This window comes from Vitis riparia, chromosome 5, assembly GCF_004353265.1.
Source record: "Vitis riparia cultivar Riparia Gloire de Montpellier isolate 1030 chromosome 5, EGFV_Vit.rip_1.0, whole genome shotgun sequence".
NCBI lineage: Eukaryota > Viridiplantae > Streptophyta > Magnoliopsida > Vitales > Vitaceae > Vitis > Vitis riparia.
The window spans coordinates 7,541,086-7,685,264 of NC_048435.1; the positions used below are offsets into that span (position 1 = coordinate 7,541,086).

General features: G+C 33.8%; 10 protein-coding genes and 1 pseudogene across 18 annotated transcripts; 4 read left to right on the forward strand and 7 right to left on the reverse strand.

The window, feature by feature from the left end:
* Positions 1-6,252: 6,252 nt before the first annotated feature.
* Positions 6,253-7,041, reverse strand: LOC117914539 (early nodulin-75-like). Its single transcript, XM_034829889.1, has one exon. The coding sequence runs from the start codon at positions 7,039-7,041 to the stop codon at positions 6,253-6,255; it is 789 nt and encodes a 262-aa protein (XP_034685780.1).
* Positions 7,042-17,811: 10,770 nt separating this feature from the next.
* Positions 17,812-18,399, reverse strand: LOC117914540 (early nodulin-75-like). Its single transcript, XM_034829890.1, has one exon. The coding sequence runs from the start codon at positions 18,397-18,399 to the stop codon at positions 17,812-17,814; it is 588 nt and encodes a 195-aa protein (XP_034685781.1).
* Positions 18,400-22,294: 3,895 nt separating this feature from the next.
* LOC117914541 (early nodulin-75-like) lies at positions 22,295-23,392 on the reverse strand. Its single transcript, XM_034829891.1, has one exon. It carries the CDS (start codon positions 23,390-23,392, stop codon positions 22,295-22,297), a length of 1,098 nt encoding a protein of 365 aa, XP_034685782.1.
* Positions 23,393-29,521: 6,129 nt separating this feature from the next.
* LOC117914542 lies at positions 29,522-35,893 on the reverse strand. The gene is made up of 4 exons (XM_034829892.1): positions 35,887-35,893; positions 35,651-35,789; positions 35,020-35,128; positions 29,522-29,677 (listed from the first exon to the last, which is right to left on the reverse strand). Exons 1-4 carry the CDS (start codon positions 35,891-35,893, stop codon positions 29,522-29,524), a joined length of 411 nt encoding a protein of 136 aa, XP_034685783.1.
* A 2,495-nt stretch (positions 35,894-38,388) lies between these two features.
* On the reverse strand, positions 38,389-39,866 carry LOC117915412 (early nodulin-75-like). The gene has a single exon (XM_034830995.1). The coding sequence runs from the start codon at positions 39,845-39,847 to the stop codon at positions 38,636-38,638; it is 1,212 nt and encodes a 403-aa protein (XP_034686886.1). The 5' UTR covers positions 39,848-39,866; the 3' UTR covers positions 38,389-38,635.
* Positions 39,867-43,382: 3,516 nt separating this feature from the next.
* LOC117915413 (activating signal cointegrator 1-like) lies at positions 43,383-69,559 on the reverse strand. 8 transcript variants are annotated; one of them, XR_004651384.1, is made up of 10 exons: positions 69,313-69,557; positions 57,779-57,922; positions 57,098-57,165; positions 56,921-56,971; positions 56,723-56,782; positions 56,153-56,550; positions 48,037-48,294; positions 46,397-46,532; positions 45,624-45,705; positions 43,383-43,730 (listed from the first exon to the last, which is right to left on the reverse strand). XR_004651384.1 is itself a non-coding variant. In XM_034830997.1 (7 exons), exons 1-6 carry the CDS (start codon positions 69,434-69,436, stop codon positions 56,197-56,199), a joined length of 801 nt encoding a protein of 266 aa, XP_034686888.1. In that variant the 5' UTR covers positions 69,437-69,557; the 3' UTR covers positions 47,812-48,241; positions 56,153-56,196. The 8 variants fall into 8 exon arrangements, 5 of the variants coding, with proteins under 5 accessions (XP_034686888.1, XP_034686887.1, XP_034686891.1 ...); XR_004651383.1 differs by lacking the exon at positions 46,397-46,532 and having other exon boundaries at positions 44,857-45,705; XR_004651385.1 differs by lacking the exons at positions 43,383-43,730; positions 45,624-45,705; positions 46,397-46,532 and adding an exon at positions 46,771-47,006.
* Positions 69,560-76,341: 6,782 nt separating this feature from the next.
* On the forward strand, positions 76,342-81,744 carry LOC117914767 (serine/threonine-protein phosphatase PP1 isozyme 3-like). The gene is made up of 4 exons (XM_034830227.1): positions 76,342-76,809; positions 79,161-79,720; positions 79,824-80,045; positions 81,306-81,744. The coding sequence occupies exons 1-4, from the start codon at positions 76,635-76,637 to the stop codon at positions 81,327-81,329; spliced, it is 981 nt and encodes a 326-aa protein (XP_034686118.1). The 5' UTR covers positions 76,342-76,634; the 3' UTR covers positions 81,330-81,744.
* A 7,287-nt stretch (positions 81,745-89,031) lies between these two features.
* LOC117913984 (inorganic phosphate transporter 1-4-like) lies at positions 89,032-91,232 on the forward strand. The gene has a single exon (XM_034829130.1). The coding sequence runs from the start codon at positions 89,357-89,359 to the stop codon at positions 90,971-90,973; it is 1,617 nt and encodes a 538-aa protein (XP_034685021.1). The 5' UTR covers positions 89,032-89,356; the 3' UTR covers positions 90,974-91,232.
* Positions 91,233-99,622: 8,390 nt separating this feature from the next.
* On the forward strand, positions 99,623-103,475 carry LOC117915364 (annotated as a pseudogene).
* A 16,405-nt stretch (positions 103,476-119,880) lies between these two features.
* Positions 119,881-123,403, forward strand: LOC117914724 (inorganic phosphate transporter 1-4-like). Of its 2 annotated transcripts, none has more exons than XM_034830179.1 (3): positions 119,881-120,185; positions 120,297-120,370; positions 121,655-123,403. In XM_034830179.1, the coding sequence occupies exon 3, from the start codon at positions 121,675-121,677 to the stop codon at positions 123,283-123,285; it is 1,611 nt and encodes a 536-aa protein (XP_034686070.1). In that variant the 5' UTR covers positions 119,881-120,185; positions 120,297-120,370; positions 121,655-121,674; the 3' UTR covers positions 123,286-123,403. The 2 variants fall into 2 exon arrangements, with proteins under 2 accessions (XP_034686070.1, XP_034686069.1); XM_034830178.1 differs by having other exon boundaries at positions 120,297-120,342.
* Positions 123,404-137,209: 13,806 nt separating this feature from the next.
* On the reverse strand, positions 137,210-139,040 carry LOC117915446 (phosphoenolpyruvate carboxylase kinase 1-like). The gene is made up of 2 exons (XM_034831038.1): positions 138,211-139,040; positions 137,210-137,653 (listed from the first exon to the last, which is right to left on the reverse strand). The coding sequence occupies exons 1-2, from the start codon at positions 138,989-138,991 to the stop codon at positions 137,598-137,600; spliced, it is 837 nt and encodes a 278-aa protein (XP_034686929.1). The 5' UTR covers positions 138,992-139,040; the 3' UTR covers positions 137,210-137,597.
* Between the last annotated feature and the right edge of the window lie 5,139 nt (positions 139,041-144,179).

Sequence of the window (144,179 nt, forward strand, 5' to 3'; positions counted from 1 at the left end):
GTATATTTTGTCCATAAATATAATAATCATATCACATTTAACTTATATTTTCGTAATGCTTATGGATTAACCTATAATACATTACATCATCCAGTGATATTTGTATATCAAATGTTTACAAAATGATAGTACATCAAACCCACCGAAACTAAAAAGAAAAGTGAATACATATTAAAATATGATTTAGAAATGTTAAGCATTCCAACATTCATGTATACCTGCATTTCATATGCATAAAAACGGCTAATCATAAAATGACACAAGAGTTGCATCCAAAAACCCAAAATTCTCAATACCAAATAAAGTAACATTGATGTCCTATAATGTATGGCATAAGAGTCACATCTAAAAACCCAAAATGTTGTTTCTTTCTCCTTTCTTTTTATTCTTCATAATGTCTTCCCAATAGTGTATACCTGCATTTCATAGTTTAATGAGATTTAGAGTTTTATTGAAAATAAAAATTAATTGATGTTATAAAAAATAAACAAATCTAAGTACTAATGTTTTCTTTTTTCTTTTTCCCATTTTGATATAAAAATAGTTTGTAAAGAATAAGTAATGTTATACAATACCAATGGAAAATTCATATAACAACTAAGGGACTCACCATGCATGATCATGATTTATCAATATGATTCATGAGTAGTTATAACATAAAAGAAGTTAATTCTCCTCTAATTTCATCAAATTCTACCTGAGAATATGTTTTTTTTTTATATATATCATAAAATTGAAATCAAATGAAAATAACATTAATATCATAATAATTGGAAGTATGAACCTAAGTATAATTCATTAAATGAGTGAAACCTTTAATACAATAATTGTAGAATCAGCAATTATCTCTTTAATGAATCTCATAACAAAGCAATAACATTTGAACTCAAATAAAACAATTCAAGAAAATAAAAAATAAAACAAAACTAGAAAATCAAAAAATAAATCTAAAATTTTAGAAAATAGTAATCTTCCACTTAAAATATGAACTTTTTAAATTTTTTTTTTTTATAATTCATTGCGCTTTTAAAAATCATTTTTAACATTTAATTCTTTTTATATATTTTTTTTATTTCTTGGAAGGATTTTTTTAAGTTCAATATTTTTTTAATGTTCATTTTGTGAAATAACAATGTCCATTAAATTTCATCTCAATTATATAAAATAAAATTTAAGTAACAAAATATAAAAATGTTTTCAACTACTAATATGAAAGGACATGATATTATAACAAGCTTGAAAATTGTGTATATAAGACAAAAAACCTAATTCATTATTAAAAAATGTTATGAGAAAAATTAGTATGAGAAAGAATTAAAGAAACTTTCATAACTCCAATTAATATTTATTTTTTCTAATTAAAATAATTAATAAAAAATCTGGATATGAAAAATATGTTCAAATAAAAATAATAAAAGATTAAAAACATCAAAGGAAAAGATATTCAATATTTTAAATTTTACTTTTGATATTCTTTAGATCAATAAATTATCAAATATCTTTTTCAAAAAAAAAGAAAAATGAAGAAAATGAAGAGTTTTATGGAAGGGATTGGAAATTTTTTTGTAATAAAAGGATTTTATAGAAATTTTCTAACCTTAAAAGGAAAATTTCATCATCAATCTCAAATTACTCCAAAATTTAGTCAATGCATATAAAAACAATAAGAAAAGAAGACAAAAATAAAACAAATTTTTAGAATCCTTTCGAGGGAGATGACAATATTGAGAATAATTTTCTCAAAAATTATTTTCCAAATATTACCAACCAATATCTTCGTCACAACATATTATAATATTCTTAGAAAATAAACAAATTAAAGGAAATTTCATAGAAAATCAAAAGAAAATTATAAAATATCTTTTTTTTAAAAAAAAAAGTTTTATGGAAGGAAAATTTATGTAATAAAAGGATTTTATAGAAATTTTTTAACCTTGAAAGGGAAATTTCATCATCAATCTCAAATTACTCTAAATTTTGGTGAACGCATATAAAAATAATAAGAAAAGAAGGTAAAAATAAAAAATAAAAAACATATTTTAAGAATTAAAAAAAAATATGAATAGAACAAGATGAGATATTAACCATAATACCATGTAAAATAATTAAAAAGAAAAATCAAAATATGAGATTTGATCATTTTTATAATTATAAAAATTTTCATTCCTTTTTAAATTTTAAAAAACAATTCATTTACATTAATAAATAGAAAATAAAATTAATTTATAATTGTTAATTCCAACATTCTAAACCAACTCTAACATGATATGGAAACTATTTCATTATTCCTTTTGTGGGAGATGACAATATTGAGAATAATTTTCTAAAAAAGTATTTTTCAAATATCACCGATACATATCCTCATCACAATATACTATAATACTCCTAGAAAACAAACAAAAAATCTCATCAAAAGAAATTTCTTGTAAGATCAAAAGAAAATTTCATATTGTAAAATATTTATCCCTCATTTTGAGTATGAAATATATTAAAAAATCACTCATTTATCTTATTTTCATTCGTTTTGGGGTTTATGGATTTAACAATGAAACAAAAGATATGGTGGAATGTTAAACCTAATTTTTACTTTCCTATAACTCAATAAAAAAAACAGTATTTACACAATCTACATTACAAATATACAAAATCAATGAATGTAAATCAGTTGTGCTAATAAAGATTTTGGCATTAATAAAAAAAAGAAAATGATAGATCTAAGAGATTTTGGGTTACCTGGGAGTCCACGAAGTAGAGAAGAACAGTTGTGTGTGAACTATGGGTGTGAGAAGAGAGATAGAAGAAAGTTATGGTTATGGGTTATGGAATGATATTTTTTTGGATTGTGGGAATGTGGAAACAATGGGTTTTTTTTTATATACTATCATTATTCTCAAAGTGGGCCCATTTAGTTATAATATTTAAAAATTTTTATTTTATATAGTGTCACTTTTTTAAAACTGACACTAAACTTAAAATTAATATCATCTATTCTACTTAAAAAATTTTATATGATGTGTCACCTTTATGAATTTTAAGTCATATGATGTCATTATTTTAAAAGTTAGATCATAAATAGTGACATCATAAATTATTTTTGTTGTAGTGTGCACTACATGACTTATATGCTCTTTTACTGTAAAGTTGCTTTGTGTATGAGTTACACCTCCCCTGCACACCCTCAACATTCGTTGCTCTGTTTTCCTTGTGTCCAGACGAGGATATTGATTGGAGGCTCACAAAACGACTGCCAGCCAAGGATTTACAAGGTCCTGGTTTGAGGCTTCCGTGAAAGTATTTTTGAAAAGACACACATAGAGATAGTGCGTTTGGTGCAATGCAGCATTGTGAGCCATTCCATGTCATCTTTGGGCTCAGTTCAAAACTAAAAGATATGGGCGGGGCCCATATCATTTTATATTTCTTCTAGAAGGTTTGTTCTGGAAATATTTCACAGAAAACATATCTTTTTCTTCTATTACGTCATCCGCAGCCTCCAATAGGTCGGTTAACAAGCCACCGAGTTGAAAAGTTGGAAAAATGGCAACACTGCCCGCCTCTTGTATTCAGTAGTTAAATAAAAGGTCACTAGAAGTGAGATCCCTTTTGGCGTCTTGATTTTCAGTCCAGCACCTCTGTGACCTGACAAACCAAAAAAACTAAAAAATAAAAAACAGTACGTGGGTTGGTGTTAAGCATCAAGACATGTTAATGAAAGAAGGTAAAGAATAGGATATTGAAATCCCATGATAACATGATTTTCTTTGCTAACAACCATATTATATTTTATCAAGAAAGAGTAGTGTGGCGTCCATCAAGACCTATTAGAGTTCCACTAAAGCTATAGTTCTGTCAACGTTATCATTTACGTTTCCTCTAGATAATGGCATTTTCCTCTAAAGCTCTTGCACCATTAGGCTTCAAGTCAAAATTTCACCTGTGAACTTTGGAAATTTTCTCCATTTGCCCCTAAGGATACAGTTAGAATTGACTTAAAATCCTGATTGATATATACTTTTAACCAAAGAATATTGTATATAATAATTGAAATATTGTTGATTCATCGTGGAAATACATTTTGTAAGGAAAGTTGTTGAGAATTTAGTATGCTATATGGAGAAAAAAGTCATGACTTAAGGTTGAGTATGTATATTCTATATCAAATATTAGGTAGGAATGTGGAAAAGAGCAGAGTGTAATTATAAGAAACAAAGAAATATAAGATATTCTTGAAAGTGTAAAATGTAAAATGGCTAAACGAGTCAAATTTATGATGCATAAGGGGATCATGTCACATAAGAAAATCATGGCATACCAAATACGTGTGGTATGGAGTAACAATTTTGTTAAAATAAGTTTCTTGTTGGAGTACATTAGGTGACTATTTATAATATCAAATTAAAGAGTCAAGTGCATCAATGAAGTCATATGTAGAAAATTTGTTTGTGACATGTACCATAAAGATAAGATTGACTTGATATAATTTAGTCCAGGTAGGAGTTGTTAAAGGTGTCTCAAATTTTTAACTGATATATATTTTTTTCTAAAAAAATATTATATAGATATTTCAATAAATGATTAATTCTTTGTAAAAATACTTACATAATAAAAAATATCTTTATAAATATTTTAAGTTACAAGAAGGAAAAAAATCACTATGATATAATGATAAACATGCAACACTGTGCCAAGTAAATAGAAATGTGATAAAAAAAAATGAGAAACACTCGATAAAGGAAGGGCTCATATATCAAGATGTAAATATAAAGAGTAATATTTTTAATTATATGATAGAATGATTTTCTCTCATTCATGAATATAGGCAAGATTGGGGAACCATTATAAAATCTTGTACACCTCGTGTAAATTGATGTTTATCTTCATATTTTACACCAACAAATGACATTGAAGCTGTCATTGATAAAAGGGAAAAGGCATGGCCTCCACACCATGTGCTTGATTCGAATGGTTCAAGTTTGAAGAATTTTCTCCATAACTTGAAGATCTAAAACATTTTCGCCTTTAAATTTCATTTGGTTATTAATATCCGAAAAAATAGTTAAATACTCTTTCTATTTTTGAGTTGTTGAATTTTTTGAAAGTTTTTATATTTGTTATCAAGAATTTCTATTTTATTAAGGGTGAATATTTATAAATAAGATATTATATAATATTTGGATAAAAGAGAATGGTGGAAAATAATAAAGTTTTAATCCTTCCCAATTTGGATCTTTTTTTTTATATATAATCGCCTTTCTCTTGCAATCCTATTATCAGGTACCTTATATTTGCTGATGCTATCTGGAACTAAATCCAATCAGGCATTGTCCAATTACTAATAGGACAGATCATATCTCTCTGTTTCTAAACTAACATGTATCGTAATGTGACCTCATAAGGAAGGCTAGGAAGATGGAGGATTTTGTGGGAAGCGACCAGAATCAGATGGAAGAGAGATAGCCCTGTTGACCTAATGGCTGTAATAGGAGAAGCGTGTGGATTTATGGGATTTAACTGATACTAAACCTGTATGATGCTTGGAGTGGTGTTTCTTTCATTTTGTTAAGAAAATATGGCAGCATACATGCTTTCAACTGAGTGGCTCAGAGCATCCATAACAGATGGTGTGCAACCCTAGGTGCATGCCACTTTCTGACTGATGATGAAACTGTCAGGTACCTGGCCTTGACTAAGCTCAACAGCATCACATAAAGAGAAGCTTTCATACTTAGATGACTGTCTAAAGTTTTTGCTTATTTGCTTTCTTAATGCCATTATGACATTATTGATTCAATTCTGCTTCCGATTTTCGAAGTTCTGGGCATCTACTGATTGCATCATTATATGAGAAGTTGCATGAGTTTATGTATCATCCTGTTATTGTTCCTTTGCGATTTCACTGCTCACGGGACTAACCTCTCCATTCAGTCGAAATGAATTGTAATTTCTTTACTGGTAGCAGTAGTACTTTTCATAGCAAAGATAATAGTAAATATGAAATATAAATAGAAGGAAATCTGGATTGTAGATAGCACCATAAGTAACACTCAATATTCACTACATAATAAAATAGACAGTGTTACAAAGGTAGAGAAACCTACAATGAGTACTCATCACCATTCTCAAACAGAAACATAGCAGCGACTTACACATAGAACCTATAGGCTCACAGGGAAAGAGTAACATGATAAGTTCACAGCGGGTAGCAGCTCTTATTTTACGTATTACTCAAAATCTCAAACTAACCAAAGTCACTCAGTTGGGATGGGTAGGAGATGGTGGTTTGTGGGGTGGCTTCTGGGTAGGAGCTGGTGGCTTCTTTGTTGGAGTTGAAGGAGGCGTAATCTTCTGAGGTGGCTTGTATGAGTCTTCGGCACTCTCTGCAGGAGGGTGCCCAGGGTTGTGACCGGAAGGAGGTGGCTTCTGTCCCTTCGGTGGTTTGCCTAATGGGCTTCGTGGCTTGTGCTCCGGGAGTTGTTTCTCTCCCTCGAGTAGGTTTCGAGTTTTGTCAGATGGCTTGTGTTCTGGTGGTGGCTTCTCTCCCTGGGGTGGTTTGCCGAATGGGCTTGGTGGCTTGTGTTCGGGGAGTGGCTTCTCTCCCTGGAGAAGGTTACGAGTTTTGTCAGATGGCTTTTGTTCTGGTGGCGGCTTCTCTCCCTGGGGTGGTTTGCCAAATGGGCTTGGTGGCTTATGTTCGGGAACTGGCTTCTCTCCCTTGGGAGGTTCATTTGGTGGCTGGTGTTCCGTAGGTGGTTCCTTCACCGGCGGCTTGTGCTCCGGAAGCGGCTTCTCTACCTGGAGAAGCTTACGAGTTTTGTCAGATGGCTTGTGTTGTGGTGGGGGCTTCTCTCCCTGGGGTGGTTTGCCAAATGGACTTGGTGGCTTGTGTTCGGGGAGTGGCTTCTCTCCATTGGGAGGTTTAGTTGGTGGTTGGTGTTCCGTAGGTGGTTTCTGAAGTGGGGGATGCTTGGGGTAGTCAGCAAGAGACGAGGTAGTGAGAACCACCAGTCCCAGCAGCAACACTAGCAAGGATGTGGAAGACATCTTTGAGTTCAGGCTGAGATCTGTGTAAGGATAAAAGATTTAGGTGGCCTTTTATAGAGGCCTGGACCCAACACCCATATGACACGTGTCATGCACTCATGGTGACACATAAATTCTATGGAACCATTTGGGTCCTACAGAAGTTGCAAAGTTGGACTATTGAGGTGTGATCACAACTTTTGTCCTTATTGCTTTCTCTGCGGCCATTTCACAATTTTCTTTAGCATCATTTTCTTGGCTAAATAAGCGTATTATATTTGTGGCAGACCGTCCACGTGTCATAAACAGATATATTATAATAATGTAGTATGCTTTTCTTCAATGGAACATGACACTCTTCTAAGTCTTGTTTTAAATAGTGTGCAGGATTACGTTATACGTTGCTTGTTCCAAGTCAAAATTGGTGGGCAAACGTTGGCCTTTTTCATTTTCCCTAAGATTAATGCTCACCTGGGATAGGCACTACATGATTTATCTGCTCTTTTACTGTAAAGTTGCTTTGTGTATGAGTTACACCTCCCCTGCACACCCTCAACATTTGTTGCTCTGTTTTCCTTGTGTCCAGACGAGGATAATAATTGGAGGCTGACAAAACGACTGCTAGCCAAGGATTTGCAAGGTCCTGGTTTGAGGCTTCCGCGAAAGTATTTTTGAAAAGATACACATAGAGATTGCGCGTTCGGTGCAATGCAACAATGTGAGCCATTCTGAAGTTTTTAATTTCAGATTAATGAATGCTACAAAATTCTAAGAAGGGCCGTTTCCAAATATTTGAGTTCATTTATCCGAACATCGGATAAGTAATGATCGTAGATTATTATCTAACGTTCTTATAATGGTTGGCATTATAAGAGAGTATATGCTTCTTTCTCTAGCCCCTCCTTGAAGGGAGGAGAGACAATGTGATCTGTATCGTTAGAAGCTATTCCATGTCGTCATCTTTGGGCTCAGTTCAATACTAAAAGATATGGGCGGGGCCCTTGTCATTTTATATTTCTTCTAGAAGGTTTGTTCTGGAAATCTTTCACAGAAACATATCTTTTTCTTCTCTACGTGATCCGGTTTGAAAGTTGGAAAAATGGGTCCGTTAACAAGCCACCGAGTTGAAAAGTTGGAAAAATGGCAACACCGCCAACCTTTTGTATTCGATGGTTAAATAAAAGGTCACTGGAAGTGAGATCCCTTTTGGCCTCTTGATTTTCATTCCAGCATCTCTATGGCCTGATAAACTAAAAAACTAAAAAAAAAGACAGTACGTGGGTTGGTGTTAAGCATCAAGAGTCAAGACATGATAATGGAGAGAAAGGATATTCAAATTCCAGTTCTGACAACATGATTTTCTTTGCTGAACAACCATATTATATTTGATCAAGAAAGAGTAGTGCATGTGGCCAGGATCAAGACATACATTAATTTCCACATGATGAAGACAGTTTCTGAGAGTTTCTTCCAAAGCTCTTGCGCCAGTAGGCTTCAAGTCAAAATTTCCCATGTAAACACTGGTTTTTCTTTAATTGCCACTAAGGATGCAGTTAAAATTGACTTAAGATCCTACGTGATATATTTTTTTAACAAAACTATATTGTATATAATATTTGAAATAATGTTTGATTCGTGTGGAAATATGTTTGTAAGGAAAGTTGTTGACAATTTAATATAGTATAAGAAGAAAAAAGTTATCAACTAGCTAGAGAGGAGTATGTAAAGTGAGGCTCACGATTCAACGCGTAAATATAAGATATTTTAAGGCTCAATAGTTATGATAGCTATTTTATTTTTTGTATCTCATATATTCAAAGATATAATAAAATGATTTTATATATATGAACATAGCTCATCGTATCATGTTAAAACCTCGTATGACTTTTTGCAATGTTTTCAGAATCGGACCGGTGATCGAACCGGAAAAGTTATCGATTCACGGTTCACTGGTCGGACCGGCGGTCGAACCGCTATCGAATCGGTGATGTCATAAATATATAATTTATATATTATTAAAATTAAAAATAATTATAAAAATTTTAAAATATATATGAATAAATTAAACATCAATAATATTATTTTATATATTTGATATTATCAAATTAAATCATATTAAATGAAATGTATACAATATTTAAATGTGAATATATTAAAAATGAAAATTTAACTAATTTATAATTTTTAAAAATATTATATTATTTTTATTTAATATTATAAAAAAAATTAAAATCCAATATATATGGTTTTGTTTAGCATATCAAATAACAAATCACGTGTAGCCGAGTGGTGTCCTAGTTCACTTACAAAACTTGAGGTCCCAGCTTCAAATCCTCTTGTTGCATTTGTAAAAATTTTTTCATTGATATTATCTTTGCAATCCCACATCGGTTTGTGAGAGAAATAATGATGCAAAGGATGCCTATAAAAGGTATCCTTGTTGAAAGCTACAGCGCCCACCTTGTGGGCTCATTAAATGGTTTGGGTGTGGGCTTTGTCATGCAAAGACATGGCCTAGTATGGTTTATGGCCTACAGCTTTTAATATTTTATATAGTGGGCTTGCTAAATAATGGGCCAATATGGACTGTTCGGTTCGTTTGGAACCGTCCGGTTCTATCGGTTCACCAGTTCGACCGTTGGTTCAATAGCTAAACGGTTTAATAGAGTGGATCAGACTGGAAATGTGACCGGTCGATGGTTGAACCGGTTGGACCGGTCCGGTCCGGTTTGTAAAACATTGACTTTTTGTGTTAATTGATTTTTATCTTTATTTTGTATATTAGTAATTAGTATTAAAGTTTTTACTAATATAAAAGCTTTTTCTAAAAGAGGCAACAGTGCAAAACACTTATTGTAAAAAATAATTTTGATTGAAAGTGGAGTCAATTATTCTCTATTTAACATGTGATGCATACGGCGTGTACTTCACAACTAAAGTATATAAGTGCAACATCTTTTATACATTCTCATTCAATCTCGAAAGTGGAAATTTTAAAAAGATTAAATGGTTCAAATTTGTCGTGCATAAAGGGGATCATGTCACATAAGCAAACCATGGCATACCAAAGACATAGGTATGGACTAAGAATTTTGTTCAAATAAGTTTCTTATTAGGGTACATTAATAGTTGACTTTTTATGACATATCAAAGGAGTCAAGTGCATCAATAAAGACATATATAGAAAATTCATGCATGACATGTATCACTAAGAGAAGATTGATTTGATAGAGTTTAGTCCAAATAGGAGATTGTTAAAAGGTGTCTCAAATTCTTGATTGATATATATTTTTTATTAAAAATGTTATTATATAAATATTTCAATAGACTATTAATTCTTTGTAAAAATAGTTATATAATGAGGATGGTGATTAAAAATATCTTTATCAATATTTTGGATTATAAAAAGAAAAACAAGTAACCTCGGTTTAAATCACTAGTCTACACCCCGAAGAGAGAACTAGCCAAACCTACTAAAAGAGAAACTTAACAATTTGGAAAGAAACCGTCCAAGATAAAGGGCCCCTAAAGGTCCAATTCAATAAGGTCGTGAACAAAAACACTTTCATGTCAAAATAGGGATAGGTACCACCAAAATGTAAAGGGAAAGATGTAAACCAAGTTGAACTTTGGTAAACAATGGTAAAGATAGCATGATAGCTAAAAGCACTAAAGATGTGCTTGGTATGCAAAAATGAAAAGTGGAAATCAACGTCTTATTCTTTTTCTCCTTTATTCACATATTAGGATAACTAATATCTAATGTTTTTTTTGTCTCAAATTCTATTCCATGTTATGGTAAACTTTCATCTTGTTTAGATCACTTTTGTCTGGTTTGGGCTCAAGACGATAAGCCTATAGAGACTTCATATTGGGTTGAATCGATGCCCTTGATCTGATCTGTTCGTTAGAAAAATCTGAATTATTATAAGCATTTAGATAAAAAATAAATAAATGTGAAACACAAACTACTCCCTGCACAACCTTGACCCTAGTTACTCAGTTTCACTGCTCACGGGACTAACCTCTCCATTCAGTCGAAATGAATTGTAACAACAAGATTTTTGACAGGAGGACGGTAGTTTAAAATAATAATTTCTAAAGTACTTTTGTGAAAAAAAATAATTCCAAACGTGGATTTTATCAAGTAAAAAAAAAAAAAGTTATTTTCTTTTAAAATTTTTTCTTCTAAAGATGATTTATATACCAAAAAAAAAAAATTGTTTTCTGAAGGTAAAATTTTTAAAATTCATTTTTAAAAAAATTTACACACTAAAATTATCTTTTCAAGAGAAGATTTTTTTAATTTTAAATAAATATTAATTTATAATTAATTTGTTATTAATTATTTGTTAAATTTTTTATTTGAAAAATGCATTTATAAAAAACAAATTTGTTATTAATTTATTAAATAATTTTTACAAAATAAATAATTTTGTTTTATTTTAATTTTAAAATTAATTTTATTATATAAATTTTAAAATTAAAAATATTAATATTTAATTTAAAATTTAACTATAAAAGGAATTAAATTTAGAAAAATAAATTAACTTATTATTCAATAAATTAATTTTCAATAAATTTTTCAGCATTAAGAGATAAATTTTTAAGTATTAATCAATTTAAAAAGAAATAAGGATCATTTGTATATTAAGATATTTTATTTAGTAATTATGAATGATAAACAACTAAAGTAATTTGAAAAAATAATAAAATATTTTAAAAATAATAATTTAATACACATAAAATTAGAAATGATTAACTATTTTTTATTAAGAAAAAATTGAGGAAATATTTTGTTATTTAAAATTTTTTATTTGTTTTCAATTTTTAATGTTATAGGTTTCAAGAAAATTGATCAAATAAAAATTAAGAAGTCATTTTTTCAAAAACTATATATCTAAATAAAAGCCTTGAAATTCAAATACACAATATCATAAATATAAACACAAAGTCAATCCTTAATTATCAAATGTTTTTAATATTAAAGAATCAAAGTCACCTACTATCATGATAATAAGAAAACCAATAATATTGTTCATATAAATACTAAAAAGCTAATAAATATCTCAACAATTAATAAAGTATCAAACATGATAAAAAGACAATTATTATCATGAATGCAAAAAATCAATAATTTTGTTCATATGAACCATCAACAAAGAAATAATAATAAAAAAATCAATATCTAAATATTAAACATAATTTATATTTTTATAAATATTATTGTTGATAAATATCTTAATAATTATAATTTTTTTACATATTAAATTTAGTAAATAAAATTAATTAATTTTAGTTTAAGAATTATTTTTTTATACTTTCATATTCTTATCAAAAATCCCCATTTTGCATGTCTCCTTTGGCATGACTTTCTTACCTAAACAAGCATATATATATATATATATATATATATATATAATATTTGGTTAAGAAAGAGTACTAAAGTTTATATGGCACACATCAAGATAGAAACAGAAGTGGAAGATAATCCAATTGTATGAACAGATATATTATATCCATGTAGTGGTAGTGACTTCATCATTTACTTTTATCTAATGGAGCCTGACACACTTCTTCTGAATATTTTGCACGATTATGTTATATGTCAGCTTGTTCTAAGTCAAAACTAGTGATAAAAATCGGTTTTTTTTTGCCTTTCCTTCATGAAGATGGCACCTGGATGGGGCACTACATGAGTGGCATAGCAAGAAGCGATTTATCTGCTCCCTTTACTATTGTGTATAAGTTACACCTCCCCTGCACTACCTCAACATTTGTTGCTCTGTTCGGACTTTTCTCAATAGTATGGTAATTTAAAAAAATTATTTTTAAATTATTGTAGTAGAAAAAGTTATTATAAATATATGGTAGTTTTTGCCGCCTAGGAGAGAGGGTGAACGGATAAATTTTTTTTTTAACCAAAATCGTCTTTTCAAAAGACGATTTTATATGGATTATCAATCGATTTGTCAATAACGAAAAGATTACTAGTAATCACTAATGGTAAGTAATTACTAGTTAACAATAAATAATTTTTTGACAAAAAAATATTGCGGAGACAGGATTTGAACCCGTGACCTCAAGGTTATGAGCCTTGCGGAATTTAATAAATAATTTTTTAAATTATTAAATAATAGATCAGGGATACACGATAGAAGGAATTGTCCTATTTACAAACTTCACCTCCATTTAAAAAATAAATAAAAATTCAAAAGTTTCCATTAAAAAAAATTAATATTTTTTTAATATTTATTACAAATTATAAAATAAAAAAAAAAATCAAGGGAAATCGTCTCTTGAAGAGACGAGTTCTCATGAAAAAAAATAATATATTTTTTTTTAAATCCCAAATTAAAAAAAATAAATAATCCTCAAGGGAACTCGTCTCTTGAAGAGACGAGTTCCCATGAAAAAAAAATTAATATTTTTTTTTTAAAAAAATCCCAAATTATAAATTTAAAAAAAAAATAAATTTTTTTAATGGGAAATCGTCTCTTCGTCTTTGGAAGAGACGATTTCCCAAAAAAAATTATTTATTTTATAATTTGGGATTTTTTTTTCATGGGAACTCGTCTCTTGAAGAGACGAGTTCCTTGAGGATTTTTTTTTTAATTTGAGATTTTTTTAAAAAAATAATATTATTTTTTTTTCATGGGAACTCGTCTTTTCAAAAGACGAGTTCCCTTGAGGATTTTTTTTTTTTTTTTTTAATTTGGGATTTTAAAAAAATATATATATTATTTTTTTTCATGGATCTCGTCTTCAAGAGACGAGTTGAGGATTTTTTTTTTTTTTTAAAAAAAACAATAAATAAAGGCCTGCGAAATTGGGCCGAATTGTGGCCCAAAATATGGCATGGTGGGGGTGCCACGTGGAGCACACTCAAAATTCAAACAAAAAAAAACAAAAGAAAAGAAAAAGGGTGGGGGGCGGTCTGGCCACGCCTGAGCGCGCCACGTGGAAACTGGGTGCTCAGGTGTGGCTGCTGCCCCTTCCCTTTTGCCCAGGAGGGCTGCCGCCCGTTCGTTCTTTCCACGGCGATTCTGGCTATCTCGGGCGACATCGGCAGCCAAGAGGGGTCTCTTCAAGAGACGAGTTCCCTTCAGAATTTTTTTTATTTTTTTTATTATATATAATTTGGGATTTTTTTTAAAAAAATATTATTTTTTTTCATGGCAACTCGTCTCTTCAAGAGACGATTTCCCTTGTGAATTTTTTTTTTTTAATTTGTAATAAATATTAAAAAATATTAATTTTTTTATTGGGAAATCGTCTCAAGAGACAATTTCCCTTTTGAATTTTTATTTATTTTTTAAATAGAAATAAAATCGTCTTTTGAAAAATTTAATATTTTTTTTTTTAAATCCCAAATTAAAAAAAATCCCCAAGACGATTTCCCATTAAAAAATTTAATATTTTTTTAAAAAAAATTCCAAATTAGAAAAAAAAAATCAAGAGACGAGTTCTCATGAAAAAAAAAATTAATATATATTTTTTTAAATCCCAAATTAAAAAAAAATTCCTCAAGAGAAAAAGAGACGAGTTCCCATGAAATATATATATATATATATATAAAATCCTCAAGGAACTTGTCTCTTGAAGAGACGAGTTCCCATGAAAAAAAATCTCAAATTCAAAAAAAAAAAAAAAAAATTACTCAAGGGAACTTGTCTCTTGAAGAGACGAGTTCCCATGAAAAAAAAATTAATATTTTTTTTAAAAAAAAATCCCAAATTAAAAAAAAAAAAAAAAAATCCTCAAGGGAACTTGTCTCTTCAAGAGATGAGTTCCCATGAAAAAAGAATATTAAAAAAAAAAAATCCTCAAGAGAACTCGTCTCTTTTAAGAAACGAGTTCCCATGAAAAAAAAATATATATTTTTTTTTAAATTCCCAAATTAAAAAAAAATAAATAAAAAATAAAAAAATTCCTCAAGGGAACTCATCTCTTCAAGAGACGAGTTCCCATGGAAAAAAAAATATTTTTTTTTTAAAAATTCCCAAATTTAAAAAAATAAATAAATAAATAAATTCTTCAAGGGAACTCATCTCTTGAAGAGACGAGTTCCTATGAAAAAAAATATTTAAAAAAATTCCCAAATTAAAAGAAAAAAAAAATTCCTCAAGGGAACTCGTCTCTTGAAGAGACGAGTTCCCATGAAAAAAAATTAATTTTTTTTTTTTTTAAAAAATCCCAAATATATCAAAAATAAAAAATAAAAATAAAAACTGAAGGGAACTCGTCTCTTTGTCTCTTGAAGAGATGATTTCTCTTAAAAAAATTTTAAAATCGTCTTTTGAAATTTCGTCGACGATTTTGGTTTAAAAAAAAATTTATCAGTTCACCCTCTCCCATAGGTGGCAAAAACTACCATACATTTGTAATAACTTCTTTTACTACAATAATTTAAGAATAACTTTTTTAAATTACCGTACTATTTAGAAAAGTCCCTCTGTTTTCCATCTGTCCAAACGAGGACAAACGTATGTTGTAGGTTGACAAAACCACAACTATCCTAGGATTTGCAAGGATCTAGTTTCATTCGTATGAAAAGGATTGGTGAAAAGATTCACAAAGATAATGCTTTTTGCAATGCAATCTTGTTCTAATTCAACAGTGTGGACCATTTTCATGTAATGCTTCAACTAGATGTCAGTTCCATGAATTTTTGTTCGTCTAATTGATCACTGGATAGGCCATAACCCGAAGAAATTCAAAATTCCCTTCAGTACTGTATCTAAGGAAAGATCCCTATCTACCATTGGTATTTTAAGAGGGTAAAAATGTAGGAGGGTGCCTATATCATTTGCACTTCACTATAGGCCTCTTTGGGAAGATTTCTTTTGAAGACATTTCAAAGAAACATATTTTTCTCTTCTCTCCGTAAACGGCAGCTGCAAGTCAGTCCATTCACAGGCCACCGAGTTGAAAAGGCTGGAAAATTGGCCAAAGCACCCGCCTCCTGGATTCCATGGGTAAGGAAAAGGTCAGTACTGGAGGTGTGATCCCTTTTGGCCTCTTGATTTCCATTCCGCCATCTATATGACCTGATAACCCAAAAACACAGAAGGAAAACGTCACCTGGGTTCATAGTAAGCATCAAGTCATGATAGAGACCAGACAACATGACCAACAAAGAGTAGTGAATGGGGCCAACATCAAGCCCCATTACGGTTAGAAGATGGAAGAAGTAGAAGACAATCCAATTCTGATAGATTCGGGCAAATGTAGTGCTGTTCAAACTTGATCATTTACTATTTCTTCATGAATCACGGCATTTTTCTTCTGAAAATTTTCCAAGATTAGTCCTTTGAAGACAAAATTTCACATGTAAATTGGTATATTAAGGAAAAGGCGTTACAAAGGTGAAAAAAACCAATCAAATCTTATATATGACATCTCAAAAATATGAACTTGCTATAAATATTTAAAATCAAAATCTTGCACATCACCTCGTAGTACGAACTTGCTATAAAACTTGAAAATCAAGAAGAAAGGGGCAGTATTGGACGAGACTACTTAGCACATATTATTATGATGTTTTTTCATTTTCTTAATGTTGTTTTTATGTCTTAAATTCTATTATTCTATGTTACGGTAAACATTCATCTTGTTTGTGTGGAATAGGATCACTTTTCTCTGGGTTGAGTCGGTGCCCTTAGTTAATTTGTTCATTTGAATAAACTAAATTATTATAAGCATTTAGATAAGAAAAACGTGATACATAAATTACGCCTCTCGGCACAACTTCAACACTGGTTACTCTGTTTCAGTTTCCTCACACAAGATTATTGGTTCTAGGGTTTATTTGGTTTTGGTTTGATTCTAATTGCTAAACTTTCTCAAGGAAGATGTTATATAGGGAGTGAGAAACCTTTACTCCTGGCTACCTCCAAGAGAAGAGCAAGTGGTCTGAATCAAAGATATACTGCTCACTTTTTCTTCTTCTAAGGACAGCTATGACGTCCTTGCTTTAAGGTTCGAATAGCCTAATGCAACCTCCCATTTCTCAAGTCAGCTGATGATGTAAGTCACCTTGGCTTTCCACACATTCATACGGTGAGGACGTTTGTGGGTGTAACTCTCTTAACAGTTTTCATTTTATATGGAAAAATTCATAACTAAGGGTAATTACTGATTCCATTTGACAGTGACCAAGTTTAAAATATTAATTCATATATTAAATGCATATTAAAAAATCATGGAATAAATATATTTACTAATATATAGTTCTTCAGTCATGTTCTGTCACAGAAGCATCCAACTTTCCCTAGAAATTTTTGCATGGTATTCTGCTTATGATTTTGAAAACTCTAGGCACCTAAGGCCACTGATTGCATGGTTGGATGAGGAGCTGCATGAGATTATGCATCCTGTTATTCCTTAACTACAAATATCAGTTTTAAGTAGCATCTCCATGTGACATTTTCCTGATGCAATTTCGCTGTCCACCAACAAATTTCTCCATGAAGCAAGATGAATTGTAATTTCTTTGTTGTTATCAACAGCTTTAATTAATCTTGATATATATATATATAACTTAGTAGAAGTAATTAATCTAGATTGTAGTTGCACTAAGATAATAGGCAATATTATAACAGTGCCACAATGCTCATCGCCAAATAGAAAGGTAGAAAAACTACAATGAGTAACTCACACAACATTCTCAAACAGGACATAGCGGCGACTGATACATAGAACACTATTGGCACTCAGGAAAGGATAAGATCAGTGCCCAGTAGGCAGCACATCATATTTTACATACTACTTCAAACTAACCAGAGTCATTCAGTTGGGATGGGTGGGAGATGGTGGTTTGTGCGGTGGCTTCTGGGTAGTTGGTGGCTTCTTTCCTGGAACTGGTGGTTTTTTTGTTGGAGTTGAAGGAGGCTTAATCGTATGAGGTGGCTTGTATGAGTCTTCAGCACTCTCTGCTGGAGGGTGCCCAGGGTTGTGACCATAATGAGGTGGCTTCTCTCCCTTAGGAGGTTTGCCAAGTGGGCTGGCTGGCTTGTGCTCCGGGAGCGGCTTCTCTCCCTTAGGTGGTTTGCCAAATGGGCTTGCTGGCTTGTGCTCTGGGAGCGGCTTCTCTCCCTCAAGAAGTTTACGGGTTTTGTCAGATAGCTTGTGTTCTGGTGGTGGCTTCTCTCCTTGGGGTGGTTTGCCAAATGGACTTGGTGGCTTGTGTTCAGGGAGTGGCTCCTCTCCCTTGGGAGGTTTAGTTGGCGGCTGGTGTTCCGTAGGTGGTTTCTCAACCGGGGGCTGGTGCTCCGTAGGTGGTTTATGAACTGGGGGATGCTTGGGGTAGTCAGCAAGAGACGGGGTGGTGAGAACCACCAGTCCCAGTAGCAACACTAGCAAGTATGTGGAAGACATCTTTGAGTTCAGGCTGAGATTTGTGCAAGACTAGAAGAATTAGGTGGCCTTTTATAGCTGGCTGCACCCAACACTCACATGACACGTATCATGGTGACACATGTGCTATGGGATCCATTTGGGTCCTACAGAAGTTGAAAACTTGACTATTGAGGTGTGATCACAACTTTTGTCCCTATTGCTTTCTCCGCGACCGTTTTACATGTTTCCTTTGACATAATTTTCTTTGGTGGTGTTTAATAGTGTTTTTTTCCTTAATTCTAAATAAACCTTAATACTTAATAGTATTAAATATTAGATTGTTTGTTTTTATAGTATTTTAATTAAATTAAGTATTAAAAGGTAAAAAAAAAAATTAATATGTTAGTTTTTCTATTTAGAAAAAGTTACATATTTTTGTTTTTTCTATTTAATAAAAAATTTATAATAAGTCATGAAAAAATAGAAAAACAAACGAGTTAAATTCTGAAAATAAATTACTTTGAATAAAAAGGCAAAAAAATAAACACCATCTTAACTAAACAAGCATATATTATATTTGGTTAAAGAGTAAAGTGTATATGACACATATTAAGGAGGAGAAACAGAATAAGTGGAAGACAATGAATTGTGATAAACAGATATATTATATTCATATAGTACTAGTGACTTTATCATTTACTTTTATCCAATATATCATACTCTTTCTTCTAAATATTTTGGAGGATAATGGTACATGTTGCTTGTTTCCAAGTCAAAATTGGTGTCAAAAATCAGCATGATACGAAAGGATTGGTGAAAAGATTCACATAGATGGTGCTTTGTGCAATGTAGTCTTGCTCTAATTCAACAGAGTGGACCATGTTGATGTATTTTAAATTTTAAATTTTAAATTAATGCATGCTTCAAAGTTTTAACTAGATGTCACTTCCATGAATTCTTGTTCATTTAATTGAGCACAGGATAGGCTATCAAACTTGAAGTAATATAAAAATCCCTTCATTACTGTAACTAATGAAAGATCATTATCTGCGCTTGGTATTTTGCCAAGGTATTTGCTGCTCTTTCTAGCCCTGTCTAAATCTGGGACCTTACTAGCAGCATGAATCCAGAGTCGGCCTTCATAAAACAAAAACATGTATATTAAGAAATATCCTTGTAGAACAGTAACATTTTTGCCAGCATGCAATTCGTGTTAATAATCCTTGGTTCTCACCACTCATTGTACATTGCTATGTAAAGACCTAATAAGCCCTAATATAGGTAGGTGTCTGTGCAGAGAGAGAGAGAGAGAGAGAGAGAGGAGGGGGGTGAAAGGAAAGATGATTATAGAACAAATACAAGTTGAATCTCCTGAAATAATGTCCACCAAGTTATTTCCTAGCAACAAGTACTGATTATGCTTTTCCTGATAACATGATTTTCTTTGCTAACAACCATACTATATTTTATCAAGAAAGAGTAGTGCATGTGGCGTGCATCAAGACCCATTAGAGTTCCGCTAAACCTATAGTTCTGTCAACGTTATCATTTACGTTTCCTCTAGATAATGGCATTTTCCTCTAAAGCTCTTGCACCATTAGGCTTCAAGTCAAAATTTCACCTGTGAACTTTGGAAATTTTCTCCATTTGCCCCTAAGGATACAGTTAGAATTGACTTAAAATCCTGATTGATATATACTTTTAACCAAAGAATATTGTATATAATAATTGAAATATTGTTGATTCATCGTGGAAATACATTTTGTAAGGAAAGTTGTTGAGAATTTAGTATGCTATATGGAGAAAAAAGTCATGACTTAAGGTTGAGTATGTATATTCTATATCAAATATTAGGTAGGAATGTGGAAAAGAGCAGAGTGTAATTATAAGAAACAAAGAAATATAAGATATTCTTGAAAGTGGAAAATGTAAAATGGCTAAACGAGTCAAATTTATGATGCATAAGGGGATCATGTCACATAAGAAAATCATGGCATACCAAATACGTGTGGTATGGAGTAACAATTTTGTTAAAATAAGTTTCTCGTTGGAGTACATTAGGTGACTATTTATAATATCAAATTAAAGAGTCAAGTGCATCAATGAAGTCATATGTAGAAAATTTGTTTGTGACATGTACCATAAAGATAAGATTGACTTGATATAATTTAGTCAAGGTAGGAGTTGTTAAAGGTGTCTCAAATTTCTAATTAATATATATTTTTTTCTAAAAAAATATTACATAGGTATTTCAATAAATGATTAATTCTTTGTAAAAATACTTACATAATAAAAAAACATCATTAGAAATATCTCTATAAATATTTTAAGTCACAAGAAAGAAAAAAAAAATCACTATGAGATAATGATAAACATGTAACATTGTACCAAGTAAATAGAAATGTGATAAAAAAAATGGGAAACACTGAATAAAGGAAGGGCTTTATATCAAGATGTAAATATAGAGAGCAATATTTTTAATCATATAATAGAATGATTTTCTCTCATTCATGATTATAAGCAAAATTGGGAACCATTATAAAATCTTGTACACCTCGTGTAAATCGATGGTTGTCTTCATATTTTTCACCAACAAATGACATTGAAGTTGTCATTGATAAAAGGGAAAAGACATGGCCTCCACACCATGTGCTTGAATCGTATGGTTCAAGTTTAAAGAATTTTCTCCATAATTTGAAGATCTAAAACATTTTCTCCTTTAAATTTCATTTGATTATTAATATCTGCAAAAAATAGTTAAATACTCTTTCTATTTTTGAGTTGTTGAACTTTTTGAAAGTTTTTATATTTGTTATCAAGAATTTATATTTTATTAAGTGTGAATATTTATAAATAAGATATTATATAATATTTGGATAAGAGAGAATGGTGGAATATAATAAAGTTTTAATTCTTCTCAATTTTTATCTTCTTTTTTTTTTTTTTTTTTTTTTTGTATAATCGCCTTTCTCTTTCAATCCTATTATCAGGTACCTTATATTTGCTGATGCTATCTGGAACTAAATTCCAATTAGATATTGTCCAATTACTAATAGGACAGATCATGTCTCTCTGTTTCTAAACTAACATGTATCGTAATGTGGCCTCATAAGGAAGGTTAGGAAGATGGAGGATTTTGTGGGAAGCGACCAGAATCAGATGGAAGAGAGATAGCCCTGTTGACCTAATGGCTGTAATAAGAGAAGCGTGTGGATTTATGGGACTTAACTGATACTAAACCTGTATGATGCTTGGAGTGGTGTTTCTTTCATTTTGTTAAGAAATTATGGCAGCATACATGCTTTCAATTGAGTGCATCAGAGCATGCCACTTTCTGACTGATAATGAAACTGTCAGGTACCTGGCCTTGACTAAGCTCAACAGCATCACATAAAAAGAAGCTTTCATACTTAGATTACTGTTTAAAGCTTTTGCTTATTTGCTTTCTTAATGCCATTATGACATTATTGTTTCAATTCTGCTAACGATTTTCGAAGTTCTGGGCATCTACTGATTGCATCATTTTATGAGAAGTTGCATGAGTTTATGTATCCTGTTATTGCTCCTTTGCGATTTCACTGCTCACGGGACTAACCTCTCCATTCAGTCGAAATGAATTGTAATTTCTTTACTGGTAGCAGTAGTACTTTTCATAGCAAAGATAATAGTAAATATGAAATATAAATAGAAGGAAATCTGGATTGTAGATAGCACTATAAGTAACACTCAATATTCACTACATAATGAAATAGACAGTGTTACAAAGGTAGAGAAATCTACAATGAGTACTCATCACCATTCTCAAACAGAAACATAGCAGCGACTTATACATAGAACCTATAGGCTCGCAGGGAAAGAGTAACATGATAAGTGCACAGCGGGTAGCAGCTCTTATTTTACGTATTACTCAAAATCTCAAACTAACCAAAGTCACTCAGTTGGGATGGGTAGGAGATGGTGGTTTGTGGGGTGGCTTCTGGGTAGGAGCTGGTGGCTTCTTTGTTGGAGTTGAAGGAGGCGTAATCTTCTGAGGTGGCTTGTATGAGTCTTCGGCACTCTCTGCAGGAGGGTGCCCAGGGTTGTGACCGGAAGGAGGTGGCTTCTGTCCCTTTGGTGGTTTGCCTAATGGGCTTGGTGGCTTGTGCTCCGGGAGTTGTTTCTCTCCCTCGAGTAGGTTTCGAGTTTTGTCAGATGGCTTGTGTTCTGGTGGTGGCTTCTCTCCCTGGGGTGGTTTGCCGAATGGGCTTGGTGGCTTGTGTTCGGGGAGTGGCTTCTCTCCCTGGAGAAGGTTACGAGTTTTGTCAGATGGCTTTTGTTCTGGTGGCGGCTTCTCTCCCTGTGGTGGTTTGCCAAATGGGCTTGGTGGCTTGTGTTCGGGAACTGGCTTCTCTCCCTTGGAAGGTTCAGTTGGTGGCTGCTGTTCCGTAGGTGGTTTCTTCATCGGTGGCTTGTGCTCCGGGAGTTGTTTCTCTCCCTGGAGTAGGTTTCGAGTTTTGTCAGATGGCTTGTGTTCTGGTGGTGGCTTCTCTCCCTGGGGTGGTTTGCCGAATGGGCTTGGTGGCTTGTGTTCGGGGAGTGGCTTCTCTCCCTGGAGAAGGTTACGAGTTTTGTCAGATGGCTTTTGTTCTGGTGGCGGCTTCTCTCCCTGGGGTGGTTTGCCAAATGGGCTTGGTGGCTTGTGTTCGGGAACTGGCTTCTCTCCCTTGGGAGGTTCATTTGGTGGCTGGTGTTCCATAGGTGGTTCCTTCACCGGTGGCTTGTGCTCCGGAAGCGGCTTCTCTACCTGGAGAAGCTTACGAGTTTTGTCAGATGGCTTGTGTTGTGGTGGGGGCTTCTCTCCCTGGGGTGGTTTGCCAAATGGACTTGGTGGCTTGTGTTCGGGGAGTGGCTTCTCTCCATTGGGAGGTTTAGTTGGTGGTTGGTGTTCCGTAGGTGGTTTCTGAAGTGGGGGATGCTTGGGGTAGTCAGCAAGAGACGAGGTAGTGAGAACCACCAGTCCCAGCAGCAACACTAGCAAGGATGTGGAAGACATCTTTGAGTTCAGGTTGAGATCTGTGTAAGGATAAAAGATTTAGGTGGCCTTTTATAGAGGGCTGGACCCAACCCCATATGACACGTGTCATGCACTCATGGCGACACATAAATTCTATGGAACCATTTGGGTCCTACCGAATTGAAGTTGCAAAGTTGGACTATTGAGGTGTGATCACAACTTTTGTCCTTATTGCTTTCTCTGCGGCCATTTCACAATTTTCTTTAGCATCATTTTCTTGGCTAAATAAGCGTATTATATTTGTGGCAGACTGTCCACGTGGCATAAACAGATATATTATAATAATGTAGTATGCTTTTCTTCAATGGAACATGACACTCTTCTAAGTCTTGTTTCAAATACTGTACAGGATTACGTTATACGTTGCTTGTTCCAAGTCAAAATTGGTGGGCAAACGTTGGCCTTTTTTCATTTTCCCTAAGATTAATGCTCACCTGGGATAGGCACTACATGATTTATCTGCTCTTTTACTGTAAAGTTGCTTTGTGTATGAGTTACACCTCCCCTGCACACCCTCAACATTTGTTGCTCTGTTTTCCTTGTGTCCAGACGAGGATATTAATTGGAGGCTGACAAAACGACTGCTAGCCAAGGATTTACAAGGTCCTGGTTTGAGGCTTCCGCGAAAGTATTTTTGAAAAGATACACATAGAGATTGCGCGTTCGGTGCAATGCAACAATGTGAGCCATTCTGAAGTTTTTAATTTCAGATTAATGAATGCTACAAAATTCTAAGAAGGGCCGTTTCCAAATATTTGAGTTCATTTATCCGAACATCGGATAAGTAATGATCATAGATTATTATCTGACGTTCTTATAATGGTTGGCATTATAAGAGGGTATATGCTTCTTTCTCTAGCCCCTCCTTGAAGGGAGGAGAGACAATGTGATCTGTAATCTTTGGGCTCAGTTCAATACTAAAAGATATGTGCAGGGCCCTTGTCATTTTATATTTCTTCTAGAAGGTTTGTTCTGGAAATCTTTCACAGAAACATATCTTTTTCTTCTCTACGTGATCCGGTTTGAAAGTTGGAAAAATGGGTCCGTTAACAAGCCACCGAGTTGAAAAGTTGGAAAAATGGCAACACCGCCAACCTTTTGTATTCGATGGTTAAATAAAAGGTCACTGGAAGTGAGATCCCTTTTGGCCTCTTGATTTTCATTCCAGCATCTCTATGGCCTGATAAACATCAAGAGTCAAGACATGATAATGGAGAGAAAGGATATTCAAATTCCAGTTCTGACAACATGATTTTCTTTGCTGAACAACCATATTATATTTGATCAAGAAAGAGTAGTGCATGTGGCCAGGATCAAGACATACATTAATTTCCACATGATGAAGACAGTTTCTGAGAGTTTCTTCTAAAGCTCTTGCGCTAGTAGGTTTTTCTTTAATTGCCATTAAGGATGCAGTTAAAATTGACTTAAGATCCTACGTGATATATTTTTTTAACAAAACTATATTGTATATAATATTTAAAATAATGTTTGATTCGTTGTGGAAATATATTTGTAAGGAAAGTTGTTGACAATTTAATATAGTATAAGAAGAAAAAAGTTATCAACTAGCTAGAGAGGAGTATGTAAAGTGAGGCTCACGATTCAACGCGTAAATATAAGATATTTTAAAGCTCAATAGTTATGATATCTATTTTATTTTTTGTATCTCATATATTCAAAAGATATAGTAAAATGATTTTATATATATATATGAACATAGTTGATCGTATCATGTTAAAACCTATCGATTGATTTTTATCTTTATTTTGTATATTAGTAATTAGTATTAAAGTTTTTACTAATATAATAACTAATATAAAAGTTTTTTCTAAAAGAGTCAACAGAGTAAAACACTTATTGTAAAAAAAATTCAAAATATTTTTTTTTTTTATTCAGAGAAAGCTATATATTTTACTTTTTCTATTTAGTAAAAAGTTTATAATAAGTCATAAAAAAAATTAGAAAAACAAACAACCTAAATTCTGAAAACAAATTATTTTCAATAAAAAGCCAAAAAAAAAAAAAATACACCATCTTAACTAAACAAGCATATATTATATTTGGTTAAAGAGTAAAGCGTATATGGCACACATCAAGGAGGAGAAACAGAATAAGTGGAAGACAATGAATTGTGATAAACAGATATATTATATTCATATAGTACTAGTGACTTTATCATTTGCTTTTATCCAATATATCATCACTCTTTCTTCTAAATATTTTGGAGGATAATGGTACATGTTGCTTGTTTCCAAGTCAAAATCGGTGTCAAAAATCAGCATGATACGAAAGGATTGGTGAAAAGATTCACATAGATGGTGCTTTGTGCAATGTAGTCTTGCTCTAATTCAACAGAGTGGACCATGTTGATGTATTTTAAATTTTAAATTTTAAATTAATGCATGCTTCAAAGTTTTAACTAGATGTCACTTCCATGAATTCTTGTTCATTTAATTGAGCACAGGATAGGCTATCAAACTTGAAGTAATATAAAAATCCCTTCATTACTGTAACTAATGAAAGATCATTATCTGCGCTTGGTATTTTGCCAAGGTATTTGCTGCTCTTTCTAGCCCTGTCTTACAGTTAAGGACAATGTGATCTAGTTAACCTTAGAAGTTATTCCATGTCAGATACAAGAGATCAAGGACATTATCTTTGGGCTCAGTTCAAAACTATAATATATAGGTGGGGTGGGGGCCTATATCATTTGCATATCACCACTATTGGTTTAGTTTGGAAGGTTTCTTCTGGACGATTTCTATCTGGAAACATTTCAAAGAAATATATCTTTTTGTTCTCTTGGTGACGAGCAGCGGCAATCAAGTCTGTTGACAAACAACCGAGTTGAAAAGTTTGAAAATTGGTCACAGCCCACGTCCATGGTTAAGGAAAAGGTCACTGGAAGTGTGATCCCTTCTGGGCCTCTTGATTTCCATTCTGGCATCTATATGACCTGATAAAAATAAATAAAAAATAAAAAAACAGAAGAAAAGCGGCACCCGGGTTCATAGTAAGCATCAAGACAGGATACTGAAAGAAGGGAGAAAGGAGATTGCAAGTCCAATCCTGATAAAATAATCAACAAAGAGTATCAAAATGGGGCCAACATAAAGACCCATTGAGGTTAGCAGATGGCATGCCATTTTTCTCCTTAAGTTTTCCATGATTAGGCTTGAAGTCAAAATTTCACACGTAAATTTGTATTTCTACATTTCCCACTGAGGATGCCCAACTTCAACTTGAGTTAGAATAACATTGTGTGATCTTATCTGGCCTTCAAAATTTACTGTGAAGTGCTTTCTGCGTGTGAAGATTCAGAAAAGCACCAAGGGAACATGTATGGTCTGCCTTTTTCTGATGTTATGTTTGTCTCTAATTCTGTTCACATTGCTTGTATGGAACACACTAGTATTTCTAGCTTCACGGTAAATGTTCACATTGCTTGTATGGAACACACTAGGATCACTTTTTCAGGTTTAGGGGGATACAAAAGGCTTCATATTGGGTTCAATGCTTTTAATGTGTTCATTAGACAAATCTGAATTATCATATGCATTTAGATAAGAACAATAATGTGGTAGAAATAGCACTCAAGCGCTAGAACCGCTCAAGCACTTAACTAGCGCTTGAGCGCTCATATAGAATTTGCCAGAATATGGAAGAATATTTTTTAGATAATCATGAAAATTGGATTTGGAAACTTTAGAATATCAATCTCCTTCGGCCTAGAGGTTTATATAAACCCTATTATAACCCTTTAGGGTTGAGAAATTCACCAAGTGGTTTACCCTAACTTGTCATACCATACCTGATCTCTCATCAAGGAATCAAAGTGTTTAATCTTTGGTTGTTTGAAGACCCGCATCCCTTCAACAAGGCTAAGGTGTATTCACTAGAACAATTGAAATTGTTGCATTGCGGACATGAATCAAGTTGCAGGTTCTAGAGAGTAAGTCTTTAGAATAAAGCAGACAAAGAAGCTTTGAGGTCTTAGAACTTGTGGGTTTTATCTCCACAGTTAGTGTGAGGGTTTTCCACATAAAAATTCTTGTGTCTTTCTGAGGGAAGAAAATATCGCGATATTTCGGCGATATATCGCCAAAATATCGTGTATCGAAGGGTTTCGACACGATATTTCATGGAGAAATATCGGTCCGGCGATATTTCGGGATTTATCGCGAGAAATCAGCGATTTTTCACGATATATCGGCGATTTTTTCCGATATATCGCGTGGTCAACGCGGGTCAACGAAAGTCAGCCGTGCTACAGTACCCGTCAACACGCTACAGTGCTGCTGCTACAGTGCCTCCCCCCATTTCCTTCCTTGCTGCCGAGAGGATTTGAACCCCAAACCAAAAGGTTTGGGGTTCACCCACATACCACCTGGGCTAATTGCCCTTTGTTAAATAATATGCAACCCATATATATATACTCAAACTCATTATATAAAGAAAATATAAAAATATTTTAAAGAGCAAATTAATTATAATTATTTTGTAATTAAATGCAGAGTTCATAGACAAGCAATAGAGAATGTTTCCACCTCCTTACCAATTAACTCTAATACCCAACTATCTTGGAAAACCAAAATGCCTACTATCAAGCTTCTAACTTCCAGTACCATTTCAAAAATCTTCCTACTCCTAAACTCCTTACCAGTTGAACGAACATCTATTGAACCTTGGTTTCTTGTTAACAAACTAGATCAACCCCTTGAGACCTTATCAATGACTTTATTATCATATACTTTTCCTCATCATTTGCTCCTTTGACATTCCAAGACAGGATTTTTAGCTCCATCATGCAACCTATGTTGGATTCTAACTGCTACTCTTGTAGCCCTTATCCTTTTTGTTGAGCTTTTATATTTGACTAAGCATCCCAACTTGCTGAGGTCCCTCTCAAACCAAGATATCAAAGTTAACTTCCTCTTCACCCCCAACAAAAAAACAGAAACCCCTCTCCTTAGCCTGCCACACAAGAGAAAAGATCTTTTTTTCAAATCCAACAACTGGCATTCTTGAGAAACTACTAAAATTTGCCAACTTACAAGATATACAATTGGAGGAGTGCTCCTCTACCAAACAACTACTAAAATTCACCTCAAAGGTGACCTTTTCCCCTGATCTCTCCCCGGCCTCCATACCCACTCACCCTTTCACAAAATTTTCTAGAAGTTCCACTATCAAGCCGTTACGGAGAACCATCCTCAACAAACTCCTTTGACTAATGTGAAAAACCCCACCCAAGACCATCTTCCAAAAGTCAACTTACAAGATTAGCTATAATCTTGTGAAGACTCGTTACCTAATGGGTAAAAAATTTTAAATTCTATTAGTATAATTCTTTTTAGGCACAAAAGCTGTGAAAATAGCATTGGTGCTCTAATTAATAACCCCATAATTATTAAGCAATAAAACAACTTTTAATAAATTCTCTTTCACCACATCCCACCAATCCTAATGCAAAAAAGCTAGGAAAAAGTCATCATTGCTCTAAGCATTTCTCCTCTCTAGTTGAAAGACTGCTTTATGAACTTCCTCTTTGACAAAAGGACAATCCAACCAATTAGCACCATTTTCCAAAATGAGAGACCAATCCCCACTCTTCTATCCTCTAAGGATCTTCATATAACCATTAATGCATTTCTATACCAGCTACTATATATCGGGTTTTGGGCAAGTCCTATAAATTGGTTTTAGTAAGATTTTTAATTACCCTGTTCTTTCTTTTTAGTTGATAAATATGCATATAAGTAGTAATTCACACATCAGAAAAGATTTTGCTACAACAAAATAATTAACATGCAGATAGTGACTTCTTGATAAGAGTAATAGCTTAAGGGAGGAAAATGAACACCTCCAGCAGCCCCAAAGTGGTAAGTTCCTTCAAATCCCATGTTGCTATTATGCATTTCTTTGTGTTTTGGCATCAGCCCTCTTAATTAATTCACTATCCAGATTCTCAAATTCCTCGGATTCTTCCCTTGTTCTTGTGGAAACATCTGCATCTTGTCCTTGCATTGTTATGGATTGGTGATTATCATTCTTTGAGAACTGTGTGGCAGCTGCTCGTGCACCAATTATGGCTGCAAGGAGACCTTATAGTTTCTTGTCTTCAGCAGCTTTAAAGCCATCAAAGCAAGAAACAAGTGATCCTGGTTTCAAAGAGAGAGGATCTTGTGGTTCTGGAAGCAGAAACTTGACAGGTAACGGAGCTTGAACAGGACGAAGACCCCTAACTGCTGTCTCATATATCTGCAACAATTTCAAGGAGAATAAGTAATTAAAAATCAGTCACTCTATTGCATTAGTTAGACTTGCTTTCAATGCGATAGCAAAGAAAGAATCATAAATGAAAAAAGAAAAAATAAATGAAAAAGAACAAAAAGGAGAGGGAAAAAAAATGATGGGTGCTCAATTTGTACTTTTCTTTCCAGGTTATAAATGTAGGGAATTAAACCGAATTCCTAACCTGTGAGAAAGAAAAATTAGAGAAAACACACGCCAAAGAAAAACAATTACACGCACAAGACAGTATTTACGTGGTTCCGCAATTTGCCTACATCCACGGAGTTGCAGGGATATCACTATTATCAAGGAAGAATACAGAGTACAACCACAGCGGCTACAATATTCTCTCTATATATATAACATGGCAACCCCACCACATTAAAAAAACCCTAATTACAAAACGTGGCTCCACAATGGGCTAAACGGGCCCAACAGGCCTCAATAAATCTCCCATTAAAAAAACCATGCAATATTATTCGGGTCGGGTCGTCAAACCGGATCAAACAAAACTAGGCTCCACAAAGCCCAACAAATCTCCCACTTGGAGACTAGTCCAATCACCAACATCAAACCCCTATCCTCCAAGAAATAATCCCTCATCCCTACAACTCATCCTCCTGTCCTCAAGCTAGAAGACCAATTGAAGCTGCACACAGCTTCAACTTCTCAATAGTGACACCCTTAGTCAACATGTCTGCAGGGTTCTTAGATCCACAAATCTTCTCAAGTATTACCAGTTTATCCTCAACAAGATAACGGATAAAGTGGTATTTTATTTGTATATGTTTCGACTTTGAATGAAAAACCGAATTTTTGGCAAGAAAAATTACACTCTGACTGTCACTGTGTAGAATTCCCATCTCCTGTTTCTAACTCAATTCATCTAAGAAACCATGTAGCCAAATCATCTCATTTCCAGCTTTAGTTGCTGCAACATACTCAGCTTCTGTAGTAGACAAAGTAACAATCTTCTGTAGATTTGAAGTCCATGATATAGCTGTACCACCTAAAGTAAAAACAAACCCAGTAGTACTCTTTCTACTATCAATATCACCAGCAAAATCAACATCTACATAACCCTGCAGTTTCAAACTTGCACCTGTGAAGCAAAGACATGTATCTAATGAACCCTTCAGATATCTTAAAATCCACTTGACTGCCTCCCAATGCTGCTTTCCAGGCCTACTCATGAATCTCCTCACAACTCCCACTACATGTGCAATGTCTGGCCTTGTACACACCATAGCATACATCAAGCTGCCAATAGCTGAGGCATAGGGCACCTTGCTCATATGGTCCATTTCTTCTTCTGTCTTCGGTGACTATTCTTTGCTTAGTTTGAAATGACTACCCAAGGGTGTGCTCACTGGTTTAGCTTCATTCATGTTGAACCTGCTGAGAACTTTTTTCACATACTCTGACTGTGAAAGCTTCAATGTACCATTAGCCTTGTCTCTAATGATTCTCATACCAAGGATTTGCTTTGCAGCTCCCAAATCCTTCATTGCAAACTGTTTGGACAATTGCTTCTTCAAATTATTAATCTTCTCAATGTCAAACCCTGCAATAAACATATCATCCACATACAACAGTAATATGATGTAAGAATTGTCAAAGGACTTAACATAGCAACAGTGATCAGCTTCACATCTCTTAAACCCAATTCTATGCATAAAATTGTCAAACTTCTTGTACCACTGTCTAGGAGCTTGTTTAAGGCCATACAAGCTCTTTCTCAGTTTGCAAACTAGATTCTCTTGTCCCTGAACAATGAACCCTTCTGGCTGAATCATGTAAAGGTCTTCCTCCAAGTCACCATGAAGGAATGCTATCTTCACATCAAACTGCTCAAGATGTAAGTTTTCTACAGCCACCATTCCAAGTACAAGTCTAATTGTTGACATCTTCACAACTGGAGAAAATATCTCTGTGTAGTCAATGCCCTCCTTCTGCTGGAACCCTTTAACAACTAATCTGGTCTTGTAACGTTTGCTACCATCATGCTCATTCTTTATTCTGTATACCCACTTATTGTGCAAAGCCTTCTTTCCTACTGGCAATTCAGTCAATTCCCATGTCTGATTCCCCAACAGGGAATCCATCTCATCCTTCATGGCTAACTCTCACTTGCTTGAATTCTCATCTTGCAAGGCTTCATCATAACACTCTGGCTCACCACCATCAGTCAATAGGAGATAATTTAAAACAAGTGAATAACGCTGCGGAGGTCTAATGTTCCTGAAAGATCTGCGAATTTCAGCTACAGGTGTACTCAAATCTACCTGTGAATTTACATTCTCCTTATCTTCTTCACCCCCTTTTTGGACAGTACTTTCATTCAATTCATCTAAGTTGACAAACTCAGATTTCTTTTGATCTATCTTTGTAACATCTGACACTACAGTTGACCTGTCCTTGTACATAACCTGTTCATTAAATATCACATTTCTACTTCTGATGATTTTCCTGTTTTGTTCATCCCAAAACCTATAACCAAATTTTTCATCACCATAGCCAATGAAAAAACATATTTTTGACTTTGCATCAAGTTTACTACGAGCATCAGAATCAATTTGAACATAAGAAACACAACCAAAAACTTTTAAATGTGAAAACTTCACCTCTTTACCGCTCCAAACCTCCTTAGGAAGTCTGAACTCCATGGGAACTGATGGTCCTCGGTTTATCAGGTAAGCCGCAGTGCTAACAGCATCAGCCCAAAAAGTTTTTGGTAGTCCAGCATGCAACCTCATACTTCTAGCATGCTCATTGAGAGTTCTGTTCATGCGCTCAGCCACACCATTCTGCTGTGGTGTCCTAGGAATGGTCTTCTCCATCCTAATTCCCTGTGTAGCACAATACTCACTGAACCCTCCATCTATGTACTCTCCTCCATTATCTGACCTCAAACATTTTATTTTCAAACATGTTTCTGTCTCAACCATGGCCTTCCACTTCTTAAAAGTTTCAAATACATCAGATTTATTTTTCAGAAAATAAACTCATACCTTTCTACTTGAGTCATCAATAAAAGTGATGTAGTACCTTGAACCTCTTAGGGATGCAATCGGAGAAGGCCCCCATAAATCAGTGTGTACTAGTTCCAATTTTTTAGCCTTCGGTGTCCTGCCAGTTTTCAAGAAGCTCACCTTTTTTTGCTTTCCTAAGATGTAACTTTCACACATGTCAAAATCAATGAACTTCAATTCTGGTAGTTTTCCTTTTGACAACAACATCTTCATCCCTTTCTCACTCATGTGACCAAGTTTGCGGTGCCATAGGCTTGTATCAGTACTTGCATCAGCAACTGCAATTGTGTCTCTTGGACATGAGGTCATATACAGAGTACCAGTCTTCTTTCCACGAGCCAATACCCTAGCTCCCTTTGTAACCTTCCTAGTACCATCAACAAATAGTATTGCATGTCCTTCATCATCAAGTTGTCCAACAGAAATCAGATTCCTCCTCAAGTCAGGAATATGTCGAACCTTCTCCAGTAACCAAACAGACCCATTGGGCAACGATATCTGGACGTCTCCCAGACACACAACATCCAAGGCTGAACCATCAGCCAAATACACCTTACCAAAATCACTTGCAACATAATTCTGTATGATTTATCGGTGTGGAGTGGTATGAAACAAAGCTCTTGAATCCAAAACCCAATCATCAAGTGGACTGTCTACCGCAAGAAGTAATGAATCTTGTACCTCTTCTGTTACAACATTAGCAGAATCATCTTCATTCTTCTTCTTAGGGCTTTTACATTGCCTTTTAAAGTGACCTGTTTTCCCATAATTCCAGCATTGTATTGTTGGCCTGATCTAGATTTGCTTCTGTTTCGATTAGAATTTCTGGAATTTGATCTACCCCGATTTGAATTTATGTCATTACCTTTGCCTCTTGTCTCAAGGTTTAGGGCAGAACCAGATCCTGAGGTTTCACCTGCATCTCTTCAGCGAATCTCCTCAGACATAATTAAATCACGTATATCATTGTACTTGAGTTTTTCCTTTCCCGTAGAATCGCTTACTGCCATCCTCATTGCCTCCCAACTGTTTGGCAAAGAAGCCAAGACGATCAGAGCACGAATCTCATCATCAAAATCAATTTCTACAGACGACAATTGATTTGTAAATGTATTTAATTCATTCAGATGTTGTGCTACTGATGCATTCTCTGTCATCTTCAAATTGAACAATTTCTTCATCAGATGCACCTTATTGTTTGCGGACGGCTTTTCATACATACCGAATAAAGCCTTCATCAAATCTGTTGTGGTCTTTTCCTTTACAACATTATGTGCAACAGACCTAGACAGAGTTAACCTAATAACTCCTAGAACCTGTTTGTCAAGAAGCGCCCATTCCTCAGCCTTCATACTCTCAGGTTTTGTCCCCAAAAGATGCAGATGCAATTTCCTCCCATAGAGATAATCTTCAATCTGCATCCTCCAATACGCAAAGTCTGTGCCATCAAACTTTTCTATTCCAGACGCCTTTCCTGCTTCCTTTGCCATTGCTCCCACTCAAACCTAACCCTAGGCTCTGATACCAGTTGTAGGGAATTAAACCGAATTCCCAACCCGTGAGAAACAAAAATTAGAGAAAACACACACCAAAGAAAAACAATCACACACACAAGATAGTATTTACATGATTCGGCAATTTGCCTACATCCACGGAATTGCAAGGATATCACTATTATCAGGAAAGAATACAGAGTACAACCACAGCGGCTACAATATTCTCTCTATATATATAACACGGCAACCCCACCACATTAAAAAACCCTTATTACAAAAGGTAGTTCCACAATGGGCTAAACGGGCCCAACAGGCCTCAATAAATCTCCCATTAAAAAAACCATGCAATATTATTCGGGTCGGATCGTCAAACCGGATCAAACAAAACTAGGCTCCACAAAGCCCAACAATAAATACATTGGTACCCGCGCATCTCAAATGGTATGATTAATTTCTGCATCAGGTCAGGAGAACTAAGTCCATCAATATACTAAAAAGCAAATATACCAAAAAGCAAGCAAAAATGTTTAACCATCTTGAGTGTCAAACTCTCCAAGAAACTATCTACTTTTAGCTGAATGAAAACACATGTCTGTGGTTGCTCACAGAGCCAGCAAAACTCTGTTTGCGCTTCTAGCCTTACCTACAAATAGAGTTTAGGTTATCCAACCAAAATGGAGATACATTACACAAAACAAATTGTACCTAATCAGTTTACGAAGGGGACAGGGGGAAGTAAAAAGCAAAAGTAAATTTCTAAGATGCCCACCCCTTCAGGTACCTCCTTCCAGCACGCCAGCTCTTCACATTTAACACAACCAACTACTTCAACACAACCTGTGGCAAGAATAGAGTTTGTTGGATTTATTGTAGCATGCCATACAGAAAAACTTAGCATTTCAGTAAGAATAAGAATAAGAGAGCTACTTTCCACTAAAAGACGAATCACCCATCAACTATTGCAAACAGACAACAATGTGGATAACAGGTTTTATATATATAGTTAGATAGAGAGAGAGAGAGAGAGAGAGAGAGAGAGTCAAATAATAATAAAGGACATAAAAATATTTCTTTGAAAAAGACTAATTAGAAAGAAGAAACAAAGAACCCACATGAAATCAATTTAGATAAGAGAAATACCTTCAAGAATCTAGTTCTTTTTGCAAATTGCAACTTAGACATGGAATGCCACATATTATTATAAGGTATCACAAGAGATTATTGCTTCATTTTTTTTCTTTGCAAATCAGTTTTAATAAATATAAACATAAAAATATAAGCATGTACACACACACGCAAACACATTATGTGTGTATGTTTATGGATATGTAGATATAGGTTTTTAATAATAGAGCATGAAAACATATCTAGTAAGAAATTCCAAAAATCCAAAACCATTAGCAACACCTTACAGTCTTGAAACTGGGTAATGTTCTGGAAACTTGAGGTCTGTTATCCCATTCACAGCATAGATCTCCCTGTAGAAATTCTCCATTGCTTTGATTGTGTCTGAATCTGGGACCTTACTAGCAGCATGAATCCAGAGTCGGCCTTCATAAAACAAAAACATGTATATTAAGAAATATCCTTGTAGAACAGTAACATTTTTGCCAGCATGCAATTCGTGTTAATAATCCTTGGTTCTCACCACTCATTGTACACTACAATGTAAAGACCTAATAAGCCCTAATATAGGTAGGTGTCTGTGCAGAGAGAGAGAGAGAGAGAGAGAGAGAGAGAGAGAGAGAGAGAGAGAGAGAGAGAGGAGGGGGGTGAAAGGAAAGATGATTATAGAACAAATACAAGTTGAATCTCCTGAAATAATGTCCATCAAGTTATTTCCTAGCAACAAGTACTGATTATGCTTTTCCTGATAACATGATTTTCTTTGCCCACAACCATAAAGAAAGAGTAGTGCATGTGGCGTGCATCAAGACCCATTAGAGTTCCGCTAAACCTATAGTTCTGTCAACGTTATCATTTACGTTTCCTCTAGATAATGGCATTTTCCTCTAAAGCTCTTGCACCATTAGGCTTCAAGTCAAAATTTCACATGTGAACTTTGGAAATTTTCTCCATTTGCCCCTAAGGATACAGTTAGAATTGACTTAAAATCCTGATTGATATATACATTTAACCAAAGAATATTGTATATAATAATTGAAATATTGTTGATTCATCGTGGAAATACATTTTGTGAGGAAAGTTGTTGAGAATTTAGTATGCTATATGGAGAAAAAAGTCATGACTTAAGGTTGAGTATGTATATTCTATATCAAATATTAGGTAGGAATGTGGAAAAGAGCAGAGTGTAATTATAAGAAACAAAGAAATATAAGATATTCTTGAAGTGGAAAATGTAAAATGGCTAAACGAGTCAAATTTATGATGCATAAGGGGGATCATGTCACATAAGAAACTCATGGCATACCAAATACGTGTGGTATGGAGTAACAATTTTGTTAAAATAAGTTTCTCGTTGGAGTACATTAGGTGACTATTTATAATATCAAATTAAAGAGTCAAGTGCATCAATGAAGTCATATGTAGAAAATTTGTTTGTGACATGTACCATAAAGATAAGATTGACTTGATATAATTTAATCCAGGTAGAGTTGTTAAAGGTGTCTCAAATTTATAATTGATATATATTTTTTTTTTAAAAAAATATTATATAGATATTTCAATAAATGATTAATTCTTTGTAAAAATACTTACATAATAAAAAAAACATCATTAGAAATATCTCTATAAATATTTTAAGTCACGAGAAGAAGAAAAAATCACTATGAGATAATGATAAACATGTAACATTGCACCCAATAAATAGAAATGTGATAAAAAAAAAAAATGAGAAACATTGAATAAAGGAAGGGCTTGTATAACAAGATGTAAATATAGAGAGCAATATTTTTAATCATATGATAGAATGATTTTCTCTCATTCATGATTATAAGCAAAATTGGGAACCATTATAAAATCTTGTACACCTCGTGTAAATTGATGTTTGTCTTCATATTTTACACCAACAAATGACATTGAAGTTGTCATTGATAAAAGGGAAAAGGCATGGCCTCCACAGCATGTGCTTGAATCGTCTGGTTCAAGTTTAAAGAATTTTCTCCATAATTTGAAGATCTAAAACATTTTTGCCTTTAAATTTCATTTGATTATTAATATCTACAAAAAATAGTTAAATACTCTTTCTATTTTTGAGTTGTTGAATTTTTTGAAAGTTTTTATATTTGTTATCAAGAATTTATATTTTATTAAGTGTGAATATTTATAAATAAGATATTATATAATATTTGGATAAGAGAGAATGGTGGAATATAATAAAGTTTTAATCCTTCTCAATTTTTATCTTCTTTTTTTTTTTTTTTTTTGTATAATCGCCTTTCTCTTTCAATCCTATTATCAGGTACCTTATATTTGCTGATGCTATCTGGAACTAAATTCCAATCAGACATTGTCCAATTACTAATAGGACAGATCATGTCTCTCTGTTTCTAAACTAACATGTATCGTAATGTGGCCTCATAAGGAAGGCTAGGAAGATGGAGGATTTTGTGGGAAGCGACCAGAATCAGATGGAAGAGAGATAGCCCTGTTGACCTAATGGCTGTAATAGGAGAAGCGTGTGGATTTATGGGACTTAACTGATACTAAACCTGTATGATGCTTGGAGTGGTGTTTCTTTCATTTTGTTAAGAAAATATGGCAGCATACATGCTTTCAATTGAGTGCATCAGAGCATCCATAATAGATGGTCTGCAACCCTAGGTGCATGCCACTTTCTGACTGATAATGAAACTGTCAGGTACCTGGCCTTGACTAAGCTCAACAGCATCACATAAAAAGAAGCTTTCATACTTAGATTACTGTTTAAAGCTTTTGCTTATTTGCTTTCTTAATGCCATTATGACATTATTGTTTCAATTCTGCTACCGATTTTCGAAGTTCTGGGCATCTACTGATTGCATCATTATATGAGAAGTTGCATGAGTTTATGTATCCTGTTATTGCTCCTTTGCGATTTCACTGCTCACGGGACTAACCTCTCCATTCAGTCGAAATGAATTGTAATTTCTTTACTGGTAGCAGTAGTACTTTTCATAGCAAAGATAATAGTAAATATGAAATATAAATAGAAGGAAATCTGGATTGTAGATAGCACTATAAGTAACACTCAATATTCACTACATAATAAAATAGACAGTGTTACAAAGGTAGAGAAATCTACAATGAGTACTCATCACCATTCTCAAACAGAAACATAGCAGCGACTTATACATAGAACCTATAGGCTCGCAGGGAAAGAGTAACATGATAAGTGCACAGCGGGTAGCAGCTCTTATTTTACGTATTACTCAAAATCTCAAACTAACCAAAGTCACTCAGTTGGGATGGGTAGGAGATGGTGGTTTGTGGGGTGGCTTCTGGGTAGGAGCTGGTGGCTTCTTTGTTGGAGTTGAAGGAGGCGTAATCTTCTGAGGTGGCTTGTATGAGTCTTCGGCACTCTCTGCAGGAGGGTGCCCAGGGTTGTGACCGGAAGGAGGTGGCTTCTGTCCCTTTGGTGGTTTGCCTAATGGGCTTGGTGGCTTGTGCTCCGGGAGATGTTTCTCTCCCTCGAGTAGGTTTCGAGTTTTGTCAGATGGCTTGTGTTCTGGTGGTGGCTTCTCTCCCTGGGGTGGTTTGCCGAATGGGCTTGGTGGCTTGTGTTCGGGGAGTGGCTTCTCTCCCTGGAGAAGGTTACGAGTTTTGTCAGATGGCTTTTGTTCTGGTGGCGGCTTCTCTCCCTGGGGTGGTTTGCCAAATGGGCTTGGTGGCTTGTGTTCGGGAACTGGCTTCTCTCCCTTGGAAGGTTCAGTTGGTGGCTGCTGTTCCGTAGGTGGTTTCTTCATCGGTGGCTTGTGCTCCGGGAGTTGTTTCTCTCCCTGGAGTAGGTTTCGAGTTTTGTCAGATGGCTTGTGTTCTGGTGGTGGCTTCTCTCCCTGGGGTGGTTTGCCGAATGGGCTTGGTGGCTTGTGTTCGGGGAGTGGCTTCTCTCCCTGGAGAAGGTTACGAGTTTTGTCAGATGGCTTGTGTTCTGGTGGTGGCTTCTCTCCCTGGGGTGGTTTGCCGAATGGGCTTGGTGGCTTGTGTTTGGGGAGTGGCTTCTCTCCCTGGAGAAGGTTACGAGTTTTGTCAGATGGCTTGTGTTCTGGTGGTGGCTTCTCTCCCTGGGGTGGTTTGCCGAATGGGCTTGGTGGCTTGTGTTCGGGGACTGGCTTCTCTCCCTTGGCAGGTTCAGTTGGTGGCTGGTGTTCCGTAGGTGGTTTCTTCACCGGCGGCTTGTGCTCCGGAAGCGGCTTCTCTACCTGGAGAAGCTTACGAGTTTTGTCAGATGGCTTATTTTGTGGTGGTGGCTTCTCTCCCTGGGGTGGTTTGCCAAATGGACTTGGTGGCTTGTGTTCGGGGAGTGGCTTCTCTCCATTGGGAGGTTTAGTTGGTGGTTGGTGTTCCGTAGGTGGTTTCTGAAGTGGGGGATGCTTGGGGTAGTCAGCAAGAGACGAGGTGATGAGAACCACCAGTCCCAGCAGCAACACTAGCAAGGATGTGGAAGACATCTTTGAGTTCAGGCTGAGATCTGTGGAAGGATAACAAAATTAGGTGGCCTTTTATAGAGGCCTGGACCCAACACCCATATGACACGTGTCATGCACTCATAGTGACACATAAATTCTATGAAACCATTTGGGTCCTACAGAAGTTGCAAAGTTGGACTATTGAGGTGTGATCACAACTTTTGTCCTTATTGCTTCCTCTGCGGCCATTTCACAATTTTCTTTAGCATCATTTTCTTGGCTAAATAAGCGTATTATATTTGTGGCAGACCGTCCACGTGTTATAAACAGATATATTATAATAATGTAGTATGCTTTTCTTCAATGGAACATGACACTCTTCTAAGTCTTGTTTTAAATAGTGTGCAGGATTACGTTATACGTTGCTTATTCCAAGTCAAAATTGGTGGGCAAACGTTGGCCTTTTTTCATTTTCCCTAAGATTAATGCTCACCTGGGATAGGCACTACATGATTTATCTGCTCTTTTACTGTAAAGTTGCTTTGTGTATGAGTTACACCTCCCCTGCACACCCTCAACATTTGTTGCTCTGTTTTCCTTGTGTCCAGACGAGGATATTAATTGGAGGCTGACAAAACGACTGCTAGCCAAGGATTTACAAGGTCCTGGTTTGAGGCTTCCGCGAAAGTATTTTTGAAAAGATACACATAGAGATTGCGCGTTCGGTGCAATGCAACAATGTGAGCCATTCTGAGGCTTTTAATTTCAGATTAATGAATGCTACAAAAGTTCTAAGAAGGGCCGTTTCCAAATATTTGAGTTCATTATTCCGAACATCGGATAAGTAATGATCGTAGATTATTATCTAACGTTCTTATAATGGTTGGCATTATAAGAGAGTATATGCTTCTTTCTCTAGCCCCTCCTTGAAGGGAGGAGAGACAATGTGATCTGTATCGTTAGAAGCTATTCCATGTCGTCATCTTTGGGCTCAGTTCAATACTAAAAGATATGGGCGGGGCCCTTGTCATTTTATATTTCTTCTAGAAGGTTTGTTCTGGAAATGTTTCACAGAAACATATCTTTTTCTTCTCTACGTGATCCGGTTTGAAAGTTGGAAAAATGGGTCCGTTAACAAGCCACCGAGTTGAAAAGTTGGAAAAATGGCAACACCACCAACCTTTTGTATTCGATGGTTAAATAAAAGGTCACTGGAAGTGAGATCCCTTTTGGCCTCTTGATTTTCATTCCAGCATCTCTATGGCCTGATAAACTAAAAAACTAAAAAAAAAAGACAGTACGTGGGTTGGTGTTAAGCATCAAGAGTCAAGACATGATAATGGAGAGAAAGGATATTCAAATTCCAGTTCTGACAACATGATTTTCTTTGCTGAACAACCATATTATATTTGATCAAGAAAGAGTAGTGCATGTGGCCAGGATCAAGACATACATTAATTTCCACATGATGAAGACAGTTTCTGAGAGTTTCTTCCAAAGCTCTTGCGCCAGTAGGCTTCAAGTCAAAATTTCCCATGTAAACACTGGTTTTTCTTTAATTGCCACTAAGGATGCAGTTAAAATTGACTTAAGATCCTACGTGATATATTTTTTTAACAAAACTATATTGTATATAATATTTGAAATAATGTTTGATTCGTTGTGGAAATATGTTTGTAAGGAAAGTTGTTGACAATTTAATATAGTATAAGAAGAAAAAAGTTATCAACTAGCTAGAGAGGAGTATGTAAAGTGAGGCTCACGGTTCAACGCGTAAATATAAGATATTTTAAGGCTCAGTAGTTATGATACCTATTTTATTTTTTGTATCTCATATATTCAAAGATGTAGTAAAATGATTTTATATATATGAACATAGCTCATTGTATCATGTTAAAACCTCGTATGACTTTTTATGTCAATTGATTTTTATCTTTATTTTGTATATTAGTAAGTAGTATTAAAGTTTTTACTAATATAATAACTAATATAAAAGTTTTTTCTAAAAGAGTCAACAGAGTAAAACACTTATTGTAAAAAAAATTCAAAATGTTATTTTTTTCTATTTAGAAAAAGTTATATATTTTACTTTTTCTATTTAGTAAAAAGTTTATAATAATTCATAAAAAAAATAGAATAACAAACAACCTCTGAAAACAAATTATTTTCAATAAAAAATTAAAAAAAAAAACACCATCTTAACTAAACAAGCATATATTATATTTGGTTAAAGAGTAAGGTATATAGGGCAAACATCAAGGAAGAGAAACAGAATAAGTGGAAGACAATGAATTGTGATAAACATATATATTATATTCATATAGTACTAGTGACTTTATCATTTACTTTTATCCAATATATCATCACTCTTTCTTCTAAATATTTTGGAGGATAATGGTACATGTTGCTTCTTTAAATTAATGCATGCTTCAAAGTTTTAACTAGATGTCACTTCCATGGATTTTTGTTCATTTAATTGAGCACGGGATAGGCTATCAAACTTGAAGTAATAGAAAAATCCCTTCATTACTGTAACTCATGAAAGATCATTATCTGCGCTTGGTATTTTGCCAAGGTATTTGCTGCTCTTTCTAGCCCTGTCTTACTGTTACGGACAATGTGATCTAGTTAACCTTAGAAGCTATTCCATGTCATATACAAGAGATCAAGCACATAATCTTTGGGCTCAGTTCAAAACTATAATATATGGGTGGGGTGGGGGCCTATATCATTTGCACATCACCACTATTGGTTTAGTTTGGAAGGTTTCTTCTGGAAGATTTCTTTCTGGAAACATTTCAAAGAAATATATCTTTTTGTTCTCTTGGTGACGAGCAGCGGCAATTAAGTCTGTTGACAAACAACCGAATTGAATGAAAAGTTTGAAAATTGATCACAGCCCACGTGCATGGTTAAGGAAAAGGTCACTGGAAGTGTGATCCCTTCTGGGCCTCTTGATTTCCATTCTGGCATCTATATGACCTGATAAATAGAAAAAAAAAAAAAACAGAAGAAAAGCGGCACCCGGGTTCATAGTAAGCATCAAGACAGGATACTGAAAGAAGGGAGAAAGGAGATTGCAAGTCCAATCCTGATAAAATAATCAACAAAGAGTATCAAAATGGGGCCAACATAAAGACCCATTGAGGTTAGCAGATGGCATGCCATTTTTCCCCTTAAGTTTTCCATGATTAGGCTTGAAGTCAAAATTTCACACGTAAATTTGTATTTCTACATTTCCCACTGAGGATGCCCAACTTCAACTTGAGTTAGAATAACATTGTGTGAACTTATCTGGCCCTCAACATTTACTGTGAAGTGCTTTCTGCGTGTGAAGATTCAGAAAAGCACCAAGGGAACATGTATGGTCTGCCTTTTTCTGATGTTATGTTTGTCTCTAATTCTGTTCCATGTCATGGTAAATGTTCACATTGCTTGTATGGAAAACACCAGGATCACTTTTTCGGGTTTAGGGCGATACAAAGGCTTCATATTGGGTTCAATGCTTTTAATGTGTTCATTAGACAAATCTGAATTATATAAGAACAATAATGTGAAACCCTAGTTACACCTCCCCTGCATAACCCCAACCCTGCTTGCTCCATTTCAGTTTATTCACACAAGTTTTACTGGTTCTTACAAGTCAAGAAAAGGCAACTGATGTTGGATCGACTCTCTTCCATGTAAAAAAAAAGCAACTTTTATACATATAAAAGAACGTCTTCCCCTCACCAATGTGGGATTTCATAGATTTAATCTGGAAACACATCAAAGGAACATCTTTTCTCTTGGGTGACCATTTGCATGCCATTGAGTTGCACAGTTGGATAAATGCACCTACCTCCTGGGCTCCAGAGTTAAAAAGGGTGGATCCCTGGATTGCAACCCTCTTGGCATCTTGGTTTCTATTCCAACATCCACATGACTAGACAAAACAAAAAAACAGAATATCATTCTTCATTATATTAAAATCATTTTAAGATTTCAGATCCATCTGCTAATTATGATTATGATAACATTAATTCACCTGTGCTTCTCATTTTCGACACACAAGGCATCTAGGTTTGCAGGATTTCCTTATTAGATGAGATAAATGAGTACGCATGGTTATGCATCCAGCATTCATTAACCATGGTATGTGACATTTAGAATTAAGATAGCAAGCAAACTTTCCCTGCAGCTAGAGTAAATTGTGATTTCTTAGCCTCTATGAGTGGTTCCCAAATCAAATTAACATAGTGAAATATACGTAGTCCAGTGAAAGGAAATGTAAATTATAAACTAACAGCACTACACTATTGGTAACACTCGATACTCTCTATATAATGCAATAAACAATGTCACAATGCTCATTGCCTACAAGCAAGGCACAAACACTAGAACAAGTAAAGCACAAACCTTTCCCAACAGTTCCCAGTGACTGATGCATAGCATACCCTCAACTCACAGAAGGGGATGATATCAGTGCACTGCAGCACTTATTTTATACATACTACCACTACTACTACTACTCATATCAGCCAAAGTCACTCAGTTGAGATGGGTGGGAGGTGGAGGTTTGTGGGGTGCTATGTGTAAAGGAGTTTGGCTTCTTCTCAGGAGATGGTAGCTTCTTTGCGGGAGTTGAAGGAGGCTTAAGCTTCTGTGGTGGATTGTATGAGTCTTTGGCACTCTCTTCTCTGGTACAGGTGAGTACCCAGGGGTGTATCCATAATGCGGTGGCTTCTATCCCTTAGGTGGTTTGCCAAAATCGAAATCGAAGGATTTTTTTTTTTAAGTAAACGTCTCTTTGAAAGCTTTTATTTTGTTTGGCAAATGGAATGAGAGGAGCTGTCATATTCTATTTGGCCAGAGCAACATATCACAAATGAACAAGCTATTTACTGCCACACTGGGCAAAACATACATAATCCTTGTACTTCAAACATCCATGAATTCTCATCATTTTCAGGAGACGTTGCATGGTTTATCATTCTATATGTCAGCATAGTAAGTGCAGCTAATAGGCCTATTCAGAGCCGAAATTCAAAATATATTCACAGGATAATGACCTTATTATTGGATTTTGCTCACTGTCATACACAGATATCAGATAAAGCCCCACATGCTCATAAGCTACAAGCAACCTACAAGCACTAAAATGAGTGTTAGACGTATGAAACATTCCCCAATACTAGTAGTATTACCTGTTCCATAGAACACTAAATTAGAAGAGAGAAGATGTGAGACTCCAGCTTTTCTTTCTACATATTACTCATATCAAGTTGGAATAGTTAGGTGGTAGAGGCTTGGGGTGCCTTGTGTAGTCTAGGCAGCTTGTCTCAGGAGTTGATTTCGTCTTAATCTGGATGTCCAGGTTTCATCCTTTCAAATTTCCCATGCAACTCAGCATTCTCCTTGGGAAACTTCCCTCCATTGGGAAACTTGTGTGAATCTTTGGCATTCTCTACCAGAAGGCCCAGGGTAGTGACCATAAGGTGGTGGCCTTTTTTCAGGTGGTGGCTCCTCTCCCACAGGAGGCTTGTGGTAATCAGCAAGAGAGGCAGTGGAGAGAATCATCACCCCAAGGAACAGCACTAGCAAGTATGTGTGAGCCATATTTGGGATCTGATGATGAAGACTAGAAGATAGGAGTGGCCTCTTATAATGGGTTGGAGACTATATCTCAAGGGGACGTGTATTTATGCATATGATCTATATAGGACCTTCCTCCTAATATTTTCAAAATAATGTTATTGTCTCTCTTGGGTGACTGTTTGATTTGGTCTATTTCCATGCCACTGAGTCGAAAAGTTTGACAATTGGCTACACCACCTACCTGGATTCCATGGTTGAAAGTGAAGATCAGTACAGTGTGATCACACTTGGCCTCTTGTTCTCCATTCCAGTATCTACTTAACCTGACAAAAGGAAAAGAAAAAGAAAAAGGGGAAAAATAGCATAATGTTCAAATAAAAACGAGAAAAAATAGCATAATGTTCATGAATCATGATAAGCATCAAGGCATGATAGTGAGAGAGGAAAGAAGACAGTGTAATTTGCAATCCTGATAATCATTATATAGCAGTAACTTCAATCATTTTTCTATCACAGGGAACATGACACTCATCTTCCTATGGAGATATTGCATAGGTTTTTTTCTTTGTATGTCAACACTAACCAATGAAGCATGTTAGCTGGTTTGAAACTGAAACTGTAGCCCTATGTTTGGTTCTTGAAAAACTTGAGAGAAAATGGAAGTAAAGATAAAAGGAAAGAAAAAGTGAAGAAAAATAAAAATAGATTGAAAGTCAACAAATTATTTTTACATGTTTCTTCAAACTTCTTTCACTTATTTTTCCTTTTCTATGTAAAGATTAAATGATTTAAAAATCATAAATTTCTAACTAATTATAATTATATTTGATTTTCTTTCATATTTTCCAAGGTAAAGCCAAACATGAGAAATCATTTTCCTTAAAAAAGAAATTCTTTCCTTTACAGTTTCTTAGAACCAAACATGGCATAAAAGTCCAAATTGGGGTTTCTCCATGTTCCATTTTTTATGGCTACCTTTATAGACCATATAATATAGAATGTACTTGTGCATACCTTCAAGATCAAGGTGAACTATAAGAAAAAGACAAGCCATGGCCCACGGAGCAGGGGTACCAAGCTGCCTTCTCCTAGGTTAAGTTCCAAGATTTCAGTCTTCAAACCTGCTAAAAGCTAAAGGCATGTTTCCAGCCTGCGGGAGATAACATGCACTGTCCAACAATAAATTGCAAACACATTTGATGCAGTTTATAAGTACAATAAGATTAAATCCACCAAATCTTTTACAGTTCAACCAACACTTGAACTAGTAGCTTCACTACTGGGTAATAATATATAAACCAAACTCTTGATAGGAACCAACCTATTGCAGATCGAACTTCTTACATCCACCATGAATTACTGAACCAAAAGAAGAAGAGACTGCCAAGGAGGAAAGCCTTCCTATAACTAGATATTTATATTCCAAATTAGGGAGAGCACCCACTGCCCAGGCCTCACCCAGCATAAACAGATAGTATACATATACATGCAAAAAGCTCCAACCTTCAAGATTTTAACTATTAACTTAACACAATTAAAAATGTATCCAAAAAGCAAATCCCCTTGAACTCCTGAAGCAATTACTCCAACCAAATAAAGATTTTAAGAGTTCCATGTTCATATCCTGCAAGGAAATCATTCAATGTTCAGACCTCTAATTTCTGTCTTTCTAAATGCCCAGCCAAAAGGCATAAAGTATCATCCAAATTGGATGCACAGCATATGTTCTTAAATCATGGGATTTCAACATGAGTTACTACACTCTAACAGGGCCCAGAAATTGACCTCCAGATATGCCTATCAAAAAATCATCCCCACATACATTTTTCTGCTCAAAAGACAATATTGCTACATATGACATTCAACCACTACTTGAACTCAACAACCAGGGAAAAGAATGTAGTATTTCTACCAATCAGGCTGAGAGGGGCTGGTGAATTAACAGGTAAAAGTTTGTTTTGGGTTTATTGTTTGCATAAAATGCAGCCTATGACACAATGCTTCAAAACCAAGCTAAGTCAGTCACATGGATGGGTAGGATGCCATTTAGGATTTGTCCAAAAACATGACGACCACTTGAGTCAGCCTAGTTGCCCTCAATTCAGAAATCAGCAAGTAATACAGTGTAAATCAGCTTCATCACTGTAAAATAACTATTTATATTCTAGCTAAAGTTACCAAATTGTAAGTAATTTTCCTCATTCTCAACCTATTTGATGTACCTATAACATTTCATATATAAATTTGTTCTTTTAAGATTTTCAATCACTCCAATTAACCAAAATTTTCAGAATTTAATACACCAGGCAATAATAGAGTAATTCCATTGTTGACCAAAGGCACAACGGCATCAGCGCTATTCAAACTTCATGCTCTTTCAGCATTTTTATGCTATTGAGTAGTATATTATAAATTAATGTAAAAATGGATTAGCATTACATAAATTGCCATAAGAGAACCACATACTACAAAGAAACTTATTTTCCAAACAAGGAAAATTATTCATAGCCATTATTACATAAGAAAGGAAATTGATAAAATTATTATCCAGTTCCCCATCAGGAAATATGAAAGTACTCCTAAAAGACTCAATTCTAACCAGGAAACCATAGAAATGTATTAGAAATATTGTACAGGGTTCTCTCCAATATTACCTTCAGTTGCTAAGGAGATCAGAACCTTGAAAGTAAGTCACAAAGGTCGTGTGGGTTTCCCAGAGTCTTCAACAACCAGTATTCACATATGTTCACATTAAAATTAAATAAAGCAGGTATCAATTCCACAGGCTTTAAGATTTGAATTACTTCTCCCAGGAATCATACACCACTCATATTGTCACTGACTTTGAATTACTTCTCCCTGCAATCATATGCCACTCATATTGTCACTGCCTTAGGGAACAAAGTGAAAATCTGCAATTTCAATTAATTCCAACATAAAAATCAATCCTCAAAAAATGGATTGCCAGGAGCTAAATATAATAGAAGACGAACAACTCTCACAACCAAGTTAAAGAAACCAGCCGCTAGGTACCTTTGAGTTCTATACTACCAGGAACAAATTGGATGAGATTATTTAAAGGCTATTCCACAGTGGAAATTCATTCGTTCAAAAAACATTTGTCATGCATATAGGCAATCTATCCTATGCATTCATACATCATGGTCTCATGCAATCTTAATCAAAGTGGTCCTGGAAAAAGAGAGAAAAAAGTAATTACAAGCCTGTGCGACCAGATTTCTTTTGTTTTTTTTTTTTTTTCCTTTGCCAAACAACCATGTTCATAGTTTCAGAAGTTCATTCTGTCTTTAAGAGACCCATGGCAGAGACTTGGTCATTCAGCTAAGAAGGTGAAACTTCACATTTTCACACATAATCCATTTCTTTCTCTAACATAATTCAAATGAAAACACTTAACAATTGGAGTACAAAGTTCAAATGGAAAACTTTCTGAAGAGAGGCACCCTAGCTTTCATCTATGAAGTAGCATGAATCCATCAACCTAATTCCTAGTCCAGCAAGGATATCAATCATCTGAAGATCTTGTGTTGCAACAGATACCATTTCCATGAAAAAGCACAAGCCATAGAGTAGCCTCAAATGTTAATCCCTGTTGAGATACATGTGCTTTATGTCACACTCGATAAAAGTCGAACAAAATTTGTGGAAATCCGGAGGAAATCCAGAAGGTACAGCTGTGTTAGAGCTGTATCGCAGCTGTGATATAGTTGTTTCCTATTCTAATTTCATTTCCTGATTTTATGAGACTTTCTCCTAAAATCAAGGATTAGATTTCTTTTTCTAAGGCAAATGACCTCAGTCATTCATGTATAAATATCAATGCAAGAATCAATTTAAAAGATGAGAGAAAAATAAAAGCTCCCTCAAATTTCTTCATCGTATTAGAGCTAATTCTAACCCATTCAGTCTGTCCATAACCAAATACGGAATGGTCACCAAGGACTCCTCAACCTCAAAATGATAGAGAAAGTCAAGGACACCATGTCACTACTGAGGACAACCCAACACCACAACATTTCAGTCCGTTCAAAAAAGAGTAATTGGAATTGTTGCAAAAAAATGTTCAACTAGTCCCAACAGGAGGCAAATTCCTCCATTTCTTCATCGGGTCCAGATCCTTAGCTCAAAAAGGTAATTTTCTTACTGCCTTAAAAGAAAAAGGGAAAATGTGAGTCATTGGATTGTTGACTCAGGAGCTTTTGATCACACGACTAGAGTGCCACAATTTTTCAAAATTATACACCTTGTTTTGGGGATGATACGATTCGTATGGCTGATGGTTCTCTCTCAAAGGTGACTGGTACAAGTTCTATTGTCATCTCTAAGGACCTAACTCTTGACTCTATTCTTTTGGTTCCAAACTTGGATTGCAATCTATTGTCCATTGGTAAACTCACTTATGAAAAGAACTATGTTACTAAATTTTTCCCAAACCATTGTGTTTTTTAGAATTTGAATTCGGGGAAGACAATTGGCGATGTTGAAGTGTGTTCAGGACTCTATGCCTTCAAAGTGAATTATTATATTGAAAGACAACCTTAACCAATAGTTGGTAAAAAATGGTGTCTTTTTGTCCTTAGTTCTAATAAAGATAGTGATGTTACGTTATAGCACTATCGTCTAGGACATCCTAGTTTCTTATATCTCAAAAAATTCTTTCCATCATTATTCACTAAAAGCTCAGATGGTTTTCAGTGTGAAATTTGTCAATTATCCAAGCATGTTTGCAAGCCCTATCCATAGTTTTAAAAGACTTAAGGCGCACCAAGACGCAAAGTCCTCTTGGAGCCTCAGGTGCAAGGCACACCTAAGGCACAAACTTTAGTAAAGTGAGGCGCATCCTATTTTACATATATATTTTTATATAATATAATCAAGTACCCAAAAAATTTTCCTCTATTTTTCCCCTTCTTCTTCATCCTCTTCTCTTCTTCACATTGTTCAGGAGGCTAGGGCATTTTTTTTTTATTTTTTTTTTTGTTTTACAAGTCCAAAACGAGCATATATTGGGTTTTGGAAGAAGAACAAGCCAAAACGACATCATTTTGGAGCCTAATCTTTTAAAATAATAAATAAATAAAAACAGGCCAAAAATGACACTGTTTTGGCCCCTGTTCTTTTAAAAGAACAAACCAAACAACGTCATTTTGATCTCAAGAAATTAAAAAAACAAAACCCTCATCATTCTCCCTTTGCTACTCTGCAACTCGTCGTCAAAGGGTAAGAAGATGACCAAAAGAAGAAGAAGAAAAAAAAAAAAACGACGACAGAGGATAGAGGTGCACCTGTTGAGGGTGTTGCGCCTAGCCAAGAGGTGAGCACCTTGCACACCTAATCAACACCTCCGTGAAGGGGCGGCGCTTGCATTCAAGCGAGGCGCTGAAGGGTGATGTCTCGCCGTCTAGAGCCTAGGCACGCCTTTCACAACTATGACCCTATCCAATTCAACCATACAAACCATCTCATCTTTTTTCCATACATAGTGATGTTTGGAGGTCATCTAAAATAAAGAACATAACAGGGACTAGATGGTTGATGATCATACTAGAATTTCTTAGATATTTCTAATGAAAAAAAAAATCAGAAATTAGTCAAATTTTCTCAAAGTGGATCAGAATTTCTTTATTGAATTAAAAAGTTGAAATTAATATTTTGGAAAAGTTAGGGGCGCTCGAGCGGTAGAAATAGCGCTCGAGCACTAGGACCGCTCAAGCACTTAACTAGCGCTTGAGCACTCATATAGAATCTGCCAGAATATGGAAGAATATTTTTTGGATAATCATGAAAATTGGATTTGGAAACTTTAGAATATCAATCTCCTTTGGCCTAGAGGTTTATATAAACCCTATTATAACCCTTTAGGGTTAAGAAATTCTTACCCTAACTTGTCATACCATTCCCGATCTCTCATCAAGGAATCAAAGTGTTTAATCTTGGGTTGTTTGAAGACCCGCATCCCTTCAACAAGGCTAAGGTGTATTCACTAGAACAATTGAAATTGTTGCATCGCGGACATGAATCAAATTGCAGGTTCTAGAGAGTAAGTCTTTAGAATAAAGCAGACAAAGAATTTTGTGTGACTTGATCTCATATAGTGGATTTAGCTTTGAGGTCTTAGACCTCGTGGGTTTTTATCTCCACAGTTAGTGTGGGGTTTTCCACATAAAAATTCTTGTGTCTCTTGATCTTATGTTTGATTTTGGATATTCTATTTATCCCTGATATCTCACAGGTTAACGTTAGGTTAAAAATTCAACTCCCTATTCAATAATTTTTAAAATACACTCATTAACGAGTGTTATCCTACTGGACATTGGTTTTTCACCATATATAACACTCATACCAAAACCCATGCAACATGGACTCCAACCTTAAGCTTAACTTTCTACGAATGAAAAAAAAAAAAAGACATAACATAAATAGACAGATTTAACAACATGCTCCTAATCAAGGTGAATGTCCCTCTTTTTGAAAGATATGACCTTTTCCATACGAGGAGCTTTCTCTATAATTTCACCTCTACCAATTCCCATGCCTTTACAAAGTTGTGGAAAGCTCCAAAGAGAAGGCCCAGACATGTAATGAGTAGATTCCCTACCTTAGAACCTAACACCAAAGCTAAACCCCTAATATTTGTGACTTCTATAAGAATCAATTCATTTTTTTCCATATTTATTTCTAAATCAGACATTGCTTCAAACCACATGAAGTTCTAACTTGGATGCTACAGATGCTCTTAATTAGTGTCACAAAAAAATAGGGTATCATCATCAAACAAGAAATGCGACACTTCCATCCCCTCCCCCCGTCTTCCTCCCACTTTGAAACTTGAGATGCAACCCCTTTTATCTAATTCTCCTCAGAATTCAATTGAAAGCCTTCACTGCCAATATGAAAATATAAGGGGAGAGAGGATCTTTCTACCTCAAATCCCTTGAGCTCTCAAAGAAACTGAATAGGACACTATTTACTAGAATAGAGAATTTAGTAGTGGAAATGCACCATTTGATCCACCTCACCCACTTATGATCAAAGTCCATTTTATCCAACATCATTAACAAAAAGTTCCAATTTACATGGCCATCGTCCTTTCCAATGTCTAACTTGCAAATTACCCCACTATTGGGACTCTTTAGCCTTGAATCTAGAGCATCATTTATGATTAGAACTGCATCTAGAAATTGTCTGTCTTCCACAAAAGCATGCAAATAAACTAAAACTATTTTATCCACCACATTTTTTAGTCTTTTAGCCAAGACTTTTTCCAGTAGCTTGTACAAAAAACCCCCCAACTAAGCTAATCAATGTAAAATTTTTCAGGTTCTCTGCTGCACCTATATTAGGGATCAAGACCAAGAATGTGACATTTAAATTTTGCTCAAAGGAACAATTATCAAAAAACTCCCCAAGCTCATTTGCCAAAATATTATAATAAATCCATTTGGCCCCTACAGCTTTATCCCCACTCAAGCTAGACAAGGCAACAAGAAATTCCTCATCAAAGAAAGGTAACTCCAATTTCCTAGAATCAGCACATAGCATAACTTCAAAGGTCATCCCATTAATGTTAAGTCTCCAATCGCCCATTTCAGATAGGAGATTTTGGAAGGCCCTAAACTCCCCTTCCTTTATATTTGCTTCCCAAGCAACCATTTTGCATTCACTCAAACTTTAAACATGATGTTTTTTTATTCTTTGGGCATTGACCATTTCATGGAAAAATTTGGTGTTTTTATCCACCCCCCCTCCCTCCTCTAACCAAATTTCTCTTTATTTTTGCCCCCATACATATAGATTCTTCTAACAAGGCCCCCTTGCTAAACTCAATCACCACTAACCTTTTGGCCTCAACATTTTCAAGAGATAAGGTAACTACTCTCTACTTTGAGTCCCAGAAGTTGATCCAGTTTAGCACCTCTAGGTTTTTTGTTGAGACATTCCCAAAACCTTCTTCATTCCAAGATTTTAAATCTCGTTTGACACCCTTTAGCTTAACTTCCAAAATATGACCATACAAGCCATCCACATTATAACCATCAACCAACTCCTCACAAAATCTTTTAAGCCTTTTGTTTTAGGCCACATATTTTAAAATGTAAAGTGTGTTTTCCCACTCCTTATCCTACCTCCATCTAAAACTATGGGGTAGTGACCTAAAATTGGTTTAGGTAAAACACTCTGGATTAAAGTAGAAAAACGATTCTACCAATCATCTGACACTAGGAAATGGTCAAGCCTTGAAGAAGACCAATGTTTTCAGAACCGGACCGGTGATTGAACCGGAAAAGTTACCGGTTCACGGTTCACGGTTCACTAGTCGGACCGGCGGTCGAACCGCTGTCGAATTAAAATTAAAAATAATTATAAAAATTTTAAAATATATATGAATAAATTAAAAATCAATAATATTATCAAATTAAATCATATTAATATTTTTAATTTTATTAAATGGAATATGTAAAATATTTAAATGTGAATATATTAAAAATGAAAATTTAAACTAATTTTATCATTTTTAAAAATATTATTTTATTTTTATTTAATATTATAAAAAAATTTAAAATCCAATATATATTATTTTGTTTGCATATAAGATAACAAAAGCTGTGTAGCTGAGTGGTGTCTTGGGATGCCTATAGACCTTAGGGTCCAAGGTTCAAATCCTCACGGGTGGGACTTGCTATTTTTTTTTTCATTGATTAGGTTGGCTAGCAATCCCACATTGGATTCCAAGTGAAATGAGGATGCAAAGGATGCCTATAAAAGCTATCCACATTGAGGAGCAATGCATTACCTCATCCGTTGGGCTCAAGACTAAGCCCATTATATGATTGAGTAGGGTGTGGGCCTTGTCATTATGAGACAAGGCCCAACTGGGCTTTTGCCCAAGCCTTTTATATAAGAAAGCCTTTAAAATGGTGGTTAGCTGGAACTGTTCGGTTCGATTAGAACCGTCCGGTTCCACCGGGTCACTGGTCCGACTGTCGGTTTAGGCGGTTCGTGACCGGTTTGATCCTTAAACGGTTCAATAGGGCAACCGGACCGGAATTGTGACCGGTCGACGGTTGAACCGGTCCGACCGGCCGGTCCAGTTCGGTTTTTAAAACATTGAAGAAGACAAAAGATTATGAACACCACTCCAAGTGAATAGCCCTCCAACTAGCGAAAGATCCCAAGGTCAAGTCCTCTATGTCCTCCAAAAAGAACCTCATATCAAACAACATTCTAAGGCAATTCCTCCTTTTCATGGGGAACTTGACCATATTAAAATCCCCTCTGAAGCACTAGAGCTCATCCCAAAGGCCTCTTATGGCACCCAACTCTACCCAGAAATCCACTCTTTCTCCCCTTTAAACCAACCCATAAACTCTTAAGTATACCTAGACAAAGCTATCTTCACAGTTCATAGACAAGCAATAGAGAATGCTTCCACCTCCTTACCAATTAACTCTAATACCCTACTATCTTGGAAAACCAAAATGCCTGCTATCAAGCTTCTAACTTCTAGTACCATTTCAAAAATCTTCCTACTCCTAAACTCCTTACCAGTTGAACGAACATCTATTGAACCTTGGTTTCTTGTTAACAAACTAGATCAACCCCTTGAGACCTTATCAATGACTTTATTATCATATACTTTTCCTCATCATTTGCTCCTTTGACATTCCAAGACAGGATTTTTAGCTCCATCATGCAACCTATGTTGGATCCTAACTGCTACTCTTGTAGCCCTTTTCCTTTTTGTTGAGCTTTTATAATTGACTAAGCATCCCAACTTGTTGAGGTCCCTCTCAAACCAAGATATCGAGGTTAACTTCCTCTTCACCCCCAATGAAAAAACAGAAAGCCCTCTCCGTAGCCTGCCACACAAGGGAAAAGATCTCTTTTTCAAATCCATCAACTGGCATTCTTGAGAAACTATTGAAATTTGCCAACTTACAAGATATACAATTGGAGGAGTGCTCCTCTACCAAACAACTACTAAAATTCACCTCAAAGGTGACCTTTTCCCCTAATCTCTCCCCGGCCTTCATACCCACTGACCCTTTCACGAAATTTTCTAGAAGTTCCACTGTCGAGCCTTTACGGAGAACCATCCTCAACAAACTCCTTTGACTAATGTGAAAAACCCCACCCAAGACCATCTTCCAGAAGTTAACTTACAAGATTAGCTATAATCTTGTGAAGACTCGTTACCTAATGGGTAAAAAATTTGAAATTCTATTAGTATAATTCTTTTTAGGCACAAAAGCTGTGAAAATAGCATTGGTGCTCTAATTAATAACCCCATAATTATTAAGCAATAAAACAACTTTTAATAAATTCTCTTTCACCACTTCCCACCAATCCTAATGCAAAAAAGCTAGGAAAAAGTCATCATTGCTCTAAGCATTTCTCCTCTCTAGTTGAAAGACTGCTTTATGAACTTCCTCTTTGACAAAAGGACAATCCAACCAATTAGCACCATTTTCCAAAATGAGAGACCAATCCCCACTCTTCTATCCTCTAAGGATCTTCATATAACCATTAATGCCTTTCTATACCAGCTACTATATATCGGGTTTTGGGCAAGTCCTATAAATGGGTTTGAGTAAGATTTTTAATTACCCTGTTCTTTCTTTTTAGTTGATAAATATGCATATAAGTATTAATTCACACATCAGAAAAGATTTTGCTAAAACAAAATAATTGACATGCAGATAGTGACTTCTTGATAAGAGTAATAGCTTAAGGGAGGAAAATGAACACCTCCACCAGCCCCAAAGTGGTAAGTTCCTTCAGATCCCATGTTGCTATTCTGCATTTCTTTGTGTTTTGGCATCAGCCCTCTTAATTAATTCACTATCCAGCTTCTCAAATTCCTCGGATTCTTCCCTTGTTCTTGTGGAAACATCTGCATCTTGTCCTTGCATTGTTATGGATTGGTGATTATCATTCTTTGAGAACTGTGTGGCAGCTGCTCGTGCACCAGCTATGGCTGCAAGGAGACCTTCTGGTTTCTTGTCTTCAGCAGCTTTAGAGCCATCAAAGCAAGAAACAAGTGATCCTGGTTTCAAAGAGAAAGGATCTTGTGGTTCTGGAAGCAGAAACTTGACAGGTAGTGGAGCTTGAACAGGACGAAGACCCCTAACTGCTGCCTCATATATCTGCAACAATTTCAGGGGGGATAAGTAATTAAAAATCAGTCACTCTATTGCATTAGTTAGACTTGCTTTCAATGCGATAGCAAAGAAAGAATCGTCAATGAAAAAAGAAAAAATAAATGAAAAAGAACAAAAAAGAGAGGGAAAAAAAAAATGATGGGTGCTCAATTTGTACTTTTCTTTCCAGGTTATAAATACGTTGGTACCCGCGCATCTCAAATGGTATGATTAATTTCTGCATCAGGTCAGGAGAACTAAGTCCATCAATATACTAAAAAGCAAATATACCAAAAAGCAAGCAAAAATGTTTAACCATCTTGAGTGTCAAACTCTCCAAGAAACTATATACTTTTAGCTGAATGAAAACACATGCCTGTGGTTGCTCACAGAGCCAGCAAAACTCTGTTTGCGCTTCTAGCCTTACCTACAAATAGAGTTTAGGTTATCCAACCAAAATGGATATACATTACACAAAACAAACTGTACCTAATCAGTTTACAAAGGGGACAGGGGGAAGTAAAAAGCAAAAGTAAATTTCTAAGATGCCCACCCCTTCAGGTACCTCCTTCCAGCACGCCAGCTCTTCACATTTAACACAACCAACTACTTCAACACAACCTGTGGCAAGAATAGAGCTTGTTGGATTTATTTTAGCATGCCATACAGAAAAACTTAGCATTTCAGTAAGAATAAGAATAAGAGAGCTACTTTCCACTAAAATACGAATCACCCATCAACTGTTGCAAACAGACAACAATGTGGATAACAGGTTTTATATATATGCATATATATATATATATATATATATATATAGATAGATAGAGAGAGAGAGAGAGAGAGAGAGAAAGAGAGAGTCAAATAATAATAAAGGACATAAAAATATTTCTTTGAAAAAGACTAATTAGAAAGAAGAAACAAAGAACCCACATGAATTCAATTTAGATAAGAGAAATACCTTCAAGAATCTAGTTCTTTTTGCAAATTGCAACTTAGACATGGAATGCCACATATTATTATAAGGTATCACAAGAGATTATTGCTTCATTTTTTTTCTTTGCCAGATCAGTTTTAATAAATATAAATATAAAAATATAAGCATGTACACACACACACACACGCACGCAAACACATTATGTGTGTATTTATGGATATGTAGATATAGGTTTTTAATAATAGAGCATGAAAACATATCTAGTCAGAAATTCCAAAAATCCAAAACCATTAGCAACACCTAACAGTCTTGAAACTGGGTAATGTTCTGGAAACTTGAGGTCTGTTATCCCATTCACAGCATAGATCTCCCTGTAGAAATTCTCCATTGCTTTGATTGTGTCTGAATCGGGGACCTTACTAGCAGCATGAATCCAGAGTCGGCCTTCATAAAACAAAAACATGTATATTAAGAAATATCCTTGTAGAACAATAACATTTTTGCCAGCATGCAATTCGTGTTAATAATCCTTGGTTCTCACCACTCATTGTACATTACAATGTAAAGACCTAATAAGCCCTAATATAGGTAGGTGTCTGTGCACAGAGAGAGAGAGAGAGAGAGGAGGGGGGTGAAAGGAAAGATGATTATAGAACAAATACAAGTTGAATCTCCTGAAATAATGTCCATCAAGTTATTTCCTAGCAACAAGTACTGATTATGCTTTTCCAAAAGTGTCATTTTTAATAATTCAATAATGTAGATACTTGAATTTCACATTCACACATACACACAAATATATATATACACACAAGATTATGCACCACGTGATCAGGGTAAATGCTGGGAGGCGTGGTCCCAATAAGAGGCACATGGTCTCAGGTTCGAATCTTGCAACTGATGATACCCTAATTTACCTGGTGCTGATTTTTGCGGGCTCGTTCAGCACCCCAAGGTTTGGGTCCCCATGGAGAGTCCTAAGGGCTTGGCCATGGAAGGTTCCTCGATTATCAAAAAAAGAAAAGTTAAATGAGGAGGTCACATCATTAGTAGCACCTCTACAAATTGCAAACCTATGCACCTCACTACCAATAACGGTGCCTACTATCAGTTTTTCTACAACTGCTAGTTTGACAACATAGAGAATACATTTTATCTCCAACTCAATTCATGAGAGAGCATTCATATTGTGCTATAAATGAAGGGTGGGATACATCAACATGCTAAGGTGAGCAATGAGAACTCACTTTCCCACCTTCAATTGATGGCTTCTCTACCTTTCTCTTACTCCATCAAGAGGATATTTCTAATGGTTGGTTCTACACAGTGATAAAAACTGATTTCATTGATGCTGAACAATTGAGATTACATTAGGATATATACACAGCTGTTAGTATGTTCTAGGAAACTACAAATTCTATCTACCCATAATTCTAGGGTCAATGACATATATACAGCTCTTAATCTATTCCAGGATATTACATATCCAATCTATGCATAATTCTAGTGTCAACAACAGCCTACACGTTTTCTGGATCATTACAATTAAAGACAAAATACATATAAGGAAAGATAAAAAAAATTAATATGGCAGAATTTCAACACACACCCCTCCAAAAGGGGTTTGCCCAGTCAAGCTATCATTGTATCAAGAGAGCTTCTCCACTTTCACTGAATTCTCAGAGGCATGCCACCCAGATGCATCATGCCAACCCAAATCAAGAGTAGTGCTAGGGAAGCCCAAATGAGCTTGGTGCACATTGGTGATGGACTTACCCTCCCCCGTCATCAAGAATACAGGATGGTTCAATGGTTTTGGTTTAGAAGCTACAATTGGAGGTCCACCAAGGCAAAATTAAGCCAAATATCGTTGATCTTGTTTCTGCCTAATTAGGATGGAGAGGGCCCACTTAGCAAGACACATGTAGTTGCTATTACATGCTTCTCCAATGAATCCATCAAGTGCACACACGATAGCATGTGCAGTCCACCTATCATACTCGAAAAGGAAAGAAGCCCCACTTTGGCCCCATATTCACAAGGGTTTATATTTGTGTTCAACATGGCACTCCACTCATTTTCAACTAACCATGTAACCAAAAAAAAAAAAAAACCAAGAAAAAAATAATCATAGGGAACATTTGAGAATTAAGAATTTGTTTCTTTTAATGAGTTGGGCATGCCCAGCAAGCATCCACCAGATAAGAGGAATAATAAGCATTGAACAAATCCATGCAAACCTTGCATCATGTTTGACATGAGTATTTCATGCACTTTGAAGTTTCCAAATAATATTCATGTAGGACAGTAGAAAGAAACGAATGTAGAGAAGAGAAAGAGAAGTAGAAGAGAGGATTCTAAGTAATTATAAATATTATTGTTAAAAAGTTTCCAGTTTTTAACATCACTGGGCCCATGATAGATGGACAATCATAACTCTAGTAGGAAACTAATTTTAATAATCCTAACTCCAACAAAACTTTATCACTAATAATACTAACCCTAAAACAAATATTAAATAAAAAAAAAATATCATCACTTCCCATATTTGCATCTAATCTAAGTGTGTAATTTAACATCTTTATCTCTATCATTTTCTCTCATTTGAAAATAACTTGATTCTGGTAAATTGTATTTGCAAACATTGATCTAAAAGATCAAGATCCAATCGACAAAACTCCTCATTAGTAATTCAAGTATGATTAATAGGAGGACCTTTCCATTGAATGAGGAAGTGTTGACCACCACTAGATGGGAAAGTAACACACCCTTATAGTTTTAAAAAGAGCAAGGCACACCTAAGGTGCCAAAGTTTCCTACAGCTTAGGTGCAAGGCACAACACAAGGTGTGCGCCTAAGTGAAGTGAAACATGACCTAGGATGCATATCAATTTTCTAAATATGATCCAAAATCTAATCCAATCAATAAAATACTTAAGATTTTAATATTTAAAAGAAGCATTCAATAAAAAATTAATGAAATTATATAAATTCCAATATATAGTTAGAAATTTCAAGAATAAAAGTTTTTTTTTTTTTTTTTTTTGATAAGCAAGCAGAATATATTTAAGAAAGGCAAAGAAGCCTCAAGGCATACAGGAAGTATACGAGACTACCACCCCCTTAACAAAAAAAACAACACGACCCAAACCCTATTTGGAGGCTAACCACTCCAAGAAACCTAATAGGGAATTCGACTCCATAACCATGTACACTTTAGCCCACCCCCATACATTGTATACAAACGAAGTTTTTAATTTCTGATAATCCAATACTCCCCCCTTAAAGGCTAACCTATTCCTTTCCTTCCATATAGACCAGAAAATGAATAACGGGATTGATTTCCACACTTTTTTCCTTTTTCTCCCCACAAAAGAACCTTTCCAACTACTAAGGACCTCCTTTACAGAATTTGGAAAGACCCACTGTACACCACACAACGCAAGAATGATGTTCCACAACCCTTTTGCCACTGTACAATGTATTAGTATATGATTGATTGTTTCCTCTTCGCACCCACACAAAAAACAACGATTAGGTAAATGCCACCCTCTTCTCTGGAGCCTATCCAAAGTGAGGACCTTCCCCCAAGTAGCTTCCCAAGCAAAGAAAGCAATTTTGGTTGGAACCTTGTCCACCCAAACATTGCTATGAGGAAAATCCACTCCTTGGGTATTTGTCAACACGTTATAAGCTTTCTTAATTTTAAACAGTCCGCCCTCGCCTTTCTTCCAATATACCGAATCATCTTCCGAGTTTACTCTATAGTCCCTCAACACAATTAAGAGATTGTCCACCAAGCCCAACTCCCAATCATTAAAGTCCCTTAACAGCCTTAAATTCCACCCTCCTTGACCCACATTCTGGTCCCAGCATTCCTCCACTGTGACATTTCTATGGACAGCCATGGAGAAGAGATTTGGGAAGCCTTGGGACAGCACAATGTTACCGCACCATTGGTCAGTCCAAAACCTTATTCTGTTGCCTTTTCCCACCTTGAAAACCATATTTTCCCAACACCAAGTGGACTCCTTCAAAATCTCCTTCCAAGCTCCAACTCCATACACCCCGTTTGCTTTCCTTGTCCTCCACCCAAACTCTTCTTGCCCATACTTGGCCTCAATCACTTTTTTCCAAAGCTCCTCCTTAGCACGCGCATATCTCCAAATCCATTTACCAAGGAGAGCTTTATTCAAGACAGCAAGTTTCCTTAGACCCAATCCACCTTTTCCTTTATCCGCACACACCATCTCCCATTGGACTAAATGAACCTTGTTCCCTCCATTGGCTCCACCCCACAAAAAATCTCTTTGAAGCTTTTCAATCCTTTTTGTCACTGTCTTAGGCATACGGAAAACCGACATTTGATACAAAGGTATGCTGGACAGCGTACTCTTTATAAGAGTAATTCTCCCTCCTTTGGATAAATATTGACGTTTCCAAAGAGCAAGCTTTCGCCCCATTCTCTCCTCCACCCCATCCCATACGTAAGAGGCCCTATTTGGCGCCCCAAGGGGCAGCCCCAAATAAACAGTAGGCAGCTGCCCCACCCTACACCCAATTTCAGCCGCCATTTCAAGAACCTCTTCCACCTCCCCTACCGGAATTACCATACTTTTGTCCAAATTAATCTTCAAACCTAAGGCTGCTTCAAACCAAAAGAGGATCCAGCTCAAATGCAATAACGCCTCTTTCTTTGCCTCGCAAAAAACAATTGTATCATCCGCAAACAGGAGATGAGTAACATTGACGGCCTGCTCTCTTCCTCTCCATATCCTGCAGCCTTGGATGAAGCCCCCTTCAGCAGCCCTTGTGATGAGCACACTTAGTACTTCCATTCCCATGAGAAATAAGTAGGGGGAAAGAGGGTCCCCTTGCCTTAGTCCTTTTGTACTTGGAAAGAACCCCGCTGGAACCCCGTTCACCAGCACTGAGTACTTGACAGTGGAGATACAACTCCACATCCATCCTATCCATTTTGGTCCAAACCCCATCTTTTGCATGACCTTTAGTAAGAAATGCCAATTGATGCTATCATACGCCTTCTCGATGTCCAATTTACAAATTATACCTTTCTCTCCCCTTTTTTGCCAAGAACCTATTGCCTCATTTGCAATTAAGGATCCGTCAAGGATTTGTCTCCCTTTGATGAAAGCATTTTGATCAGGAGAAATCACATTCCCTATGACTTTTTTGAGCCTATTGGCCAGCACCTTAGCCAATAATTTATATAAACCCCCAATCAAACTGATTGGCCTGTAGTCACCTAAGTCCTCCACCCCCCCTTTCTTCGGCAGCGGCACCAAAAATGTATGATTCAGGCTCTTAATGAATGAGTTCTGTTCATGGAACTCCTTGAAAAAACCCAAGATGTCCTCCTTGACAACCTCCCAACAGCTTTGCCAAAAAGCCACTGTGAATCCGTCCGGGCCCGGGGCTTTTTCCCCATTCATCCCCATTAGTGCTGCATGGATTTCAGTCTCAGAAAATGGGTTCTCAATGCCAATCGCTTCTGAGGGGCTGATCTGTTTCAGTAAAAGACCTCCTATGTCCGCCTTCCACCCCGAATTTTCCGATAGTAGCTGCTGATACGCATTTGCTATACCTTCCCTCATATCTTGTTCCTCTGTGAACCTCACCCCATTTATCTTAATTTTAGCCATGGCATTGACTCTCCTACGGGCATTGGCCATGCGGTGAAAGAACCCCGTGTTCCTATCCCCTTCCCTTAACCATATTTCCCTTGATAGTTGTCTCCAATGCACTTCTTCCATCAACACCCACTTTGCATAACTCTCCTTAGCTTCCTTTTTGTGGCCCAGCTCCTCTTCTGTTAGGTTTCTCTCTTCTTCCACTGAATCCCACCGCTCCACTTGCTGAAGAGCTTCAGCTTTGTTTTTCTCCAATCTTCCAAAATCCTCCTTATTCCATATTTTTAACCTATGTTTCAACCCCTTCATCTTAGTCGCTAATTTGTAGCTCGGCCTGCCTCTAACCTCTATCCCTTGCCACCACCCCTCTATCAGCTCTTTGAACCCTTCGGCTTTGAGCCACATATTTTCGAATTTGAAAGGGGACGGGCCTCTCCTTATCCCTCCACCCTCTAGCAGAATCGGGAAATGATCCGATGTTGGGCGAGGCAGTCTTCTTTGATGAACCCTACTGAATTGGTCTAGCCAACTAGGAGTCACTAGGAATCTATCCAGCCTGGCCCGCGTTGATTATTAAGCCCCCCGCTCCAAGTGAAAGAACCCCCTTGCAAAGGGATATCAACAAGCCCTAGGTCATCTATAATCTGGGCAAACCTCCTCATAGTTGAAGTAATCCTCCCAATTCTACTTCTTTCAGCTTGGTACAGCGTTGTATTGAAATCTCCTCCTAAACACCACGGCTCCCCCCATATCCCTCTGATTGCCCCAAGCTCCTCCCATAAACATTCCCTATCTTCTCTGGAAAAAGGCCCATAAACCCCCGTGAAGACCCAGGTTGCACCATCTCCCTCATTCCTGAATCTGCAGGAGATGGAAAATTGGCCCTCTTCCACCCCCACCATCTCCAACGATCGTTTGTCCCAACAAATCAAAACACCTCCTGCCGTCCCCATAGCATTCAAAGCCTTCCAATCAAGAAATCTCCCCGGCCCTAAGCTCCTCACCACCATTTCAGACATCACTTGCATCTTCGTCTCTTGAATACAAAATAAATCCACCTTTTGTTTTCTGATAACTGATTTGATAATTCTCCTCTTGGAACTATCATTCACACCCCTCACATTCCAACTCAAAATTTTTAACGTCATTGGATACTTGCATTCTGGTTCCCTCTACCCTGAATAGGGCCTTTCTTCTTAGAATCCCCCTCATAGTTAATAGAGCACTCCAATCTCTTAAGCTCCCTTTCAAACCTTGAAGACTCCAACAGACCTTTACTTACAATCTTTTCCTTCCTTTTTCTGATTTTGCCCAGGAAGCTCAGAATTTCCTTCTCCAGGCCTTCCGTAGAAAACCCTAAGAAATGACTGAATTTAATCAGACTGCTCTCCTCCCAGTTCAGGTGCTCTTCCTTTCTACCCTCTTGGGACTCCGTCTGATCTGCATTCCACCCCAAACTTCTTTCCAGAGGGTCAACACTGTTGACCTCAACCAAATCCCAGCAGCCATCCCTTCTGCCTAACAGTTCAACTTCATTTGGTCTTTGTGACCCACTTCCAAGCAAAACCCCCTCCCTTCGAACCCCAGAATGGTCGTAACCCTCCCTTTCCGGAGACCGACCAAAACAAAAAGAGTTAGAGGAAGAAGACCCTTGAGCCCTGAGACCCCCCATATTTACATCTAAGTCATACCTCGCTGCTTCTTCCTCTAACATCCTTTCTGTTCTCTGATACATTAGGTTCGTCTGCTGTTTTCTCTCCGTTTCTTCCTCTCTGCATCTAATGAACTCGCAGTCCATATTGTCGTCTTTTTTGTTACCGTTGGACCCAGAAGAAAAGATTTTTAAGAGGGGCCCATCATCCACTAAAGAAGACTGGAATATGGTGTTTTTCCCCTTTTGGTGTTGGCCCAGCCCAGCGTCAACAACCCGCCCCAAGCTTTTAATAGTATGCGTCCCATTCTGATCCCTCTTTGGATCTTCACGGCCTGTTGTTAAAGAGAGCCCACAAGCCCTATCCTTCTCCCGGCTTGGGCCCACGGGCCCAGCATACGAACCGGATCCCCGCAAGCCCGCATGCAGCTGTGAACCCAAAGCTGCAGAGCCCACATCCTGCGTCAGGCGCCCCGTCCCATCCACTGACTGGTGCTGCGCCTCGAACCCCGCGCACGCCATCTCCTCCACTCTCGACCCGGCGCGTGGGGCTTCATCACCCCTACCCTCTCCTCTGGACCGATCCCATAAGTCGCGCTTCCATTCCTCTTCCATCCTTAATGATGGAACCATCTCCCACCATAGAGATAGGGAGTAAGACATCCCTTCAACCCCTATCACCAGCGAACCAAGGATGTTCTCGCCGTCCGATCTGATCAGAATCCTCGCCCACTGCAGGTCCTCCATTCTCTCCGTCTTTGGGTCGACATCTAAAAACCCACCGCAAGCGTCTCCCACCCTTCTCAACACCGACGGAACCCATAGCGAAATTGGTAGCCCCACTATTCTCACCCACACTTCCCTTCTTACCTCTCCTTCTTCCATACACCCCGATCTTGGATTCCATCGCTCTAGATCCACTTGAACTCCTCCCACCGCCTTATGACTAGAGAGGTGAACCCTTCTTGCTTCTTCCGCGAACTCGAATTCCAGTAGAGCACATCCTCTTCCCATACTCGCAATCCCCATTTTGCCTTTCAATCCCCATGCCTTTGCCATTTCCCAACCCAAATTTTCCAGGTCTTCCTCTTTTGTTTTGCTAGGTTTCCAATTTCCAATCAAACAATGCTCCAGCCTGCTGATGTTTCTGTTTAGCTCCTCCCGATCCACCTCCACTCTAAGGATATTGGTCTCCATATTCCCCCAACCCTTCACCGTGTCCACAAATAACCTTCCCTTCACCATTTCCGACCGCGGCCTTCCCACTGTCCTCTCTTCTTCTTGTTGAACCTTTATGCCAACAAAGATATCCATCTGGCGAATAGCCTCCACCATCGCCTTCCAACCCTCTTTGACCCCTTTGCCCTTCGGGATACAAATACTGTATCTCTTCAACTCCACATCGACGACCCCTAGCAGCAAAAAGTAACCCGCCCTGTTATAAGCACGCACGAGAGAGAAGCTTCGCCCCTTCTCCTTCCATCCCTTTTCCCAACTTCCTATCTTCTCATCCTCAATGCACTGCAATAGACCTTCCATGAAAAGCCCTACGCTGTCCAGCCCCAATCGCACCCAAGACGATACCCCATTCTTACTTTCCGTTATGATTAGGGTTTTTCCTCCCCTTTCCACCATTTCCAACTCAAATGTCTTGGATTCCACCCCGAACTTGCTCGTCTTCCTCTTCCTCCTGTTTTCCGCGCGATGCGCGCTCCCATCGCTGGCGATCTCTCTCGCTCCCTCGCTCTTAGACTCTCTCGCACTCTCTCCCATTTTCCAAAATTCAAGAATAAAAGTATTTAAAAAGTAAAATAAAGTAGACAAGGCACGTCTCTCAAACAAGGTGCATACCTTGGCAAGTGACCCATGATAACAAGGGAGCGGTTGTGCCTCGGGTCTAAGTGCACCTTTCAAGACTATGAACACACCAATCCACTAATAAATCCACAATCACATTAGTTAGCACCAATAAAACAAAGGAGCAAGAAGCACCAAATTGGAGGAAGGCTCTACAGAAACAAAAGAAGGTAAAACTCATGTGCCTCAATATGGAAATAAATTTGCCACGTCGAAAATTGGACTTATAATTCTGTGTGATGGCAAATCAAGTAAATATACATTAGATCCAAGCAATTGAATGATAGGGAATGGGCCAAGTCAGTGGACAAGAAGTTTCTTAATGGAATTTTTAGGTAACGCTTAGGACAAATGAAACCATAGCATAACCACTAAACTCTTTATACCTATGATGTGCATCAATAGCAGATTTATAATCTTCACTAAAGGCCATTTTTCATTATATCTCAACATGTAAGTCACAAATATGGTCCTAAGTAGAATCAGAAAGATAGTAATCAATAGGCAAAGGAACAAAATCAATGGGTTGACGAGGCAAAAAACCATTAACAACTTCAAAATGACTTTTTGTTGTGGACCGATTAACCAAGTTATTATAAGCAAACTCAGCAATAGGTAAAACAAGATACGAATTGCCAAGTTTCCCACCAACTTGGCACCTAAGCAAGTTAATCAAATAATGATTAACAACTTTTATCTGACAGTCTATTTGAGGATAGAAAGCAAAGGAATACTTCAAAGTAGTATCAAACAATTTTCAAAGTGACTTCCAAAAATAGCTAAGGAACTTGACATCCCTGTCACACACTATGGTAGAAGGCAAACCACTTAACCTTCAATTTCATTCAAAAATAGCATTGCCACATAAGAAGCATCAATGGTCTTAGAACACGGGATAAAATGGGTCATCTTAGAAAATCTATCCACAATTGCCAAAATGGAATCATGACCTCTAGTAGTCTTTGACAATCCTAAGACAAAATCCATGCTAAGATGACACCAATGTGCATTTATGTTAGGCATAAATATAAGACGTCATAATATTTTATTTTATTATTTACTATTTATTAAGGGTAATTATTATTTAGTGATAAAAATTTATTAGAGTTATTAAAATTAGTTTCCTACAAGAATTAGGATTATTTATCTGTATATAAGCCTAGTGATGTTAAACACTAGAGACTATTGATCAATAATATTTATAATTATTTGGAATTCCCTCTTCTAATCCTATTTCTCTCCTCCATATTCTTTACTCTCAATTTTAAGGAATGTTTCCTCAATAAGGCTAAAGAGCAGCTTAATATACATATGCAACCCACACCAACATTGGCAAATATCTGTAGCGATAGCCACTAGCCAGTTCTTCTTGATTGGTTTAAGCTCAAAAAAAGAATGGTGCACAACTTTCCTAGCTTCACAAGAACCCTAATTGATTGCTCTAAGCTCAAAAAAGTAGTGTGCACAGTTTTCCCACGTTCAGAAGAACACTCACTGATTGCTTTAAACTCAAATAAAGAATTATGCATATTTTTCCTATCTTCTCAAGAACACTCACAATATCTAGTAGAAAATGAAATAGTGGAACTTTCATGGCTTCTTTGGCTCAAGGGGTTCATGCCCTCACCTGAAAAATCAAAACAAAACACCAAAAAGATCATGGTTTGATTGATCCGCAAGAGCCAAATTTGCTTGCCACCGAACTAAACAATGCAGTTGTATTAAATTTTTCCTCCACTGAAATAAATCTCATTCTTTTCCACCTCCCACCTCACCTGCCCTACAATGAATTCTTGGCTCTGCCACTGTCCTTGGTCCTTTGGAGCTAAAACCCATGCAAATCTCCTAGTATCAAATCCTATAAATTTGCTGGTGGGGTGGTGGTTGCATTTTCAAAACTGAGTTTCCTAGGTGTTATCATATCCGAAAATCAAGAATATGAACTATGGAAACAAACTACAGTGAGTCTAGAAACACAGAAATCAGCATGAGCAATCAATATGGCCTAACAGGACTGCTAAAAACTTAGAACTAGCTTAGGGCATATTTGAAAACATATTCACAGAAAAACAGCTTCTAATGACCAAAACTTATGCCAGTAGCCTATGATAGGTGAGAGATTTCAAGGGCTACAATAGATCATGAAAATGTGAAGTAACCTGAACCAATAGCTCTCCTTCAAACTCAATAGCGACCCAACCAAAGCAGCAGAATAGCCAGTGATTACAGCATAACTTTAGACACTCTTTTGAACAGCTAATAGCACATCCTTCTCCTTTTCTATCAACATTTCTGCAATCAGAGTGGACACACTGCAGTCCAACGCAATTCTCAAGTCAACAAAACCTTTGCCCCAGTTGTTTTTGTTACGCCACTTGAATCCCAATTAACAATTCCACTTTACACAACGCCCACTCTCCCAAAAACCATACCCAGATCACCAATATGCCTTTCCTCTCCTATCTTGCCCTTACGCAAATAATTAGTTTAGAGCTTTCTTTGAAGTCTAAAAAAAAAGGTTATTGTACGCCTGATCACTATTAAACTCTGTTTTGAATTAAAGGGTCTTTGCATATTCAAGAGTCACCAACAGGTTGAAGACTCAAATTCTTGAATTTTCAGGATGAATTGAGAATGATGTGGGACAACCAAACATGGGGCGTTGCCGAAATTACCTCTGAGAGGAGCAGGCCACGATCGTCCTTCGACGCGCTTAATACCATAAACCAACAATGAAGCCCATGGTTGATGCAACGTGAGACATGGGTTTGTGTAGTTGCCCTTACTGCGACTTCCCATTTGCCCTCTTCACAAATTCTGATTGCTGGCAGATTGGCCTCCTGGTACTTTGCACAACACATCTATGGAACACCCCCGTTCCTCGAGCCTTAGGTTGCATTTGGCACCTAAAAAATATTAATGGAAATGGGATTAAATGAATCACTCTAGAAGAAACGAATCAAAATCCAATAAAAATAGGATTTGATTTCTATAGCAATCAGATTAAAACAATCCAAACACATTAATAAATAAATGGAAATGATATTAATTTTTTGTTAAAATAATTTATTAAAAGGGATGAAATATAAATATTTCTCATATTTATCAACTATCCATTCTCATATATTTATTTAAAAAGTAACCATTTTTTACATAAATATATTTTACTATTTCAAATATTTACAATATGTTTTAAAATAAATTGTTGTTTTTACAAGAAAATAATAAAGACATTTTTGTCAAAAAATAATGAAGGGTTAAACTTTCAAATTTAGGTTTCTAATGACAATTTTAATTAATTAACTCCTTTTTATTTCCAATTATTCCAAATATAATCATACGGTAGTATAATCTATTATCAATTTATTTTACTATTTTTTTTTTTTTGGTCAAATCATTTGAGGCCTTCTATCTATTAAAGTATGAAATTTTGGTTTAAAGTTAGGTAAATGTTTAATTCTTATCATTCCTTCTTCCATGTTGAAAAAAAAAAAAAGAAGAAGGAATTCTATGAGTGGAGTATTTTATAAGGTGTATGTTAGCATTAGCCATTGACCTAAAATTTTATAGACAAGCTAATTGTCAAAATTAGAAAGAATCAAATTTGATTTTTTCATAAAACATGTATATTCATATCATTTTTATTGAGATATAATATTCCGCATATATATATTACAATTATTGTATTAAGTGGTATATGTCATATCATATTTATATTTAATTTATGAAAAATATAAAAAAAAAACACATTATTTTTTAATTTTAATGTTCAATAATTTGTTTTAAATGAAAATTAAATCATGCCTTAGTATTTATGATTAAAAAATATGAAATTTCTCATATATTTAATATTATTTAAAAATCATTTTATAATAAGTAATTTTTATTTCTTAATTAGTAATATTCATGATTAAAATATTTAAAATTTATAAATTAAAAAAATATTATATTGTGTTGTTAAATATACAAAAATAGTATATTATATATATATATATATATAGATATAACTACTAGTATTTTTATTGACAATGCTTTTATGGTGAATATTTTTATTGAGGATTAGATAATAATTTGATATAAATAAATAAAAAATGGGTTCTAAAATAATTTTTAGTAATAGGATACATAACAAAAAAGATGTAATAATTCCAAAGAACTCAACTAAGCACTAGTGTTTACATTACTATTCAACTCTCTCCATCTAACTTTGATTTGGACTCAGCATTGAAGTATGAATGAGAGTCCTTTTATAGATTATCTAAAATAGAATTAAAAGAGTCTAAAATATGTGGGGTTGAAGTAGTTTGAAGTTTGTGGAATTAAAACGCTTTTAAGTTTGAAAAAAAAAATTTGTAATATCCATGAATTAAAAAACTCTTAAGTTTAGAAAAAGTTGTAATATATAAGAATTCTACCTTTTGAAAAGTCTTTTGTCTCTTCCCATTTTTTTTTTATTGTTTAATCATTTCGACTTAATAAGGGATATCTAGAGTCATAGGTAAAAAGTATAGAGAATGTAAGGTTAAAGTATTTGTTAAAAGTTAGAAAATTCTTTAAAAACTAGGTCTATGCTTCTAGAGAATATTCAAAGTTAAAGTATAAAGATGACATGAAACATTTGAAGCATATGAGATAATTATAAAGCAATTTTGATCAAAACTAAAGTCAATTGTTCTCTTCTAAAAAAATGATATTTGAAGCATATATTTTATTATATGAAACCAAGGCTTCTTTCTACTTATTAAATTTTGAAAGGTGAAAATTACTAGATGCCTATTTGGTTAACGTATCATATATATATATAAGTGGAGCCAACAATTTGATTTGAGGGGGGCAACTTTTAATGCATATATTGGTTTTAGCCCAATAGTCACGACTTGTCATTGTTAGGGGGGCATTATCAATCTTATGTTCGAATTCACCCCCTAGACCCTACCTGGCTCTGCTAGTGTGAGTAGACAAAGATATAAAAAAGAGTATGATAAAAGGAAAAGAGAGATTTGTGAAAAAGTGGAATGTGTGAAAGAATATATACCATTTAAAGTAAGAGATAGAAACATAAAACATATTTCAATACTTGGAGATTATATTTGTTTGCTTATTATATAATAATCTTAGTACATGGGCCTTAGCCCAATGGTCTTAACCCAATGAGCCTTTTAATGCATATACGGGTCTTAACCCAATGGTCAAAACTTGTAATTGTTAGGGGAATATTATCAATTTTATGTTTGAATCCACCCCTTAGGTCATATCTGACTCAGCTAGTGTGAGTTGGCAAAGATATAAGAAATAGTATGATAGAAAGAAAATAAAGATTTGTGAAAAAGTGGAATGTGTGAAAGAATATATACTATTTAAAGTAAGAGATAGAAATATAAGACATTTTAATGGTAGATGATTATATTTGTTTGTTTATTATATAATAGTCTTACTACATGTAAAAAAAAAAACTTCTCTTGTTATAATTAATATGCCAATGGATGGTATTAATGATATTTTATATTCAATAAAATGTTACATGTTTCTTCTTAATAATTAAAACATAAAAAAAAAACCTAAACTTGATTTGATCACAAAAAGAAGAAAGAAAATGAAATTGTTTAAGAAACGTTTTTTTTTTTATAATAGTTCTCAAAAAGTAATTTTTGAGAACGATTCTATGATGTTTTTTAAAATGAAAGTTTTGCTTGAAAATTGGACCCATTTGACCATATTTTTTTTTTGTAAAACTTGTTTCTAAAAACAAGTTGTTATTCTTTAACTTAAAAACAATTTTTAAAAATAAGTTCAAAAAATATGGTCAAACAAGTTTATATTTTTCTTTTGTTTTTAAAAATTAGTGAAAACAATTTCTATTTATCATCTAAAAATTGTTTTCTATTTCATTTTGTTTTAAAAATTATTTTTCGAGAACAAAGACAAAACAATATTAGAAAATTTTAAAAATAATTTTCTATTTTTAAAATTGAAAATTGTTTTTAAATCACATAATCAAACAAACTCTTAGAAAAAACTCATTTTTTATGTTTCCAAATATTTTTAAACTTAATTTTTATTTAGAATGTTTTAATTTTAATCATCATCTATATTTATATAATTATTTTTAAAATTAACCCCCCAAAAAATGAAAATAAATAAAATATGTTATAAGAAAATATCCAATTTTCAAAAAAATTATTTTTTGTGACAAATTGTTTAACATGTTTTCAAATCTTAAAAACTATTTTAATAACAATTACTAAATGATATTTCACCTTTTTTTTTCATAATAGAAATAAAAAAAATATAATTTCCAATGGTTTATATTTCTAGAAAGAGAGAATATTACCCTTTTTAATACTTTAAACCACACAAGGCCACATACTCCAAGAAAGATTTGGGAATGGTTTGGGCCTCTGGATAGATCAGATGTTCTTCTCTTTTTCTTATTTGGGGAAGTTGACAAATCTTATTTGCATCCAATATGATTGTTTTGGAATTTATTCTGCCAAAAGGATATCAAATTCGGATGGGAAGGCATATATTTAATTTGAGTGTCACATATTAAATCATCACCCAAGATCGGATGAAAGGCACTGGCCCAAATGTTCAAAACAAAAAAACAAAAAAATCAAAAAAGTGGCCGTGATTAAAATTCAAAAGCATCTCCCTTTTTTAATTTTCCCTTGCATATTCTTAGGAACACTTTATTCCACACCCTAAAAAACTGACACAGAACAAAGTTATGAAAAAATTGATTGATTGTGGTCGCATTTTGAAACGATTGGCTGTGTCTGTCTCTCAACCAAGCATCTGTTGCATGGTACATCCACAATGGGTCTCTTTTTTAGTATGATTAAAACTTTGGAATAATATACACAAATGCATTTTAGGTAGTAGCATCTATGGGCACGTGTGATAGATGAAAAAAGATAGAATAGGAGAAGAAAATGAATATTTTTTTTTTTAATTTTTTAAATAAAAGAATTTAGTGATTTTAATTCTTATATTTAGATTAATTTAAAATATTTAGTAATAATAAAAATAAGAATGAAAATGAAATAAATTGAGAATAATACATTTTATATTTGAAAGTTTTTTTAGAATAAGTAAAACAAAAAACATATTTGAAAGTTAAATTTTTTTAATCAATAAGGTGTTTTCTTTCATTAACTTTATATTATAAATATATAAATAGTTTTCATATGCACAATTCATTTAAATTAAAAAAATTATTTCATTTTGAAAATTTTATATTAGTTATAATTTTCTTAAATAAATGATGACTTTGTAATAATGTGTAAATATATTAATTTCAATAGTTTAAAGAAGAAGAAAGAGTTTGTGGGTGGAGGTGTGGTGGTTGGGTAGGGCTCACCTTTATGGAAATATAAAAAGCAGTTGGGAAAATACAAAAAGAATGAGGAAAAAATATGAAAAATAATATATTATTTGAACAGTGAAAAAATAATAAAAACATATTTTTATTATTCTAAAAAAAAAATGGTTTTTGAGAATATGGAAAACAAAAAAAATAAAAACACACCTCCTTCTTCAAACAAGTTTTTTGTTTTCAAGAACAGAAAATAGTTATTGAAAACCGTAACCAAACATAGCCTAAAAATATCAAATATAAGTTGGAGTGAAAGCTATGGTAAAATTATGGTAAAATGACTTTTAGTTTCGCTTAAAAATCAACACAGATGAAAAGGGGAAAGAAGTCCAACCTCTTTTGAGTTGTGATGAAGTTGTTGGCTAATGGCCTTGTAGTCCAACAACATTTTTAAAACGTGACACTAATCTCATTCAAAGTTTCAATTTACATAGAATGACAAGATAAGACGTTGACATTATCCAATTGTTTGCTATTTGATTTTTCAAAAAGGTTTTGTTTTTAAAAGTAGACGTAATGAGATCGTTAAAACGAAGAATAATTGAAAATAAATTAATATATATATATATAAATAATTTTTAATAATTTTTTAAAAATATAAAAAATAGGTTAAAGACATTTCATGTTTTTTAACAGAGTTTTGTTTTATAAAACATTAAAAACGATTTAAAAAACTGTTTTTAGATGTCATGCTTCAAAATTTTTTTAAAAGGTGTTCCTAAATAAGGTTATGCAAAAATTGAAAACATGAATTTGATATTTTTAGAGTGATTTTAAGAAAAGTGGAGACAATTTTCTAAGAAGTAAAAATACAAAAATAAATAAAACAATTTAAAACAAATAAAAAGAATATGAATGTTTACAATAATATTACGTTCTTTTTTTGTCTTTTTTTTTTTACTAATAAAATATTATATTTTTATATTAAGATCAAAATATGCCTAATTAATCAATTCATTTATTAATATAATTTAGTTATTTCATTAATCCATGTAAAAAAGAATATAATTGGTCAATTCCTTGGTTAATTATAGCTATAATATATTTTTCAATTATACTATTAAAATAACTAATAAAGAAAAGAAAAATAAAAAAATTATTCATTATTTTTCATATATAAAAAAAATCAGTACCAAATAAAGTTCATCAATTTTCGTTATTTAAACCAAACGTTAAGAGAAAAAAACACATAGAAAATAAAAACTGCTTTTATAAAAAAAAAAAAAAATAGAAAATGAAAGCTTTAAGGAATCAAACGGCAACCTTAAAATGCAAGGTTTTGAGAATAATATTCCAAGGCCCAAGTATTTTAAGTTCAAATTGAGATGGGCCCAAACTCATATTTGGGCTTATCGTCTTCTCACCCATTTGATACCCCGTGACACAATATTAGTAATTTTAATATATAGTCAATGCGGTTAATAAGATGCAAGAAGAAAGATTCCATTTCACCATTCCCATGAGTATCTCAAAGTTTCACACTCAATGGCTAAAATATTTTATTTTATTTATAAGAAAATTTCGATTCCTCGACTTCATCCCTTTTTATTATTATTATTATTATCTTTTGGCTATGTTCGGTTTTGAAAGTGTCAAAGAAAATGTAAGAAAAAAAATAAGAATGGGCAGAAAAAATAAAAAATAGATTTAAATTAATAAATTATTTTTATATATTATTTGTAAAGTGTGTAGTAGAATTTGAATAATAGATTTTTTTATATTTTATTATTATAATTATTATTATTTTATAATTATATATTCTAATTAAAAGGGAAATAAAAGGGAAGAGATATTTTTATAATCTAAATTCGATTTAATAAGGAAATGAATGCTATATTTTATTTAAAAAAATATATAAGAGTGAAGACAAAATATAAGAGTGAATACCTTGGAAAAATAGAAAAAAGGAAATAAAAAATAAATTTATAATTATTAAATTAAGTATATATTTTAAACTAATTTTATTTATTTTTATAAAAAAATAAATATTTCGTGAACCAAACACACCATCAAGGAAAGAAAGGTTTTTCACCTGTAAAATATGATTATATTTTTGTAATTAAAAAAAAAAAAAAAGGAAAAAGAGGTGATTGCCGATTGGTTGGGCGGGTGGGAACCTGTAAAATATGATTATATTTTTGTAATTAAAAAAAAAAAAAAAAAGGAAAAAGAGGTGATTGCCGATTGGTTGGGCGGGTGGGAACCGGGAAGAGGAAGGCGATCGCACCTCGGTTTCAACATGCGAAAGAGGAGTCATAGACGGCCGCATTATATTGAGGGTGTGCGTACTACGCACCACAGAACCCCACCCACACTCTGACTGAGCTCTTTCTGTTTCTTCTCTCTCTAAAAGAATCTCTCTCTTTCCCTCTTTCCCTCTTTCTTCCCTTCTCTCTCCCTATTCTTTGCTTTTCCTATTCAGCTCTCTTCAAAGCCAGGAATGTTTCTCAAAGCTTTTTCCACCACCGACCCCTCCTTTCTTTCCCTCTATCTCTCTTTCTTTGAGCCATGCTAATATTCACACTCCAAACCCCGGACAATATCCAGGACCACCCTCTTTCATCCCCTCTTCTGCTTCTTCAATTTTGGAATCCAATTTGCTGCTAATTTCCACACCCAGTTATGGAACCTGCCGTTCTTGACGATATTATCGAAAGGTTACTTGCCGTCAAAGCCAGGCCAGGGAAGCAAGTGCAGCTTTCTGAGGCCGAGATCAGGCAACTTTGTGTTGCTTCCAAGGATATTTTCCTGAGACAGCCCAATCTATTGGAGCTCCAAGCCCCCGTCAAGATCTGCGGTACTCCTTTTCTTATTTATTTATTTTTAAAGAATGACTATGGTTGTATTTATATGAATTTCATCTTTGCTTTTTTGTTTATGGGTATTGTTTTGAAGCGGGTCTTCTTCAATTCCTCAATTTGCCTTGAGGAAATTGGTTGTGTAAGTGTATTGTTTTGAAGTGGGTTTTCTTCAATTCCTGAGTTTGACTCGGGAAATTTCTTTTTGGTGAGGTTTAGATGGCATTCTCTCTAGTTTATTGTGTTCAAACTTTGAGTTTGGTGGTAAAATTGCAAAGGGTTCATGAGATGTTTGGGTTAATCTGCTAAACGTGAAGGGTATCTTGCCCATTTCTTGTTAAGGGTGTGGGTCGAATTGCATCTTCTGAAGGTATATTCTGTCTGAATAGTTCATAATATAATTTGTTAAGCATACTGATTAGAATTGAGTTTTCTCTTAAACTGTCTTAGTTTTGCAATGGGTATATGGTCTATTTTTGACAGATAATATATCCTGATCAGTTCTCGAGTTTGACCTTGGAATTCCTATTATGCATGTCAGATTACCTTACAACTCGTGTGGTGTATTAGCTTGATGCTACAACTTCAATAACATAATTAAAATGATGTACATTTCTTCAAATTTATCAGTGGTTTCAGTCTTAATTGCTAATTTTCAAATTCATTGTTTTGATTTTGAAAATTTAGGGTTAGGAAATCTTCTTCTTTGTTGTGTCAGACTGCATCTTCCAAAAATATGCTGGTTTTTGACTTATTTCAGCCATAAAAATTTGTTTGTATCAATGATAAATTGCTTCTGAAATTTTATAGGTAGACACCAAGGGTTTAATCTAGAAATCTGTCATTATAATGAGGTTTGCTTCACATTAGAATGAGTTGTGATGTTATTCTAACAATATATCCTCTTGCGTGACTTCCACTGCTAAAACTGCCCTATTATTCACTAATTCAACTTATTTTTGTTTGAAAATTGGCTATGCATAAATTCCAAGTGGACAGAAATGTGTTATTATGTTGATGAAGTCACCTTCCTTTTAAAAGGCACAACTGCATAGAGACAGGGGGCATATCTATTATTATTTCAAACAAAAATGCATGGGAGTAGTTTTGATGGTTGTACTTAGATCATAATTCTTTGATCTGCATATTTGTAGAAAAAAAATTTCTATCTACTTTTGGTGCTCATGGAGTGAAAATTATTTGGTTTGTCCCTGGCCTTAGAAATGTTAACGATCAATGGTATGTAGGTGCTTATGACAATTGCCATACCTTACTTGATTCCTTTGAAAGTGTGGAATAGAGCCTCCCTCTTTCTCTGTAACTATTAAAAGGAATTACATGAAAAGCATGCTTGTGGGAAAGATTAAACAAACAACAAAATAAAAAGAAAAAAAGCAATCAACAATGTATGGAGAAAACAGAAAAAATATAGATTTGTATGGATTCACTTAGCTTCAAGATTGGATGCTGTTTATTCTGAGAATCCTTCAATGGCACTTTTCAGAGGCAGGATGAACTACCAAGTGTTTTATTCCACTTGACTAAGCCAAAGATTCATTGTCTATAGGTGTCAAAGATTGACTCTTCTTAGATAGTGTTCTACAATTTGGATGCTAGTTTGCATTTTAACTTATGTAGTTAATGATTCTCAGCAGCTCTTATCGATGGTGGCTTGATGTATTGAGACAAATTGTTGGTTTTCTCTAAGCATTAGGAATATTGCATCTGGGTCTGCTTTGGGGCTCAACCTTATGAGTTTATGCTACATCTCTGCATGCATCAACCTGGGTGCTTCATATTTTCCTCATTGATGAACCATATTGCAGTAGGATTTATTATCTAATAAAATATAAAAGATCATTCATACCAAATATATTTACAGCACCTATTCTTGTTTGCCCCATCTCCACTTGTTACAACCTGTCAGAGAAATGAACTTTTCACTACTTTGGCGATCTGCTTTCAAATGCGTGTTGTTGTGCTGATCAATCTCTTGGATGATGCTGACTCCAATTTTCTAGAGTCTGCAGCTGGAAGCTTCACTTAACCCTTGAAAAAATTAAATTTTTTGATTCTCTGTCCAGAGGATGCAGCCCTAAATGTGAATTTGCATAGCTTGTTGAACTGTAAGGTTTGGAATTCTCCAAAGGGAAATATTATATTTTCTAGAGTGTAGCAATCGATGTGCATTTAATACTGTTTAGGGAAACGCAATGTTTGAATTTCTTTGGGACGATCCATTTATCTAAATAAATTCATTTTTTAAGGGTTTTTGCCCCTTTTGTCTTCCTAACTAGAGTTTGAAACACATTGTTCTTGAACATATTCTAACATTCTTTGTATCTCCCAGGGGACATTCATGGTCAGTATTCGGATCTTCTAAGGCTTTTTGACTATGGTGGACTGCCGCCTGAATCCAATTACTTGTTCTTAGGGGACTATGTAGATCGAGGAAAGCAAAGCCTAGAAACTATATGCCTTCTGCTTGCATATAAAATAAGATACCCTGAGAACTTTTTCCTATTGAGGGGCAACCATGAATGTGCTTCTATAAACCGTATCTATGGATTTTATGATGAGTGTAAGAGAAGATTCAATGTCAGATTGTGGAAAGTGTTCACAGATTGTTTCAATTGCCTACCTGTGGCTGCTCTCATTGATGAAAAGATACTCTGCATGCATGGTGGGCTTTCCCCTGATCTGCGGAGTTTAGATCAAATAAGGAATTTGCAGCGGCCTACTGATGTTCCAGATGCTGGTTTGCTATGCGATCTTCTCTGGTCTGATCCTAGTAATGATGTTCGAGGTTGGGGGATGAATGATAGAGGCGTTTCTTATGTCTTTGGCCCTGATAAGGTGACAGAGCTTCTTCAGAAGCATGATCTGGACCTTATTTGTCGTGCCCACCAGGTTTCAGCTCTGTTTTAGCTTTTTGCTTTTTTTTGTTTTTTTTTTGGTCGCCTTTAAACCTCTCAGGCATTTTTCTCTTACTACATATTTCCTTGTTGCGCAGGTTGTGGAAGATGGATATGAGTTTTTTGCTAATAGACAACTTGTAACCATTTTTTCAGCACCTAATTACTGTGGTGAGTTTGATAATGCGGGTGCCATGATGAGTGTGGATGACACTCTCATGTGTTCTTTCCAAGTATTAAAACCTGCAGAAAAGAAGCCAAAATTTAGCTTTGGAAGCACTACTACAGCTAAGCCTGGCAGCTCTCCTGCAAGACTCAAGGTACATTCATCATTTCACTTCAAATGCATAGAAGTCTAGTGATTATATCATTATACTAAGAAATGTGAAATTTTTTCTATTTATCTGCAATTCACAGTAAACAGGGAGGTATGTACATTTTAATGAATCTTAAGTGGATGCTGGATTTGTTGGAAACATAAGAATGGAAAGTGCTTAGAGTTAGAGCTAAAGAATGGACACGCTCAAAATTTATTAATAGTTGCAGTATGAATTAATGAAAGAGACCTACCAGCCATTGATGAAAATCAAAATGAAGGAGAGCAACATGAAATAACAGGTCAATGTCACCATGAGAAATAATAAAATGTCATACTACAATGGATAATTAGAGCATATTTCCTCATGTTATCCTTAACCATCCAACCATATTCTATTGCCATTCTTACCAAAGGATGTCATATATTGATATCCTATGATCTTGGGTATTGATGACATTTTTTGCAAATCACAACTCATGCTCATATAGATGTTAGGATTCAGGGTATACTGGCTGCAAGTGTCTTTTGGTGTTGGATCCTAATTCCTACTCTTAAGGTATAGGAACGGAACTGAACTGGCAAGGTTTCTAAATATATATATATATATATATATATATATATATATATATATTTTTTTTTTTTTTATACTGGGTTAAGATCTCGTGTCGTTGTGTCAATGCCTAAGGAGCTTCTAGTGAACAAATGATGTGTCCCTCGCCCTTTTCTTACATGCCTATTGGGTCTATTTGTGTGAGAGGTGGCATGTTTGACAGATATCCTTACCTCATCATTCACACCGTGCTCTGTTTGACTAAGGTGCTTCACACATTTTGAAATATCTACATAATGTGGCTCAAGCTTTCTCATAGACAGGTCATCATTGTCTTTGTCATAGTCCTTTGTCAGAGAAGCTTCTTGCCTGAGTTATAAAATTGATGGATTACTGTGCTGTTGTCCTGTCCCAGGTTTTATCATTCTTCTTTGCCAAGGGGAAGCTTCTCCTGTCAAGCTCCAATGTGAATAATGTTAGCAACTTTGTTTTGTTTCTGTTTGCACTTGCTATTCTTTAAGGATGGGTGTTAGATACTCAAGAGTGGGTATCTCTTTTCTGGAGATGTCCTTGTTTATCTCTATTCCTCATAGCTTTTTAGCTGGTATTTGGCAGAACTTTAACTCAAATAGATTGCATCACCCTTTACAGTTTGCTTTTAACTTATTTTGATATTGCTTTAAGCACGACAATTTTTGTTTTCCCTTCCAGTCTATCCTTGGTGCAAAAGTATGAAAGATGTGGTCTTTTTGAAGGAGAGAGCTGTCCTGGATCAGAGGTGATGGTAATAACATAGCCAAAGTGACTGTTCAAGAAATTGGGGTTTCTGTTCATTTCATTACGAGTAAGTGTAAAAATTGGGGATCCTTGTAGGCAAAGAGTGCAGATGATTTTCAGCCACCATGCACAGAAGTTTGGAAGGCTGTAATTTATCCGTCTCACTCTTCTCATGTATAATACTAGTTGCTACAACAATGGATTCGTGTTTCTTTACCCCTTTCTTGTTCCCTTGTCTCCCTTCTCTTGCTTCTATCCCACCTGTTCTCCTTATATTATGACCAAAACATGAAACTCTAATGGGGATCCCTTGGAAAGTTTCAAATCGTGGAATTTAATCTTGCATTTGGGCTCTGTCCATTGTGCTTCTAAATGAGTATTACGTTCTTCTAACCCTTCTTTGAAATGAGATATCCTTAAAGCTTCAAAAGTTAAATCATTTTTATTGGTTATTATTGTTTTGGTAATTGTATAAATCCTTAAAGAACTGGCTGGTAACTGGTACACATTTCTGATTTCATGTCTGGACATTGAAATCAAAGGCCGTGGCACACATTACTATGATGTGTTGCAATCAGATTTACAATTTGGTTCATAGAACACATGGATGAAGCAATCAATACAGCCATTATGAAACAACGCCTGGTAATGCTTACCAGGAGTGACGCACAAAAATTGAAATTGTGTGCTTATTGGTCTTTAGCCACGAATAAGTTTCTTTTGTGGAGTAGCTGAACTAGCATACAAGACTGCTGGTGGAGAATGACCTATATTAAAAAAGAAAAAAGAAAAAAAACACCCAATAACAACAATAAAAGCTGGTGTAAATGGGAAACAGTAGTGTGAACTTCAATGTCATTTTCTCTATTATTGGCAATGGGTTGTTGAGAAGTAAACATAGAGTGGATAATATGTCATTATTGGTGACCTTTTGTGTCCCCTTGATACACAAAGTTGGCCTATCAGTTTAATGGTACTGGTCATTGTTTCAGTGAGAATCCCTTTCAGTGCAAATCAAAAGTAAGTTGTATAACTGTCATGACTAGAGTGCTACCAAATATTCAAAGTTTGAACAAATCAAGTTGAGTTACAGTCTTGCTGCAGAACCAAACATGGTTAAGTGTTAGGAAGTTAGTGTAAGTGGGTCTTTGGATAAACTTAATAATTATTAATTAATGAATTAAGTTGATTTTAAATTAAAATTTTCTTTTAAGTTATTTATTTATTTTTTACTTCAAATATTGAAGTTATTTGATAATATTAAATAAAATTTTTTATTTTATATAGTCAAATTGATATATTTACTTTTATTAATTTAAATTAATATTTATACTTTCACTAATTTTAAATAATAAATTTATTTGTTAAACATTCGTATTTAAAGCATTGTCGAAACATATGAGATAATTATAGAAGCATTTATTATAAAAGATGAGTTGTAAATGTGGAGTGATAGTTTTAAAATATATAATTTTTTAAATATGGTTAAATGAGGTAAAAGGTTTTTAAAATTAAAAATAAGTTAATTTATTTTTATTTAATATTTAAAATTATTTTTAATTTTAAATTGAGATATTTATTATTAAGTGATTTTATCAAAAATTAAGTCAGGTAAGTTTGCATATGCGAGGAAGCTTTTCAGGTATGAACCCTGTTCATTACCTTCCCTATTTTATTTTTGGATATCGATAAGATTCTATTTTGGTGTTTGGATGCGAGCATTGGAGATTTTATTATGTTCTTATGGAATCTGACTTCGTTTGCCTCCATGTTGTGCTTGATTTCTAATTTGGCTTTCAACTTGTTTACACCGACTATTTTAAACTGCTCTCCTCTGTTTCTTGATTGTTTGCGGGTTATCCTCGATGTCTGGAGTATACTTACTCATTCTCTCTGTTCTGGAAAATTTTGAGAGAAGATTCATCACATGCTTTTGATTTGTGGGGTTGTGCCTGCATTTCCTTTATTTATTTATTTATTTATCGTCCCACCCTTCTCTGGATGTCTCACATCCAGAATTCTATCCGGCCGATATTCCACCTTCTCCGGATGTCTCGCATCCGGAATCCTGTCCGGCCGACGTTCCACCTTCTCTGGATGCCCCACATCCGGAATCCTGTCCAACCGACATTCCACCTTCTCCGGATGCCTCACATCCAGAATTCTATCTGCCGACGTCCCACTTTCTCCAGATGTCTCACATTTGGAATTCTATTCGGCCAACATCCCACCTTCTCCGGATGTCTCACATCCAGAATTCTGTCCCGCTGACATCCCACCTTCTCTGGATGGCTCATATCCGGAATTCTATCCGGCCGACGTCCCACCTTCTCCAGATGGCTCACATCCGGAATTCTATCCGGCCGACGTCCCACCTTCTTTGGATGTCTCACATCCGGAATTCTGTCCGCCGACATCCCACCTTCTCCGGATGTCTCACATCCGGAATTCTGTCCGTCGACATCCCCATTTTTAATAAAAATTGGTTGCCACATTCTTTCTGGCAAGCCATTTTCACACCTCCTCTGTTTTAAAAATGTTTTGAAATAAGCAAAGAATCAAATTTTGTAATTCTGAATAATGGAATTTACGAATTTGGTCCATTCAAAAATAATCGGGCTTTGGTGGGGGCCCCACATACATGATCTTATGATCGATTGATTGATCTGATTGATTGACTTGGTTATCATACCTGATTCATTTATCCTGCTCTCTGACATGCATGCTATTATTCTTTAATTGTGCACTAACCCTCTCTCTCGATAGTGCATGGTGGCTTGTTGCCGAGGTACGTACCACACTTTCCATCTGATCATTGTCTATGCATATTCAAACTCTCATACGTGCATGATCAATTTGGATATTCATTGATTTACTCGTCAATTGCCACATCAGCTTCATTTTATTAGTAGAGACCCGACTTTAGGGACTTAAAGGGGTGCTATGGTCTTTATCGTACCTTCCCGATAAGTAACCTGACCCTCAAACCCGATCCGGTTTTTTGCAGACCGTCTTTTCCAAAAAAAGGAGTCACACTTAGGGTTTTTCTTTCTTATTTTGTTTACCCTTTAAAAATAAAACAAAAATAAGTAGCGACTCCAAGTCATTTTTCTTAATCAATAAAAATCAAAATTTTCAAATCAAAATCGAGCTCACCATCGAGTAGGAAACGCATGAGCCGAAATACGGGGTCCACAGATTTATAACATCTAAATTTTTTTATTTTTTTCTGAGTTATTATTAATCAAATTGAGAGCATTTAGTCATTTGTTATGAAATTGTCATCAATATTTTGTAAGAGATGATACGAACTTTCTAAGAGATGATACGAATATTGTAAGAAAGGGTATGAACTTTCTAAGAAAGGGTATAAACTTTCTAAGAGAGGGCACGAACTTTGTAAGAGATTGTACGAACTTTCTAAGAGAGGGTACGAACTTTTTAAGAAAGGGTACGAACTTTGTAAGAGAGTGTACGAACTTTATAAGAGAGTGTATGAACTTTGTAAGAGATGGTACGAACTTTCTAAGACAGAATACGAACATTCTAAGAGAGGGTACGAACTTTCTAAAAGAGGCTACGAACATTCTAAGAAAGGGTACAAACATTCTAAGAGATAAGAGAGGGTACGAACTTTCTAAGAGATGGTATAAACTTTCTAAGAAAGGGCACGAACTTTCTAAGACAGGGTATGGACTTTCTAAGAGAGGGTACGGACTTTCTAAAACAGGGAGCGAACTTTCTAAGACAGGGAGTGAACTTTTTAAGACATGGTATGAACATTCTAAGACATGGTACGAACTTTCTAAGACATGGTACAAACTTTCTAAGAGAGGGTACAGACTTTCTAAGAGATGGTACGAACTTTCTAAAAGAGGGTATGAACTTTCTAAGAAAAAGTACGAACTTTCTAAGAGAGGGTACGAACTTTCTAAAAGAGTGTACGAACTTGTAAAAGATGGTACGAACTTTTTAAAAGATGGTACGAATTTTCTAAAAGAGGATACGAACTTTCTAAGAGATGGTACGAACTTTGTGAGATGATATACGAACTTTATAAGAGGGGGTACGAACTTCCATCATTTCTTTAAGAGTAATTTTTTTAATTTCTTTTAAGAGTAATTTCCATCATTTCTAAGCTTAATTAGTATCAATAAATAATTTTATTGTATTTCCATGTGGAAATTTTTTTTCAAAAGTTTGAAAATTTGTAAAATTTTCAAGGGTAAAGAGAATGTGACGAAATGTGTTAAGAATGTGAGGATTCTTCACATTCTTTGTACCATTCCTCACATTATTCATACCTTCTACAATTACTTAGTGTTTTAATTTTTAAATTTTCTTAAAAATAATTTTCATCATTTCTAAGCTTGATTAGTATCAATAAATAATATTATTTGTATTTTTAAGTGGAAAAAAAAATCAAAAAAATAAAAAAAATTGTTAAATTTCAGGTACGGAGAATATGAGGTAAGGTATGAAGAATGTAAGGATTTCTCATAATCTTCATACATTTTCTCACATTTTTCATATTCTTTCTAATTTTTTAGTGTTTTAATTTTCTAATTTTTTTAGGATAATTTACATTATTTCCAATTTTAAATTTTTTAATTCTTATTTTTTTTTTTAACAATTCTATCAATAATAACTCAAAATAATATTATTAAACTATGTTATTGTTATTTCAAGTTAAAAAGTAAATATGAAATTTTAAAAATATAAATAATTTAGGGTACGAAAAATATGAGAACGGTGCGAAAATTTTAATCAATACATGGTACTTTCATCACATTTTTCATATTGATTTTTAGTTTTAAAATTTTTGAAATTACAAATTTATTTTCGAAAATACTATCATTAGTAACTTAAAAGAGTATTAATAATTTATTTTATTGTAATTTAACTTTAAAAACCTTAAATTCAAAAAATGTAAAATTTGGAGGGTACAGAAAAAAATTAGGACGATCTAATTACCTAAGCTTTATATATGATTATCAAAATATTGAATTTTTATGTTGAATTTAAATGTTTAATAATTTATTAAAAATAAAATAATGTAATTATGATATATAATAATTTTTTTTGTTAATAAATATGTTTTCAAATTTTATATCATTTTTATTTTTATTTTTTTCCAATTCTATTTTTATCTCATATTTATTTTATTTAAACCCAAAATTATTGAGAATAGAGGAAGAAAAAAGGCCACAATCGGTTCTTCTCTTAACTGATTAAGTGGAATTTTTATTTCAAATTTAAAAAGATGATCAAGATGTAATCTTACACATTCAGTGGCTTGAAAAACTTTTTCGTAGGTGACGAGAAGGTACCCTAGAATTTTCCTTCACTTTTTCAAGCAAATACAGTACAGCAAAAAAAATATTTTTAAATTTGTATAAAAAGTATATTCCATGCCATCGGATCCATCAGAGAAATAAGTTGAAAAATACCATCTATGAACTGTAATCAAATGTCTTAAATTAAAAGAGACGTCGATCCCCACGTCTAAATCTAAAAGTCAAATAGTTTTATAAGAGAGGATTTGGCAATTTTGCCAACGGTTTGATTGCTTTGAAGTACGCCATGACCGAGTAGTGTCGTCAGACAGAAATGTTATACCATTTGAGCACCCGGTTGGTTTCATATGCGCCTTTCGAATTGCTAACCCTCTCATCATCGTCAAATTGAGGATTTTGACTGGCCATTGGAGTGGAGAAGGGTTGGAATTTATGGTAGGTGAAGTGGTTGACTTTTTGGAACGCATGCAAAAGTGTAGTGTCATTTGGGTTTTAGTTGCCGGATACAGCGCAGTCGCAGATCCCCTGGATTGCAGATTATATTAATTTAATAATCATAAAATAAGTCAACTTCTGTGGATTCCGTACACCAGAAACACAAAGGAGATGTTTATGAGTAAGATGCATAGACATTCAAATGGAATCAAATCGGAATATCCGAGAGACAAAATGACACTAAATATTATGGTAATCAGCTCAGCCTCACAGACATCTCAGCTGACCAAAACACATAATCAAGTAATCAACCAGCATTTGAGGTAACTTACCTTACGTACCCATTACCATTCCAAGACAGAAAGAAAACAGAATATAATATCCTATAGCTATTTATGAATTCTGAGAACAGGAAATTGTAACAACAACTCAATGATTTTTATAATTACCCACACTGTGGATTGAAACCTATTGTCAGATAATTAATTACACAACAATGAAGCCAAGGAAAGGCGTGTGAGTTGTGGAGGAAACAAGGCGTATGCTTAGTTATTTTCAAAGGATTGCGGTGAGGATATTAATTTGGAGCTTTCTGGCATGGCAGTATCTTCCTTTCATGTCGGTCATTGCTGGCCTCCACAGAATTAGACAGCCCAATAAGCCCATTGTGATCATTATCACATTAACAATCCAAATAGTACCGAATTATTTTGAAATAATAAGAGGGCGTAGCATCAATCCTTTTCTTGTAAACAGTTTGATCCATCCGAAATCTGTGGTATGATTTTTGAGTACATGACTCTTCAATTATTGCTTCTAATAAAATTATACACTCATTGTCTTCAACTGTTTGATAAAAGATATGCTTTCTTTTAGAGAAATGGTTGAACCAGCTCTCCCTCATAATTATGCGGCACATGCAATGTCTATATACATCCATACAGATCACAACAAGTACAAATTAGATATCATATACCTCAGAACTTCACTTTAGTTTCTTGATTAAGTGCCATAGCAGAAACAGCAGTGACTGTACAAATAACTCCTATAATCGCCATATTTCAGTTCCTTGAGCCAAAATGAAGAAGTAGACAAACTTACATGGTCTCCCATTTCCCAGCAGATATTTTCTCTGTATCTCCTTTTTAGGTCTGATTGCGTTACTGTTCCTCGTGTTAGAATATCCTGATTATTGGATGTGCTTATCTGAGATGGAAATAAAATATCATTTTTCAAACTAGTTGTCTTGGTCCAACTTGCAATCCCTTAGCCGTGATGGGGTTGCCAACCTAATGTAGAAAGATTCAACAATGAAAAATAAAATAAAATAAAAAATAAAAAATAAAATTGAAAAAGAAAGATGGGGAAGTAACCAGTACAGAAGTCTCAATAAAAAAAGAACAGTGGAAAAAAAAAAGAAAAAGAAGAGGAGGAAACAGGTGAGATGAGGCGAATGGAAAGAGATAGCAAGAAGGAAATAAGGGCTGCGGAAGTCGTTGACATAAAACAAGGGTATATGCCATAATATGCCGGGATGATTCTGGGGTAACAGGGAATTATATAGCGGACTACTCTCTTCATTTTCTCCATCTCCAGGACAGCCTTGTCTATGTTCCTTCTCCTCCATTAGTTCTAAAAGCTGGTAAGACTATCACTCATTTTCCTAATTAAACTTTCTTTTCATATATGTATATATAAGAAAAACGCTATTCTTGTCAAATATTTTTGCCAAATAGCTTTGTGGATACTTACGATGGCATGAAATATGGGGCGTAAGGTCTTTCGCAAAATCAAATGCATTTTGCCACATTTATATGATAAGTAGACCTATACCATAAAAACAATTCGGGATGCATTGCATTGCGTGATATTAAAAACATTGTAGCGATTTCCTTGTTTACTGGTGCAGGTGAGACCCTGGCCCTTATCGGGTAATGACAATGAAGGTGACCATAAGATATACCCCACCCTTTCTCTTATGGGGATTTCAGAGCCCTATATCCACCCAAAAGATATCTTTTTCATGGCCTTCCTTTTCAAACCTTGGCATGAATATAAATATATGATGCCGTTGGTATACTAGCTTTTGGTTTGTAGTCTTTTAAATCTTCTTACGGGTTCATGTATCTGGATTGATAATATAAGGGAGAACGCAAGACTAAATGAATGTAATAGACTTCATCTCCTTCTTGTTCTTATGCAGGATATCTTTATAGATCTGTTGGAAGAGGACTACTAGTAGTAGATATAGCCATGGCTGGAGAACAATTGCAAGTGCTTAATGCACTCGATTTGGCAAAGACTCAATGGTACCATTTCACTGCAATTGTGATTGCCGGAATGGGTTTCTTCACAGATGCGTATGATCTATTTAGCATCTCCCTCGTAACCAAATTACTCGGCCGTATATACTACCATGTTGATGGTGCAGCAAAGCCAGGCATATTACCTCCCAATGTTTCAGCTGCTGTCAATGGCGTTGCACTGTGTGGCACCCTAGCTGGCCAGCTCTTCTTTGGCTGGCTTGGTGACAAAATGGGCAGAAAGAGCGTCTATGGCATGACCCTTATTCTCATGGTCGTTTGCTCCATTGCCTCTGGACTTTCCTTTGGAGATGAGCCGAAGGCTGTCATAGCCACACTTTGTTTCTTCCGGTTCTGGCTTGGCTTTGGCATTGGTGGTGATTATCCCCTTTCTGCCACCATCATGTCGGAGTACGCGAACAAGAAGACTCGTGGGGCCTTTATTGCTGCAGTTTTCGCCATGCAGGGCTTTGGAATTTTGGCTGGTGGAATAGTTTCACTCATTGTCTCAGCTGCATTTGATCACAAGTTCAAGGCTCCGTCCTACCAACTAGATCCAGTTGGCTCCACTGTGCCACAAGCTGATTATATCTGGCGCATTATTTTGATGTTTGGAGCTGTGCCTGCTGGTCTGACCTACTACTGGCGAATGAAGATGCCTGAGACAGCTCGATACACCGCCCTCGTTGCCAAGAATGCGAAGAAGGCAGCTGCTGACATGTCTAAGGTGTTGCAGGTGGACATTGAAGCCGAAGAGTCCAAGGTGGAGAAGCTGGCAACGGAACCTACCAATTCTTTTGGTTTATTCTCCAAGGAATTTGCCAAAAGACACGGCCTTCATTTGATTGGAACCACTACTACTTGGTTCTTGCTGGACATTGCTTTCTACAGTCAAAATCTTTTCCAGAAGGACATTTTCAGCGCAATTGGGTGGATTCCAAAAGCCGAGACCATGAATGCAATTCAAGAGGTTTATAGAATAGCAAAGGCTCAAACCTTAATTGCACTATGCAGTACTGTTCCTGGGTACTGGTTTACAGTGGCTCTCATTGATTATATGGGAAGGTTTGCTATTCAACTCATGGGTTTTTTCTTCATGACCGTCTTCATGTTTGCGCTCGCTATTCCTTACCATCATTGGACTTTAAAGCCCAACCGAATTGGATTCGTCGTAATGTACTCATTCACCTTCTTCTTTGCAAATTTTGGACCCAATGCAACCACCTTTGTTGTGCCAGCAGAAATTTTCCCTGCAAGGCTAAGGTCAACTTGCCACGGAATATCTGCAGCAGCTGGGAAGGCTGGTGCCATAATTGGGGCGTTTGGCTTCCTATATGCCGCCCAAAACCAAGACAAAACCAAGACAGATGCAGGCTACCCACCTGGTATTGGAGTAAAAAATTCGCTCATTGTGCTCGGGGCAGTCAACTTCTTGGGGATGCTCTTTACTTTCTTGGTCCCGGAACCAAAGGGAAAATCATTGGAGGAGTTGACAGGAGAGAATGATCAAGAGGATAGACCTCAAGTGGACCAGCAGTCCCCTTCTACCAGGACTGGTCCAGGCTAGTTATTTGGTTGAATTTTACAAGCATGGAGACCAAGATAGATCAAAGCTACGTCTCAAGTTGTTTTTATATTTCTGTGCAATGAAATAAGGTAAATATTTGCTTTGAATACTTGAATTCAGAGCAACTATATCCCATGTTTTTTAATTTGTTTGGATGATGGTATATGTGATTATATCTATATGTTTCTTTACTTCTCTTCTGGTTTGATGGATTTTAAGAAAAGTACTTGGTTTGTGTGGAAATATATTCTCTTCATAATTATATATGTATATATAAGAGTGCGCATGCATGTCTACCTAGTTAGATGAGGGCAAATAGATAGTCCTAAATTTAATCCCAAACTCAAATTTGATTATCAATTTTGATTTATCCTTTTTGGATAATTATTTAGTGAGAGTTCATCAATCTTACATAAATATAAATAAAATAGATCACACAAAGTTATATGAGATATAACATGGAAAAACCATTTAGCGACTTATATCGTATCTCTCACTTGCTAAATAATTCACCAAATATGAGAAGATAGTACACAAATTTACCTAATTGAATGTGTCTATCTTTAGGGTCTTAGATCGGTAGCACTCACACCTATTTTCCACGCCTCTAATGCAATACTCTCTTATGCTCCTTCATGGATCATTTGAATCCCTTGTAGAAGTTTTACACTAAGAATTTTTTACCTTTGCTGAAGCTGAAAGGCACTTTCAAGATAGGTTTTGAGAGTTTGACAATTGTAGGTTCAAACTAATGATAAATGATTACAAGCTTGGAAAACTCTAAATATCAAATATAGAGATTCCCCACTTTAAAACATTTCAAACGCAGATATTTTAGAGTCAACTAAAGTGGGAACACCAAAAACTAGTTGCATGGACGTTCAAATGCTGGAGGAGTATTTGAAGGCTCACCCATAGACCTATCTTTCTCTCTCTTTCTCCCTCTCAATTTTTTTTCGATTATTTCCAATACTTTATCTCTTTTAATTTAGAACCATGCATTAGTCATTCTAAAGCTAACTCTACTAATCCAAAAATGGATACTTAAAAATTTTATTTTATGACGTTTTGTGAAACAAAAGTCTATTTATGAATTTGAAACGTTTTTAATATGTTTTCTATATTTTTAAAAATTATTTTTATTTATTTAATCAATTTTTATATTTATATAATTATCTTTTTAAAACAACCCTAAAAAATAAGTAAAAATAATTAAAATATATTATGATAATTTTTTTTAAGGATAAAATACTATTTTATATTTTTTGATTGGGAAACATCACTTAGCAAGAAAACTTGGTTTTTAAAACAAAAGATGTAGAAATTAAAGCCATGCCTATCATTTCATGTTACGCGCTTTCCCATGTGGTGACAATGGCTATAAGCCGTCGACTAACTTCTCTCACTTCATATGATTATGAAGTATATAAGAAAAATTGGTTCATTATTTGACATACTTCCAAAAATCATCTCATCATGGTGCCTTAATATTTTCCATTTTCCAGATTCACTATTCCCTTTGTTTGAATATCAATATTTATACATCCATCATATACCAGAACGACTTTAAATAGATTCCGGAAGCCTCTTTTATTAATCATCTGTTTTAAAATAAGACTTGTTAACTTTTTTCTTTTTACTAATTATATTATCCCTTCACAAGCATCAATGCTTCCAAAAATTTAAATTCCAAACCAAATCTCTTAGTTTATGGAAAAACCAAATGCCGCATTTGACTTCCAAAGATGTTTTGGTGTAATTGGTTGATGCTGAATAATTTTTATGCTGGTGTGAAACCTCAGCAAATATGCTAAATGAAAAGAGTTGTTCATCATGCCCACCTCTCACTCCAAAATGTCAATAGTCAATTCTTTGGCAAGATGCTTGGCGTGGATATTATGCAATATGACAATGACAATTGAGTAGATTACTGTGTCATCATCACCAAGTTGCGTCGTCAGGCCGCAATGCTATAACATTAAGCAACTGGGTTTGTTACATCTCAACGGCTTGATTAGCTGAATATCCTCACCATCGTTAATGATGGTGCTTAATTTGACTGCCCATTAGTATTAACCTGGGTTGAGGTCAACTGGTTGTGTTTTTACGAAATATCGAGCCAATGACGTTGAGTTAATGATCACTAAATTGGTCAACCAGTGTATATATATTTCGTACACAATCAACACACAAGAGGAAAACGTTTATCAATAAGATAGATAGGCTGGGAAGGTAATAATATTATCTTCAAATTGATAAATGATAGTTTTTTCATTCATTATTTCATTCGTTTATGTACAGAGTATATATAGAGGGTAATCATCATTTTAAGAATGAGAAAGAATGATACAATAAAAGAATGATATAAGGAAATAACAACTAATATCATAATATCTCAATATTCTTAATATCTCAACTTTCATAATATCTAAACATTCATAATATCTCAACACTAAATGATACAACGAAAGAATGATATAAGGAAAGCATTCCTAATATCTCAACACTCCCCCTCAAGTTGGTGCATAGATGTCACGCATGCCCAACTTGTTTAAAAATTTTGAGAACACTTGACTTGAGACAGCTTTAGTGAGGATATCGGCCAATTGATTTTCTGATCGAATCTTAAACAATTCCACAATCTTATCCTCCAACTTTTCCTTAATGAAGAATCTATCTACCTCGACATGCTTTGTACGATCATGTTGTACTGAATTATGAGCAATGTCACATGCGGCTTTATTGTTACAAAACAATCGGATTGGTTGCCTAGATAGGTAACCTAAATCCTGTAAGAGGAGTCTTAGCCATAATGCCTCACAAAGTCCTAGAGTCATACCTCTAAATTCTGCTTCTGCTTCTGCACTTGAACGAGTTACGACATTCTGCTTCTTACTTTTCCATGTCACAAGATTACCACCTACAAAGGTAAAGTAACCAGATTTAGATCGCCTATCATCCATTGCACTAGCCCAATCAGCATCAGTATATACTTCTATACTTTGATAATCAACATTTTTAGCGAACAAAATTCCCTTCCTATGAGCATTCTTCAAATACTTCAAAATACGCATGACTGCATTCATATGTTGCTCTCTAGGATTATGCATGTATTGACTCACTACACTCAATGCATAAGCAAGATCTGGTCTTGTATGAGCTAAGTACATTAATCTCCCCACAAGTTTCTGGTATCTTCTCTTATCGGTTAATACTTGATTAGGCTCAACACACAATTTTAGACCTTCTTCTATTGGAGTATTAACAGGTTGACATCCCGACATTCCAGTCTTCTGTAAAAGATATAAGGCACACTTTCTTTGAGACAGAAAAATTCTTTTACTTGATCGAGAAACTTCAATCCCAAGAAAGTATTTCAGATGACCTAAATTTTTCATTTCGAATTCTTTAAATAGATAATTTTGCAAAGCTTTTCTTTCTTTAGGATCATTTCCTGTAACTACCATGTCATCCACATATACGATAAGTGTCGTAATCTTACTGTGTTGCTTTTTAAGGAACAAAGTGTGATCTAAATTACTTTGACGATAGCCAAAAGCTCTCATTGATTTTGTGAACCTTTCAAACCATGCTCTCGGGGATTGCTTCAACCCATACAATGATTTCTTCAATTTGCACACCTTCTGACATTGCTTTTATGACACCATGCATCCTGGTGGAAGATCCATATATACTTCTTTAGATAACTCGCCATGCAAAAAGACATTTTTCACATCGAACTGTTGTAATGGCCAATCTAGGTTTGCAGCTAAAGACAGTAATACTCGAACTGTGTTGATCTTAGCTACAAGTGCAAATGTCTCTGTGTAGTCAATTCCATAAGTTTGAGTGTACCCTTTTGCTACCGGTCTTGCTTTAAATCATTCAATACTACAATCTGCCTTGTACTTCACAGTATAGATCCAACGACACCCAACTAGCTTCTTTCCTGGTGGACATTCTATGAGTTCCCATGTTTCATTCTTCTGCAATGATTTCATTTCTTCATTCATGGCTGCTTTCCACCTTGGATCAGTTAAGGCTTCCTACACACTGTTAGGAATAGTTACAGTAGATAATTGATTTACAAATGACTTATTTGATTCAGACAAACGATGGTTAGACACATAGTTGCTCATAGGATATTTGACTTTGATAGACAATTTAGGTTCATATGTGGGTTTAGGAATACCTCTATTATGAAGGTGTGGTAACCGTTTCATGAATGGATCAGGTTCCAAATTAAGAACACCCTCAGCAGACGACGATTGGTTTGGTATTTCAATGAAGACATCTTCAGACCCAAATTGTTGACCACTCATATCCAACTCACCCGCTTCCTGGTTCACTAATTCAAATTGTCCAGATTCATCCTCCTCAAAGATATGATAATCATAATCGAGAGTCTGAATTTCCTTATGGTACTCCCCCTGAAGTTCAGACTCAGATGAAAAATACATCGAATCTTCATGAAACACCACATCCATTGTAATAAACATTCGTCGAGTTGGAAGATGGTAACATCGATATCCCTTTTTGTGTAATGCATATCCAACAAACACACATTGCAATGCATGGGAAGTTAACTTGGTGCCTTGGTGTTTGTGTAGATGCACAAATGCCACGCAACCAAAAATACGAGGAGGTAGATTTGGGACGGTTGAGGCAACTATGGCATTAGTAAGAGCTTGGAGAAGTGTTTGAAAGTTAATTGAGCTAGAAGGTACTCGATTGATCAAGCATGCGACAGATGTGATTGTTTCTCCCCAATAAGATATCGGTATTTTTACTGCTATCAAGGAAGCACGAATAACCTCTAACAAGTGCTGATTTTTCCGTTCAGCGACTCCATTTTGCTGGAGTGTATTGGAACAAGTAGTCTGATGAATGATGTCATGTTCTTCCAAATACTTTTGAAGATCAGAACTCTGATATTCTCCACCATTATCACTACGCAAAACCCGAACCTTTGCATTGTACTGAGTTTCAATCATTTTATGAAAATTTTAAAATAACAAGTTCACTTCATCTTTGGTCTTCATCAAGCATAACCATGTCATTTTGGTACAATCATCAATAAAAGTAACAAACCAACGTGAGCCACTCAAAGTTGGGACTTTGGATGGGTCCTAAACATCAGAATGTATAACCATAAAAGGAAGCGGACTTTGATTCAAAATTAACGGAAACGAAGCACGATGGCTTTTAGCCAATTCACAAATATCACAACGGAAACAAAAAATATCACTCTTTGCAAACAAACTAGGAAACAATTTTTTTAAATAACCAAAGAAAACATGTTCGAGACGTCGATGCCACAACCAAATTTCAGACTTTTTCTTCTCCTCCTCAGATCCATCTGCCATCAAGGCTTGTTGTAACTTATTTGAATCCTTTGAATGCAAGTCCAAGTAATAGAGTTTTCCCCGCTTAATACCACAACCAATCGTTTGTCTTGTTTGGATGTCCTTAATCATACAAAATTCAAGTCAAAACATGACAATACAAGATAAGGTTGCAATGATTTGAGAAACTGACAAAAGATTGTAATATAAAGATGGAACAACTAAAACAGAATCCAAATTCAAAGTATCAGTAAGAGTTAAGGATCCTTCCCCAATGACTGGGGTTGTGTTACCATTGGCTGTGGAAACAATTTTTTATGAGGAAGGTGTAAGGGGTGAAACCTATCTAGAATCAAAAGTCATATGATTTGTAGCACCAGAATTAATTATCCATGCACTATTAATAACAGGTGTAAAAGTATTTAAAAACTTACCACCATGATCTGTAGCGGCTACCAATGCAGAGACTTTCTCAGCAACATTAGCCTTTATTTTTATTTCGGCAACAGTTGCAGTCGAGGTTTTCTTGGAATCTTTCTTCCGTTGATCACGATTATTATCATTAATAATAAAGTGGTGATAGCCTAAACATAATCTAAAGGTCCATGGTTTAAAACCCTCGATTCCTCATTGTTTTCCTGGTCATACCAAGAGTTGTTGCTTTGAAATTGTGGGATATCCAGACTGGTGGGATCAATCTTATTGCAGTGAGTGCATTTGAAGGTTGACTTATCAATATTAGGGTTTGTCTTAGGATGGTTGATCGTTGTAGGACTACCATAGCGACAAAATATCCAGTATTTCAATTCCATGGCTCTGATACCATCTTCAAATTGATAAATGGTAGTTTTTTCATTCATTCTTTCATTCGTTCATGTACAGAGTATGTATAGAGGGTAATCACCATTCTAAGAATGGGAAAGAATGATACAAAGAAAGAATTATATAAGGAAATAACAACTAATGTCCTAATATCTCAATATTACTAATATCTCAACTTTCTTAATATCTAAACATTCCTAATATCTCAACACTAAATGATACAAGGAAAGAATGATATAAGGAAAACATTCATAATATCTCAACATATTAGAATATCTAAAAGGGAGAACGACTTCAGAATTTCTGTGATAAACTCAGGTTGTCCATATCTCAACCGAGGAACGAACGAAGCCACCTGTACCAAAATCAGAATGGATTACCAAACTTTGAGATATGTTAACTCCAGATTATACTAATATCTGTACCTTCATCTTTGTATTCGCCCGAAGCGGTTAATGTTGATTACGTGGAAGAAAATATAAACAACTCCCTACGGCCCCACGGCCCCATGCCCCCATGGTTTCCGAAGACCACTGTTTGATTGCCCCAAAGGTCCATATCTCCCGAATGGAGCCTACTGTCCTTGGCCATGAGTCTCCACAGGAGACGACAATGAAATAAAACGAGAACGCGTTATCTGTGGAGAAAGGAAGGGTCCCCGCCCCTTTTTGTCTTTGTTTTTGGAAAGGATTGAGGGGGAAACAACACTTTCGAGCCTTGCAACTTCGGGGTTACTTCCTATCATGTCTTCCCTTGCCGTCTTTGACACAACTGCACCACTCAAGTGATCAAAGTCATTAAAATTAGGAGCAAGTAACATCAATCAGTCTCTTGGGTAAAGTTTTGGTGCTTTCATACGGGCCTTCCCATATCCTTCCTACGTCTCAGAGTTACCATAGCCATACATTTGGATACATGAAATGATAATTTTTGTTATAATAACAATCTAATATGGATTATGAATCATATGAGAAGGTAGGCAGCATCTGTGTATGTCATTTTCTTGGAAAAATATTGGTCTTACACCCCGTCCTTCCGCTATCATTCCGGAATATCTATTTCATTGAAGTTTATTTTGTATGATGTTGAGGGCCAGAATTCACAATTATTGCTCCTACAGACACTCATCCTTGCATTTTTTATTTACTGTTTTTTTACTAAGACCTGCTTGTCCCAGGAGTTAAATGGTTGACCCAGGGTCTTGCTCATTACTGTGTCAGCACAGGCAATGTCCTAGGGGGACGGGGAGGAAGAGGAGGCACATGACCCACTCAAGTTTAAAATAAATGAATAATTACTTTTTTAATTTTTTTTTAAATTAGATTTTTTTGTTCGTCCTAAACAAATAAAATTTTAAGTTAGCTTTTTTTAAACAATATAATTTTAGATTAATTTTTTAATACAACCTTAAATTAAGTAATAAGTTTAAAATATAAATTAAGTAAAAGTTTAAGTTCATATCTTAAGTATAATTTAATTTAAAATCAATTTAAGTCATTAAGTAATGAGTATTAAGTTTTACCGAACAACCAAATAATGATGATATTTAATAATCCAAATTTTTATATAATATATGTATTAGGATTTTTTTTAAATAGTTTTATAAATTTTAAATAAAAAATAACAAAAAAATATTTTATAAAATTAATTTAATATTCATATTTAATATCAATTTCTTTTCTTTTTATATTTTTTATTCCTTCAATGTATTGAATATAACTTTTCATTTTTTTATGGGGATTTTATTGTTTAAAATTTTCTAGTTAGACCTTTTACTATTATTTATTTACTTATCAAAACACTATCTGACTACTGCTTAATATATATTAACTTCTAATTACAAATATAAGATTTAACTGTTACAACTAATATCAATCTGAAAAGTCTTCAGATATCGTGAGGGCCACAACAGAAGCTTGGATAACTGAAAAAAAAAGAGAGAAAGTGAAGAGTGAAAGATTCTCTGGGCCAAAGTGGATAGTGGCATAACTGAGAAAAAGGCTCCCACTAAACTTTCTACATCAGTTCTTACAGAGCCAAGAGGAAAAGGTGTACAATAATTAAGTGGTCTCCTATTTGTCAGACATTTTCCTCCGAACTCTTTTCAGGTTTGCTGGCATCACTATTCCCCGCGTTACTCTGATTATTATTTGATAAGTTTATCTGAATTATATAGATATATATTGCAGGACGTAAACAATGGATTATTCCGTACATGATGTATATCCATTACCTGAAGTTTATGGTCAACAATTACGTGTCTTGGTCCCAAATTGCAAACCCATCTGTTGTGATGGATCGCCAACCCATTCTACAAAGTCTCAGAAATTAATTAAAACAAGAAAAAAAAAAAGGGGAAAATGAGAAGAAAGTTGTGAGATAAAGGCAAATAGATAAATACAAAAGCATAGCAGCAAAACCTGTGAAAGCGTTGACCCAGTAAGGGTATATACTACGATATGCGAAAATGATTCTGAGCAATTTCAGGGTAAGGAGCGCTTAAATAGCAGGCCACAATCCTGGTCATCCTCACCACAATCACTTCCCTTTCTCTCCTCTCTCCTCCCCAGCTCTAAAGTCAGGTACGGCTCTCTTTCTCTATTCCTTTTCTAAACTCCCGCTTTAGACTAAGAAGCATGAACAATATAGAGACACCAGGGGCAAGTTCCTTGCCTCTTGGAAATGGCTTCTTTTGAAGGACCACCTTAGAGGATGGCCTTTACCCTTTTATGAAAAGAAAGGTTATGACGATAAGGCTACTTTTATTGCGAATAGTTTTTTCTATCTCCATCCAAAAAGAAGGTGCCTAGCTTCCTACAACCCTCCATGCACCTCCATGCGCATGACCACCTTTCTCAACTTTGTGCATGGCCGGCCCACCCTTTCTTTGAACCTTGTCATTGATCGGTTTGTTTCATGTATCCGGTGCCTTTAGCCTTAACCTTTCTCGTAGTTCGTTATTTAACTAGCCACAGTTTTCAGCGTGCTTGATGGGTTGCCTAAACATACCGTGAGAGACCCGCTATTTCTCTTTCGGACCATTCTCAACTGTTTCTGACAAAGAGAAACTATGATGTTTGTGACGTCGGTCATGCCAGTTTTTTCATGAAAAAATCATGGATACTCTTTATCTTTATTCATCCCATAGACTTACTCTAGCTCCTATTGTTTTTGTTATTTTAATTACTGAAATTGTCACTATTAAGGTCGTCTCTTACGGAAATGTCATCATTTTTGGCATCAGAGATAGGGATAACAGTATATTATATTATATGATATGATAAAAAGTTTATTATATAATTAACGCAGATGGAAAAGGTAGTTGAGCCGTCAATTCGGTCAGTATAGTAGTTGGGGTAAATAAAATATCCACGTCCTTTGAGAAGAAGACTTTATCATGCATACTCTTCTCCATTGGAACAGTGGTTCAAATCAATCAATCTCCCAAATTAAGCTATTTAGTTTTCTCTGGGTTATGTCCTTGATCATAAGAAAATTATCTCCGGTATATCTGGTTATGTATCTATACATGTAGAAAGACTGAAAATTCTAATTCAGTCAGCATCCCTTCAACCCATGGCTTCCCCTTGGCTTCATAGTGGGACCTATGTGAAGCTATCATCATGGGGTCCACGGATGCAAACTGCCGTTAAATTCTGCACTGCTTACATCAACATGATAATATTCTTAGCTATATAATGTCTGAAAATATTCTTAATTATGAATATATATTAATATTTAGATTTTATGGATATATAAAAAAAAATCAATGAATATTTGATATAAAATATCGATAAATAAAATTTAATAAAAAAATTTATAAAAATATAAGAAAAAACTAAAAAAAGAATAAAAATTAAATTTAACTTATTTACAATAATTTTATTTTAATTAATTTATAATATATATATATATATATATATAATATGCATCTTATGAAATCAAGATTAACACAGCTTTACTGGCAAGTAACTTAAATTCCTTGTAAAATACAAGGGTTGAAGTCCAGTGGTGTGCTTTGAGTTTATAATCTTTTTAATTTTTGTGGAAGTGAATCCTATTTCGGAAATGGGGCGCAAAATGAAGTTGTATATAAGAAAAGGGATGGTCCCATCTTGTGCACTGTTGAGGTGTGGATTTGGCTGCAGCAAGGATGCATGCTTTTGAAGGCATGGATGGATTGGGCTGCAGCAAGTTGGAGAAAAAATCGGATGACCGATATTTCCATCCCATATATGTGTCGGGATACTCGATATTTCGGCATTTGGGCGATGTGAACATGATAGTTTACAATTTGTCTTGTCCTTAGAACATATCGATGATGCTAGAGTAGTTCTTTTAAATTTCCTTTAGTTCTTTTAAATTTTGTTGCAGGTCCATGCATCAACATTGATGATATAGGGGAGAAGTTATGCGGACCCTGTAATAATTTTTCATATTCTTCTTGTTGTTGCGCAGGAAAGCTTTCCAGAGCTGTTGGAAGAAGACTACTACTAGTAATACAAGTAGTAGATCTAGCCATGGCGAGAGAACAATTGCAAGTGCTTACTGCACTTGATTTGGCGAGAACCCAATTGTACCATTTTACTGCAATCGTGATTGCTGGAATGGGTTTCTTTACGGATGCTTACGATCTCTTTAGCATTTCTCTCGTCACGAAATTACTTGGCCGCATATACTACCATGTTGAGGGTGCAAAAAGCCTGGCACATTGCCTCCCAGTGTTTCAGCAGCAGTCAATGGCGTCGCCCTGTGCGGCACTCTGGCTGGCCAGCTCTTCTTCGGATGGCTTGGTGACAAAATGGGAAGGAAGAGCGTCTATGGCATAACCCTTATTCTCATGGTTGTTTGCTCCGTTGCCTCGGGGCTTTCTTTTGGAAATGAACGAAAGGGTGTCATGGCCACTCTTTGTTTCTTCCGATTCTGGCTTGGCTTTGGCATTGGTGGTGATTATCCCCTTTCCGCCACTATCATGTCGGAATATGCCAACAAGAAGACCCGCGGGGCCTTTATCGCTGCAGTGTTCGCCATGCAGGGGTTTGGAATTTTGGCTGGCGGGATAGTTTCACTCATTGTTTCAGCTGCATTTGATCACAGGTTCAACGCACCCTCCTATCAAAAAGACCCAGTTGGCTCCACTGTGAAACAAGCTGATTATGTTTGGCGTATTATTTTGATGTTTGGAGCTGTTCCTGCCGCTCTGACATACTACTGGCGGATGAAGATGCCTGAGACGGCTCGTTACACTGCGCTCGTTGCCAAGAATGCAAGGAAGGCAGCTGCTGACATGTCTAAGGTTTTGCAGGTGGACATCGAAGCCGAAGAGACCAAGGTGGAGAAGTTGGCAATGGAACCCGCCAATTCATTTGGTTTGTTTTCCAGAGAATTCGCCCGTCGACACGGCCTTCATTTGTTAGGAACCACCAGTACTTGGTTTTTGTTGGACATTGCTTTCTACAGTCAGAATCTCTTCCAGAAGGACATCTTCAGTGCAATTGGATGGATTCCAAAAGCCGAGACCATGAATGCAATTCATGAAGTTTTTAGAATTGCCAAGGCTCAAACCTTAATTGCACTATGCAGTACTGTTCCAGGGTACTGGTGTACAGTGATTTTCATTGATTATATGGGGAGGTTTGCTATTCAACTGATGGGTTTCTTCTTCATGACCGTGTTCATGTTTGCGCTTGCTATTCCTTACCATCACTGGACTTTAGCTCCCAACCGAATCGGGTTCGTCGTAATGTACTCATTGACCTTCTTCTTTGCAAATTTTGGACCCAATGCAACCACCTTTGTAGTGCCAGCAGAGATTTTCCCAGCAAGGCTAAGATCAACTTGCCATGGTATATCTGCAGCATCTGGGAAGGCCGGTGCCATAATTGGGGCGTTTGGCTTCCTGTATGCTTCCCAAAGCCAAGACAAAACTCAGACGGATGCAGGCTACCCACCTGGTATTGGAATGAGAAATTCGCTCATTGTGCTTGGAGTAATCAACTTCTTAGGAATGCTCTTTACTTTCTTGGTCCCGGAACCAAAGGGAAAATCATTGGAGGAGATGACAGGGGAGAATGAGGATAATAGCCCTGAATTGGACATGCAGCCTCCTTCTAATAGGACCGTTCCAGTGTAATTTGTGTGGGTTTCATAAAGATGTCGAAGTACTACTACATTAAATATTCAAAGTCAAGGCTGGCTCTTATGTTTTCATTGTGCAATACAATATCGTAGATGTTTGCTTTGAATACTTGAATTCAAAAGCAACCATATGTATGGTGAATTTTGTTAAACGTACCTTTATATACATTATCCATACTTCATGTTCATCTTCTTCTTTTTCCGACCTTTGACTCTACAAAAAAAAAAATATTGTAACAGCTAAATATATGCCTATACTTGCGCATGCATGTGTGCATGTCTGATCTTCCTGGACATGATAATCGGCTAGAAGAAACCTAGTGAATACAATTGTGAGTGTGAATTGCGTGCCACTTAACAGCTAGCTAGCCAAATGTGATCTGTGGCCAAGTCACCCTCATAAGATTCCGTTGGTATAAATTATAATTCCATTTATGTATATATAAGAAGAAAAACGAAAACATATTATAAACTTATATATGATATCCTTGTAAGATAATCTATTTAAATATTATATTATATTGAAATAAAATTATTATAAACTTATGATGTATAATCCGTTTAAAATAAATTATTTCAATATATGTCATTGATATAATATTAAAAGTTCGTTTGACTGTGATTTTAGTAAACATTTTTAATACTTGAAAATTTTTATTACTTAAGTGTTAAAAAGATTAAAAATATTTTCTAAAATCATTATCAAACGCACTTTAAATCATGTGATTATAAAAATTTTATACTCGAATTTTAATAGAATACTTGTATTTTTATTTACATATACAATATTAAAATTAAAATTGTCATCATATAAATATTCTAAATATAGATATAAAATACCAATTTGATTAAAAAAAAAGTTATGATCCGTAAACCTAAAAAAAGTGATAAGTTCCAATTTTTTATTTTGTATTTATGGTTTTATAGAATAAATATTTTTATTATTAAATCACTTTTATAATAATATTTAAGGTTAAATTTGTAAGATAAATCATTTTCATATTTGAACCAATTCTGTTATTAAACAATCAAATTAAGTTTAACACTTGCTCTGATGATAATAAATACTTTTAATTTCGTTTAATTTGACAATTATAATTTGTGAGCCCATCATGAGATCCGAGCTACTTTAAAAAGCTCTCAATCTTTTATTCGAAACCTTTAATTTCGGTTTCTTCCTTCCACCCTTACTTTAACAAAAGCAAAAAGAAAACATATTCTCAATATTCTCTTTAATCATAATTTGATCTTGCCTCTATCCATTCATCAACTTAAAGAAGACGCTCAAGAAGAATGAGCCTTGGTGTCTTCAAGTCTTGGTGCTTGAAACCAATTGGTTAAGAATTAACAATATCTCTCTCCTTACACAACTTGAAGTGCGGATAAGAAATGGAAGACATACTTGAGAAATTCAACCTTATTGTAGGATGAGGTAGGATGATACTTACGGGGTAAGTAACCCACAAAGGTTTTTAATACGAAGTGCCTTAACTAAATACCCAAGAGTTTCCTATGGATTCCTATTGAGCCACATTGAAAAAGATTTCCTTGAAAAAAAGTACGGGAGCTTTCTTTTTGCCCGTTTCAAACTAAAGAGCAATCGATTTTAAGTAAAGGAAAAGAGTCTTTGGAAAAATACTATGGTGAGACAACTAAGTTAAACACATGAGACTTAGATGAAAAGTATCAATTGAAGAAAATTTGAGGGGAACTAAGGGAGATATTAAAAACTAAGGGAGATATTAAACATGGATGCATGCCTAGGTATGAGGGGATAAGTTGAGAAACTAGGAGATTATCTATCTTGGGCATCTTTCTCAATTCTAAAAAAAAAAAGGAAAAATTGATCAATTGTGTGATGATTTAAAATAAATATTTGACATATTTACCCTTACTATTTTAACTAACATCTATGGTCATTGAATTTAATTAATATTTACTTCCAATAATCTTAAACAAATAAATTTATTTGTTCAATATCTATATTTAAAGTATTGTAGATATGTCATATAACTATAAAGTATTTGTTATAAAAGATTAATCATGAATAAGAGTTATGAATATAAAATACACTCTCTTTAGACACGAGTAAACAAGGTAAAAGAAATTTAAAATTAAAGATGAGTTACTTATTTTGATTTAATACTTAGATCATTTTTTTACTTTTAGTTATAATATTAAGTTATTTTATTAAATATATTTAATTTACTTTATAACTCAAATTAAATTATCAAATCATAATAAGTCATTAAATTGATTTATCAATCACCCTTTTAAATATTATGGAATAAGATCCAACAAAAGGGGTAGGGATGGCAACGGGGCGGGTTCGGGGCGGGGCGCCCCCCTCCCAACCCCGTCCCATTTAAAAAATTAAACGGGCCGAGGTGGGCGGGTATGCTACATTCCCATACCCGCCCCGTTTAACTTTTTATTTAATTTTAATTTTAATTTTTTTTTTAAATTACTTTTAAAATTTTTAATTATATTAAAATAAATATATTTTATAAATAATTAAATTATTATATTTTTTATAACTTATTTTATTAAAAATAATTTATTATTATCTATATATTAAAAATAATAAAATAAAAATTAAATTAAATTAATTTTAAAATTTAAATTTTAAATTAAATTTTAATTTTATATATAATCGGGGCGGGGCGGGGCGGGTACCCGAAATGACCACCCCATTGCCATCCCTAAAAAGGGGATAGGAGGTATGTATTTTCTTTCTTAGTTCATTTTTTTTAAAGAAATAGAAATCACACTTTAGGAGACCACATTCTAATTTGTGAAGATCATTGATGAAAAGGAAGTCTATTTGAGTCCTCATCATGTTATTAAGTGAAGGATTATTTGATTAAAAAGATGAAATGATGTTAATTTATAAATCTAATCTTTTCTTTTTTCTTTTACCCTAAAAACATATCTACAAAAATATATATATTTTCTTGTAAAAATAAACTTATTTTTTAGAACTTATATTTAAATAATGAAATATTGAAATGCATTTATGCTAGATTACTTTTCCTATATCTATCGGAGTTCACTGCATAGAGAGATACCTAAACGTTTCTTCCTTGGTGTTTAGGTTTCTTAGTGTGCGCCACTGTATAGAAACGTATAAGTTAACTTATGACACAGAAAATGTCCCTCAATGGAAACAAACCTTAATCCAATTCTTCTTTCTTTTTTTTTCTTTTTTTTTTCATCACTTTCCTTTCATCGTCATCCTCGATTTCTTTTTTTTAACATCTAAATAAGAAAAGGGTAAAACCAATCAAGGTCACGACAATACAGTAGTAATTGCTAATTGCTTTTGGCAACTGCTCGATCACCAGCTCATTGCCAACAACCTAGCTCGAACCATTATTGTATTTTTTTTAATGTTAAAAAAAATTGAGGAAAAATACAAAAGGGAAGGAGAGGAAATGGGAAAGAAAAGAAAAAGGAAAGAAAATTGAGAAGCAAAAAATTAGTGATGGGTGAGGTTAAAGAAGACCATATTTTGAGATTGAACATGTAAATTTTATGTTTAAAAAAAAAATAAATGAATGTATAGAAAGTTTTGATGATTGCATTTAAACCCGAATATTATATATATTTTATTTGATAAAATGTTAAAATATTAATATATCTATATAATCAAAGATAAAAAAATAAATATTATTGATTTTTAACTTCTTTATATATATTTATAATTTTCTATAAATATAATAATATATAAATCAACCACAAGCACTATCATTGAATTGTGAATCAATGAACGTGCCAGTTTTTAAAAATATTGTTTAAAGACTCTCAAATTTTAAAATTCACTTTCCTAATCTTAATTTATTTATAACATATTCAATGATTGAAGTAATTTTCATTTTTGAGTGATTTCAAATTTATGCTATCAGTAACACACATCAAATTTTGCACTTTTCAACGCACACTCTCTCTCTCTCTCTCTCATCGAACACTCCTAAAAAACCGCTTTGTCTCTCCGAGCTGTACCTCCGCAAGTAACAAAGAGGGCTTAGCCTTATAACGGTTACTCCAGTAGGCCCAGAAGCCGACGGGCTCCTTTTTCCAAACCAAAATGAACCAATTTACAAAAATTTTCTGAAAGCTAATAATCAATCCACTGAAATTACATACTCCGAAATGCACCAAAATTTGGATTGGGTAAAACAGGCATGAGATTAGGTCTTATGTTCATTCGCTCCTTGCTCGCGGAGCGGTATACCGGGAAAAAAGTATTATGTACTTTAGAGCTCCCATAAAGCTTCTTTGGGCGCTCTTCTTTCTTTGCAGAAGAGTTTAATTTGATCGCTAAATAAAGAGGATTCTAACTTTCTGAGTTCATTATTCTGTTTATCTCACATACAACACAGGGTGATAATGACATAGAACGAGCATAGGTTAAAACAACACGAAAGGAATATTAGAAGCCCAGTGTTCTGGACTTTCACTTGCTTGAATATCTCTCTCCCCCCTTGTTGAAGTAGAGAACAATAAATCTCATTGACTTCATGGTGATCACAGATGATCGTCCATGGTATCTTTGACTCGTTGGCGGCACCTTAGAAGCAACCCGTGACTCTCTCTCTCTCTCTCTCTCTCTGTGTTCTTGGAGTAGTAATGAATATATCTTATCGACTTAATGGTGATCACAGATGACCGTGTCCTATCTTTCACTCGTTAGCAGCTTAGTCACTAGCAAACAAAACCACCTCTTCCATGGTTTGTGTCTGCAGCCACCATGACAGTTTTGGGGGCAAAATAGCCCATTTATATAAAGAAATATAAACTTTAGCTCCCTTTTAAAACTTATACTCAAACTAGCTCCTTTATTGGTATTGTCATTATTTTTTATTTTTTTTCAAAATTTAAGTTGCAACTGAAACTTTATTTTTGAATTAAAATTGTAATTGATAATTGAGACTTTATTTTTTAACTGAAGTATCAATTACAAATTGTCACTTCAATTAATTTTTTTTTTTAACTTTAAAATTTAATTAAAAATCTTAAATTGTAAATTATTATTGAAATTAAAAATATATACTATAATAATAAAATTTCATATATTTAAACTTAAAGACCTAATATTACGAATAGTTTGAAGTTTGAACATAAGATTTGAAAATGGGTGAAGCTTATATTTGTTTGTATGAAAGGAGTTTTTTTGTCTCAAACTCGTGCTATTGACTAGCACTACAGGGAAGTCGTGTCGACATTATTCGATCCCTGGTGCACGCTACTTAGTTTGAGGACATCGATGTCACCGAATACAAGATAAACTTCTTTCTCCCTCCATTGACATTTCTACTTTGCATGCTAATCCCAAGTAGACGTACTTCCAAAAAATCCAAAAAGACATATTGCTAGCTGGGCTATATCATATATGCCAAAAGGGTTCCTTCATATCTTTGTAGCCTTACAGAATTCTGTGAACGATGATTGCTGGACCACATCAAAATTGGAACTTGGGCGCATGCTGGCCGAACAAAAATGAAATTCGTCTAAATCCTGGACCACGTCATTTCTGCCTTCAAATTAGGACATTTTGCATACTTTCACTGCTAGAGGACAGGGCTTGTAGAAATATTCTACGGTTCCGTGATCATTGATCATCCAGCGATTCAGTTCCTTATTCATTTATTTTGGTACCAGATGCATGATTGTAAATTTGTTTATTAATTTAGTTGACTTGTTTTCTTGAACAAACCAAGGGAGTGGGCATCGTATTTGTTAGGATGTGGATGAAAGCTGGTAGTAGAGATTTCCTTTTCATGGTGCCTTGGGGGCATGTACCTATGGTCGTTGTTGGACCAAAGGTATTGGGCTGTGTCCTATGGATGTGATCTGGGTCTGGTTTTGGCTCCTCTCATTCTTCACTAAACCTTATCATATATATCCGGGGTCGTCGAAGTCAGCAACCACCATCACCCACCGCTAAATTTCCCTGCTCAATTATTGCCAATCTGTTTATTTCTTTATTTGAGTTGACCTCCTGCACCCAATCCAAACGAACCTTATAGGCCATTTGAGATCAAAATTTGGGTTTTCAACGATGAGGGTTAGGCCTATCATACTCCCAAGAGCCAAACATGATAAGATGGAGACTATTATGTATATGACTGGAGTGGCTACGCCGCAAAATCGGTTCAAAATCGTAGGATGGTACCGCTCTCCAATATGGTTCTAAATGGAGAAAGTTCAGTTGAGATGGTGGGTCGAAAGTCTTCATCCTAACCCACTTACAAAATATGGCTACCTTCTAGATTGATGTGTGCGCGCACCTGCATTACATACGTCAAAATTTTATATATGCTTAATAACTCTCTTTTGATTCCATTTTGTCAAGAACCAATTATAAAATATAGAAAAAAAAAAGAAAAGAAAAAGGTCCCGGTAGTTGTAGTCTTAAAACTGCTTCTCCAATTAATCATCCGAACCATTTCATACAAGGTTGATTTTCTGAGGGAAAACGTCACAAACTTTCCTGGGACTGGCTCAAGTGGAATGCTAGTATGAAACAAATTATCAAAGTATCTTAAAAAATGGGAATGCTTTTCAGTTTTCACATCTTTGGCTGAATTTTCTGCAAAAGCAGCGAAATTTCCACAAGGACGGACCATTTTTTTTATTCAATTTTGGCATGCTAGCCTACCGCACAAGTCAAAAAGGTTCCTCGTTCAAAGTCTGGAGATATATGAGAGCAAACCAAGGACGAACTGAATGGTGGTCCCTGCTAGGCCATATTTCCTTTTGACTTTGGGCTCTCTGGGCTCTTTCCCATTACTTTCAGTTTTAATTTTTTCGATTTTCTTTCAAAAAACTAACGCTAGGGGTGTGGAATTCCAAAAAGGGAAAAGTGTTAGAACATTCAAAGGTTGCTATTCCATATCGTAGAGGTTACTTCGTCCACCAGTGTCTTTCTCAGACATAGTAAGAGAGACAGGTAGATGGGGGGCCAAACACACAATCAAGCACACAATGACACCAGGCGTAGCGAGAAATGCAGTCCGTGTGTCCACACCTCCTTTTTCATCATGGATGATCTAATAATGGTCTCACGTTCTAGAAGCTGGCGTTAGGTTTCGTAGCATTACGTCTTCTTATCTATTTTTATTTGTTGATTTTGTTCTCGGTGATAAAACAAAAACAAAAAATTGAAAGTATAATTAAATCTAAAAGAATTTAAAACTAAATATATCAAAATAAAATATTAATTTTTATTACAAATTAATCTCCTTGTTTTTTGTTTATTCTTTTATTTTCTATATTTAACTTTCTGATTTTTTTTTTTATACCCAATTCTCCTGTGAAATTTTTTTAAAGAAATAAAATATTAAAATTACAATTAACAATGAAAATTTTAAAATTAAAAATATAAAAATAAAACACCAATTCCGCTACAATTTTTTTTTTCTCTTTTTATTTTTTTATCTTATATATATTTTTATATTTAAATCTCATCTAGTTAATTTTTTTCCAAAAAAAAAAAAGGATTAAAGAAAATATGAAATCAAATATAACTAAAGGTGAGACTCCGCAACTCAAATATTTTAATTCTTTTTTTTAATACTAAAATTAAAAATAAATTTAAAAAATAAAATTATATAAAATTTTAGTCCTGAATTAAATTATATTTTATTTTATATTTTTCCTTTTATGTTTTGGGTCGAGAATAAATATTTTTCCTTTTTTTATATTTAGTTTTAATTGTTTTTTTGATATTTTATTTTTATTAGAGCTTTTATTTAGTTTTAATGAAAATAGATAAGAATATGAGGTGTTTTAGAATTAGGGAAGATTTTTCCACTTGAGTTCATTCATGCCTATTTCCATTAAAAATGAATAAAATCTTCAGTAGTTTCATCAACAATAAAATAAAAATAATTAAAACTTAAAAATAAAATTAAAAACTAATAATGTAAAAATATATATTTGTTTCTATCACAAAATAAATAAATAAAAGTAAAAAAAAAAAATAATAATAATAAAATATTGGTTTTGCCCTAAAAGTCCATCACTCTATCAATGCTTATTTTTGTTTAAATTTTTTTATTCCACCTCTTTTTCCATTTTTTATTTTTCCGCATGAGGTAAAAAAAAAGCAAGTTACATTGGAATACAAACTTTGGGTCAAAATAGTACCACAAAAATATAACTTTTATGCCCCTTTTAAAACTTATATTCAATATGTCATCTTTCCAAACACGTGAGTGTCACCTTATTCTCCAACAAAAATGAAACTTTAATTAATAATTGTTACTTCAGTTAAAAAATAAAATCATAATTGATAATTGAGACTTCAATCATAATTGGTAATTAAGACTTCAGTCTCAATCAATAATCTAAGATTTCAACTTAAACTTTTTAAAAAAAAATTAAAATAATGATATGGCTCTTGAATGATAATAAAAGGATCATTTTGAATATAAGTTTGACAAAATAATTAAATTTAATTTATTTTTCTATTAAAAGGGTTGTTTTGGGCTACCAATTAGAATAAGTAAATATAAAATATTTTATTTGTTTAATACCCATGTGGGGCATGTCATGCATTAGTTTCTATAAACATTTTGCCTTTTTCTATATAGTTTACATATCAATAAGGAGTTGGATTAATTTCAGATGATAGAAGAATTATTTTTATTGACTCGAATGATTTATTTCTATATAAATTCAAATTCAAATGGTGTTACATATTCTTATATTTTTATTTGATTATAGATCTTAATCATCAATTAGGTGATTTACTTTATATTATATATAAACAATTACAAAAACAACATACAATCTAATAAAATTTATATAAACAACTCAAACATTTTATAGAATTTATTGTCACCATTTCATAAAGTGAAACTTCTAAAGATATATTAGAATATACCTTAGCATTTAAAGAAAATTAACAAAATATTAACATTAAGAAAAGGTTAAGTTAAAAATTAATAACAAAAGAGTATAAATTACATTGTATGAATTACTCTCACATATAAAATAATAAATTCATGAAAAATAATAAATAAAAAAGAAAGATTAAGCCTTAAAATTTATTTAGAGAAATAAAATTAAGGATGAAGGGATATGAATAAAAGAAGTGATGCATTTTAAGTTAAAAGAGTAAATTTTTTTTATATAATTTTGTTTTTGAAATTTGATTGAATTGAAATAACTTATATGAAGATTTCGTCTTTTCTTAACTTTAAAAAATAAAAAAACAAAAAATAAAAAATAATAATCAAACGTAGTGGTTAGGGATGGTAATGGGGTAAGTTCGACACAGTTTGTCTCCATTCCCACCCCGTCTCATTTATTCAAAATAATTATCATTTTCGTCCAGTTTAACTTTTTTTGAATTTTTTTAAATTATATCAAAATAAATATATTTTATTGAAAATACTTTTTAAAATTATTATTATTATTATATTAAAAATCAAAAAATAAAAATTAATTTAAATTGATTTATATATAATAGTGCAAGACAAGAAAATACGCGAACCCATCTCCAGTTTTTTTTTTAAATCTCAAATTCATCCAATTAGGGGAAGGGTAGAGCGGATACCAAAAAAACCTGTCTCGTTATGATCCCTATTAATGTTAAATATAGAAAAACATATGCAAGAGAAAATTTAAAAAAATAATAATAATGAAGAAGATAGATGTTGCAAAATAGATCAAGTTTAAGTGTAAATCAATATTTTATTTTCATATTTTTAATTTTAGTATAATTTTTAGTATTTTAAAATTTTATTTTATCATGGACAATTAATTAACAGCATATTTTTATTCCATTTCAAGGGAAAATGATGAGGAGATTGGACATTTTAATATAAAACGTTAAATTATTGGAATTCCATAGCTTGAAATATTCTTATGTGAATTTTTCCACTTGACTTTTCTCGTTCAAGTGAAAAAATCTTCCTAATCCTCAAGTGGCTTACGGTGGTTTAGCACCTAACACAATAATAATCTAACATGCATTTTGAAAATACTTCACTTCCTTCTCTCTTATCATTAAAATAATCTACCTTTATTATAACTTGATAACATTGTTGACATAATTAGTCCTATTCGATTATTATATTATGGTGAATAATTAAAATTAAAATTAAAAATATTAAAAATACACGTAAAATTAAAAAGCATAAGTCAAATAATTTAATTCTACTTGATTGGTAATTTTATTAAAAAAAAAAAGGGTAATAGGAAATAAGGGCTTATTTGTTAACCCGTCTGTTTTTTGTTTTTAAGAAAAAAAATAGAAAATCATATTTAACTAAATAAAAAATAAAATGACATTTTTCTCTATCTAAAAATAAAGAAATAGAAAATAATTTTTTTTAAAAAAAACATATTTTAATTATTTTCTATTTTTTTATCTCTAAAGATTGTTTTAAAAATAAATTGAAAACATTCTAACTTTTAAAATAGACTTTTGGAAACAACCAAAATAACTTTTGTTATTCGATTTTTTACTATATTTCATTTAATATAATATTTCTTAATTAAAAACGTGAATAAATTGAATGAAAAAAAAAAAGAGAGATACAAGAATAAAAAATATATAGATAATCATGGATTATGTATAGCAATCAATATTTTTTATACCGTTTTAGTTTATTTTTATAGTTTTATTTTATTTTTATATTTTACTATTGATAGAATTAGGGGTGCAATTTGCATATATTGTTCTAACCCAACTCAAATCTAATCTGATAATTATATTATATCATATATTTTTTATTCTTTTAGAAAATATATAAATTTATGTTTATTCTTTTGTTGTTATCTTGAAATTTTGTCATAAAGTCTAATCCGACCAATCCGATTCTAACTTGAACAACGTGAACTAAACCCAAATATAGAAAAATAAAATTGTGTTAGGCTTGAGTTGAGTATCACAAATTAAAATTCTAATTATGTTAAATTCGAGTTGATTGTTTTTTAATTCGGGTTGGGCTTGATTTAGTCATCAACCTAATCAACTTGTCCAAGTTGCTACTCTCTATAAGGGATTTTGAATATAAATCAATATTTTCTACTTTATATGTTTATTATTATTATTTTTACTCTTTTCATATTTTATTATTGAGAGTGATGAATTTTGAATAGCAATATCTTTTATTTTTATATTTCTATTTTTTATAATGGTATATTTTATTATTATTAATCATAATTTTTAGTTTTATTTATATTATTAATGTTAATTAATTGAGTTCTTGTAAATTTAAATATGAAATGATGAGGAAACGATTTATTTTAATAAAATTCATTAGATTATTAAAGTGATAGGTGTCCCATTATTATGGAGCAATTGAGGATTTGGCAATAATTTTTTGCTTAAGTTGATCTGTTGCTAAATAAAATGACATAAAATTTAATACTATTTATATACATAATTCAAAAAATTATAGAACTCATTATTACTATTTTACAAAATAAAGCTCTCTAAGAATATATTAAAATTAAAAAGATGGTTTTTTTAAAAAAATGAACAAAAATACTAACATAAAAAATACTTGGAAATATCGAATTGTGTATTAAACATTATTCACACAAATAATATTAGGATAATAATTTCATGAAAAATTCAAAAAAAAAAAAAAGAAAAAGAAAAAGAAAAAGAAAGGAAGATATGAGGAAGAAAGAAATATAAGTATGAATAATTGATAAGTTTTAGGTCTATTTAAGATTTTTTAAAATTTTGTTTTTTATTTTTACTTTTTAATATAAAGTGTATTTTTTTAGGGGGTGTGTGGTGAAACTTAATACTTATTACCTAATGTCTTAAATTGAATTTAAGTTAAATTATATTTAATTTATTGACTTAAAACTTATTACTTAATTCTTACTTTAAGTATTAAGGTCTTTTGATAAAATTAACGTAAAATTTATTCTAAATATCAAATTAACATATTTATCCTCATAAATTATAATTAGAATCAATGAGATCAAGTAACAATTGAAGTTGTGTAATAATAAAAGAGATCGTAAAAGTAATTAAGACAAATGAAAATAAAAATGTAAAATAGACTTGTAAATTTAAAAATAAGTTAATTATTTTTACTTATTACTTAAAAATTGTGTTTTTTACTTTAAGTAATATCATTACATTATTTTATTAAATATACTTAATTTCTTTAATAACTTAAATTAAATTATTAAGTCACTTTAACTTATTAAATTGATTTACCAAACATCCACTTAGTGAAACAAGAATTAATCGGTAAAAATAATTGCAATACATTTTGCAAAAATTATAAATATCTCAATTTTGATTGAATTTAATTTCATTTTTGTGTTAAAAAAATTAATTGAAAAATAAGGTATGGAAAAAAGATCTACAAGGAAACAATAAGACAACTAAGATATGGAAAAAAATCTACAAGGAAAGACAAATAAAATAAATATTGATAAAATGATGGATTTGGACTTGAAAACTAATATTTTGTTTTTACATATAGAAAATTGAAAAGTGATTTTTTGTCCTAGGAAACTAATAGTTTGAATGAACATTTGGTCAAGCTCTTTTAGCTTAAAAAAGTGTTTTTGAAAAAAATATATATAGGTGTTTAAAAAAATTTAAGAAATACTTTTAAAAATTTTAAAAATCATTTATAATATTTTTTTTGGAAAAACATTTAATAAGTAATTATTTTAAAAACACTTATGAAGAAAATACTTCTATTAAAAATTGTTAGAAAAATTAGGTTAATCCAACTTAAGGTAATCACCCTAGAGGGTGGGTTGAAAAGAGTGATGATCTCTTTTTCTAAATTTAAACTATGTGAATGCAAGAGATAATTATATGCAAATATATAATAAAACAATATAAAAATAATTGCATATAAAGTAAAAGAGTAGGGAAGAGAAAATGTAAACACAAAATTTTATAGTGGTTTGGCGCAACACAACCTACATCCACTCTCCTCTATCTTCAATTCTAAGCTTGAGGTTTCACTAATTCAAGGCTTTCAAACCAAGCCTTCAAACTATATAATTGAATTATTATTCCAATCCACTCTCTTTGACTTTTGGTTCCAAGCACCCTTTACACTTCTCAAAAAATACCCCACTCTTGAACAACCTCTCAAGTGATACCCCACACTTGAAAATCCCTAAGTGATACATCACACTTAGATTCTTCCTCTTAAAGATATACAAATAATTTCATAAAATCATAGTACAAAACTTTAGGCTCAAATGGTACAAGAAAAATTATGATTAAATGGTGCACTAAAGATATGTAAGTTTTAGAACAATGGTGTACTCAAAAACACTCTTTCAAGACTCAAATATATTCAAGAAATGTTTTGGAGGGTTAAACTCTATAAATAATGAAGATTTGAGCCTTTTTATAAAGGAAAAAAACCAAACTAGGCGTTGGGGGTTCGACCGATCGAGCTAGGGTTTAATCGGTTGACTAACCGTTAGCATTTAATGTTTGACAGGTGACCGTTAGACCTCAACCGGTTCTTGTTCACCCTTGATCGATTGAACAACCGTTCTGGAAGAGAGAAAATGTTTTTTTGCACCTCTCGACCGATTGAGTTGGGGGTCGACCGGTTGAGCAAGAGGGTTGACCAGTTCCTCATCCAATTCAACCGGTTGAGTCGTTTTTTGCTCAACAACCAACTTTTTCAACTTAAAACCTTTTAAACAAGTTTAAAAAACATTTGACATAAGGTTTTAGTTGAAAACATGAAATCATCCAATTTTAAAAATATTTAAAACAAAATAACTCTTGAATGATTTTGGTGTATAAGTAAATAATGTAATACATGAAAATCCTAGTGCACCAACAACCTTACAAAGGAATCTTATGAAACTTGAGTCTTGAAAAACACTTTTCTTAGAGGTGGTCTTCTTCTTTATGATTTCTCTTTAACTTGATTTGTCTTAGTGATTGCTACTTTGGAAATCGTTTTGTCTAATCACGTTTGAAATATAATCATTAGTTCTAAAACTTGTTTTGTTATCATCGAAACCGAGATTAACCAAATATTGGTTTCACAAAAATGTTTCGAATAAAAACACTATGAAACATACTCTTAAACATATAATTCTCCTAAAAACACTTTCATTAGAAACATCTTAAAAAAAAACTTTTTCAAACGTATTTTTATTCTTAATCTATATAATTAATTAAGAATGTGTTTGATAGTGATTTTAAAAAAACGTTTTTAACTTTTTAACACTTGAATGATAAAAAATTTGAAGTATTACAAAATTTAAAACCACTTCTTAAAATCATTGTCAAAAAGTTCTAAGAAAGTTGATAGGTAGTTTCCCAATTTATCCCAAAAATCAATATCTAAAATTCAAATTTCTTAGAACTTAATTCTGATTAATTCAATTTAATTAAATTATCCTTTTTTATTAGTCCTATGTATATCCAATATCAATTCAAATAAACTAATATATAAACCATCAACAACACGAAAGAATAATATTTTTCACTATGAAAAAAATTCACTCAATAAAAAGAAAAAAAAAAGACCTTCAAAATAGATGATTATAAACACCCACTTATTCAAATTGTTATAATAGATGTTAGGTGGGCGGGTGGGTCAACAAACTAAATAGAAGTGTGGAAACTGAAAAAGTGGAATCCCAAGATGATCATTTAAAATCTCTGACCGTACAAAGTCGAACTTAGACTTTGCCACCCATGCCCCCCACTTTCCGGTACGACATGTGTTTCACAATATTTTAAAGGTTGTAAAATATTAATTATTATTATTGAAATATTATAAAATTTTGTTAATGCATGTGCCCTTCAATATTTTGTGATTATCATAGGAGTTGAATCGACAACTCCTACTAGAGGACGAAACGGAATTGTTAATATCTGAATCAGTCCCTTTTAAAAAAAAAAAAAAAATTATTTTTAAATAGTAATCTTTAGCCACCTGTATCACTAGTTACAACAAAATTGGGATCTCCAAAAAGTCAACGCATCTTGGGAGTTGCAAACAACCTTAAAATAAACATCATTTCATTTCTCCGAAAACTGCAAGCTTAAAAAATTTGTTTGGATGAGCTCAAGCCATCCTTCCTTTCCAACAAAACTCCTAACCTAACCCGTTTAGGGTAGATTTTGAGTTCTATCTTTTATAATAAAAGAATTATTGCTATTTTTCTACAATTATGATTTAGAGTTTTCTTTTTAAATTACTAAAATTGTGAATAATTTTCAAATTTTTAAATTTTTAATAAGAAAGAAGAAATATTTATACATAATCCTCGTATTTAAAAATAATGTTCCACTTATTTAAAATTTAATTTAACATTTTTAACTTGTATTAAAAAGAAAACTTTGATTTAAAATAGAGATAAAAAAAATGGTAAAGGTGTTTTTATTAAAAAAATTATTATTTTCTTGTTTTTTACTCGTTATTTTGTCCTTGACAAATAACTTTTAAATATAAATCATGTTAAATAGCAGGAAAACACAAGTGCTCTATTTGTTACGAGAAACTAGTAAAAAGAGAAAAAATTAATATAGTAATGAAAAATTATTATGAAATACAATACAACTATTATTCTCAAAAATTTTAAAGAAAAATATAAAAAAAAATAAAATAGAAAAAAATATATTTAAATTTAATAAATTATTTTTATATATTTCTTCAAACTCATTTTATTTATTTATTTTTATTATAATAAAATTAAAGAATTTAAAAATATACCAACTTTAAATTAATTTAATTATATTTTATTTTATTTCTATTTTTTTAATGTAAAATCAAATATGAAAAAACTATTTTTTTTAACTTATTTAATCTTCACATAAAAAATTAAAATAAATTTTAAAAATATATAAAAATAATTTATTAACTTAAAATTTGTATTCAAATTTTATTTTTTTTTCTTCTAATTTTCTTGCTTGTTTTCTTTCCCCTTCAAATTTTCCTGAAACACAAAAAATTGTGATGGTATAACATCATTATAGCACAGAAAAACTTGAGATGATTGATATTTGTGACAATTGCTATAGAAATCAAGGTTTCAAAACCAAGTATGCCCCACCCAATAAAAATCCATATGTATGTCATACGCCCACCGCATATGATTGGGGTTGGACGCGTGGGTCTGTCCCCTTGTTTCTCACTTCCATTACTGAACCGCGCAGACTCCTTTGACTTCGTTTAGCCCGTTTGAAGGCTTTGTGGGCATTTTTTTGTTTTGGTAATTCAAAGTTGAATTTGGTAGCTTATTAATTTAATCGACTTAAAAAGGTTTTACCATGACAATTTTGGAATGCACATACTCAATAACTTATCCATTAATTTATTTATTTCGGTATTATAAATAAATAATCTTTAATAGTAAAGTGGCAAAAAGGTACTATGTTTGGAAACTTGTCATTAAAAATTATAAGGCAACAATATAATGTTTGGATTAAAAAGTCATATATTCATTTCTACTAAGGAAAACAGTCACCTGCGAATAACGTGAGAATATTCGGAATCCTTAAGAATATTTGGAGTTTGTACTAATCCGATAAAAAGGAAAAACGGGAAAAACGTGAGAGATTAAGGAAAAATGAGAAAAGTTATAAAGGAGTGTAGGAGTCAGGGGTGATGATGCGAGGGAGTCCAGAGGAGTGACGAGACCGGGTAGGAAGATGAGTTGGAGTAGAATTGGAATTTTGAATTTCGAAAAGGTGGTAACTGTTAGAAGGGTAATAGTGTGTTGGACTGGTAATTTGTGATTCTTTGGGAGTTTCAGAGAGATAGGATTGTTTGGAGTTAAATACGCGATCACCCCCCTCCCGTTCTCCCTGTCTTTCCATACTTGTCACACAACTCACAGTTTCGCATACATGCACCCTCTCTTATCCTATTTGCTCTGTAACGCAGGCTAGTGGTAGTACTTGTACCACCGTCTCCTTCTATTCTGTACGTAACATCTCGTCTTCTTCTGATCATTCATCTTTTCTCCATCTCTGCTTTTATTTACTTAATATTAATATGACTTTGTCCGTCTCTGATTCTTCGCTTCGATTGCAGCCTTCTGGACCGCTGGCAGGGACTCTGGTTTGTTTCATCATCTCGGGTATACTCTATTCATCCTTGTTTCTCAGGTTTTGGTTGCCTTTTTCCTTTTCTTTTTTTGGTATTTTTTAATTCATACTTTCTTGTCAGAGAAAGCGTCCTTTTTCAAGTGGGTCTCATCGAGATCCAATTCTTTTTCAATGATTTTTAATTTTTTTTTTCCACTAACATAATCGGGGAGATTCAAAACCAAGCAGAGTTTCAAAAGATTCACTTTCGTTGGATTTTTTTATATGTTTTCTTAACTTCCCCCTTCTGCTTTTGCTTTTTGTTTGTTTCCATCCTTCCAGAAACAACAAAACGTTCTAAATCGCTTTTTGATTTTTAAAAATATTGGGGAGTTTCCAGGGTTTTAGGTTGCCCCTTACCCTTCATTTAGATGCTTGAAAATCAGAGGAGAAGACAGGTTTAATTGAACAGGAACACAACTATTGCAAATATGGATTAGTTGAAAAGGGACCTTTTCTTATCACGGGTCGTATGAAAAATCTAGGATTCGGTACAGGGTTCTTTGATTTTCGTTCCTGGCATTTTCTCAGCAGCCAAAGGAGACTTTAGTAATATTGTCACAAGATCTAATGGAGGACACGAGGCAAACAATTCATTTGCATCGGGTGATTTGTCTGGTTTTGTTAGTATAGTCATCTTCATGAAGCTCCCGTTTACCAGAAGGGAATAAAACATCATTTTATCCCTTTTTTTTTTTCCTTGCAAGTTTTGTTCTTCTTCTAGTACTCCATACCGAGAAAAATAAAAAGGCCTGAATTTCCACTGCTCAACTCTGAAATAAAAACAGAGTGGGTGTGGCAGGGGAATCAAATAGAGAGTTGACCCAATCCATTGTTAAATCACTGCAGGTACCAGAGTCTCAATAAATGGTTTGGTTAGGAGGCCTATTTATTATTCCTGTCCATGCATCTACATGAAAAAGAATGACTAAAAACCCTAAGAATCTGGGGTTTCCATGATTACAGCTAAAGCTACTATTTTATTATGGATATACTATATATTTTCTTTAAACTTGATTGATTTTAAACTCTCTTAGCCGTTTTGTCATTTTCCTAGTAGCTTCCATCATCAATCTATCTCGGTCATTTTGTATGGTCGTCATAGTTGAAAAGTCATTTGTTTACATTTGGCCTTTCAAAAGTGTGGAAAAGCTGGTCCCCATATTTTTATCTTCTTCTCATGTGCCTGATCTTTTTGTGTTTGTTCAGTTGCCACACATTAGCTGATCTTCTAAGCTAATGAGTGACTCCCTTGTACTTGGTGAGATTACAATTTACAGATACTGATAATTCTCCATTTTTCAGGGAAGGTTTGAAGACTAGCCATGGCCAAGAATCAATTGCAAGTTCTTAACGCACTTGATGTAGCCAAAACACAATGGTATCATTTCACGGCGATTGTCATTGCTGGAATGGGCTTCTTCACTGATGCATATGATCTCTTTTGTATATCATTGGTCACAAAATTGTTGGGTCGCATATACTACCATTCTCCTGGGGATGCTAAGCCCGGAACTTTGCCTCCAAATGTGTCGGCTGCAGTTAACGGTGTTGCGTTCTGCGGTACTCTTGCTGGACAGCTCTTTTTTGGATGGCTCGGTGACAAAATGGGCAGAAAACGTGTGTATGGCATGACCCTCATGCTCATGGTCATATGCTCAGTTGCCTCTGGCCTTTCCTTTGGCCATGAAGCGAAAGGTGTTATGGCCACTCTGTGCTTCTTCAGGTTCTGGCTGGGCTTTGGCATAGGTGGAGACTACCCGCTTTCTGCCACTATTATGTCTGAGTATGCTAATAAAAAGACTCGTGGAGCCTTCATTGCTGCAGTTTTTGCCATGCAAGGTTTTGGGATTTTAACTGGTGGAATCTTTGCAATTATAATTTCTGCCTCGTTTAAGGCTGCATTTCCTTCTCCAACTTATGAAATTGATCCAGTTGGGTCTACTGTTCCACAAGCTGATTTTGTTTGGCGGATAATTCTCATGTTTGGCGCCTTGCCGGCTGCTCTTACTTATTACTGGCGCATGAAGATGCCAGAGACTGCTCGTTACACAGCCTTGGTTGCCAAGAATGCGAAGAAGGCTGCAGCAGATATGTCTAAAGTTCTCCAGGTTGATCTAGAAGCAGAACAAGAGAAAGTTGAGTCGATCCAACGGCAAGGTAAAGATTTTGGGTTGTTCACCAAGCAGTTTCTTCGTCGCCATGGACTTCACTTGCTTGGGACCACTAGCACATGGTTCTTGTTGGACATCGCCTTCTACAGTCAGAATCTGTTTCAAAAGGACATCTTCAGTGCCATTGGGTGGATTCCTGCGGCCAAAACCATGAGTGCCCTTGAAGAGGTTTACAAAATTGCAAGGGCCCAAACTCTCATAGCCCTCTGCAGCACTGTTCCTGGGTACTGGTTCACAGTAGCGTTAATCGACAAGATGGGAAGATTTGCCATCCAATTGATGGGCTTCTTCTTTATGACCGTCTTCATGTTTGCCCTGGCTATACCTTACAATCACTGGACCCATAAAGAAAACCGAATTGGGTTCGTGGTGATGTACTCTCTCACATTCTTCTTCGCAAATTTTGGTCCAAATGCCACCACATTTGTTGTGCCAGCCGAGATTTTCCCTGCAAGGCTACGCTCCACATGCCATGGAATATCAGCAGCGGCTGGGAAGGCAGGGGCCATAGTTGGTGCCTTTGGCTTCTTGTATGCTGCTCAGAGCCAGGACAAGTCTAAGGTAGATAAAGGGTACCCAACCGGTATTGGTGTAAAAAATTCACTCATAGTTCTGGGTGTCGTCAACTTTCTGGGAATGTTATTTACCTTCTTGGTGCCCGAGTCCAAGGGAAAGTCACTAGAGGAAATGTCTGGTGAGAACGAAGAAGAAGAGAGTCCGTCGGAGGAGTCAAGACAGCAGGCTAGGACTGTTCCAGTTTAATTAGACCTTTTATATTAATGTAATCATTTCCTGTAATATGGGGAATTTACTTAGATATATTTTGTCTTTAATGTGTTTTATCACATAAATAAACTTTTATCCATGCTGCTTTATCACATATTTGCTCCAAATTCTCTGCCATTCCTTTCTTCTTGCATTTATCCTTCATCTCTCCTGGGTATGGTTGATTTTTCTTTTTCTCTTGGTGACGTCTTGTTGGCAAGGAGTTCATCGGTGGGAAATCAATCATTTATTTTGGGGGCAAAGACTTCCGCTGGGGAGCTTAATAATTTATTGGAGTGAAAGGCTTCCACATGTTGACAAGGATTGAAAGGGCTTCCAGCGCTGTCTCTACATAGCCTTAGCTGTCCCAACTATACTTCTGAAAAAAAATCTATCCTAATTAGATTTCCAGCTAGACTTCTAAATAGAAAAAGATATGTATACTAATTAGATTTCTGGAAATAGAAAAAAAAAATCTGTATCATATACTTCCTGAAAAGAATATATACTAAATTTTGTGAAAATAAAATAAAATATGTAGCTCAAACACATAACCTCGTATTGGTACAAATTGCTTGGATTCTCATTACCTTAATCATTATCTATTTATTTTTATTTTGTTTTACTTTCATTTTACTTCTCATCATTCCTTTTTATTTTGTCATGTTATTAATTCAAAATTATAATTAATTATCATCAATACTTTATAAATAATTATCTACACATTCCTTTAAATCTTTAAATTTTACTTTTATTTTAGGGATAATTACTATATAAGGTGGGCCATGAAAGATAATAACCTAAAAGTGTCATCAGTTTTGATAAGTCTTCAAAACGCCTTAAAATATAAAAACTCAAATATGTCCTTTTATCTTCCATTTTAAAGTCAAACATGTCCCCACTTTGTGTTTTCTTTATTTTATCTTTTCTTTATTTTTATCTTTTTATATTATAAATGATTTATTCAAAATAATAATAATAATAATAATATAATCTTAAAAATTATTATTTCATTATGATAATTAAAAAAATAAATTTATTTTATTTTTTATTATGTAGATTTCATAAGAAAACATTACAATAAAAAAATTTATTTTTTTATTTTTTATTAAATAGATTTCAAAATTTTTGAATGGTTTAACTTTACATCATAATTATTAAAAAATATTATAATAAAAAAATTGTTTTTATAATGGTTAAAAAGAGAACTTAAGGTATGTCTTAATATATTATACTTTTAGAATACTTATTGTTAGAAAAATTAGGGTAATCCAACCTATGGTAATCACCTTAGAGGGGGGGTGAAAATGGTGATAGTCTCTTTTTGTAAATTTAAATTAACTGAATGTAAGAGAAAAATATATACAAGTATATAATAAAACAATATAAAAACAATTTGCATATCAAGTAAAAGAGTAGGGAAAAGAGAATGCAAACACAAGATTTTATAGTGGTTTGGCGCAACCCGACCTACATCCACTCTCCTCTAGCTTCAATCCCAAGTTTGAGGTTTCACTAATTCAAGGCTTCCAAACCAAGTCTTCAAGCAATACGATTGGATTATGGTTCTAATCCACCCTTTTGGATTTTTAACTCCAAACACCTTTTACAAACCTCGAGAGATATCTCACTCTTGAATAACCCCTCAAGTGATACCCCACACTTGAGAATCTTCCTCTCAAAAATATATAAATAATTGATCTCACAAAATCCTAGTACATAAACTTTAAGATCAAATGATACAAGAAAACTATGATTGAATGGTGCACTAAAGATAATGCAGGTTTTAGAACAATTGTGCACTCAAAACACTTTTCCAAGGCTCAAATATATTCAAGAAAGGTTTGAGAATGTTAAACTTATGAAACAATGAATATTGGAGTTTTTTTATAGAAGAAAAAAGTCAAACTAGCTATTGGGGGTTCGATTGGTCAAGCTGGGGTCGACCGGTTGACTAGTTGTTAGCATTTAATACTTGGCAGGTGACCATTAGACCTCGACTAAACCTCAACTAGACCTCGATTGGACCTCAACAGGTTGAACAACCGTTTTGGAAGAAAGAGAAAGTTTTTTGCACCCTCGACCGATTGAGTTGGGGGTCAATCGGTTCCTTATCTGGTTCAACCAGTTGAGCCATTTTTGGCTCAACAACCAAGTTTTTCAACTGAAAACCTTTTAAACAAATTTGAGAAACATTTGACACAATATTTTAGTTGAAAACATGAAATCATCCAATTTTTAAAATATTTAAAACAAAATAACTTTTGGATGATTTTGGTGCATAAGTAAAGAATGTAATACATGAAAATCCTAGTGCACCAACAATTTTATGAAGCTTGGGTCTTAAAAAACACTTCTCTTTTAGATGGTCTTCTTCTTCATGATTTCTCCTTGGCTTGATTTGTCTTTATGATTATCATTTTGGAAATCGTCTTGTCTAATCACACTTGAAATATAATCATTAGTTCTAAACCTTATTTTGTTATCATCAAAACCGATATTAACCAAACTTTGGTTTCACACTTATGGTATAAATTCAATACATAAATGTCGTACCTACAATTTACATTTTTTTCTAATTATTATTATTATTAACCTATCAAATAAGAATAATATTAATACTAATACATATACATATACATAATATAATAATTAATTATAAATTATTGTTTCAAAATTATTATAAAATAAATGATACAAAATAATAATAATAATAATAATAATAACAATAATAATAATAATAATAATAATAATAATAATAATATATAATATAATTATTTTAAAAATTATTGTTTTATACTCATTATTAAAATATAAAGTTATTTTTTTTATTATATAGATATATAGATTTCATAAATTTTGAAATGTTTAATTTTGCAATATAACTATTAAGAAAATATTACAGTAAAAATATTTGTTTTATATTTTTTAAAAATAAATTTCACAAATTTTGTTACTAGTTTTATAATATGAAAATATTATAATTAAATAGAATTCAAAATTTTGAAATTTTAAATTTTACAATATAATTATTAAAAAATATTATAATATTTTTTTATATTTGTTAAAATGCGAAATTAAAACATGTCATAATGTATTATACTTTTAGTATATTTATATTGTAAGTTCAATATACAAGTGTCATACCTATTAAATAAGAATAATATTAATAGTAATACATATAAATAATATAATTAGTAATAATTAATTATAAATTATTGTTTCTTTAATTTATTATTTTAAATATAATATAAATAACTTATCCAAAATAATAATAATATAATATAATAATTTTAATTCATTTCATTTTGATAATTAAAAGTATAAAGTTATTATATATTTTATTATATGGATTTCATAAATTTTGTAATGTTTAATTTTGTAATATATATAACTATTAATATATAGTTGTTAGCCCAATGGTTCTTCTAATTGTGTTTTGATGATAACAAATCATGGTTAAGTTATTAATTTGTTTGAATTATAAAGAATTTGAGATGTTAATTTGGAAATTTATCAAATAACCTAATGGATGCAAGATCAAGACTTTTGAAAGACTTTTTAATCATAGGAAACTATGTAAGATGAATGCATAAGAGTACTTAGGATTTTCATATTATTTCATGTATATTTGAAAACTCGGTTTATATATTAAAGTCATATTTCCATAAAAAATCTAAGTTCTATCAAACGAACCTTAGGAAAAATGTTTCAAAATTGACATACTATTTTACCTAAAGACATTGTCTAAGTGTTAGAAGCAAAAAGACAATATATATATATATATATATATATATATATATGTTTTCGTACCAAAAATGGTGAATCGATCGAAGCATTAGCCAACTGATTCAACTGGTTAGAGTATCGATCGATTGGTTACTCTTTCCCAATCGAGAGATGCAAAAAACCTTCTCCCTCTTCCAATAGCCCTCCTTTCCCAGTCGAGGGATATGTCTTCCTAGTCGAGGGATATATCTTCCCGGTCGAGGGATATGTCTTCCCGGTCGAGGTCCGTTCAAGGGTAACGATCACATGTCAAGAATCAAATGCTCTAACGGCTAGTGAACCGGTCGACCTCCAGCTCAATCAATCAAGGTTGTTTTTTAGCTCCCAATGTTAGAAACTTATAAATTGAGAGCTCCACTTCATTTATGAAGTAGAGAACACCTGCATTTATTTGTTTACCTACTTGTTCTTGTCATAAAAGTTCTCATTCTTTTCTTGGTGTATTAAATCTCCATTTGCATATTCTTTAGTGCACATTTGTGATTCATCATAGCCTTGAGTTGTATTTGAGCCATTGTTAAGATAGGTTGAGAGATTAAAACTTGTTAATTGAGTGTTAAAACCTTCAAGTGTAAAAAGTGATTAGGAGCTTGAGGAGAGTGAATGTAGACAAGGAAGTGTTGAACCACTATAAATTTGAGTTTGCTTTCTATAAACTTATTTCTTTGTTTGTGTGCTTCTTGTGCTTAATTTTATTGTGTTTAAAAAGATTTTTTTTTTTAACTCCAATTCACCCTCCCCCTTTTGGGTGTTCTTATCTATTTAGATTAGTCTTCTATTTTCTCAATAGTAATACCATGTTTGAATAAATGAAGTAACAGAAACGATTAGAAGAAGAGAAAGAGAAAACAAAGTAAACGAAAAACAAAGTAATGCTTCTTGCTCTTATTTCTCAATTATAAAATCATTACACTTTTGTAATTTTTATATACGTAGTTGTTGATACCTATAACTAACTTGAGAGATTGGTTTTAACATAAATGATCAGTTGAAACTAACTAAATCTGGTAACTAACAAACCCAATTGAGTTCACTAACAATAAAAAAAATGGAAATAAACATTATATTTATATGGAGAGATTAAAATCTAATCTCTTTTTAAATGCATATTAAAATATTTGTTTTTCCTTATTTGAATCTTGAGGATACTTATTGGAATATGGAAAGATTTCGCTTTGAATATTATAATATTGAGAATATGTATTGTTTTTGGTAAATCTTAGAAAATATATGTGACATTTCCTAAGATTTTGTTCATGAATATTTATATCAACATATTTTAAAATTTTTAGAGATTTGAGATTGATAGAACAATATTGTTTTGATTTTGTGACATGAATGTAAGGATTTTTTTTTTTTAATTCTAGTATAAATATGGTAATATCATGTTTGATGAAAAATAGAGATCTTGTTTTGATATATTAAAATATAGTACAAATATGTATGAAGTATATATTCCATTTATAATTGAATTTTCTAAAGACATTTTTTAAAAATCTTGATTACATCATTTTTTTATTTAAATATATGTGAAATATATGATTTGGTCATATAATTAACATATTTTATTTTATTTGTCAATTTTATTCTAACATATATATTTTTCATATTTGGAAAATTTTGAATTACACAAAATAATATATATATATATATATATATATATATATATATATATATATATATATTATTGCATGTTGTAACATATTGTATTCTTATTAATAAAATAATTGTACTATCTAAAAATAATTTTAAGATTACATTAGGTTCAACTATTGTTTTAAATATATTTCGTTATATCTAAGCATATATATTTTTAGATATATTCTTGCAATTTCAATTAAAATTTTTAGGATATGGACAAATTGCAAGATGCTTTAGATCATAATATGTTTACTTGAAATTTTGATCTATGAATTAAGATTTGTATATTAATTTAGATCATAATAATATTTGAATAAAAATTATTGATTCATCGTTACAATTAGTTCGATTATGGAATATTTTTTTTTACTTATTTCATGTATAGATTACTCCACACTTATAAAATCAAATGTGTGTTATATACGTTCTCATTACTTCTACACAACTTATTAAATTGGATCATCATTGGCAACTAGTGTTTTTCTGCTAATTTTAAGTCTTCTTCTATAATAAGATTTCTTCAACCTTATAAGGATAAAGTCTTTATGACGTGTCTTATGGGTTATCATTTTAATGAAATTTTTGTCTCATTAATAATACAAAATTAATAGCAAACAAATACTTGTTTATCTCACTGTACGTTATACCATTTGAGTTAGTGACGCAATAGAGACTGGTCTACATTTCTTCTATCGGTGATGTGAAATTTGGACGTAGAAATTTTGTTTGCAAGGAGGCCCATTGATGGGAACTTTATACCCCACTTAGACGTTAATAATTTGAGTGCAAAGACTTCCACATGTTGACGAAGAGGCTTCCATGAAGCATCTTTGTAGCCTTAGCTGTTTTTGACTTTTCTTCTACTTTTGCATGGAATAGAAAGAATAATAAATGAATACATAAATAGTAAAATAGGGGAAAACGATATAACAACAACCTCACTTGTGGTCCCATCTATTTACGACCGTTGCTCCACAAAGATCCCTGAAAAGATCCGATGATAATTGTTCTCATCAAACTCCTTTTATTATAAATATAACAAGTGATCACCAACTACAAGTCCAAATATCACCTTAATCGTTTTCTTAGATTTTTAAAACTTAACCTAGATAGAATTTTTTTCAATATTATTAGAATCAGATCAGTCATTGAATCGAATCGATACTCAAGATTATGATTTATGATAATTGATTTATGGTTTATTAGTTGAACTGTGATCGAATTGATGATATCATAAATATGTAATTTATATTTTATTAAAATAAAAAATATTTATAATTTTTTAAAATTTTGTAAATAAATTAAAAATCAATAATATTTATTTTTTCATATTTAATTATCAAAATAATATATGTAAATATATTAATATTTTATTAAATAAAATTTATATGATATTTAAATATGAAGTCATCTATGCATTTATATTATTATAAAAATTTCGGTAAGAATCTTGTTTTGTTTGTATATTGTTGTGGAAAGATTTACATCAAAGTATAAACAGCATGGTGGTAGTGTCTTTAAACCTTAAGCTTGAGGTCGAATCCCCATATTGTATTCTCCCTCGTGAGTTTTCAATACATGACTCGGGGGTTACGTGACTAATGTTGAATGTTCTACCTCACGAGTTTTCAACATTCGGGGGCATAATGTGTGGCAATAGTCATAAATGTTGAATGTTGGTGCCTTGATAGGTTTCCTAAGTTGAAATTTTCAAGTGGAGTATTTATTTTCGAATTTTTATAATTAGAGAAAATCTACCATGTAGATGGAAGTCTCCTATCTCTCCTCCTAGTAGATTGGAAATGGCTCAGAATTCTTTTTTTTTAAGGAGTGGACCCAAGGGCCACATTAAAGGCACTTGTAAAAGCACTATTAGGCTTTCACCTACCCAAACTTGGGTGAGTGGACACAGAGCTATGAACAAAGTAGGCACTTGACAGACACGAGCTATCTCGCCAAGACAGGGTTTTGGATGCAGGCAACTTGGTGTAGAAGTTGCAGATGGGCAAGGCTGTGTGCATGATCATGAGACCCAATAGCACGTGATGAAAGGCTTTATCAAGGCTTAGCATGAGCATGAATGCGGCCCAAGAATGGGGTTGATGGGCTAAAGCATGCGAGTACTAGGAAGGGAAGCTTGCAAGGCACATGGGCCGATTAGTTAAGGCTCATGGCTCATGGTTGACATGTGTGGGCCCTTATCAAAGGGGTTGAAGCATGAAGAAGTGGCCCCACTCATCTTAACATGGGGGTCTGCACGCAAAAGTGCATGGGCTTTGTTGATCTTAACGTTATCCCATTAGAATGGATTCATTCCAAAACTGATGGAGCTTCCTATGCAAATTATTGAATTTTCAACTACAAATTAATTGGGAAAATGAAATGATGCGATTCCCCGGTCTCATCAGTGGACTCACGTCTTCAAGCCCGTTTAAGTAACATGAGCCAGAAAGTGCACGAGGTAAGCCCAAGCTTCACCACAAGAATAGGTGTTTTGGAATTGCCCAACAGAATAATTTCAAAAGTGGGTTTCATTTGGGCCTCACCAATAGTGAGAGCATCCCAAATGGGCCATTTGAAACTGAGTCTCCTTTTCTTGATAGGTCCAGTGGCATCCAAGAAGCCCAATTGCCTCGTCATACAATTCAAGTCGCCCTCTTGGAGATCACCATTTCGACATCTTCAATCACCACAAAATAGGGAACAAACAAAGAACTAAATTGAATCTCCCCTTGGATCTAGAAAGTAGAAGAAAAAGAAAATAATTTTTTTTAATTATTATTATTATTATTATTTTACATATTTTCCAAATTTATTTCTCTTTTTCTCTCTCTTCTATAAATAGAATGAAGACTTTGAAATTCATTTTTATATTCCTAGCACTTTCTGTGTTGCATAGTGTCTGAATAAAAATTTGGTGAATTGTGACTTTGAGGGGAAATCTTCAGTCAGATATTTGGATGCCTTGTGATACTCAAAAAGTGAGGAGGTGGGTAGCATTTGGCACGTAGGCCTGCAAGTTGCATGGACCGAAGCCCATCCAGTTTAAAATTCAATCCAACTTCACTTGTGAAGTGGGTTGGGTTCAACTACAAAAGCGCCGATATAAGTCGGGTTGGAATATTATACTTACCATTTAATAAGGTTATCTTTGATTTACATGATAAGATAAGATATGATATGTATATAATAAGATATCATATTATACTAGAAAGAAAATGCATATCTTAAAATATGATTTCTAATAGAATGTGATAATTCTTATGATATATTTATCAAAATAAGTATAATTAAAGTTTTCCCATCTTTCTCCACTAATTCCATCTATTCAACCTAGTTTCAATTCTAACTTGAAAGTAGAATTTTTTTTATTTTTTGCTATCTTCCATTAAAGAATTCAAATAAAAAAAAATTAAGAATCCGTTTGATCATGTTTTTTAAAATTTATTCTTAAAAATTATTTTTAAATTAAAGAATAATAAACAATTTTTAATAAGAAAATATGGTTAAATAAGTTTATATTTTTTTTTTTAAACGGATGAAAATAACTCTTTTTTTTATTATTTTATTTTCAAAAAACCAACGAGCAAAAAACTATTCTTAAATTACATGGACAAAGAGACTCTACATTTTTTTATTTTTTTATTGAGTTTTTTTGTTTCAAATTAAGACAAGAAGATTCTAATTAAAGTTAACGTCAGTGTATTATATTTTATTCCACAAAGCTAGTGAGAAAAGAGAAAAAAACTCAAGAATCTTACAACCAAACAGATAGATATAATCTAAAGGGTTTGATTCCTTTCCCCATCAACAAGAGCACAAGGCATTCATGATATCAATTCTCATGCTGGAATCCTGCTTCACTATGAAATTAAAAAAGGATTCCTTGTACTAACAAAAACATAGAATATAGGTACCACGTTCGAAAACCATGATTCCCATCCATGGTTTCCTATCCGTATGTGTGAAACTATGGATGTGGGAATAAAGATTCGCTAAACCATGGTGCCTGAGCTCACCACTTCAATATATTAGTAACTAAACAATACCATTATTAAAAAGTGGTGACATAAACAAAGGAATGATTCATCTTGTGGCCCCCTCCATTTCAATATTCCTTTATTGATTAATGGAGAATACCTAGGAGGTCCTTGGTCCAGCTCAGATGGTGCCATGCTTCATGATTCAATTGATTGGCGACCAAACCCACTGTGCCATATGTCGAGTGATGCTGGCCTAAATTTGTTATTATCTTATGCTTGCCTATGTAAAGTTGACCTCCTGTTGCCAACTGAATGGTTCAGCCTGATTTAAGTAGCACATTGGCATGTGATACACCTATGTAAGCTTAATGTTATACAAACCTAAACCTTGGATCCCGGGATGACAATTCGACGGGTTTTTGTCAGTAGCCACTCGTCCTGCAATGATGAATTACATTAACTTGAAATATCCATAGAAGGACACCTAATGGACTTAGAAATTTAAGAAATTTGTAAATATATGAAAATTTTTCATATTTTAAATTTTAAAAAATTAGGAAAGATTTTTCTTTTAAAATTCTTAATTTAACTTATTTTTCAATTTTTTTATTCTAAATTCCTTAAAAGATTTGGAAAGTTTTTTTTTTCTTTTTTAAATCCTCAATTTTAAATTCTTTCTAACTTCTTTTTACTTCTCAATTTAAAATAAATAAATAAATCTTTTTAACTTCTCAATTTTAAATCCTAAATTTAAATTTTCTTTCCAAATTATTTTAAAAAATATTAAATTTTAAATTCTCAATTTAACATTTCTTTTCAAATTATTTTTATTATTTAAAAAGATATTTTTAAAAATTCTCTTTAAATTAATTTTCACTCTATATTTTTTATGTTATTATTCTTTCATACTTCAACTATACTTACATGTTTAATCCAAATTGATTTACAATAACCTTAAATCTTTAAAAGAATGTAAAATATCCATGTGCAATAAAGCAATAAAAAAAATTTCATGATGGAACCATAGAATAGGCACCTACCTAAGTAGCGTGGTATTTCGAATCTGGGTCCATTTAATTACCACGAAAAGAAAAGATTTTGAAGATGAATAGAATAAAATTGTCAACTTAATTAAAATAAACCCAACGCACCGAGGATAATTAATCCATGTGCAGATTCACGGTATGAATGTGACATAATATTTTCATAATAATCCAGGAGAAAAAACTAGCATACAACTAAGAAAAAAAGGATTTAAAACATCAATTGATTTGGACTTTTTTAATAATGAAAATTTTGAACATGCTATGATGACTTGGTGTTAGGGGCATATAGTGATGTACAGTCAGTTTAATTTTCCATGAAAGACAGAGGAAAAGGACTGGTTGAAGCCCTTTTTCAAGAACATGCAATTAATGTTGTATTGCAGTATAATGTTGGGGGCACTACTCTGCCCCACAAGCACATGAAACAAGAAAACAAGCAAACAAGCAGCCCCACGTAATACTGACTGAATCCATGCCAGACATGTGGAGCTCTATTCATTTTCATTTCCATTTCTCACCAGTTCTTTTGATTGTGGCAGTGGCTCCAAGTTGGAAGCCCTGTACCTCCTCTTCATGTCACCATGAAAAGTTAGGCCTCACGGAAGCAGACAAGTCATGCGTCTGCAGCCAAGCACATACATCTTCCTATAGGCCGCCTAAACGTGCTCTCCAGATGAAATGGATAGTGATTGGCATGATGAAGTGGCTTCCGTAAAGGGTCACAAACATTTCATTGAATATTTGATAGAACCACAAATCTATACTTGATAGAACGGAATGAAAATTGCCATAAATCCACAAATTCTCTTTCTAGTAGCTATTTTGGAGCCACAGGAGATGTTGGTTGAAGGGATAAGGTTTGTGCCTAATCCGGATACCTATGAAGTTTAGCCGTCCTATCATAATCTCCAACTTATTTCCCAATACCAAATCACAAGCCTACGCAATCCTAAAATTAGTTGTCGAGTAACCTTGAACACACCAAATTCTAGGTTATGCTTAATTTGAAAACCAAAAAAATGATTAAAAAAAAAGAAAAAAGATTTCTTATGCTTGATATTATTATAAAAAAGTGAAATATAATTAAAATTAATAAAAAATTTATATAATTTTAAATTATTTAATTTTTAAATAAAACGTTAATTAAGTATAACAAATTTAGATTTGAAAATAAAATTAATTTATTAATTTTAAATCTATTATTTATTTTACAATATGAAATACTTTTTGGTGAAATAACGAAAATTTAGTGGGCGGCTATATATTATTTTCCAATCTATGAAAAGAGTGGAAGAGAGGGAGCAGGTGGAGAGTGAGAGCGTATCACGCCTCTTGTCTGACTGGGAATCTAAAGCTACAGGCTCCTTAAATTATGGTCCCAGCTAATAATTGTTAATTCCCTTTTTCAATGTCAAGTTGTGTCCAACACGTAAGGGAGACCTCTAGCCCCACCTTAAATTTTGTCTCCTTTTTCCTAATAATTGTTTTTATCTTTTCTTAACCTGTCACACACTCTCGCTTTCCTATGTGCTTTCGTAAATTATAATGTTTATCAACTGATTATTTTCTGATTTTAAAAATAAATGCTTTATTGTAAAGTCTGAAATAAGCTTGAAGACTTTGAGACAAAGGTGAGACTTGCAGTCCGCACCTGACCACCTTGACCAAGAGGGCCACCCTTGCTCTTTTGTTAAAAGAGAAAATTAACTGTAGAAAGTGACGCATGCCCACGATGAATGAACGCCGGGTTCATATTGTTTCGGATTCAATAAAGGGTTTGGGCACGTCACTGCATACTCTTGAGTTGGTGGGCATGTGGGTATATGATGTGAATCTTCTGTCTCCCATCTTTTTCTACTTCCAGAAAACGTTGCGAGGGCGCGCCACAGTTTACCTTTTTATTTCTTTTTGTTTTCAGATATTGAAATCAATTTTTTTTTGAAAGATTAATATTGGTATTAAATTTTTTTATTAAACGTGATATAGGTTTTTTATATGAACTAATTTTTTTAATGATGAGGAATGATATTTCATAGACACTGTAAGGAACGCCTTCCTATCCTTTAAGGCGATCTGCTATACTCTGCACCACACTGCCTGCAAAGTGAAGTGACTAATGAGCCACCAGGTCATCCCACTAGCAATCCCTGTCAATCGCCTAAAGAGTGATGATTGTTCTGCCTCCATCTATGTAGCCATCATGACTGTGAAAGTCAAAAGATCATCTCTACATAAATGTGACGAAACTCCAGACACTAAAAGTTTTTCCGTGACTTAAAAGGAAGAGGAAGGGGGAGTATTCTAATCCATTATTTCCCAAGCAACTAAAAAAAGAGGGCATTCTCTTTAACTATTCATTTGACTTAAGTTTCGGAGAGTGTGTTTAGACATCCTATTCGGACATCTTTTCTAGGAACAAGGAAGAAACGTTTCTTTCAATTGACTCAGCATCAACAAACACGCATCTAAAATTTTATTTAAACCATAATTTTTTAAATTAAATTAACTAAAGAAAATATGAAATTTTTTGTTAAATTTAAGAAATAAAAATATTAACTCATAAGATTTCAAAAAACGAAATATTATTTGAAAAAAGACATTAATGTATTTTTAAAATTTAGTGGGTCATCTTAGAATGTCTGTCTCTTTTTCATTCTTATCAAGCATTTTTCATCGGTCACTCATCGAAATTAATAGAAAATGAAAACAAGCATTCATGTGCTATATGGATGTGTATTATACCAAAAATATTGAAAAAGAGAGTGAATGCTGTTAATGTCATGCTTTTTCCTTTATAGGAATTCTACATGTTGCATAAAGTTGGATCCTTATCGATAAAATGCCCAATAACATTTATTTATGAGTCCCAAAAGTTAATTTTTATTTCAAAAAGAAAAAAAAAAAAGGTTTTCACGGAAGAGAAGTACGGGCAAGAGAGTTGCGTCCACACACGAAAGTTACATTCCGTATCCACATGGGTCCGGTCAACTTTATGTTTTTTTCATTCTGGGATTCCCACGACCCTCCGAAACGGTAATTTTACAGTCCCAACTCACAGTGCTCTTATCAATTATCATATCAAAGCAGGTAGGAATTAGGATATTGTTGCGTATTTCGCACTATTGCCTCACTGCCCCCCTGCCCACCTGCCCACCTGGCCCCCTCTCTCTCTCTCTCTCTAATCTTGACTCTTCAACCATGCTCTACACCATCCAACGGTGGTGCCGTACACTTTCACAGGACAACGCATCCCTAGATCCCTGGTTTTGAGGAAACTAAACGCAAAGCATATTCCAAATCTATCCCGTGGGCCCCAAGCTTCAAACATCTTTATTTCCACTGACCCAAATAATTAAAAAGCATCTGCTTCTGGAGTCACAAGATTGGTGGAGAAATCGCAATAATACGCACAGTAGCCAAATCCCACAATTAAACATTAAAAAAAAGAGAAAAGAAAAAAGATGAGCTCAAACCTCACAGCAAACGCAAAGCCTTCATGATTATCCGTCTCTATTACAGAATTTGTGTATTTATTTATTAACATTCGAAAGACGGTAAGCACAGAGAAAAGGAATAAAAAAAATAAAAAGAGAACCAGAGGGCACATCCAGCAGCTGCTTCAGTCTGTACTTATCACTACTTGCTATATTGTTATATACTCTATACACTCTTCTCAAAGGTTGGAAGAAAAATGAGGCCTCTGGAAACATCTCCAACCTTCTCGGTCATATGGGATCTACAGGGAAGGCATAGGGGTTCCGTACACGTGCAGTCACGTTGCCACACCAACCTCACATCCTTTACACGTACATACATAGGCTTTAGGCATGTAGAAAATTCTCTTCCCCTTTCAAGTTAGATCTGCCTCTGTTCTTGTCTCACCAACGCTTGTCATCCATGGATGTCCTGAAAAATCACCCCATTTACAACGCTTAGAATATAGAGGTTACGCCGGTAAGAAAAATCCATAAGCACAGCGTCGCTTTCAAGTTAAAATACCTCCTTTATATCCCAAAAAAAAAAAAAAAAAATCCTATCAAACCCGCTAAGTATAATAACGGCTAAACCGACTTCTATTTTTAGAGATTTTTAACATAATTCGTTCAAATTCCAGATTCTCGAATTAAAAAATGTAAATAAATAAAACAACCATTGGTTGGTTGCTGAGAAAACAGGGAAGAAAGTTGTGAATACTGCAGTTTTATGTTTTTTTTCTTTCTAGAAGAAAATTTAAATAACTCACCCAAACCGACCTCTCGCACTGCTAATTTCAATCTCTCAATTTTGGATTTTATCTCTAGTTTAAAATTTTGAATTAGTTTCAATTTCCACACCTTTTCTCAGAGACCGAACATTCACAACCAGGAATTTTAATTAAATGAGAATCTCAAGAAAATAGGGGACGAAATTGGTCATAATTAAAATCTGAAAATAACAAAATCCATCACCACAAGGAAGCTTACTTAGAACTTGTTCTGCCGTGAAACGCCTTGAAACGTCCTTACAGATCATCCTCCTCAAGAGATCCTTTGCTGCCGTTGATACCGAGTGAAAAATTCTCGCCGGGAACCGGAGATTCGCGCGAAGCACCGCCTCGAAAATCTCCATCGAAGACTCGCCGTAAAAAGGAGGGATACCGGCCAGCATTATGTACAAAATCACCCCCGCACTCCAAACATCAACCTTCTCACTGTACTCCCTTCCGGCGATTACCTCCGGCGCCACATAGTACGGCGTCCCGACGATTCCGCTCATCAACTCGCCCTCCCTAAAGCACTCGGCCGAGCCAAAATCCCCAAGTTTCAAACGATTCCACTCATCAAAAAAGATATTATCCGGCTTAATGTCCCGGTGAGCCACGCCTCGTCGGTGACAGTGAGCCACCGCTTCCATCAGCGGCTTCATCACAGCGGCCGCCTCTGCCTCGGAAAAGACTCGGTCGGCAATACGATCGAAGAGATCGGAGGAGCTACAGAGCTCGAGAATGATGTCGAGGTGAGTGTCATCTTCGTAGACGTCGAAGATCTGAACAACGTTAGAGTGACCGGAGACAAGTTGCATAATCTTAGCCTCCCCCTCGATGCATTGGCGGTCGATGGAGTCGTCGGCAAGGATGATTTTATCGATGGATTTGCAAGCGAAGGAGTCGCCGGACTCCACCGAGATGCACCGGAAAACAGTTCCGAATCGCCCCCGGCCGATCTCTTCGCACACCTGGTAGTCTCTCCTCAATGCTTCGCTCATTACTCTCTTGTTTTCCCTTGTTCCTTGTCTGGTGTATTGTTTTTAATCATCAAACGAAAGCTATGGGTTCTATTTAGAGCCCAATGTTGAGTGGAATATTCGGTTTATTGAGTTAACCAATGGTATGTTGACACCCGTTTCCCAAGTTACCAGTTTACCCTCCATCTCTTGGCTTTCTTGCCTTCGAAGCTATTGTTGGTCATTAAATTCCCGTACGAAAAATGATTGTCAGTACCAACGTAGCATTACACTTGGTAATTTGCCTTAATTTGCACACTTATTACCCGAATTGCCACTGCTTTGCTTCAAATCTCGATTAAAAGTATTTAAAAAAGGCCATCAATAAGATGTTATTACGAACTACCACATTAAACAATTAGTAAAATAAAAAATTAAACAGAAGAATATTTACTTTTATTTTATTGTTTCTAGAATATATTATTATACTAGCCTCAAGAAACATGCATGCCAAGTGCCTACAAACTATTTCGAGACCAAATTATTTGAATTGAAGGTGACATGTAGGTCCATGTCTGCGGGGATAAGTTTTTGGGTTTTTTTTTTTAATTATTTAAAAAATAAATTAAAAATACAGAATAATCCTTCCTTCTTCGAAAATAAAATAATTATCCTTTTTATGCAATTATGTTACAGTGTTACTGCCTACCGTGTGCTCCAAAAGCCAACTTCAAATACATGCTCCTACCAGGTGGGCCTCGCGATTCACAACCTCGCGATTCACAAATCAACCCAACATCATGCCCTATTGGTCCAGTGGAGTTGGTGCGGTGCATTCACGTCGGATTTTTCTCAATAGTACGGTAAATTAAAAAAGTTATGCTTAAATTACTGTAGTAGAAAAAGTTATTACAAATATACGGTAGTTTTTGCCACATAGGAGAGAGGATTTGCCACTTAGGAGAGAGGAGAGAGGAGAGAGGGTGAACGGATAATTTTTTTTTAAAACCAAAATATCTTTTCAAATTTCAAAAGTCAAAAGGAAAATCGTCTCTTCAAAAGACGAGTTCTATGAAAAAAAAATTTAGTATTTAAAAAAATTCCTCATTTACAAGGGAACTCGTCTCTTGAAGAGACGAGTTCCATGAAAAAAATATATATTTTTTTTAAAAAATTCCCAAATTATTATTTAAAAAAAAAAAAAAAAACAATTCCTCAAGGGAATCCCTTCAAGAGACGAGAAAATAAAAATATTTTAAAAAAAAAATTCTCAAATTAAAAAAAAAAAAAAAATTGAACTCGTCTCTTCAAGAGACGAGTTCCATAAATATATATATTTAAAAAAATTCCCAAAATATTATTTAAAAAAAAATTAAATATTTTTATTTTAAAAAATACACAAATTAAAAAAAAAAAAAAAAAAAAAAAAAAAAAAAAAAAACAATTCCTCAAGGGAACTCGTCTCTTCAAGAGACGAGTTCCCATGGGAAAAAAAAAATTATAAAAAATTCCCAAATTAAAAAAAAAAAAAAAAAAAAACAATTCCAGTTCCCATGGGAAAAAAAAATTTTAAATATTTTTTTAAAAAAAAACCTAAATTAAAAAAATAAATAAATAAATAAAAACAAACAAACAATTCCTCAAGGGAACTCGTCTCTTCAAGAGACGAGTTCCCATGGGAGAAAAAATATTTTTTTTAAAAAAAAAAATATTTAAAAAAAAAAAAATTTAAAAAAGTTCCCAAATTAAAAAAAAAAAAAAAAATCCTCAAGGGAAGAGACGAGTTCCATGAAAAATAAAAAATATATTTTTTTAAAAAAAAAATTCCCAAATTATTATTTAAAAAAAAAAACAATTCCTCAAGGGAGAGACGAGTTCATATATATTTTTTAAAAAAGTTCCCAAATTAAAAAAAAAAAAAAAAACAATTCCTCAAGGGAACTCGTCTTCAAAAGACGAGTTCCCATGGAAAAATATATATATATATATATATATATATATATATATATTTTTTAAAAAAGTGCCCAATATATATATATTTTTAAAAAATTCCTAAATTATTATTTAAAAAAAAAACAATTCCTCAAAGAAACTCGTCTCTTCCATAAAAAAATATATTTATTTTTTTAAAAAATCCCAAATTATAAAAAAAAATATATTAAAAAAAAAATTCCTCAGTGTAACTCGTCTCTTGAAGAGACGAGTTCCCATAAAAAAATAAAAAAAAAATTCCTCAAGGGAACTCGTCTCTTCAAGAGACGAGGTCCCATGAAAAATATATATATATATATATATATATATTTTTTTTTTTTAAATTCCCAAATTATAAAAAAAAAATTCCCAAATTAAAAAAAAAAATCGTCAAGGGAACTCGTCTCTTCACATGAAAAAAAATTAATATATTTTTTTAAAAAAATCTCAAATATAAAAAAATTCCAAAAGGGAAATCGTCTCTTAAGAGACGAGTTCCCTTGAGGAATTTTTTTTTATGGGAACTCGTGTCTTAAAGAGACGAGTTACATTGAGAAATTTTTTTTTAATATATTTTTTTTATAATTTGTTATTTTTTAAAAAAAATAAATATATTTTTAATAATAATTTGGGAATTTTTTAAAAAAAAAATATATAATGGACCCTTGAGGATTTTTTTTTATTTTTTTTTAATTTGGGAATTAAAAAAAAAAATTTTTTTTTTTAAATATATTTTTTCTCCCATGACGAGTTCCCATGAGGAATTGTTTTTTTTTTTTTTTAATTTGGGTATTATTAAAAAAAAAACATTTAAAAAAAAAAAATTTCCCCATCTTGGAATTTTTTTTTTTTTTTTTAATTTGGGTATTATTAAAAAAAAAACATTTAAAAAAAAAAAAAATTTCCCCATGGGAACTCGTCCCTTCAAGAGACGAGTTCCCTTGGAATTGTTTTTTTTTTTTTTTTTTTTTTTTTTTTTTAAATTTGGGAATATTTAAAAAAAAAATTAAAATATTTTTTTTCCATGGGAACTCGTCTCTTGAAGAGACGAGTTCCCTTGAGGAATTGTTTTTTTTTTAAATAATAATTTGAGAATTTTTTTATTTTTTTATTTTTAATTTGATAATTTTTTAAAAAAAAATATTTTTATTTTCTCGTCTCTTGAAGAGATTCCCTTGAGAAATTGTTTTTTTTTTTTTAAATAATAATTTGGGAATTTTTTTAATATATATATATATATATTTTTCATGGAACTCGTCTCTTGAAGAGACGAGTTCCCTTGTAAATGGGGAATTTTTTTAAATACTAATTTTTCTTTCATGGAACTCGTCTTTTGAAGAGACGATTTCCCTTTTGACTTTTGAAATTTGAAAAGATGATTTTGGTTTTAAAAAAAAATTATCCGTTCACCCTCTCTCATCTCTCCTAAGTGGCAAATCCTCTCTCCTATGTGGCAAAAACTACCGTATATTTGTAATAACTTCTTCTACTACAGTAATTTAAGCATAACTTTTTTAATTTACCGTACTATTGAGAAAAATCCCATTCACGTCTGGGAAGGGTTCCTTTTTCCTAAATTTTAATCAAATTGGAAAGATTTAGGAAGAGGGCGTATAATTTATGTTGAAGGCGAAATTGAGAAGAAGTCTAACATTTCACATACGTGGTCTTTTTATGAACGACATTTCAAAATTAGTTGATAAGGAAAGAGGGATAAAACCAAGAATATCCCGCCAAGCGACAGACAAAATTTTGGAGAATTAATTCCAGCGAGAGAGGATGATGACATGAGGAAAAAGGTGGTTTAAGTGGAGGCGATTGATTAGGATTAGGAGCCAAGTGGCGTCCAGAATATGGGGCATTGCTTTGCCCATGGCTTTTGGATGAAGCAAAGGGTGATCCAAATCTTGGGATCCTTATTTTCTTGGATATGATCCGTAGTCCGGACACTGTGAGGTACGCTGCAAGGACCATCACGCAAAAGTAATGTTTTCAAAGCCAAAGTGTGTGGCCTTATGCTCCACCCCTTTCAATATTTATTCATACTCTCCACAAATATGAGGAATATCAACACACAGGTGGCCTGGGGATAACAAAAAGCTTGTTGGGTGGCTTCATAAAGATTTAACATGTGAAAATTTGGCAATAAATAATCATTGTCGCTTAGGCACATGAGAGAAAAAGGTAAGCATAGCATAGATTTTTAACATATACTTAGCTTTAACTTTTTGAAGTGCAAGACGGTGCTGTGTGAGATGCCTTAATTTTAATATCCTTGATATGCAATCAGGATATTATGAGGATATGAGGACACTTCTGAGTTCGAACTGAGTTATTTAAGTCGGGAAATGTAAAGTTGAGATGCATCAAATTTGCTTTATAAGTAAAGTAGACGTGGATGTTAATGAATTAGAATATGAGAAAAACCAAAAGCCCAGCCCACACAAACCCAATGGAGCCCAACTCCCTCCATGCTGTCTCCTTTTATTATCATTTTAGAGAATTTAAAGCTATATTAAGTGTTGTGTTTTCTTATGAATTGATGTTACGAGATTTTATTTCGTTTGTCCATTGTGGAATCATTTAGGGCAATGAACCTCACCCATGGTATAAAATGCAAGTTTCCACCTCTTTAAAGAATTTTTTTAATAACCCTTTTAATCAAATAACCCACTATCAACTATAAGTACATGTAGGAAATATATAATTTATATATATTATTAAAATTAAAAATAATTATAAAAAACCAAAATATTTAAATTATATAAGTAATTAAAAAACCAAAATAATTAAAATTTAAATCAATGGAAGGCACATTGTTTGTCATTATTATTTTTATTTCATTTGTTTGATATTATGTCAAACAATTTTGACCAAAAATAATTAAATTAATTATAAAACAAAAAATAAAAAGCAGCTAAAGTATTAATTAATATAATGTCCTGGGACAGTTGGTTCCTGGGCGCCCTGCCGCATAAACCAAAGACCTAATGGATGAAGTAGAACAAGAGGTTTTTGTTTATGGATCCTTCTTCATCAATAATGGAAGTATCTGGATATAAATAATGAAGCGAGCGTTTGGTGTGATGTGTTGAGTCATTCAGATATTTTGCGTTTTTTAAAACATTCTTGATTGATTCCCACGCCTTTGTCCTGACTCCACCAAAACAATGATGAAGTTCTATAATCTCCACTTGTCACCTTCGCCTACTTTATTATTATTTTCTTTACAAAAATCAAAATTATGAATATTGTCCTT

What these genes read in the sequence shown, in the direction of transcription:
- LOC117915446 (XM_034831038.1), bottom strand. Translation starts at nt 138,991, where the DNA reads ATGAGCGAAGCATTGAGGAGAGACTACCAGGTGTGCGAAGAGATCGGC. An exon ending in CACGGCAGAACAAGTTCTAA is followed by an intron (nt 137,654 to 138,210) that starts GTAAGCTTCCTT and finishes GTGATTTTTCAG; the next exon opens with GACATCCATGGATGACAAGC.
- LOC117913984 (XM_034829130.1), top strand. Translation starts at nt 89,357, where the DNA reads ATGGCTGGAGAACAATTGCAAGTGCTTAATGCACTCGATTTGGCAAAG.
- LOC117914767 (XM_034830227.1), top strand. Translation starts at nt 76,635, where the DNA reads ATGGAACCTGCCGTTCTTGACGATATTATCGAAAGGTTACTTGCCGTC. An exon ending in AGCCCCCGTCAAGATCTGCG is followed by an intron (nt 76,810 to 79,160) that starts GTACTCCTTTTC and finishes TGTATCTCCCAG; the next exon opens with GGGACATTCATGGTCAGTAT. An exon ending in TTATTTGTCGTGCCCACCAG is followed by an intron (nt 79,721 to 79,823) that starts GTTTCAGCTCTG and finishes CTTGTTGCGCAG; the next exon opens with GTTGTGGAAGATGGATATGA.
- LOC117914542 (XM_034829892.1), bottom strand. An exon ending in CATTACCCAGTTTCAAGACT is followed by an intron (nt 35,129 to 35,650) that starts GTAAGGTGTTGC and finishes TGAAATGCTAAG; the next exon opens with TTTTTCTGTATGGCATGCTA. An exon ending in AGCTGGCGTGCTGGAAGGAG is followed by an intron (nt 29,678 to 35,019) that starts GTACCTGAAGGG and finishes AAATTGTTGCAG; the next exon opens with ATATATGAGACAGCAGTTAG.
- LOC117914541 (XM_034829891.1), bottom strand. Translation starts at nt 23,392, where the DNA reads ATGTCTTCCACATCCTTGCTAGTGTTGCTGCTGGGACTGGTGGTTCTC.
- LOC117914539 (XM_034829889.1), bottom strand. Translation starts at nt 7,041, where the DNA reads ATGTCTTCCACATCCTTGCTAGTGTTGCTGCTGGGACTGGTGGTTCTC.
- LOC117915413 (XM_034830997.1), bottom strand. Translation starts at nt 69,436, where the DNA reads ATGGGAAGTCGCAGTAAGGGCAACTACACAAACCCATGTCTCACGTTG. An exon ending in CCCAGTTTCAAGACTGTTAG is followed by an intron (nt 57,166 to 57,778) that starts GTGTTGCTAATG and finishes TTCTTGCCACAG; the next exon opens with GTTGTGTTGAAGTAGTTGGT. An exon ending in GGCTCTGTGAGCAACCACAG is followed by an intron (nt 56,783 to 56,920) that starts GCATGTGTTTTC and finishes GACCTGATGCAG; the next exon opens with AAATTAATCATACCATTTGA.
- LOC117914540 (XM_034829890.1), bottom strand. Translation starts at nt 18,399, where the DNA reads ATGTCTTCCACATACTTGCTAGTGTTGCTACTGGGACTGGTGGTTCTC.
- LOC117915412 (XM_034830995.1), bottom strand. Translation starts at nt 39,847, where the DNA reads ATGTCTTCCACATCCTTGCTAGTGTTGCTGCTGGGACTGGTGGTTCTC.
- LOC117914724 (XM_034830179.1), top strand. Translation starts at nt 121,675, where the DNA reads ATGGCCAAGAATCAATTGCAAGTTCTTAACGCACTTGATGTAGCCAAA.